The sequence below is a fragment of the Thermobia domestica genome, chromosome 18, assembly GCF_964235325.1.
Source record: "Thermobia domestica chromosome 18, izTheDome1.hap1.1, whole genome shotgun sequence".
In the NCBI taxonomy this organism is placed as follows: Eukaryota; Metazoa; Arthropoda; class Insecta; order Zygentoma; family Lepismatidae; genus Thermobia; species Thermobia domestica.
This window is the reverse complement of record NC_137471.1, coordinates 25,450,192-25,594,370: the sequence shown is the minus strand read 5'-3', so window position 1 is coordinate 25,594,370 and position 144,179 is coordinate 25,450,192.

Here is a 144,179-nt window from a genome sequence, read left to right as displayed (position 1 = left end):
GGAGATATCAAAGTTGAAGAGTTCCAGAGGTGCTTCAAACAGTGAGAAAAAGACTAGAGAATTGCATAGCATCTAATGGAGATTACTTTAAAGCAGACTAAAAGTATTTTGTAAAAAAGAGCTTAGCATTATTCATTGGGAGATATCAAAGTTGAAGAGTTCCAGAGGTGCTTCAAACAGTGAGAAAAAGACTAGAGAATTGCATAGCATCTAATGGAGATTACTTTAAAGCAGACTAAAAGTATTTTGTAAAAAAGAGCTTAGCATTATTCATTGGGAGATATCAAAGTTGAAGAGTTCCAGAGGTGCTTCAAACAGTGAGAAAAAGACTAGAGAATTGCATAGCATCTAATGGAGATTACTTTAAAGCAGACTAAAAGTATTTTGTAAAAAAGAGCTTAGCATTATTCATTGGGAGATATCAAAGTTGAAGAGTTCCAGAGGTGCTTCAAACAGTGAGAAAAAGACTAGAGAATTGCATAGCATCTAATGGAGATTACTTTAAAGCAGACTAAAAGTATTTTGTAAAAAAGAGCTTAGCATTATTCATTGGGAGATATCAAAGTTGAAGAGTTCCAGAGGTGCTTCAAACAGTGAGAAAAAGACTAGAGAATTGCATAGCATCTAATGGAGATTACTTTAAAGCAGACTAAAAGTATTTTGTAAAAAAGAGCTTAGCATTATTCATTGGGAGATATCAAAGTTGAAGAGTTCCAGAGGTGCTTCAAACAGTGAGAAAAAGACTAGAGAATTGCATAGCATCTAATGGAGATTACTTTAAAGCAGACTAAAAGTATTTTGTAAAAAAGAGCTTAGCATTATTCATTGGGAGATATCAAAGTTGAAGAATTCCAGAGGTGCTTCAAACAGTGAGAAAAATACTAGAGAATTGCATAGCATCTAATGGAGATTACTTTAAAGCAGACTAAAAGTATTTTGTAAAAAAGAGCTTAGCATTATTCATTGGGAGATATCAAAGTTGAAGAGTTCCAGAGGTGCTTCAAACAGTGAGAAAAAGACTAGAGAATTGCATAGCATCTAATGGAGATTACTTTAAAGCAGACTAAAAGTATTTTGTAAAAAAGAGCTTAGCATTATTCATTGGGAGATATCAAAGTTGAAGAGTTCCAGAGGTGCTTCAAACAGTGAGAAAAAGACTAGAGAATTGCATAGCATCTAATGGAGATTACTTTAAAGCAGACTAAAAGTATTTTGTAAAAAAGAGCTTAGCATTATTCATTGGGAGATATCAAAGTTGAAGAGTTCCAGAGGTGCTTCAAACAGTGAGAAAAAGACTAGAGAATTGCATAGCATCTAATGGAGATTACTTTAAAGCAGATTACAAGTATTTTGTAGAAAAAGAGCTTAGCATATTTCACTGGGAGATATCAAATTTGAAGAGTTCCAGAGATGCCTCAAACAGTGAGAAAAAAGACTGGAAAATTGCATCGCATCTAATGGGGATTACTTTGAAAAAGGCTGAAAGTATTTCGTTATTTAAAAAAAAAAAAAAAAAAAAAAAAAACAAGAAATGTTTTTTAGAACAAAATGTTTTCTAGGTGTCCTCCTCTGAAACAAATGTGTATTCCTCGTCAGTTTTAGAGATTATTTTACTAAGTAACTTTTTCTATTAATGCGTTCAACTTCGGTGCTTGGGATCCCTGGTTCGATCCCAGCTCGCACCGTGTTGACTTTGTGGTGGACAAACTACGTGGTCATGGGTTTTCTCGGGGCTCTCCCTTTTTCTCCCACTTTCTTCATTCCACCATTTCATTCATTTCTTATAATCACCGTCTCCTTTAGTCTAACCGACATAACTGTGGGACGTAAAACTCAAAGAATTCACTTTTTTCTTTTCTTCCTCTAAATCAGAGAAAACTATTTAGTGGCGGATCTGGATGGTAAAAACTTTGGGGCCAGCCAGAACCTAGACCATGATAGATATATCATGACTTTATTATAAACTTTAAAAAATATGTAAATAATCGCTTCAATTGTTTTTGTTCCTAAGAGAACTGTGGATCCTCGACTCCCGCCCCGAGTTAGATACACCACTAATTTACGTTTATTTTAGAGATTCTTGTAACTTTCTAATGAAATTATTAGTCTTATTCTCCGTTATCTATAAATTGAATGTATCTCTCAATTTCCTAATATTTTATTAATGAATTTGCTTAAGGAACTAATTTATCTCTATCTCTAAATTGTCTCTAAATTATCTCTAAATTATGGTAAAAGTAGTGTGTTATTCTTCTTCAATTTTAGGAATTCTTTTATTAACTTTCTAAGAAAATTATTGATCTCACTTTCTATTATTTCTAAGTTGCAAGGAGAAAGCCATAATATCTACATTTCTTAAATTTTCTAGATTCTTTCTTTCTAAGGCATTTATTGGTGTTATTCGCTATTATTTATAAGCCGGAATAAGGTAGATGTATGTATGTGTCCTGTCAATGTTTAGAGATTCTTTTACATACACTTGTACATAAATAATGATTACAGTACATTTTTTTATAATCTATCAGATGTTTTCAGTTACAAAGGAACGAAATGGAAACGATGTGTATAAAATTAATGCCTATCGCACTATTGAGACAAGAAAATTAGTACATTCTTTTCAACTAACAAACACAAAAGATATCCTAAAGGAATGACAACCAGAGAATCTTTGACCAAAGGTTATTTTTATGTCATGTGAAGTAATATTGATTACTTTTTTTTTTTTTTTTGAATCCTTGTGTTTTTGGTGTTTTGTTCATTTCTAATGTATCTTTCGATTTATGTTTTCTGCAGGGGATTCGGCAAAGAAGAATACAAAAGGGGGGAGTGCATAGAGGTTTATATACTGACTGTGACTCGTGCATACAGGACATGTAAAGGTATCAATTAGCTTACAAACCGTGTGCAAGATGGACTTTCTTACGAACGGATACACCGAGACCTCTGTGTCTCCAACAGCTGTCATTTCTCCCCTGGACACAACAATGGCATCTGGAAGAGGAAGATGGAAAGACACATATACACATACACATCCATTATTATTTTAAAGTTTTTTTTTTTGTCTCTACAATGGTCAACAATGGAAGCTGACCTAGTAGAAGAGAGGGGCGTGGTCCATCTGTGGTCTCCGCCCTTTAGGGAACTGAAGCCGGAAAGAACACAGAAAAAAAAAAATGTATAATTTCCAAAACCAACAATGCGTCTCTCAAAAGATGTCCTCTCCCACTCTCTTAATACTAATGTGTGTATTTTTAACTTATGTAAAAAAAAAAAAAAAAAAAAAAGGAACAAAATGATATTTGGTTACATAGAGAAATCCGCAAAAGGAAAATAAGAAGGTGGACACGCTAACAATGATACAGTAGACAACAATCAGGACAAAAAAGAGAAGTCTTCTGGAGTAACTAATGAATATGAATTAACCCTTTTAATTAATAGTAATCCCCTCCCCGAAAAGCCCCTCCCACAAAGAATTAGAAAGGAAAAAATACTATTGTATGCATTCAATTATTCTGTAGTCATACGCTTTATTGTCTGTGTTTCCAGAAGACAAAATCCACATATGTTCATACGTGTGTATGTATGTATTTATGTGTGTATGTTTTTGTGTGCAATATGTAATTGTAGTTGTATACAAGGGAAATTAGATGCATTAACAACAGTATGCCATACTATAACGGTCAACAGTAAATAATATTTTAATGATATGTATTTTTGTATGCTCTGTTATAATAAATAGTTTTTGCATCTTGGCAAAGGGCGGTTACGACCTATGTAGATGATAATAACGATGATTAAGATTTTTGTTGTGACAATCCATCTGGTTGGTATACCGTCTTAAAGAAAAGGATTTCTTTGTTTCTTTTTCGATTTGGACCGCCTTTTCGTATTTATGTGTGTCATCAGCAGCATGTCACAGAGTACTTCTTATTATTATAAGGGTCTACCTTTATTTTCTCTGCATATGATGGTAGACTTACTCAAAGGAAAAATTTGACTTTATTTCTGTTAATAAATAAGTTATAAAAATAGGTAATGAATTTCGTTTCACATATGTGCAACTATGGTAGATTTCCAAATCGTGGAGACCCCAGGCTGACCCAACGTCGCGAGGAATTGACGCAACAAACTTCTGTGGACTGTTCTGTGTCTGCTTAAGAGTCTTCATCCCGGCGAAATTAAAGTACCGCTAATTTTACAGTAATTATGTGATATCTTCAAATAGATAAAAGATAATTGAAATATGGAACAAGAGCGCCCATGACAATATTATTTTGCGTGAGGTACCGTTATCACAAGTCACCTAGTGGCATTCCGATTTCAGCTGTTTAGAAACGCGAAAATAAATGCCGATTTTCAAAATGGCTCGAAATCGAAAGCAGATAAGTGAGTCATGATAACGATTTCTCATGTGAAATAATATTGTCTAGGGCGCTCTTGTTCCACATTTCGATTATCTTTTATCTTTTTGAAGATATCACATAATTACTGTAAAGTTAGCGGTATTTTAATTTCGCCGGGATGAAGACTTAACTGACAATCAATCTTATTTTCACAATTCGTATACCTTACTTTATATTTTCAATTGTTCCTGTGAAATTTTGTGTTGTTATTATCAAATAAGATTTGAGGGTGTTTAGTAGAGTGCACACAGAATTTTTTTGTTGGGAGAGGTCCAAGCGTTGGGGCAAAAGAAGGGGCGGGTCCAATTCTACAAGCTACTACTTAGTGCTCTCAACGGGTCGGGTTCAAGACCGACTCGACCCGACCCGACTCGAGTGATCCGATCCGTGATCCGATTCGATTGACCCGACCCGAGCTGACCCGACTGACCCGACCCGACCTGATCCGTAACGCGACCCGAGTTGGATCGGGTAGGGTCGGGTCAACCCGACCCGTTTGAGAGCACTACTACTACGTCTATGTAGTATTGAACAGGTACTATTCTGCACTCGAAAAGACGATAAGTAATTGTAAAATGCTTTCACTTATATTTTCAGAAAAAATTATAGAATTATTATTACTATTATTATTATTTTAATAAGAGAAAGAGTACATATGAAGTGTAAGATCAAATTTTCATACATCAATCATTTTTCTGCTAAACAAATAGAGTTCTATTGAGAAAGTGTTCAAATGTATGTTGATTTAGTAAGTTTTTTTTAGGGGGGGTCTGGACTTCTAGCGCCCCCTGGGGCTGTTATTATTTATAGTGCTAACAATATACTAATTATAAATAACTTAACCTAACTTAATAATAGTAATAGTAATAATAATAATTAGAGATGTAAAAAGGCTGGGTTTGGGCGATGAAGTTTCTTTGAGATGGGGAAAAGAGGGGTTGATTTCTATAATTTTCTTATCCAATTATCACTTTCGGTTTCTGTAATGAATTACACGATACGGTACCCTTTGTAACGTACAGCACTTTCGATGTTTTTGGCTAGTCTGCAGACGACTATCTTGATTGGTTTTATAATAGTGTTTGGAACGTACACTACTTTCGTGTTTTATGGCTAGTCCGGGCCGGAGACAGCTATCTTGATTAGTTCCAAACTTACATTTTTTTGGGTGTGTGCCTGCAGGGATAAATTAACCTATCACTCACTGGCGTATTTAGGGGGTGGCTATCGGGCTCAAGCCCCCCTCTGAAATAAATTTGCTATATGCAAAACTTCATTAAAATTTGTCGTAAGGAAAACATATGAGTGCTTATTCACGTGTTGTGCATAGCCCCTCCCGAAGCAAAATCCTAAATACGCCACTGCTATCACTGATATCGTTCTGGTTGCCTAACTACCTTATCAGTCCCTGAAATTAATAAATACTTTCATGTGTACCTTTTGGCTTGCCTAAATTCAAATTTGCAGGCGAGAAACTTATACTACTTTTAGTAACGGAAAAGACCTTTGAAGTTGCGTGTTCTCTTGTCGTTTATAATTACGTTCACATTACGTTCTTTTTTTGGGTAATCGCTTTTCTATGAGCTTCTAAAGCCTTGAGTGTGAGTGAATAACTATCCAACCCACAGGGCAAACCGCTTAAGCTAAAAGCTTGAAATTTAGGTAGTGCATAGGATTTGTGATCTTAAGGGTCTTCACTACAGCGAAATTAAACTACCGCTAATTTTAGAGTTTTTTCTGTAATATCTTCAAAACATATAAAAATATTTGAAAAAGCAGAAACGTAGTGAACTAGACAATACGATTTTACATGTGGTACCTTTATCACAATTCATCTATCTGCTTTTTATAGAATCCGCAAAAAAAAAAAAAAAGCTAAATATATATCTACAGTTCCAAATCAAAAGCAGATAGAAGTGTTGTAATAATGGTATCACATGCAAAATCGTATTGACTAGTTCACTACGTTTCTGCTTTTCGAATATTTTTATTTATTTTGAAGATATTACAGAAAACCTCTAAAATTAGCGGTAGTTTAATTTCGCTGTAGTTGAGACTCTTAAGTAACATTAAGATTTTTTTTTTTTTTGAGATTCAACATGGCAAGGAGAGGAAAGAGAAGTAGAGATTACTATATTAAAATGTCCATATCTCGGAAGGTTAGACACACGAAATTTGGTATACTCTACTACTATTTCTAGTATCAATACTTCTTGATTGGATTCCGTTTGATCCAGTAACTTTTGGATCAAAAGATCCAATATATTTCAATTATGTTTTTGTACGCCTTATATCTGGAGAATTACATATAGTGTAGCCGAATCCAAAGCATCACTTAACTCTGTATAATGTGCTTATTCCGTAGAAAATACAAAAATTCGATTTAGTTTCCGTTCAAAACTTTTGTGGTCCCTAATCCAAAAACTATTTATTGTTCAAAATCACAAGCTTTGAATCCATTTTTTTTATCATTCCTAAAATTCTTATTTTTCAATTCTTTTCCACATTCAGATTTCGAAAGTCTGCTTATTCCTCCGCAGAACGCAGTGCACCACACAATATATTTTATGAATCTGTTTTCTAATTCTTTACATATACATTTTCCTCTTGTAAAGTAGTCCTTGCTAACTGAATGGTCTATGACGTCACAATTTGTTGCTTCCCCTTCTCAGCAAACCACATGGAGAGAACACGGAGCCTTGAGTTAATACAAGACAGTGATGAGTAGACTTCGGATCGATATGCACTAAAAAACGGCAAAATATGCATGCAAATATGCGCTAAAAATTACGAAAATATGCACTGAAAATATGCAAATATGCACTAAAAATTGTAAATATGCACCATTAAAAAGCTAAAGTTAAATGAGGAATTTTATTATCTGTAGAGAAAAAAGGTGTATTACATGAACTACATATACTTCGTGTATAACTATGATGTATATATGCTACAATATACAACTATGTACTTTTCGATGTTTCTGGCAAAAGCCTGTATTTATCTGTCAAAACATTACTGTATATGGAAAATGTTCTTTCCTTGTCACGGGTCGTTAAGAGACAGTATCTCAAAGAAGCAATGTTACTTGATTATAAATCTGAAATGCGTGAGTCGTTGATCCCAGGAACACTTTATTTACATTAGACAAGAATTTTATGCCAGAATTTTTCGCGTCTATTGACTATGCATTTCGAAAAGAATTCTTGTTCGATTGGTTTTAGTGGCGTCTGTTTCATTATTGAATCAAACTGCTCAAATACACTACAAAGTCCTAATCATCGCTTTTCTAATCTCGTTATGATTTTTGAAATTGCACTAAAATGAAAATGAAATGACATTTTTGAGTTTTACGTCCCATGGTTATGCCGGTTAGGCTAAAGGAGACGGTGATAATGAAAAATGAATGAAATCGTGGAATGAAGAAAGTGAGAGAAAACGGGAGAACCTCGAGAAAACCCACGCACACGGTGTGTGTCCACCACAAAGTTCATTTGGCGGGAGCAGGGTTTGAACCCAGGACCCCAAACAACAGAGGTGAACGCTCTACCACTCACCCACTGCGGCTCCCATGAACTGAAATGAGTATTGATAAACGTAAGGTCGCTTTTAATATTTTCAGCTCCGTAAGCCTCCAAAGCTTCTTGAACATATTTGGTTTCTTCGGGTTGAAACAGCTCACAGGCAGTATGTGAAATTAAAATATACATATACTTTTATATATATATATATACAAATATAAAAAAAGAATGCGCCTAGTATCTGTGAGTAAAGAATAAATATACTCGGAGAAACATTTCTGGCATAAACACATAATAAAAGCTACCTAGCGAAATTGAACAGGACTCACAAAAATTTCCGTTAAAGGTTTTAAAGTTAACGAAGATAAATGTATGTTTTTTAAAAAAATACTAATGTACAGTCTGCAGCAAAAAAAAAAAAAAAAACTGCAACATGAGCACGTAAATTTATTATGAAACGACGAAGTCTTTGCTCCAAAATAAGTGTTCAGGGGAGGACGCCGAGGTTTATCCAGGCGTGATTCGTGCTTAGATGTTATGTTGATTCCCTGGACTGTTAGGCGTAGTTTCACAATAAACTTACATGCTCATGTTGCAGGTTTTTTGCTGCGGACTGTACATACATATAATGGATATAGCGAGATAAAATAAAATGTTGTACATAGGTGTTCCGTATTCAATCACAGTATTTATTTGCGCTACGAATTAATACACATAAAACTTACAGCGAACAAAAAAAGCCTACATACGGTTTCAAAGGCCAAGACAAAAAGGAGATGATATGCCCTTTCAGCGCTCCTCCCTCTACTGTTGACTCCCTTTTGAACAATTGTGTATATTATGCTCCTTGTTCCATGTCTCTAAACCAGCTAGAGAACGAGTTATTGGTATTTGGAAATTACTATGTAAATTGCACTTCCGTTTACAAAGTCGCACGGTATCTAGGGCCTTATGTGGCGCTGGACTAAAGGTTAAATATGTAGGGTAACAAGTAAACGAAGACCTTTACAACGTAGTTCATATATCTAACCTCTTACAAAATGTCGAAGAATTTTCTAAATGCTACATTCTGGAACTTGAAAATTTCCGTTAAAATATATATGTTAACATCCGTTCTTCGCAACACAGGTTCCGCCTAATCAAGAGAATTTAACCGTTTTTTTTTTTTTTGTTTTTTAACCTTTAAATTCATGGGACCGTGAAATATTTACGTTTAAAATAATTTACCGTTTAATAAGGAACCTGTTGAAGGCAGTTTTTACTGTATTAAAAGCCTGTATTCAAAAACCTTAGGTTCTTGTTTAAAAGAAAATAAATCCACTTGAAATTACTTTTTGTATCCAATTATGTGTAAATCCTAGAATATTTTCTTCTAGCGTAACATTGTCCGTTTCAAATAGTAATAATTTACAATGTAATATAAATACTTTACAATGGAATAAAGTGATTTGAGCGAGACATGGAGCATGAATGGAAAGAAGGTAAAGTTATCGAAAACATAACAGAAGACTTAGTAGGAAAGTTACGTTTCGAGAGACCTGGGTGCGTATCAAAGCAACACAAGCTTATATTTAAATACTCTCATAAACTCCTTAAAGGAAAACTTGGAAACTTATCTCAGAAAGTAACAACTGTGACGAGTTTTAGATTTTGTAAAGCAAATATTTTAATTAATTTAGAGCTCATTTCCAAAGAATTGTTCATTCCTTCCCGAAATACATTTTTCAATGGTTTCTTTGCGATGAACTCTGTCGAATATGAAAAAAGATACATCTGAATTGTTTCATAGATGTATAAACTCCTTATTAGACTTGAAACTGCTATGAAAATATAAGAAGGATAAACAATTAAGCGCTGATGAAGTTTCAGGTTTTGCTGTCGAAAAAAAATAGAAATGTCCTCTTTTGAAATCATCAAGCTTACTTACTTTGAAAATATTATTTGTTTAGCATACATTTTGCATAATATATTTTCTTCTTGAATTGTTAACTTCTTTCAACTTCAATCCATTGTTTCAGAAGATAACTTTTTAGAAGATTTTTCGGGCCCATTTAGTTGTAGTGCGACATCTTTGTCTACCCAAGAAAAATGTGCCCTTCAAGTTAACAAAGGAGGGCCATTTCAAAATTTCAGCCACTTCGATCACCTGTACTGCGACATTTTCAAATTTGAATTTTAACCAGCTCAGAATTTTGTCCATTTTTGTCCACCCAAGAAAAAGAACTATCATTCAAATTAACAAAAGAGGGCCATTTCAAAATTTCGTCCAATTTGATCACCTGTAGGGCGACATCTCTAAATGCGAGTTTTAACTGGCTAAGAATTTTGTCCAATTTTTGTCCATTTTTGTCCACCCAAGAACAAATTTTGTACCATTCAAATTAACAGAAAGGGACATTTAAAAACTTGGGCACTTCGATCACCTGTAGTGCGACATCTTCAAATTTGAATTTTAACTAGCTTAGGAGTTTGCCAAATTCCTGTCCATTTTTGTCCACCTCAGAAAAAAGTTGTAAATTCAAAAAAAACGAGGGAGGGTCATTTCAAAATTTCGCCACATCGATCACCTGTAGTACGACATCTTTAAATTCGAATTTTAACAAGCTTCAAATTTTGTTCAATTTTTGTGCATTCATGTACCACCAACAAAACATTGTGTATCATTAAAATAAACGAGGGAGGGTCATTTCAAAAATTGGCCACTTCGATTTCCTGTAGTGCGATATCTTCAAATTCAAATTTTAATTAGCTCAGAATTCGTCCAATTTCTGTACATTTTTGTACAGTCACAAACATAAGAAATAATGGCTCCAACCTCCATTTATTTATGTTTGTGACTGTACCATCAAAATATTTTACTATTCAAATTAACAAAATTTCAAAATTTTAGCCACTTCGATCACCAGGAGTGTGATATCTTTAAATTCGAATTCTAACTCGCTTAGAATTTTCCCTATTTTGTGTAGACTTTTATACCACCAAGATAGTTGAAATTCAAATTTGAAACTGTCTCACTACAGGTGATGCAAGTGGTCAAACTTCAAATGACCGTCCCTGGTTTATTTCAATAGTACAGAATTTATTCTTCGTGGTACAAAAATGTTCAAAAATTCGACACAATTCTGTGCGAATTAAAATTCGAATTTGAAGATGTCGTGGTACAGGTGATCAAAGTGGCCGAAATTTTGAAATGGCTCTCCCTCGTTTATTTGAATGGTACAAATTTTTTAAGGAGTGGACAAAAATGAACAAAAAATTGGACAAGATTCTGAGCTAGTTAAAATTCAAGTTTGAAGTTGTCACACTACAGGTGATCAATGTGGACAAGTTTTGAAATGGCCCTCCCTCCTTTATTTAAATAATACAACTTTTTTTCTTGGGTGGACTAAAATGGACAAAAATTGTACAAAATTCTAAGCAAGTTAAAATTCTAATTAAGATGTCGCACTATAACTAAATAGACCAAAATTTTTCTTTTGGCATTCTTATACTGCCACCAAATTCCAAACCCACACACACATAACAGTAGGTACTTTAACTACTGAGGTGAGTGACGTGGACATTTTGTTGTAGATGACTTGACATTGTTATTTATATCTTCTTCCAAAAAGCTGACATTCATGCATCATTGCCGGGAGGATGATGAATCACTCACCCTTTTGTTATTCTCCTTTCACATAATCTTGGAAGATATTCTAAACTGACACCAATGAACCAAAACTTGAAATTCCATTTATAAAGAAAGTTGTTGGACGTTAAAAATTATCAATTTGGTCGTTTCTTTAAATATGCATTTATATGCAATAACGACATAAACATGCACTAACCTCTGAAATATGCAAATATATGCACTATAAAACTCTGCTATTTTACCCCAAAACACCTGAAACGAATTTCTGTTTGAAGAGCATATCGATATCACATCAGGAACAAAACATGCAAATATGCAAAAATCCGAAGTCTAGGAGGCAAAGAACACTATTGATGACGTAGTTCCAGGGTTTCCGGATACTATATTTGTCAGTGTATGACCACTGGTATACTGGCATCACTTGTTTCGTTCTATTTCTCTAACTCGTCTCTTTCCCTCGTCTCTTGTAGGTCACACACTCTTAGATTAGATAAATTACTCGCATCGTTAGCATAGGAAATATATATCGAGTACTAAATATGAGAAAATAGAATATTAGAATTCGATGGCACTTCAACCTGGTACTTCGATCTTTTAGTATTCTAAACAGAACATATCTTTCTGTATCCTGTGATAGATCGTATGTTAAGAATCACAACTTCAGAGGAGAGTTTTTTTTAAATTTTACTTTTTAGTTTTATATCATGGTGATGTACGAGATAGTTCAAAACGTATTGAACCTTATTTTTTCCGCGTAAACCAATGAAGCGCGGGATACTTTCTTCAGTATAGATGTAGAGGAGACACTCATGCGCAGTCGTGAATTTTTTTCTCGCCCACAAAAGTATCAGTTGCTGGCAGTCGGTCAACAAGTGAAGATGTGTAGTGAGCGGTCGTTGGATTTCATTTTTCTTTTTTTGTTTTGTAAAATGACACAAAAACTTAAGCAGCGATATTGTATCAAATTTTGCCACGAGCTTGCCATACGCAAGTGGAAGCCATTCAATCGGATTGGTACTTTCAATTTTGAACGAGAATTTGGGTTGAAAGTGTGTTCTCAAAATTTGATTCTGACTTTCATCGCCAAACACAACATTCCTGTGTGTCATCAGGCTCCCTACTCACCTGACATGGTTCCGTGTGACTTTTGGTTATTTCCCAAGCTGAAAATGCCACTGAGAGGACCCGATATGAATCAAGAGAAGATATCAAGCGGAATGTTGACAGCACAGTTGTTCACCATTCCGAAAACTGCATTCCAGAAATGTTTCCAACAATGGCGAGAGCGTTTGGAGAAGTGTGTGTATATTACCAAGGAGACTAGTTTAAAGGGGATTACTATTTCGGATTTCCAAATGAATAAATGCATTTTTGCCAACCTAAGGTTTCATATTTTTCGAACACACCTCGTATTAATTTTTTGGTATTTTTTTTTAGTAACACTAACGTTGCATTCAACAGCTACGTCAGAAAATTGGCAGCGTTTCTGATTAGCTTCAAATACAATGTCTTGCATCTAGCATTTCTGATTAGCTTCAAATACAATGTCTTGCATCTAGCATTTCTGATTAGTTTCAAATACAATGTCTTGCATCTAGCATTTCTGATTAGCTTCAAATACAATGTCTTGCATCTAGCATTTCTGATTAGCTTCAAATACAATGTCTTGCATCAAGCATTTCTGATTAGCTTCAAATACAATGTCTTACATTTAGCATTTCTGATTATCTTCAAATACAATGTCTTGCATCTAGCATTTCTGATTAGCTTCAAATACAATGACTTGCATCTAGCATTTCTGATTAGCTTCAAATACAATGTCTTGCAACTAGCATTTCTGATTAGCTTCAAATACAATGTCTTGCATCTAGCATTTCTGATTAGCTTCAAATACAATGTCTTGCATCTAGCATTTCTGATTAGCTTCAAATACAATGTCTTGCATCTAGCATTTCTGATTAGCTTCAAATACAATGTCTTGCATCTAGCATTTCTGATTAGCTTCAAATACAATGTCTTGCATCTAGCATTTCTGATTAGCTTCAAATACAATGTCTTGCATCTAGCATTTCTGATTAGTTTCAAATACAATGTCTTGCATCTAGCATTTCTGATTATCTTCAAATACAATGTCTTGCATCTAGCATTTCTGATTAGCTTCAAATACAATGTCTTGTATCTAGCATTTCTGATTAGCTTCAAATACAGTGTCTTGCATCTAGCATTTCTGATTAGCTTCAAATACAATGTCTTGCATCTAGCATTTCTGATTAGCTTCAAATACAATGTCTTGCATCAAGCATTTCTGATTATCTTCAAATACAATATCTTACATTTAGCATTTCTGATTAGCTTCAAATACAATGTCTTGCATCTAGCATTTCTGATTAGCTTCAAATACAATGTCTTGCATAGCTTCAAATACAATGCCTTGCATCTAGCATTTCTGATTAGCTTCAAATACAATGTCTTGCATCTAGCATTTCTGATTAGCTTCAAATACAATGTCTTGCATCTAGCATTTCTGATTAGCTTCAAATACAATGTCTTGCATCTAGCATTGGTGTTAATATAATACAACAATTCACATCACACATACTATATAATTTGAATCAGCCCATGGACATACAGGGCCTCACATATATTGCACTATGGCCATGTAAAATGTTTCTCAAAATTTAGACAATGTATGTACGAAAGTTACTCAAAACACTTACGAACACTTACGAACACGAATAGATTTCTGACTTCACAATCTGTAGTCAGAAATCTATTACAATGAATCAAAATAAAACGAAATGAAATCTTTAAATTTTAGGTCCCAGCAGTAGGCTAGGTAGCTGAAACTCACAGTAAGTTTATTGTCCAAGGAAACAATTTAATACAAAGTATTTGTTCTGTACTTATTATCGCGCTGTACAAGTCAAAGAAATGCCCAAAAACATAACAAAGATTGAAAAGAACATAACAAATTTGAATTTGAATTCAATCTAAATTTCTAGAAGTACCTTTAGGTATCTCTGGTGTGAATGAGGAATGCTGTTTTGCTTGATGATTCCTTTTCCTTCAATCTTCAGAAAATCGATTTAACTCGTCAACGCCCAGTGTCACCTACAGGTGGCGCTACTTTCAAGGCATCTTCTTCATTGACAATACCTCGACTGTGAAACTTTTTTGTGTGGTGATGCAACATACATATAGGTAACTAGACGGTGCTACTGTGGCTCACTAGGACCCTCTGGTGGATGATTGGTGAACAAGAAGACGCCTTTAAAGTAGTGTCAAAAGAGTCTTCATCCCGGCGAAATTAAAATACCGCTAATTTTACAGTAATTATGTGATATCTTCAAATAGATAAAAGATAATTGAAATGCGGAACAAGAGCGCCCTAGACAATATTATTTTGCGTGAGGTACCGTTATCACAAGTCAACTAGTGGCTTTCCGTTTTCAGCTGTTTAGAAACGCGAAAATAAATGCCGATTTTCAAAATGGCTCGAAATCGAAAGCAGATAAGTAAGTCGTGATAACGGTTTCTCATGTAAAATAATAGATCCCTATTGTCTAGGGCGCTCTTGTTCCACATTTCGATTATCTTTGATCTATTTCAAGATATCACATAATTACTGTAAAATTAGCGGTATTTTAATTTCGCCGGGATGAAGACTCTTAAACTATTGCTTCTGCAAAACTACGCTTTCTTTTAAGCCATAAAAGGAAATATGAAGGCAGAAAGTTTATCGGAAAGTGTTGCTGTTCTCACTGCTAGCATCTTATTTTAGATAATGTATGCTTACAATGAAGGGAAGGAGTGCACTAGTACACTTCCTAAATCCGGCCCTATATGTGTTCCAGCTTCCTTGTTTGTCAGCAGTTTGTGCGACTTAATTGAAGTACCAGCGAGTGGTCACAATTTTATTATCAAATTCAAAATGAGAATGTTTTTACAAATTATTTTAAATATACCAAATGAACAAATATTTCCCTTGGCCGTTTTTTTCGTACCACGTTACAATATTTATTATCGGAGTAATGTAATGACTTGCAAATCGTTAAACGTTGATAAATGCTCTTCACTATGTTAGTGTAATCACTTTATCAATTTATATAGTTTTTATATTATGAACCATTTAACACTAAAACAGTGTTTGAGATCCAAGACTTGGGCGAACTAGTGTTGCTCACGAGACTTGTGAAGCTTCACGAGCACTAGTGATCTTTTCTAGTACAATCGTTAGTGCTACGTAAGTGCTTCTTAGAGCACCAACTTCCAACAATAGTGATTCAATAGTTTGGACGCTAGAAGCAAAAAACTTTGGGGGTTGGGCAACTTCACATCACCCCCCCCAGAAAGCACTAACTATGAAACTTTGCGCAATCGATAATGCATCATTAGTGCTAGAAAACACTAATTTCTTGAATGAATTTATTGTGTTTCTGGAAGCACTAATGACACACTATCGATTGCACTAGGTTTTAGCGTTAGTGCTTTATTCTTGAGGGAGGGGGCTAAAGATTTTTTTGTATCTTGCCTTCAAACTATTGAAACACTAATGTTGGAAGATACTGCTCTGCGAATCACTAATGAAACACTAACGATTGCACTAGAAAGATCATTAGTGCTCTTGAATTTGAAGGGGGGGGGGGGAAATTGACCCAATGAAAAATTCCCCATGTATTTCTTACGGAAGTTTCGTAACATATAATTGGGCATATCTACACTATTAATGAAGCACTAACGAAGCTATTAGTGTTTTCTTGAAGCACTAACGATGCACTATCGATTGCACTACGTTTCATCGTTAGTGCTTTCCTGGGAAGAGGGCTAAAAAAAATTTCTTCTAGCGTCCAAACTATTGAAGCACTAATGTTGTGAGTTGGTGCACCAACTTCACGGAGATACTTGTGAAATTTCTAATTTTTCTGGCCTCGTCTCGAATTTTAAGAAAAAAAAGTACTTCTCGTCTCGTGGATAACACAAAATCACTGATGAATCTTGAATTTTGAATTCTACCATAGTATAACAACTCAGACTCGAATATATTTTTATTTTAGTAATCTATTGTTGTACCTTTGGCCATGACATTGCATTTGGTGGTACTATTCATTCAACTCAAGATAGGGTTACAACCTTGGGGTCCATTGTACTAGAGAAAAGTGGCTGTCTGCTACCGGATTTGCGTGTGTATTATCTTATAATACTTATTATTCTTTTTAAGCGGCATCTTTTTTAAGAAGAAGCTTTTATGGAAAGTAACCGCAAATCTACAGAGCTTAAGCGGTACGTCACATCACACATATCTTGTGCCTTGGGGCCAGAAACGCTTTTCTCCCGCTGTCATGGCGTGTAGAAATTGCATTATCATCGGTGGTTAGGTAAACAAAGACCCGATCCCGCAAGTCAGTCAAGGAGTACAGTAGCCGTAGATAATCATGGCTAACAATAAAAAGAAAAAATTAAATTCTTCTTTTGAACGTAGATAGATTTATTTTTTCCGCCCATAATAGGAGAAGGATGCGTACGTATGTATTCTATCTGTCATGTATATTATTTCTCTTCTTTCTATTCTACCTGTGATGTTCTACAAAGAAAGGTAACACAGAAGATGGCATGTAAAAGGAGTGGCTTTGTTTTACTTGGAAATAAACAAATTATGCTAATAAACCATGTTATATAGAATTTTCACAGCAATGAGGAAGCCAGGGGTGGTTTATGTAGATAGTTGTTGTCCTTGGAAAAAAACTGGACGGGTTCCAGGTTCGATTCCCGGGCGGTGCTTTCCCAATTTTCGGCGTCCAATCAGCGTAATGAGGCAAACCAAGTCTGTATCCAGGGGGGTCTAGGGGGGACCGGGCCCCCCTTAAATTTTTGCTTCCCCCCTAAAATTTTCACGGTAGGCTTGCAAATGGACTATAATATGGTGATGAATTATAATATGGTAGGATCGGGCCCCCCTAACTTCAGCCCCCCCTAACATTTTCGGGCTGGATACTGGCCTGAGGCAAACTGGGGACTCACATGAATGAAAGACGTGATGGCTAGAGAGCCCGTGATGCGCCTGTTAAGGACAGGGTGATACAGTGCGCTGACCACACATTAGTCGTTAAGCCGGATCTAGTTCAGCCCGTCGCTAGTAGATGACATTGGAGCGACTCAGGCCCACAAAGGACTGTTACGTCAAATGGTTTGATTTTGGTTTTTAAGTAGGATTTCGCACGAAATGAGATTCGAATCTAGAGCTTTTTAAGTAGAAACAAATACTTTTTTTTTTTTTTTTTTTTTTCGAAACATCACTTTCATAGCATAGTTTCGAGACAAGACAGCCTCAACCCTTATTTTTCGCGCGAGGTAAGTCCGGGAATCGAACCTCGAATGACGTGTACAGAAAGAACACGCGTTAACCACTTTGTCATATGTTAATGAAACTTGCTGTGATCTTTCTGAGCCTTTACCAGTCATTTCTTTTCCTTGTGTTTCAAATTGATCAAGGACAAAAAGTTGAACTCATTCCTAACTTAACACTTTAAAAGGGTTTGTTCGTTCGCTCGCTTACATTACGCATGACACCAATATTTATTTATCAGAATGATGATGATACGGTTTTATAAATAAATAAATGTCTTTGTAGTATTTTATTGTCTGGGGAGGAACCATATCTTTTCAGGTGCCCACCTTCCCAGATAGTTTTCTTTAAATAATAACACAAGTTCATCTGTTGACCAAGCCTCTTGAGAACCAGACATCCTCTGCAATCAAGTTGCGTAACTGAAAGGAGGGGTCAGATTATCCACGGTTCCTCCTTAATTTTGGAATTACTGTCACGAAAGGGTCGCGAACTTTTGACCCTTTGTTAGGATCTTTTGAAGAGTTTTAGTAAAAAGGAGAGGGAAAAAAAAAGAAACAAGGTTGTTTGTACGAAAATCTCGTCTTGTTTGGTACTCTATAGTAGAGAGTGTTGTTTGGGGCGTTCAGCTATCTCGAAGGGGGAACTCCCCGGTTATGAAAACGATTCGATCCGGTATCGCATGTTCAAATTGGTAAGCGTTGGTTTGGAACGAATCAGGGACAAGTTTTTTTTTTTTTTTTTTACTTTGCTTTCTTGTTGTCCTAGGTTGAACCCAGAAGCAGCTGTTCACATGTTTTTTTCCCTCTCTCTTTCAGTAAAATATTTGTCACAAGCGAGAACCTAAAATCTATCCACTTCCTTATATTTTCTCTTGTGAATACCTTCGAATCGAATTTGAGTACTCGAATTATAGTATTATCCTCGAGAACGAGAAGGACCTTTGAAATTCAAGAAGAGTCTGGACGACATGAGACGAGAAATTTTTCAAGTCTCATTACCAACACTCACAAAGAAGAAAAACCGTATGTGGTGTACGTTACATATCGTCCATCTCTACTGATACTATAAAATTCTTTCATTTTTATTAAACATCAGCCGTAACCAAGAAATAGAGAAAAATTAAAAAAAAAAAAAAAATAGAATCTGGTATAAAATATGTAAAATCGAGCCAAAAAAGAATCTGAGCATTAGAATATCGCCAGGAGAGCCATGTTTAATAAAAATGAAAGAATTTTATAGTATCAGTAGTGATGAGTATCCGCCGCTGTCAATTCAAATACGTTGGTTCTTATCTCTTTTCTATGGAAGTAAGTAAAAGAACCGGAAGTCAGCAAATTTTATTCACACAGAGAGATTATTGAGAAATGAAAAAAAAAAAAACAATAAGATTACATTGAAATAACGTAAATTTTGTAATCACAAAATATTTTACACAAGAGACCTTACTTAGCTCAGATTCTTTTCCAACTAAGATTTACAAACAGAAAAAGGTCTTACATAAGTATGAGGTGTCCTCTCACCCACATGACTCTGAATTCTCCTCTCGTCTTTGGCTGCTTCCGTCTTCCCTTTTGCCAGCCTGTATCCTCCTTATATTCCTCGTGTTTATCACACTTTAATTATGTTTCTAATAATTAAGAAGTCTCTCTTGTCTCTTAGGAAAGGTTGTTTTCTCAAAAAAAAAAAAAAAATAGTTCTTCTTCTTAGTACATATTAGATTATCTTATCCATTTTTTTCTTGCAAAATCTGTTTCCCAACACAATAGTGACCTAATGAGCATAGACACGAATGGGATTTTTTTTAGGTCTATAAAAAATCATTTTTGTCATTTTTCCTCAAATACCACGCATGAGAGCTAATTTTACTGGAAGTCATTTTTAATTAAATCAATAAGATATTTCGATTGATCATGTCCAATCGACTTTTGCTCCTGAAACGAGAAATTTTTTGATTCGTCTCGAAAATGTCACGGCAGTCGAGACGAAAAGGTATCTTTTTTTTTTTTAAGTTGAGATGATACTAAAAGCATGACAATTCTCGTTTCGTTTTGGGGACGAGACTTGAGACGAGGCGAAAACACAATTCACAGTATAGAAAGTACACATTGATAAAGTGACTTGTATGAATGTAATGAAGTACATTTCGCCGGTGAAGGAGCGTAGAGGCGTATCTTGATCTTACATTAAAAGTACAGGAGACAAGTTTTTCAAGGTTCCGTTTAATGTTATACTGTGCAAATGATGTCTAATTTGAAGATAGATCTACGCCATTTTTATTAAGCTCATATTAGGGATGGCCAGAACCGGTTCCTGACGGAACGGAACGGAACTGGTTTTTCGGATCCAGGTATGGAACCGGTTCTTCGGATCCAGGTCTGGAACCGGTTCATAAGATCCGGTTCTGGAACCGGTTTCGGATCCAGGTTTGGAACCGGTTCCTAAAAAACCGTTCTGGAACCGGGTTTTCCGATCAGGGTCTGGAACCGGTTCCGGTGGCCATCCATACGCTAAACCCGAGCTGCTGGCAGGCTGTGAACAGTGTGCTAGATGAAATGGTGGAAGCGACGGGCAGGCGCTCATTCAGCGGCCGCTTGTCTCATTTACTTAAACAAACTGTGTAACTGGCAAACTCATTGGCTAAACAGGCAAACTGGCAAACTCATTTGTCTAAACACCCACTGGTGGATCAAATTGTTTTTCTGGGAGGTACAAACGGGTCTGGGCGGGAGGGGACAAGCGCGTGGTCTCCTTTGCAGTGTTTTGAAGGTAAATTTTGTGCCTCCTTTACGGTTCTTTGGGGCTTTTAGATCCAGGTCTGGAACCGGATTTTCGGAACCAGGCTGGAACCGGTTCCTAAGATCCGGTTCTGGAACCGGGATTTCGGATCCAGGTCTGGAACCGGCCCCTAAGATCCGCTTCTGGAACCGGGTTTTCAGATCCAAGTCTGGAACCGGTTCCTAAGATTCGGTCCTGGAACCGGGTTTTTGAATCCAGTTCTGGAACCGGTTCCGGAATCGGTTCTGAAAATCGGATCCGCAAGAACCGGTTCCTCGCTGAACCGGTTCTGCCGGAACCGAAACTTTGTGGCCATCCCTAGTTCATATCACCATTAATATAAGGAATTCAGCCAGGCCTGTATCCACGAGGGGTAGGGGGACCGCGCTCGCATAAATTTTTCCTGGACCCCTAAAATTTTCACGGTAGGCTTGGAAATAAACTATTATATGGTTGGATCGGGCCCCCTAATTTCTACTGAGCCCCCCCTACATTTTTTGTCTGTCTACGGGCCTGGATTCAGAAATGAACATTTTGTGGTTGATAGAGCAGATTGTGATGAAGATAGATTGTGATTAAAACTTTAAGATATGTTGTATTCATTTCTTGTTTTCTCTTGTAAATATTTAAATTGTATTTAATACAGTAATACTGACGCATTGTAGTCTGTGCCACCATAGAAATTTTTTGAGGGGGGAAGGAGGGCAGGCACCCTAGTCCAGTTGGCTGTGAACCTTCGTGAGAGGCTAACCTAAAATGTAATACAGGTAATAATAAACATACACTGAAACCTAAGTTGACCATCGTTGTTTATACAGGCACTGTCCAACTTATTAAATGGCCAACTTACGGGATAACTGTCTAAGTTGAGCAACATTAGTTTCACAAGAAAATCCAGCTTACAAGACAAGTGGTAACTAATATCGTATGATCATACCTATAATAAAACGTGTAAAGTCCAAGCAGTTGCGAACTTATTCACTGACCACATACGTATCTGTAGAATATAAATCTAAACCATCTAATCTAATATAAATAAATTAAAGAGTTTGTTTGTGTGTTTGTATGTCTGTCTATTTGTCCGTCTGTGTGCAGCCTAGACCGAGAGTTACCAAACTTTGGTCACGGGTTCAGGCCCCAGACCAAGACGAAACGTTTTTTTATAATTCGAACCAGGAGTCTGAGGGGGCGCGTTTATCGGGACATGTAAAAATAGTAGAAAATGACCGATATTAGTGTCAAATTCATAGTTTTCGCGAACCCTGAGATCAATGGCGACCCTCCGGTCGCATTAACTCCCACATTCACTCTATTCGACTGCGGGCCGAGGGTCACCGGGGTAAAGGAATACCGAGACATGTAAAAAGAATCCAAAATGACCAATATTACTGTCAAACCCATAGTTTCCGCGGTCGCTGAGATCAATGGTGACACTTACATTAGCAATCACTTTCAAATTCCAGGTACCATTGTGTGCGGAGCTAGGGTCACCGGGAGGGGGGGTACCAAGACACGTAAAAATAATCCAAAAGGACCGATATTAGTGTTAAATCCAATAGTAAAATAAGATTTTTTTTTTTAAATAGATATTTTCTCTGACCCGTACGTAGTGGAGCCATTTCAGTTAGTATATTATAGAAGTAAACCTAGTGTGACCACCTTTTTAAAGCTTTATAAATATGATTAGACGTTCGCTACGGGAATCTATTCACTTCTGTTCCACTGCTGACTTCTGTTGATTATAGAAATAAAATTGTTTCACGCCGAGAGCGTCAAACCAAGGGCTGTTTTTGTTAAAATATTGTTTATCTAACAAAAGATTCGGCTACCATCTATAAATAATAAAATATCAACGCTTGAGTTAAGTACATTATGTAGGTTATACCACCTGCTTACTACGTATGTATAAGCATATATAGATTTTCATATTGGCTAGTTTTTCTTGGCAGGATAGTTTTTTTTTCTTCTCTTTTTTTCTAGCCATCGCCTTAGGTCCATCATAGATCATTGTCTCCGAGAGGCCTCGTTTAAAGCAATTAGCAGTGACGAGGTTTGTGATAATTGGGATTTGAAGGGAGTCAGACGAAAGGGGGGGTTCCGCATAAAATGAAAGGCGGCGGTAGAGGAACTGTACGAGAAAAGGAAAGGAGGCAAGAATTGTTGGGAGGTAAAAAGGAAAAGTTTTTGGCACTAGGAGGGAGGGAGAACGTTGCGCGGGGGGAGGGAGAACCAGGGCTATTGTAGGGAACGAGAATTGTGCCCATGACAGTGTCGTTTGTCAAAGTCAAATGCTTTCTGGTTAGACATCAAGTGGTCTTTCATGGCCTTTTTGCATTTCATTTGAAACGCATCTGCAGGGGCCAGCATCCGACTCCAAGAGAACGTTAAGGGTTGCCAACTTATCTGTTATAATCGGAAAGTATTAGAGAAAATATAATAATTGGCCACAAAAGAGTATGCTCGCAGCAGATGGCAGGGGCGTACGCACGGGGGGTCCACACAATCCAGACACCCCCCAAAAAATTCCTAACTCAACATACATTTGTACACTTTTTCGATTAAACTATAATTGTTTAACGGGAAAATGACTGATGTAGCATGAAAATTTGATTTTACAGTTTATCTATATTCTTTCTCTCATAAAAACAATCTAGTTTTATTAATTTTTCCTGAAAATATAGGTGGAATGTATTTTTTACAATTACTTATCGTCTTTTCGAGTGCAGAATAATACCCGTTTAAAACTACATAGGCGTAGTAAATTATATTGGACCCCTTCCAACAAAAACATCTGGATGTGCGCCTGACAGAGGGCAAGGGGGGCATATATCCCCTTAGATTTTCGAAAAGGTTTTCAGTTCTTGGAAATGCATATCAAAACACACTTACTTGCTTTTAGTACTATAGCACTTGACATATTTATAATATTTCATAACTACAACACAACAGGCTTATACCCTAATGTCCAGTTATAGTGTAGTGTACACCGATGTCCAAAATTATTGTCGCATGTCTATAAATATGTTGTTGTGGGAATATAATTTGATAACGAATTCTCTCGGTATTTCTTACCATTTTAGTATGTGTATAATCGACAAAGACATGTATGTGGCAAATGTCATGTCAAAAGAGCAGTAAATAAGAACAATAAAATGAAAATAAAACTTTTTTTGTCCATTTAGCAACATTTTGTTTTACTCGTTCTAATTTTCGTACTTATAATTCTTTTCTTGTGAAATTTACCACAAATATACCTTTCCCGATTATACATATAGTATCAGTATTAAAAGTACCCTGCAAAATAATTACCAAATTATTTTCTTACAAGAAGACACTTATAGATATGACACAATCATTTTAAACATGAGTGTACATTTTTTAATCCTGTGTCATGTGAAGTACTTAATAGCTGCAAGAAAAGAAACATACACTATTATACATACACAAATATACGTCGTTTGATTATGCAGAAGTTATTGCCTGGCAATTGTTTTGGACTTGTTTTAGAACATACTAAATACACCAACTACATGAAATTTAATTGGGGGGCGCGGTGGCTCAGTGGTAGGGCGTTCACCTCCGGTGCGTAGGGTCTCTGGTTCGATCCCAGCTCGCGCCGTGTGGACTTTGTGGTGGACAAACACCGTGCTCGTGGGTTTTCTAGGGGTTCTCCTATTTCCTCCCACTTTCTTCATGCCACTATTTCATTCATTTCTCATCATCACCGTCTTCTTTAGCATAATCGGTGTAATCGTGGGACGTAAAACTTAAAGATTTCATTTCATGAAATCTAATCACTTCGTTATGTAAAGCACACGTTCTCCACAGAGGAGACTTGTCTATATAATATGTTAGTTCTTGCTTTCCTGCAATAGAATTTCTCAGTGTTTGCTATTCTAGTCTTATCTTTGGGGCACGTAATAATATTTATGAAACTAACTCTGGACAGTCAATTTTATTTTTTTAATAATTTATGTAAGAACAACATATCAAACCTCCATATCCTTTTTTCTAATGTCACAAAACTAAAATTCGTTACTAAGTCTCCATAGGAGATATACTTTGGGCAGAAACCGTTTTTCTTCTAAGCAAGCATTTTTAAAAATTTATACTGTATATTTTCTATCGCATCAGAGTATTTACTGACATTTGGTGTCCAAACTGTAGAACAGTATTCTAATTTTGACTAAATGTTTATTCTTTGTAGAAATCCTGTCCTACCCTATAAATTAAACCTAGGTTTCAATATGCACTACTCGTTATTGCGTCAATGTGTTAAGCAAAGGTTAATTTGCTATCAAATATAACTCTAGATCAGCGTTTCCCAACCTTTTTCAACTTGCGGCACACTACAAGTGTAACTTGAATTCTCGCGGCACATTCATATATATAGATATTATTATTATTATTATTATTATTATTATTATTATTATTATTATTATTATTATTATTATTATTATTATTATTATTATTATTATTTGTACATATGAAATACCGTGATATTTTTTCTGTTATTAGGCCTACTGATCTTCTCACAGAGAAGAAAGCTCGATGACTGGTTTTCCTTTGTGGTAAATCATTATGCTTATTGTTCATTCTAATTTAAAATTAGTAAACAATTGCAGTGAAATATATGACTCAAGTTTTTGAAAAATCCATTTTCTCTTTCGAAAACTGTATCCAACCTTTCACTAACAGGGAAGATCACTAAATAACGAACGAATAAAGAAATGTCTTGTACTTTTAAAACACAAATGTAGGTAATTTTTACGCATGTTTGCTTTGTCAAAAGGATTGAATGATATTTTAAAATTTCAAATTACGAAATAAACTGCAACTACAATGAAGCAATAATAGTCATGACAATGATAACAAATACTTTTCTCAACATTAAAAATGTACAGAAAAGTAACATAGTATAGAAAAGTAACACTTTTGTAGATTCATAGTAGAGGTTCATAGTAATGTGAAATACAAATATACATTTTCCCTATGTCTTGCAATTGATTCCTATAGAATTAACAATTTTGATTCGATTTCCTCGCGGCACACCAACGACCTATTCGCGGCACACCGGTTGGGAAACGCTGCTCTAGATCTTTGATATGGGGGTAGACAAGGGAGTGAAACTTATTGTATAGGTAAAGTTAATTGAAATGTGGCTCCGGATAGCGTAGTCGCTAACTTTCTCGCCTTTGGTGAGAGGAGTCCCGAATTCGATTTCCAGTGGGGACACTGGGTCAAAAAGTTGCAACAGCTTTCCAGACCTGTCATCCTAAATAAGGTTTTCCTGGTTTTTCACCCCGCGTAAATGCCGGAATAATACCTAACATGATAGTTCCAGGTTGCTTCCGTCCTTTCCCATTCCGTCCGTCTCCATTAGCCTAAAGGGCATAATCGTGGGACGTTAAACTGAAAGATTCCTTTCCCATTCCTTTTTTCACCCCCCCCCACATTCCTGGACAGTGTGATTGCCGAGGAATGTCATACGTCATACTCCGAAAACCCAAAAATCGAAATCTTAATCCTGAAAAGAAATGTTAAACCCCTGACAATTACTCAACAGCAGTTGGCAACCCTATCTAACTTGTCTCTTAAAAGCAGGCGCTTATGTTCCTCGTACTGTATAAAGGACTGTTTTCGGGACCTGGGTTCCATTCTCCCCGTAAAATTTCTCACCCCTGCCTTAGTTTCTGTTGCTAAAGCTTTGAGCACCTAACAGCCCGGCCATGAAATTGCGGCGACGGGTCTCCCTTTCAAATATCTATTCAGTCTTCCAATAGCCGAAAGAGAGAGGGAGATTTTTTTTTTTTTTTTTTTTTAGAATAGATATCACACACATACACACATGTGTATACATATATAAAAACATATACTACAATAAAAGTCGCCCATAATATAAATCCAGGCGGAAGTTTCTTTCCTTTTCTTTTGAAGGGGACCGAACACCTTTCTCTGTGCAAAGCAAAAGCAGATCACATGTAATGATATAACGCTTTTGTGGCTATGCCTTCTGAAAGAGATGGATGATCTTGCGACTCTGTATTCACTACCGCGCCAGAAACACGATAATCTAGAAACGTGGAGGGTTAGGTAATTTAAGAGTGCCTTCCCCAAAAAAGCAAACAAATCAACTCTATATACGACAAGGGATGAACAAGGTGCATACAATAGGATAAGAAACTGTACAACGGCTTTTAAGGGGGGATAAATTTTATGCGGATAATAATAATAATAATAATAACGGTGGATGATGTCGCTAAGCTTTACTGAGGGTAGGAATGGGGATGAAAAGTAAACTTGTAGCTGCTTTGATGACAAATTTGATGGCAAATATTGTAAAAGCTTAAACAAACACGTGGTTCTAATTCATTTTCAAGTATGGCGAAAATGATAGTTGACAATGTAATAGAATTATTATTTTTTAATTACTGCAGCAAACAATACCGTAAATAATACAGAAAATAAAAAATACAATTTGATACCTGTTGTTGAAACTTTATCCAAATACAAATTCAATAAAAGGATAATCTGGCATTAAAATACAAGAGATCAACTTTGATACTTTCCTCAAAGGTAATAATCATAAGAAAATCCATCTTCAAAGTTAAGAAATGGATATTTAAACTTTTACCAAAAGACACTGGGATTAAATAATCAAAGGGTAATCTAACGTTCAAATTCAACAGATTGGCGTTAAAACAATCTCAAAATCAAATTCAACCAATAATCAGATTGTAATTCGGCATTCAAATTCAATAGATTCACGCTAAAACTTTATTCAAAGGGAAATTCAATCAATAATCAGAGAATAATCCAACAACCAAATTCAAGAGATTGACGTTACATATTTTCGAAAACAAAATTCAACCAACTATCAGAGGGTAATCCGGCATTCAAATTCAAGAGATTGATGTTAAATTTTATTCAAATGTAAATTAAATCAATAATCAGAGAATAATCCAACATTCAAGTTTAGGAGATAGACATTAAAGTTTGTTCAAAGGGATATTCAATCAATAATCACAGGACAATTCGACATTCAAAATGAAGAAATTGACGTTACATTTTATTCAAATGCAAATTCAATTAATAATCAGAAAATAATTTGACATTCAAACTAAAAAAAAAGACATTAAACTTTATTCAAATATAAATTCAATCAATAATCAAAAAATAATTTGACATTCAAACTCAAGAGATTGACATTAAACTTTATTCAAATGTAAATTCAATCAATAATCAGAGAACAATTCAACATTTAAAAGCAATAAATTGACAAACTTTATTCAAATGTAAATTCAATCAATACTCAGAGGACAATTCGACATTCAAATTCAAGAGATTGAATTTAAACTTTATTCAAATGTAAATTCAATCAATACTCAGAGGACAATTCGACATTCAAATTCAAGAGATTGAATTTAAACTTTATTTAAAGGCAAATTCAATCAATAAAAGCAGATGTTTATATATCATTTAAGAGATTGATACTAGACGTATTTTAATTCTAAATTCCTGCGCCCAGGTGCTGGCGGCGGTAAATGAAATAGCAATATTTTATGTTTGGGAGATGACGAGAAAGAAAACGTAGAAAAATGTTGGTTGCATTTGTAACAAAAAAAAAAAAAAGTAATAACTTTCTAGTTCAATTCTAGTGTGCTGTATGTTTATGTCTACCATTCTGTATTAACTACGCACTCTGTACATACCACTGACCCCCCTATTCTAGATGCATTAGCAAAAACAAATGTTTATTTTTATTCTTTTTTTTCACAAAAAGTTCTATTTTTTCTTCCTACAGTCATTTATTTCAATCATAGATTGGCTCCATTCTGTCGGCGGGCGATTGTCAGTTGTCTGCCAGCGGTGTCTTTGACTCACTCAATCCAATCAACTTGAACAAGAAGAAAGAACACTTTTCCGCGGAAAAGTTGGAAAATTACCCCTGCACGTGTCTCCCCTGCTTACACTTCGTCTCTGTGTACTCAAGAAAATTACCTTAGCTGTTATTTTTCTTCATTTTATTTTATTTTTCTTTTGTTGCAAAAATTGCAAAATAAAGTGTGTTCTAGTGCGGCCATAGAGTAGTCACTCAAGTTTTTGAAATGAAAATGAAATTTTTCAGTTTAACGTCCCACGTTTATGCCTTTAAGACTAAGGAAGACGATGATCAAAGCAAGTGAATGACGATGGAAGAATTGGTGGAATGAGAAAATAGGAGACAATGCGAGTACCCCGAGAAAACCAGAGAAAACCCACTGACACGATATTGGCCAGGAATCCTACATACAGAGCCGGATTTCCTAATAGGCCCGGTAGGCTCGGGCCTATGGGCGCAAGCTCCCAGGGGGCGCACGGCCGAGAGAAAAAAAAATAAAAAAAAATATCTAGAAATAAAAATAAATAGCCATAACATAATATATTTTTTGAATTGATTAAAAAAATAAGGCTAATAAAGCATTCTGATTTTGAAGTTCATTGGAACAAATAATTGTTGGTAAAGTTCACCAATCTTTTGTTAATACATTAACGGTATTTTGTTAAGCCCAGAACCAAGTAAATTCCTCAAAAAACTTGCAATGATAAAATTGCATCGTGGAGTGGTGTTTAAGTAATTAACATATAGGCCTGATATATTTTTTTTAATAAAGGTTTTTAGGAAAGTAACTTTAACCAGACTAGGGGGCGGAAAAAATTATTGGGCCTAGGGGCGCCAAAATGCTAAATCCGGCCCTGCCTACATACCAGAGCTAAGCGCTCTACCAATTTGCAACCATTCCCGCACTCAAGTTTTTGCTTCGTAGAGTTCACGGGTTCGAACCCGGTCGGTGGTCAGCCAACCTGGCTATGGTTTTTGCAGAGATTTTCATCCCATTTCGTATGGTCTCCGGGCTAAAATGCAACGTTAGAAACCCAGCTCTACCTCTGCTGTTAGGACATTAGACCAGAGTTTCTCAATCTATGGTCAGCGGATCACAAGTGGTCCTCGAAGTGAAGTTTCTAATTTAATATCTATCCTCTCTATATGCCCGTCTCATGAAAGTGAATGACTATGAGAGAATTGATAGAACTAGAATTTGGGACGAAAAGGGAAAACATCGGAAAAACCCACGGAAATTATCAGTTACCAACCACAATTTAACATAGTCTGGGATCAAACCTTGGGACATCTTGCACCATAAGTGAGCGTTCTATCATTGAGCTGCCGTGTTTCGATAGGGTTTATTTCGAAACAATGACGTACACAGAATTTCATCAACGGAATTGGGTTAAAATATCCAACTCATATCACTTCACGACATGTGCGATTTGTGTACACATATCCCGGTATGATACACAGCCCCTACTTTATTTTCAATAAGACCTTTCTCGAACGGACGGGGGGTAGTTAAAACTAGGAATGCGTTTGGTACAATACTGTTTCTAGGGATGCGCAAGAGACAAGATTTGAGGATGTCTCGTCTCGAAAATGTGCTGTAAAAGTAATGTCTCGACTCGAAAAATGTATATTTCTCTATTGGAAGAGTTGTGTCTCGACTCGAATTTGGGCAGGAAAATTCTGTCTCGTCCCGTCTCGTGCGCATCCCTAACTGTTTCCAAAAAATCATTACCTTAATGAGCTAAAGAGCGCGAAAATACATCATAGCAGAAGCGTAATAATAATAATAATAATAATAATAATAATAATAATAATAATAATAATAATAATAATAATAGTCAGTGTTGAAGCGCTTACCTTTGATGCATGAAATCCCTGGTTCGATATCAGCTCCCACCAAGTGGACTTTCTACACTGTAAAAACTTACATAACTAAATTTACAATAAAACGGTGGCAATCTGTTTGCCACTCCTCTATGTAAATCAATTTACACCTATAAAGGAATTTACTAATATGAAATGGTGTAAAATTACATTTTTATCAATAAAAATATCATTCTTATAAATTCACTGTAAATTTGTTGAAAGAAACAGCAAATTTTGTAATTTAATCTAAGGAAATGTATATCAACTTACAAAATAAAGGTTAAATGATTTTACATTGATGTTTGGCAATTACAAATTTTTTTTCCAGTGTCGTAGACAAATGCCGTATGAGTAGGTTTTCTCGGGATTCTTGCGTTTCCTCCCACTTGCTTCATTCCACCATTTCGTTCATTATCACCATCACCATCTCCTTAACCTCGGAACATAATCGTGGGACATTAAACTCAGTAATTATGATAATAATAATAATAATAATAATAATAATAATAATAATAATAATAATAATAATAATAATAATAATAATAATAATAATAATAATAATAATAATAAATTAAATATAATAAGAATCATTATAGATATTCTGCCATTATTGGCAGGTCACTTGCTGCTACTGAGAAGCTTCCATGCTCCACTGTCTTCAACCAACCCCTTCGCCTTCACGTACGATTTTTCTGATTTGATATCGTCCATTAATTGTAGTCTCCTTCGTCCTCTCTCTCTTTTTACTGCCACCATACCCTCTTGCATGTCCCTCATGATACAGTATCTTTTTACCCAATCTCCCAACCAGTTTCTTTTTCCCTTCTTAATGATATTTAAAATTGCTATTTTCTCCCCCACTATTTCTAACACTCCCTCATTCGTTTTCCGCACTACCCAACTAATTTATTTCATTCTTCTCCATACCTACCTGTCTAAAGCTTCCAATCGTTTTTCACCACTTTTGCTGAAGAGTCTTCATCCCGACGAAATAAAAATACCGCTAATTTTACAGTAATTATGTGATATCTTCAAATAGATAAAAGATAATCGAAATGTGGAACAAGAGCGCCCTAAGCAATATTATTTTGCGTGAGGTACCGTTATCACAAGTCACCTAGTGGCTTTCCGTTTTCAGCCGTTTAGCAACGCGAACATAAATGCCGATTTTTAAAATGGCTCGAAATCGACAGCAGATAAGTGAGTCGTGATAACGGTATCTCATGTAAAATAATATTGTCTAGGGCGCTCTTGTTCCACATTTCCATTATCTTTTATCTATTTGAAGATATCACATAATTACTGAAAAATTAGCGGTATTTTAATTTCACCGGGACGATGACTCTTAATGTCCATTTTTCCGCTCCATACAGCACAATACTTCAGACGAAGCAATTTATGAGTCTTTTTTCTCAATTCTTAATTCTAGGTCCTACAAAATAACATTATCTTCCTCCTAAAGGCTTCTTTCGCCATTCCTATCCTTGTTTTTATTTCACCTTCACACTTCATATCATCACTTATCAAGGACGCCCATATTGTGGTTTCCAAGGGGGGGGTCAAGTATAAGCGACGTTTCAAATATAGTTTCAAATTTTGCTGTAACTAATATAAAAAAAATTCTATTGTGTTTTCGATATTCCCAAGTACAATTTCCTCTAAGGGGGGAGAGCGCCCCATCTTGCCCCCTCTGATGGGCGCCCTTGTCACTTATAATTCTACCCAGGTATCGTAAACTGTAAATATAAAATTAACATAAATTGCTTTCCTAAATACCGTGTTAGTCCTAAATTTAACTTTTCTCTTTACATTTTGTATATTTGTGTTATTTTACTTATTTCCAATGTCATACACCTTCCTATTCTTTATGTATGATATTTGCTGGGTGGTAGGTGTGTTGTTGTAGTCATATCAATAATAAAAAAAAAAGAGAGAGAGAGGACGAAAAACAAATGTGACATTTGTATGATTTATTATTTTCCGGCAGACAGTCACAAACATTCTATTTATTTGGAGCTTGTATGAGAGGGCGTGACCTCCTTGTTCGAGTCGTCCAATCAGATCGTATTGCAAAAGAAAGAAAATTACACGTTTAAGTTTCGAATGCACTGTACTTTCCAAGTCACAGGAAATTGTGTCACCAGACATGATATATAACCTCTTTCCCTTCGACCCCCTTCTCCCCCCCCACACACTCTGTCTGTGTCTCAATGTGGTTATAGGGAAATGTTCTCTCTAGATTCAGATATGAAAGTAAACTTAAAATTACATATGTATAGTGTATGAAATGCACGTATTAAAGTAAGGTCACGATATGTCACATGCCGCTTGAAAAAAAAACAAAAGTGATTGTACCAGATTAAAAAGTATGACGATTTTTTAAAATATCCGGCCGAGACACGTGGAATGGCTTTCTTGTCGCATTTATTTCGTTTTAAACGCATAAATGTAGAAAAAAATATAACATGATAGATTAAAAAAAAACTTTTGATCTAGTCCGGGGCCGGAGTATTATTAGCCTGGTCTACTCTTGTGCGAAATGGATCGTAAAGCAGCATGTTGGATTACTATTTCGACGCGTGATTTAATAAATCTTAACTTGATAACTCTCTTAAACTTCTCGTTAACTTCTGATTAACTGATCGACTTATTATCTTCTTATTAACTTCTTATTAACTGATTTCTTTTTCCAAGGAAACGGTTTTAATAATCAAGAAATGAGGTTACAGATATCGGAGATATTCATGACAACAACAGACTCCAGTTAGCACGTGGAATTCTTGAGAAACTCAATTGGGACAGAACATTCTGCTGACCAAAAATCCTTAGAATCTCCAGACACAATCTCTGGGATGATTTAAATTTTGTTAATCTAAGAAATTTTTAAAAAAAAAAACAAAAAGATACACAATTCTTACAATTTCATAGACATTCTGTTCTCAATTTTGAAAGTAAAAACGCTGATTCAATGGTGATTGTTTGACAGACATAATAACCTCATTGTATAAATTCTCTTGTTAACATTATGCTAACTAGATTGCAGTATTTGCTTTTCGTAATGAAATAATAAAGTGTCAGCAAACTAAATGATTTTCATAACATGATGTTGTTCTTATTATTTGTGTGACATGATTTTAATGAGCAAAATGATGATGTGAATAAAATTAATCTAAATAACATAAAATATTGTAATTTTACCAAAAATTGAAATCTAATACAGTGGTGCCCACCCCCCTTATGTCCATGACGCACCCCCCGCAATTGTCTATCCATAGGTATTCTTCCATGAAAAAAATATTTTCGATTAATTTTTACCCTCCCCCCGTCAAACATATTTATATAGATTTTAACCCCCCCAAATATTTCAATGACGCAGTTTGCGTCATAACCCCCCCCCTTGTGGGCACCCCTGTCTAATACTATAATATCTAATAATATCCCATGAATATCCTAAAGTATCATATGACATCACATAAGATCCTATAACAGTATATAGGTCCCCAGTTTTTCGAGTAACAAAATAATTCAAGCTATTATTTATATAATTTTTAAAGTTTATATTGAACTCATGATATACCTTTCTAGCTCCCCACCCCAGTTTTTACTTTCTATATCCGCCACTGGAAAATAGAGAATATATATTATGGTGCTTTTGCTATTGATACAATAAAAAAATAACTTGGCACTGTTTGAAAATTAAAAAAAGATATATTTTGTTTCCTTTTGAAACCATGGAATGTCTGTTATTACCATAAAAAATAACAATATTGTACTCAGTGGCGTATTTACGATTCTGTTTCGGGAGGGGCTTTGCTAACTTTCGGGGGGGGGGGGGCTTTGCCTGAAAATGTGAAAATTCTGCAAGATATTTCATATACTTTACTATAGTAAGTAAGATTTCGGGGGAGGGGCTTAAGCCCGGAAGCCACCCCCCTAAATACGCCACTGATTGTACTATATATATATATATATATATATATATATATATATATATATATATATATATATATACAGTGGCGGATCCAAGGGGGCTATAGGGACTATAGCCACCACCACCCCCTTGACGCTCAGATATACACTGGATAAAATGGGCTTCAATCCTGCTTTACACTGGATAAAACGGCAAAATATGGTTTAGCCCCTCCCTTGATCACATCCTGGATCCGCCCCTATATATATATATATATATATATATATATATATATATATATATATATATATATATATATATATAATGGAATACTTAGCGTTGAGAGCTATACTAAAAGAAACCAATTCGGAATGCTCCAACAGCATTGCCAGTACGAACTTTAAAAAAAATATTTTTTCTTATTAACTTCTACAGCTAATTGTTCTATGTACTTTATTATTATACTCATTAAACAATTCTTGTAAACAATGTCTATCCATTTATAATTTCCTTGAGTACTATATTTCCCTCACATGTTTTGGAGTTTTGTTAAAACGTTTTATGATATGTTTTACGAAGACACATGCTCAAAATGGAGGGCTCAAAATTAAAAAATCCTCAAAAATAAGCCTCTCTCACGACTTACGGTTTCCGAGATATGACTCCTTAAATCTCCGGAAATCCGAACTTTTTGGGCCAATATCTGAGGAATGGTCATCACACTGAGAAAAAAAAATTGTAGGTGGTGTATTTAAAAAGGTAGCTTACATGTATAATTCCTGTAATTTTTGGACAACGTACAGCAGACGTATAACTGAAAACGCATGTTTTATACTACTTTCCGTATAAGCGTTCCATCTATACGTACTTTCCATATGAAACAATATAGGCGGTTAGGATCTCACATACAAATGGACGTATATAACATATAGCTGACGAAGGTAACATAAGTATATGCATGTGATGTACGGAAAACTGTTAGATGTCAGACATCCTGCAACGACATGATGTAACATCTAAGGACAGTGCGTATGTAACATATGGATAACGTATGCTCCATCCTGATTTCTGTAGTAAGCAAGAGGATTCCGTATTATTTGTAAAATATACCGCTATCCGGAAAACGGATTTTTCTCAGTGTACAGTTGGCCAGTGGCCACCGGTTACTATTTAGTACCAAAAATGTTCACCATCCTCTTAGGTATTGATCAACACCAATATCATCTCTCTATGACACGCTTCCTGAGATATGGTTCCTTAACTTTCTAGAAATGGGAACTTTCTTCACCCAATATCTCGGGAAAGATAAGTGACGCGAAAAATTCCATAGATAGTTTTTGATGTTCTATTCAATGGAGGGCTTAAAATTGAAAAAATCACAAATAGCAAACACACAGACAGACATAGAGAATTCAGTAACGAACTTTTTAAAGTTTGTTGAAAATAAAACTGGTCTTCGATTCTTATAGTTGAGACTAAAATTTCACTTTACCCTATATATCAACAATTCGACACTGTTTCCGGTGAGAATTAGGGATGGGCAAAACCGGTTTTTGTAAAAACCGGAAATCGGTTTCTAGAAAAAGGGAAATCCGAAAAATCTACATATCGGTTTTCTCCAAAAACCGGTTTAGTTTTTACCGAAATCGGTTATCAGTTTTCTCCAAAACCAGTTCCGTTTTTTTTTTTTTTTAATTGTTCTATTTCTGACCAGAATAGTGTTTCGTTGTTCTCCTGAAACCGACTCCGTTTCCACAGAAATAGTTTCATCTGTTTTCCAAGTTTTCACCGAAACCAGTTTTGGTGAAAAACGAAAAGGTTTTAAAGAAAAAAAAGTCCGAACCGGTTTTTGGAGAAAACCGTAACCGGATCAATTTTTCTAAAAAAACGAAAACCCGGTTTTTGTTCCCACCACTACTGAGAATCCGGTGTTGGCTACTCAATCCTAATTTGAGATCCTTCATGGTTAAGCGGTTAAAATACGCGGCTTTGGCGTGGGAGACCCGGGTTCGATTCCAGGCGGGAGCTCATGTGGTTCGGATTCCACGTTAATCAGTAGGTCCACGTCTCATATAGCCTCGCTGCTGAAGGGGACGTTAAACTCCAAATCATCATCACCAATCCTAATTTATTTCACTGTAAGTTTTTAATAAAACTCTTATAGCTAACAAGAGCTCTTTCAAAAATAATTGAAACTTTTACGGTAAGTATTTGGTGTCTCCAAATGTGATATATTTTACTGTAAATTTCCAAAGTGTTGGTCAGATACTTCACTTTGAACTTCCTGGTTATTTCGTATACTCCAATACATCCTCAAAACTTCAGGAGTTCCCTCATGGCTAAGCTGTTAGCGTTCGTGCCTTTGGCGTGCAAGTCCCGGATTCGGTTCCCATAGTTTGGATCTCACAGTTAAGCTGTAAGTCATCGTCCCATATAGTCTCGCTGCTGAAAGGGACACCAAACAAAAATCACATCACATTAAAAATTCATGAATATTTATGGTTTAAATGTGGTTTCCCAAATTGTTATAATTTCACTACAAATTTTCAATAAATTACTTACTATTTCCAAAAATAACCTAATAAAACGAAATTTTTACGGCGAAAATCCTTAATATTTTCTAATATTTCACTTTAAACTCTAAAGATTTCCATTAAAGAACATATTCATAGTGGTTCATAGTGCAAAACTATAAATTGATAAAGTAATCGCGTGAACACAATGATGACAATTTGTAAATGTTTAAAGATAAGCAAATTATTACAAAACAAATTTCAATAATAAAGTTTAGTTTAAATTTTGTTATATCATATATGTCATGTATTTATGTAACGCTAAAAGATTCTTATAACATCTAGACTAAATTATGAAAAAAATCAGAATAAACTTATCATAGAACCTTAATTTAGAAAATGAGACTAGAAAAAATTCAAGGCGAGTCGAGAAGAGAACTTCACTATCTTCTTTACCATTAAAAAAACAGATTGTACCACTGTTTCACCCTTTCTATTGTTCGCTGCACAAAGGGAAAAAATTGTATGTGGCGTATATTACATTTGTATGTAAAATCGTATATTACATTTGTAAATCCTGTAGTAACGTATAACCGGAAACGCATATTTTATAATACTTTCTGTATAACTTAAGAGTTTTATCTGTACGTACAGTACTTTCCGTATGAAACAATATAGGCGGTTAGGATCTCACATACAAATGGACGTATATAACATATAGCTGACGAAGGTAACATACATATATGTATGTAATATAAGGAAGACTGTTAGATATCAGACATCCTGCAACAGCATGATGTAATATCTAAGGGCAATGCGTATGTTGCAAATTAATAACTTATGCTCCGTACTGATTTCTGTAGTAAGCAAGAGGATTCCGTATATTTATACAATATACCGCTGTCCGGAGAACGGATTTTTCTCAGTATGGGGAATATGGTGGAGAATGAACTAGTTTGATTCCTCTTTGTTGATTGATTTATTTTTGAGTTTAACGTTCCTCTTCAGCAGCGAGGCTATATGAGACGTGGACCTACTGATTAACGTGGAATCCGAACCACATGAGCTCCCGCCGGGAATCTGATTCCTCTTTGTATATAATACTTTCTAAAGGTGCCAGATTGGAAAAGGTTTATGGATATCAGCTACCCAGGTTTATGGATATACGAATATTTGGAAAGTCTGCTCTCGATTTTTTTTTCGATAGTATCCAAAGCGTTCGTGATACTCTGCAAATCCGGACCCAATCATAGAATAGGGATCAACCTTTAACAAGAATGTAAAACCAAATAAGAAATTTTAGAAAATTCTTATCTAAGGTAGATCAGAGGTTTTCAAACTTTTTGCAGTTGAGGCTCCTCTCAACCATCAAAATCTGAACGCACCTCCCCTGTCAAAAATTGAATGTGTCACAACATAAATACATGTATCCTTAAAAGAAAGAGTATCACTATGATAAACTATGTTTCATTTATTAATTACTAATGGAAATATCTCATTAGCACAGCTGATTTACATTGTACACAGTGACCCCAGCTTTTAATGTTATTAGCCGGTGTTAATAATTATAAATTGTGGTAAGTCAGATATTTATGTTAAAATTGAAAACTACGAGCAGAGGGGGAATTTAATAATAAATCCCGGCAAATTTAAATGTTGAGTGAAGTCAGTGGGATGTGTGAGTTTGTTTCGAGTCACACAATTTATTAAATCTCGGCACATATTTTGAAGTGGCAAGACGCAGATCTTTTTTAGAAGTCCCAGGGAGGCGCGCCGCACACTTTGCAAACCCCTGGTTTAGATGATTGTGCTGGAAAACAAGCTCTGCCTGAAACCAAGAACGGAAGCATTGTTTCTTGGGAGAGACTGATTTTATATATATCACATATTGATGCATTCTGTCCTTAGAATATGTGGTGGCTCCGAGTTACTCCACCACTTTATGCGAAAAGCTGAAAACAGACATATACATTATATTATTATTATTATTATTATTATTATTATTATTATTATTATTATTATTATTATTATTATTATTATTATTATTATTATTATTATTATTATTTAAGATACCAGGAGTGACCAACCTTTTTTAGGTACGAAGGCCAATTTTTATTTCAAAAAATCAATTTCCTCTACTTAGCCTATCTGTTTACTAGTACGCTAGAGGGAACCATAATACATTAATACTGATCGATACAAATGGTATCGATACATTACTGATGGATACAATACATAGACAACCGCGGGTTACCTCTCCCGATTTTGCCAGTCGAGTAGCAGACCGCAGTCCATGCGTTGGCCACCACTACTGTCTACGAAAAAAAAAATGACAATAATTATTATTACACTGAGAAAAATCCGTTCTCAGGACAACAGTATATTGTAAAAATATACGGAATCCTCTTGCTTACTACAGAAATCAGTATGGAGTATACCCCTATACGTTATCCATATGCTATATCCACACTGTTCTTAGTGGTTACATCATGCCATTGCAAGATGTCTGACATCTAACAGTTTTCCATATGTCACATGTTTATACTTATGCTACCGTCGTCAGCTATATGCTATATACGTCCATTTGTATGTGAGATCCTGACCGCCTATTGTTTCATACGGAAAGTATGTATAGATGGAACACTTATACGGAAAGTATTATAAAGCATGAGTTTTCAGTTATACGTCTGCTGTACATTAAGTCCAAAAACTACAGGAATTACGCATGTAACCTATCTTTTTAAGTACGCCACCTACAGTTTTTTTCTCAGTGTAATTCAGGTACCGGTAATAGTATTTTTCACTCACTATCCTGAGTAACTTTTTTTTATATATATATTTGTTCATTGTTTACACATTACTCACTAAAATTCAAGAAAGTAGAGTGGAGGGGGAGGGAGGAATTTAGGGAAGAATCTTAATTTCTACGAATCGAAAACCAAATATAAATCCTGTAACCGCACTTCAATTTGAATCAAGGAAAATGGTCACATCCTTTGTAGCTAGGTATTCTAAAATAATTTTTAAAAAGCTTCACACACACACACACACATTCACACAGTGTATGTATCTTAAGCGGAAATGGCACGTATACGCATATTTCATTCATACAGGTAAATATTCCGTCATCGTCCTCTTTCGTCTGAATTTCTTTTAATCCACGTCTTGTTTTTTTCAGTTTCCTGTGGTCACTGCTATTTTCACGAATTACAAAATTAAAAACATTCCACAAACCAGTTTCACACCATGATTGGAAGAAACGATTATAAGAATCGTTCTTGAGCTGAAGGGGATTCGGGAAGGAGTTATCCCATTCATCATGCACCCACTTGTCAGAACACTGTTATTTCATGTATTCTTCTGTAACTTCTTAAGTTTATTTAGAATGGGTTAAGACTTGCGAAAAATAGAAGAATTTGCTAAATGTTAAAACCAGTGGTTCTTGACTATTTGAAAATTTATCAGTATTCATTTGGTTTTAAGATTTCTTCCCCATTATTATTATTATTATTATTATTATTATTATTATTATTATTATTATTATTATTATTATTATTATTATTATTATTAGTAGTAGTAGTAGTAGTAGTAGTAGTAGTAGTAGTATAGTAGTAGTAGTAGTAGTAATAGTAGTAGTAGTAGTAGTAGTAGTAGTAGTAGTAATAGTAGTGTAGTAGTAGTAGTAATAGTAGTAGTAGTAGTAGTGTAGTAGTATTAGTAGTAGTAGTAGTAGTAGTAGTAGTAGTAGTATTTATAAGGGCCACCCTAGTTTATTACTTTTCCTCTCTGTTTTTTCCTATACTCTGGGATTTGCAGAAATTTTTTTTTATAGTTCTGCATGTGCCCAATATTATGCTCTTCTGTATTTCTTTTTTATGACTTTTTCTTCAATTCCAGCTCATTTTTCAACATGTTCTGAACCACTCTGGTATACGATATTATCACACTTTTGCTCTTCCATTGTTCTTTTATGTTTTGGGCTAGCTATTTGTATTTTTCTAGTTTTTTTTTTTCTCTATGTGCATCTTCAAGTTTGTTGTGTTTGGTATTACGATGTGCATTAGACGTACCTCTCCCTTCTCTTTGCTTATTACTGTGATGTCCGGCCCATTATAATGTACTTTTTATTGGTTAGTACTGTTCTGTCTCAGTAAAGTTTCTGTTTGTCTGCTTTTAGTATGGCTTCCGGTTGGTATTTGTACTACTGTTTCATTACTAGAGGATGATTCAAAGGAACGGGCAATTTTGAAAGTTGTGATGGCAACAGTGGGCGTTTGCTAACACTGAGTAACGTATGCCAGCCTGTCAACGACATCCTGCCATTTAGTTATCACGAATGCTTAGAGTGGTGTGCAACGTGCTTTTGCGATCAAAGTGCGATCAAAATTTTAGATATCGGGCACAAGACAATTCTATGGAGCTACACCAGCGTTCATTGCACAGCAACAAAGTTACAGTGTGATGTGCTATGTCATCATACGGGGTGATGAGCTGTTATTTTTTTGAGGACGAGAATAGCCATGCGATTAGAGTCAAATCGAATCATTACGTCGCCATGGTTGAAACTTTTGTTGTGCAACAACTACAGAGATTTCCACACATTATTGACACAGGCTGGTTTCAACAAGATGGATCAGCGTCCCACACAGCACGAATATCGATGGCTGCTGTACGCCAGTTGTTTGGTGAACGTGTAATTTCGAAAAATGGTGATATTCAATGGCCTCCCAGATCCCCTGATTTGAAAGCTTGTGATTTCTTTTTGTGGGGTCATCTTAAAATGAAAGTGTTCCTTAGTCGACCTGCTTCAATGGGAGAACTGAAAAGCCAAAACCCGAGAAGCAATCGCCGAAATTCCAGTTGAGATGTTACGTCCAACCATGAATAATGTAACGAAGGGACTGAAGGAATGTTTGCATACAGAAGGAGTTCACCTGCAAGATGTTATCATCAAAAAATAAATTAAACTATATTTATTCTAAAATGGCATAAATGGCATTATTTTTAGTATTAAATGAGATAAATATTTTTTAAAAAACATTTGTTTTCATGAAATTATTCATTTTCAAAATTTCCCGTTTTTTAATCACCCTGTATTTCTTGATATAGGATAAGAACCCCTAATATGAGGATAGACACCTAATTTGAGACCACTACGTATCTTATGAAGCAAGAGCTGCAATCTAGTGGAAGCGAACTGAAACAAAAGGAAATAGCCCACTACAGCACCGGAAGTCAAGTGAGCTCATTATTTGGAGAGTTGTTAGTATAGTGGAAGCTGAAAGAAATTGCGCCCCTACAAAGTTTTCTTAACGTGCACACATCAGGCGCTGAAAATGGAGAAGATAAATTGATATTCATTCTATCTTTACTTTCTTTTATACCATAGAATATGCGTATTGCAACATGTAATAAGTTACCGATTTTCTTCCACTTACATTTGAGATGGCGTTAATCATTTGTTTATCGGTCGAATGTCTTATTATGAGAGTCTTAACGGGTTCAGTATATGAGACCGGTCTCATAATATGACACGTAGAGTAATACTGGGTCTTATATTAGGAGTTCATAATAAGAGTTGTCATTTCTGTATTCACAAAGTAGTTTCTTAGACTTAGTCCTGGACATAGAGCCAGGGATTTCGTTGGCATTGTACTGTCATTTTGGACACATTTCTTCTCAGTTGGTACATATTTGAACATTAAAAGAAGTGATCAAAAATCGTTGCAGTTTATGCGCACAAAAAGTGTTAAATTTTACAGTGCGTATATTCTAAAATTGAAGAAAGTAAGTCAGATTAAAAGTGTAACGTTTTATATTTTTGTGCCATCACAGTGTTTGGCTTAAAGACAGTGTTGAATGGTGAATTAATAAAAGAACTCTTTTAAGAGTACACAAAAACTGGGGTCTGTTATTAGGTACCCCTCTTAAAATGGCAGTGTAGCAACTTTGGTCACATTTTTCAACATATTTTTTATTGTTATATTTTTATGTATTCCAATAGTTTGTATCGTAAATTAGACATTCCACAGAATATATTAAAGAAACAACAGTGTTTGTTTATGCTATAATTAACCAGTATAGAGGATCTTAACTTTTAAGGTCTCATATTCGGGGTTCTTACCCTATGATTTTTACGAGTTTGTCGTGTCTTTCCTTGCGTTCGATTTGTGTTATTATTGAGGAATCACTTGTGATATGTTGTATTGTTTCTGAATATATTCGATATCTGCATTTGTCATCATGTATTGCGATGTTTATCAGAGTGTGCTTTTGCAGTATTCTGTGTTCACCACGTGGTTTTGTGTTTTTTCATGAAGTGTTCTGTTTCTGAGGATAAAAGTGTTTTATTTTCATTCACTGAAATGTCTTTCTCTATCTACATGTTTCTGGTTGATTTGTTCTAGGAATCGCCTACGTAGTGGCTTTTCTCTCCATTGCTTCCTTATGCCTTCTGTTGTAAAATATTAAAAAATGCAAAAGCATTACACTGTAAATAAGTATATAGGTAAACTGATTTTTTTTTAAAGTTAGACTATGCAATGTAATTTAAACCAACTTAAATTTTTTAGTGTGGTTAAATATTAGGGCTTGAAATGAGAATTAGAGGGGTCCATTTGAAATACAATTTATTATGATTGAATTGTATATACAAAAACTGAAAATAAAATTTTTGAAACTGGATTGTACAGTGGGTTGCGTGTTACCAGGAGACTTGTACCCACAATGATGAATGACTTTTTTTTTTTTTTTTGCTCATACATGCCAGATGGCAGAATTTTACTGAAACTCCTTCCCAAAGTGGAGAAGGGATATTATGGGGAAAAGAAAAGGTATTTACAAATTAAATGTCCCAAACTCCATGTCAGTTGTTGAAGATTTGACTTAGAAGGTATAATTCGACGGAGAAGCGAATAGTGAATTGTGATGATTCCATGCCTCTTGCCTATGCTTTTTATATATAATTTAACCTTTTGACGTATTATGCACAAACATTTAAGAAAAATGTTTTTAAATAAGTATTTTTGTTGCTGCTATTTTTCTTCTGGGAAGTCTATGCATTTTTTTTTTTTTTTTTTTTTTTTTTTACGTTACCAGATGTGTTTATGTTTGGTAAAAGCAACGGGCCGAGAAGCTTACGTAGAGGTTAACTGACTGTTGTTGCTTTTCATGGGAAAGTTTTTTTTATTTATTTATATAACTTATCTTGACTATATGTAGTTGCTTTTTATTTACTATTCCTCACCTTTTGTGTACAAAAATGTACAATGAAAATATGATTTTAATTATTTTAATTTTATATATATATTTTTTAAAAAAAACCTTATGCATTATTATGTGCCCATTTATTATATAACAGTTGTTTATAACTTTGGTATTACTTCCGATTCCTCCGTCTGGCTAAGGGGACAGACTACTAAATATTTTTTGAAAGCTAGCAATTTTTCTTTTGCCAGTGTTTAGTAAATGAAAAGAGGTAATGAAATGTAACTTACCTCAATAATAGATAATGTTATTCTACACCCAAAAATACAAATCGGAAGAATTTTCAGTGTTGCCATCCATAGAAATTACAGTGTGATCAGAATTTGAATTACCCAAAAATCTAGGTTATGGCAGCGACTAGAAAAATGAACTCAACGGCAATTAATGACTTATCATGCTGTCTGTGTTCCTTGTTAACTACTTCTTAAATAATATTTGTATTTATTTTGTAATAAAGAGTACGAAATAAATAATTTTTAATAAACAGTAGAATTAAAATACAAATATTATTTAAAATATACTTAACAAGGATCATAGACAGCATGATAAGTCATCAATTGCCGTTGAGTTCATTTTTCTAGTCGCTGCCATAATCTAGATTTTTGGGTAATTCAAATTCTGGCCACACTGTAATTTCTATGGATGACAACACTGAAAATTCTTCCGATTCATATTTTCGGGTCTAGAATAATATTATCTATTATTGAGGTAAGTTACATTTCACTATCTCTTTTCATTTATGAGACACTGGCAAAAGAAAAATTGTTAGCTTTTGAAAAATAATTTAGTAGTGTGTCCCTCTACTATTGTTTAATGTAATTTTGAATTTTCTTGTTTTTCATGGAAATATTTTTTAAATATTTGAATGTGTCTGCAATGTAGATTTAGTATTGTAACTAGTTCTCGCTCTTCTTCGGTTCTTTGTAATGACACTCTTTCTTTAGTAGCTCTTGGGTGTAGTATTCCTTTCTCTATCAATATTGTTCTGTATTTTTCTTTCAAGATCTCTATATTATTCCGCTTTCTGTCCATTTTATTAGTGCAAATGAATATGTTAGAACCGATACTGTAAATTGCAATAATAGCTTTACTTATGTTCTTACTGTTAAGGTTTGTTTTGCATACATCTTTCAGTCTCTGTTCGTAGTCTTTTATTATTATTATTATTATTATTATTATTATTATTATTATTATTATTATTATTATTATTATTATTATTATTATTATTATTATTATTATCAGTGGCGTATTTACGATTTTGTTTCGGGAGAGGCTTTGCTAACTTTCGGGGAGGCTTTGCCTGGAAATGTGAAAATTCTGCAAGATATTTCATTTACTTTACTATACTAAGTAAGAATTCGGGGGGGGGGGGGAGCTTAAGCCCGGAGGACGCCACTGATTATTATTATTATTATTATTATTATTATTATTATTATTATTATTATTATTATTATTATTATTATTATTATCAATGGCGTATTTACGATTTTGTTTCGGGAGGGGCTTTGCTAACTTTCGGGGAGGCTTTGCCTGGAAATGTGAAAATTCTGCAAGATATTTCATTTACTTTACTATACTAAGTAAGAATTCGGGGGGGGGGAGCTTAAGCCCGGAGGACGCCACTGATTATTATTATTATTGTTATTATTATTATTATTATTATTATTATTATTATTATTATTATTATTATTATTATTATTATTATTATTATTATTATTATTATTATTATTATCAATGGCGTATTTACGATTTTGTTTCGGGAGGGGCTTTGCTAACTTTCGGGGAGGCTTTGCCTGGAAATGTGAAAATTCTGCAAGATATTTCATTTACTTTACTATACTAAGTAAGAATTCGGGGGGGGAGCTTAAGCCCGGAGGACGCCACTGATTATTATTATTATTATTATTATTATTATTATTATTATTATTATTATTATTATTATTATTATTATATTTTTGTGTTCTATTCTTCTGGATTGGTTGAATCCTAAATACTTCTTTCGGTTTCATAACTTATATTGTCTCTTCTGTGACTAACTTATACTCATATTGTCTCTCTTACGGCACGGTGGCTCAGTGGGAGAGCGCTTATCTCTGCTGCGTTGGGTCCCTGGTTCGATCTATGACCATGTAAATTTATGGTGGACAACATCGTGTCCATGGGTACTCCCGTTTCCTCCCACTTTTCCATTCCACAATTCTTCCATTATTATTCACTTGCTTCAATCATCCGTCTCCCTTAGCCTAAAGGACATACACGTGAGACGTTAAACTGAAAGATTTCATTTCAGTTTTTTTTAAAAATATTCTTTGGTTATTGGTTGTTGTTGGTTAATGTGCATTATTTTGCATTTTTCTATTCCAAACTTCATTCTTATGTCTGTTGATAACATTCTTGTGCATGTTTGATTTGTCAGTTGGTTTTCCGTGCTTGTCTACAGTTTGAAATCATCCATATACATTAGGTGTGTTGTTTTAAGTTCTGTTTGTTTGTTCAATATTATGTTAAATCCATACCTCATGTTGTCCAGTAATTCTGATAGTGGATTGAGTCCTAAGCGGGGTATGAGCTATCTCCTTGGAAAATTTCTCTTCTAGTTTCCATATTTTCTACGTCTATTACTGTCAGGTTATCTTTCAGATATAGTGTTGTATACCATCTAACGGGGCCGCGGTGGCTCAGTAGTATAGCGTTCACCTCTTGTGAATCGGGTCCTTAGTTCGATCCCAGCTTGTGCCAAGTAAGCTTTCTGGTGGACAAGCACCGTGTGCGTGGGTTTTCTCGGAGTTCTCCCGTTTCCTCCCACTTTCTTCATTCCACCACTTCATTCATTTCTTATCATCGCCGTCTCCTTTAGCCTAGCCGACATAAGCGTGTTTTTATTCCTTCTGGCCATGTTTTGTACGAAGTGTATGAATTTCTCGTTTACTCCGTAGATTTTCAAATAGTGCAAGATTCAAGAGTGCGACATTGAGTCATACGCTTTCTAATTGTCTATTTATGCTATGTATATGTCCCTGTTCTTATCATAAGTCTGGTGTGTAATTACCGCTTCTATTATTAATTGTTCTTCACATGCTTGCGCGTATTTTCTGCAACCTTTTGGTTGTTCTATTATTATATTCTTTTCTTCGCAGTATTTTCTTATTCTGTTCGCAACGCATGCTGTCATTATTTTATATATGGTGTTTAGACATGTTATTGGTCTGTAGTTATTGGGTTGGTTGTCTTTCTGTTTCTTCTAGACTAGGTTATGTCCTAATGCCGAGAAATTTCGGCATTTCTGCATGGTTTTCTATGAATGTTCTGAAGCAGTCGTTCTTTCAGAGAAAATGTTCTGGGGGGCACAGTTAGTACTCTGGGGGCACTGCTCTTACTATTCTCTTTATTATTATATTATACACTGTTAAAAATACTTTCTTAAATCTGAGAAACCGTTTCTTATCTGTGCACTGAGAATATATTTTCTTAGAAACAAGAGTTTAAACTCTCATTTATGAGAAATGAAGAAAAGTGGATGAAATTGTACAAAGCGAAACGAGAAAATATACCCATACTTACCTTATGATTGAAAATTGCCAAATCTCATTTCTAAGACAATATTGTCTCTGTGCACAAATAAGAAACGGTTTCTCAAATTTAAGAAAGTATTTTTAACAGTGTAGACGTGTTATTTTGGTCTCCTCCGGGGGAGCACTTTCAGAGCTCGGAGGGGGCAGTGCTCCCCCAAAAAATCATGTCTGGAAGAAATACTGTTCTGAAGTAGTGTGCAATTGGGTTGTGAAGTGTATCGAATTGTTTATACCATTAATTATGGATTTTATCACTTCCTGCTCATGGTGAATCCAGTTGTTCTTTTTTTCTCATTTTTTCTTTAATTTCTTAGTCTATTATTTCGTAGTCTTCCACCGGTTTCCTTGTTTTCAGATTATTGGTCTCTTTTATACATTTTGCTTCAGCATTTATGCACATACATATTTCGTTTCCCATAGTTGTTTCCAGTAGTTACCTGTTGCTTCTTTTTGTGGTTGTTCTGTTTGTGGTTGTTGTTTTGCTTCGCTGTCAGTCTCTTGTAAAACTTCTCGTTCTATGCGAATAGCGTGTTATCCTTTCTTATATAATATCTTTTCAGTCTACTGCTATAAACAGTAGGGTAAGTGTTTGTTTCAGCATGTCTTCGTACTCTGTTATATATTCGTAGTGTTCTTCGTGTATTGTATGTCTTTGCTTCGTTGAAAATTTTCTACATATGTTTCGCTAATTGTTTCCCTCTATTTAACTCTCTTCTATTGGTTTATTCTGCATAACTCTTCTCGTATTTCTTTTTAAGTTTCTATTAAGCCTTTATTATTGTTATTTATATGTTTGCTTGTTGAAATTTAGCGTCCCCTATTGAGCATCGAGCTCATAGGAAATGTGGACCTAGGAGACAGTAATGGAACGGACCATGGGTCACTGGGTCAATTGGATCATTTTGGGTCTGATCTGGGCCTCGTTTCTTAGAATCGACGACCAGGAAACAGTTGAAATATCATCTGTGCAGCATTAGTGTAGAATCACTACTGGACCTCGAACATTCATTTGTTTGGTTCTCGGTAGAATATCTCTTAAACAAGATACCACAAAACCACTTGTCGTAACAGTCCTTTTTGTGGGCCTGAGCCCGGTTGGACTACGTCTAGCCTAGCGACCAACATTTGAACAGCGCACTGCGTCAACCTGTCTGTAACATATCAGGAGCTTTTTAGATTTAGTTACCGTCACATCTTTTATTCACGTGACGCCCCAGTTTACCTCACGACGGTGGGTGGACGCCGAAAATTGTGGAAGCACCGGCCGGGAATGAACGCGTAACCATGCGGACATGAGTTCAACGCTCTATCCACTTAAACAAGATACTATGATATAAACATTTAATCTTTTCACAAATATAATTTCATGTTTATTCGTGTTCCCATATTGAAAAAAAAAATACAATGGTTTTTGAACGTAGACTGTACGAAAAAAATATTTAACACACTTTTTGGACTCAGCGGCATTTTTATATTCTAAACGATAAATTCTACAGGTTCGCTTGATTAAACTTCGATAATGCCTCATAAGAAAACCAAGGAACTTGTTCTTTCCATAATTCTCATGCGTTTATACTTTAACAAATCTTGTAGTTATATTTTAGTGCAATGCTTTGACATAAACAGAAGGCAAACAACGAGCGAGAATGAAAATTAGTGAGAAGAGAGAGAGAGAGAGAGAGAGAGAGAGAGAGGAGAAAGTTGTGTTTGTTAGAATTACAATAATAGCCTTACACATACTCACCATTGTGTATGGCGACGTTTCATCGACAAAATTTGCGACGACAAAAGATTTTGAACTGAATAATAACACGAATTCCTTGCTTTTAGTCTACGTGTAATTTCTTTTGTCTTCGCAGTCTTTTAATACTAATCCTAGATATTTAAAAATATCCACTTTGTGGAAAGTATTATTTGATATTATGACGCATCCATAATTTTTAGTATTGCGTTCCCGATGAACTTCCATGTATTTAATACTGCTAGAATTGCAAGTTATGGTATCTTTTTTTTTTTTTTTTTTTTAATAAAACTATTCTCATTTTACTGACGCCTTGTTTTTCTAAAAAGTGCAGTTCAATTCTGATGAAGAACAGAAGTCTGCCAATTGCTAACAGTGGCGCCATCTTTGATGAAAACAAATGTTTTACCCTTCTTTCCAGCTGCTGATATTTTCCAGAAAAACAATGAAAGAAACGCAAAAAACTGGGAGAAAGATATAAAAAAGGATATTAATCAAATAACATGCATGTACAACAAACATTTGCAGGCATTGTAAGATGATTCTTAAAGACGTATGGGTTTGACAAAAAAAAAAAAAAAAAAAGTAGTTTCGACTATTATTTTTTTTGTTCTGTTTTAAATATAAACCAGCAACAGTTTAACCGTTTGTTCTTTTCTTCTTCTTTTTTTTTAAATTTTTAAGCACAGATTCTTGATTCTAATTCTCGTTGAGATCTCTGATATAATTTATAGCATACCACAATGTTGTTGGTTTTTTTTTTTAAATACTTCTTTTCCGCCATCTTGGAGAAGATGTTCATCTGTTTTGCGTAGTTCCAAGTTCTGGTAAGACGTCTTTTAATTTACTGAAAGGGAGTGGCAATTGTCTTGTGGTTGGTTAAACATTGGGAGTCAAATTCTTTTTTAATTGGATAACCTGCTTGTTTACATGTGAGACAATTCTGATGTTTAAAATATAAAAATAAAATAAAATAAAATAAAAACATTTTGCTTAAGTTTTTTTTTTTTTATCTGAAATCGTCTCCTCTTCCTGGAACAAGATTTTTTGAACAATGGCGGCTCTTGAGAAATGTCAGATCAACAAAAACAAAATTTTATCGCTTTAAACAAAGGGAAGAGAATTTAACCTAGTGTACTAATTATTATATCCAAGGATTAGAACATTAGGTAAGTCTCTTCCCTAAATTTGTAACGGTTAGAGCTCAACTTTTGCTGAAGTGACTTTCCTCAAAATCTGCCACTAGTTATGTCTTCCATTTCTTTTCCTTGTCATGATACTGTGAACAAAAAAAAAAAAGTGAAATGTCCTTTTGTAGCACTGACACAAGGATGGGACCGCAATGAGTCGTGAAGCTTAACCTAGATCTACAGCTTCCACTAGAATGCGAGGATGTGTCCCGAATGTCAACACCCATCCATGAAATTCTGTCAGCCTTGTTTTTCACGCTTTACGAAGAACATGTTCTGAGAGTACAGTGTTGTCAGATTGCCGCTAAGTTTTATTTTGTCTATTTTTGTTGTCAATGTTTCATATTTTTGCTATTATGGTTGTGAGAGTTCGTTTTACAGTTGTTTAAGTGATCTTTTGCAACATGGTCGCCATGTCTTCTAAGTTTGCCAACATTGTTGGTGCACTTTCGTTGTTCCACGTTCTCTCCGTGTGCATTTTGAAGGCAGCTCCACGAATCATGCCGAATTTTTCCGAGGCACAACACCTGAGGAAAAACAGTTCAGTGGTTGCTATAGAGCCCAGGATTCACGAGTCCTCACAGTCACTATAGTAATGTGGACTCTAACTATGACTGGGGGAGGGGAGGCAAGGTGGTTCAGTGGTAGAGCGCTTACCTTTGGTGTGTAGAGTCCCTGGTTTGATCTCCGGCTAAGTAAGCCGTAGTTTTTTTTTAAACAGCGTATCCGTGGGTTTTCTCAGGGTCGGACCCTCCCTGCTAGTATAGTGGCTAGCACGCATGCTTTTTGATGGATGTAATTCTGGGTTCGTTTCTCTGCTGGGTGAATTTTGAAATTTGAACGTATTAATGTGGTTCGGATTCCACCTTAAGAGGCCCCATCACTGAGAAATTGAAATATAACTAATTTTACAATAATTATGTGATATTTTCAAATAGATAAAAATATAATTCAAAAGTGGAACAACTTGCTAGAGAATATTGTTTTACGTGAGATACTGTTATCATGACTCACTTATCTGCTTTCGATTTCCAGCCATTTAGAAAATCGGCATTTATTTTCGCGTTTTTAAATGGCTGCAAACCGAAAGCTACTAGGTGACTCGCGATAACGGTACCCCAAGCAAAATAATATTGTCTAGCGAGTTTTTGTTCCACATTTCAATTATCTTTTATCTATTTGAAGATATCACATAATTACTGTAAAATTAGCGGTATTTTAATTTAGCAGTGATTAGGGCTCTTAATCTGTAGATTCATGTCTCATATTGTCTCGTTGGTAAAAAAAAATGCTAAACTTCAATTAATTAAGCGATTAAATTGTAGATCTCGTCTTATATATTCTGTTGCTGAGAAAGGACGTCAATACTATTTTTTTTTTTTTTTTTTTGTGAGACAAGAGATTAAACTGTCTCATCTCGGAAAGTGTACTATTATATTTTGAAACACTGTCATGTCTCGTGTTTCAGCACGAAAAAATACTGTCTCGTCTCATAGAGCAGACGACTAATTTTCGATTCTGGGTAGTATTATCTATTAGTGGTGATATGAAAATGTGAACGTGAAATAAAAGCAAGGATAGGAATGACGAAAGAAGCCTCGAGGAAGAAAAAACTATTTTGTGGGACCTTGAATAAAGAGTTGAGAAAAAGACTCATAAAATGCTTCGTGTGGGGTATCGTATTGTATGGGGAAAAATCATGGACATTAGGCAAAAATGATGAAAAACGACTGGAAGTTTTCGAAATGAGAGTGTAGAGAAGAATAGATAGAATTAACTGGGTCGAGGGGAAAACGAATGAGAAGGTGTTAGATAGAGTGGGTAGAAAGGAGAATTTTAGATATTATTAAGAAGAGGAACAGAAACTGGTTGGGACATTGACTAAGAAGGAACTGCATCATGAGGGACGTGCTAGAGGGTATGGTGGCAGGAAAGAGAGGGAGATGACGCAGAAAACTACAATTAACGAACGATATCAAAACTGCAAAATGGTACCTGAAGTCGAAGAGGTTAGTTGAAGACCGTGGAGCATGGAAACTTTTCAGTTGCAGCAAGCGACCTGCCTATAGTGGCACAATACTATTGACGATGATGATGACGGAGTGCAACCGTAATAAACACACATCAATTAGTAAACTCTTGATACACCTAATAAGGTCTCACTTATATCTCGTGTGAGTCTTCTTGAACCTGTAAGGGCAACACTTTCCTCACTGCATTCTGTATTCACTCACTGAAACTTGCTGGAACATGCTTCCTCATGTGAATAATGTTTGGAAGTTATTTGTTGTTTGGGAAATATACAGGCATTGACCTCAGAGAGGTAAACTTATACCTCTTGAGGTGAAGAATCCACCTGCCAGAAAAAATAACTACAAAATGGCTGAATAGTAAATTTTGCGTGTTTGTATACTTCAAGTGATTTATTTACACCTCTTGTTGAACGTGTACGGGACAGATAGGTATACTTTTAGAGGAGTACACGACAAAGTGAATACTTTGACAGTTATTTTTCATCAATGAACGAAGTGGAATTCTACTGGCAAAAATGCTTTTCTTTATTTTGTAGGCAAGAATACTGACTTTGCCAACATACTACATGGGTAATGATTCTTAGAGTTTTTTTTTTTTTTTTTTTTCGTGAGAAGAAATGTCAGTTCTGGAAGATGAATAGGACAGTTGGTTATGTAAAAGTGTCTCCATAAGAATCCAAACAAATAATTTTTACTTTTGGTATACTAGATAGATAAGAAAATGTTTGAACATTACGAACTACGAAGAAAATGTCTAGTGAAGTGTGAAAGTTGTTTGAGAATAAATCATATTACTTCTTACACGTACAAGACTCGGAGCTTTGAAGGTTTATTGAGTTGGAGAGCTGTGTTGTGGGATAGAGAAGCAATTTTCTCTTACCACTTTTTGAAGTTATTTGGTGTTCTCACAATTCTCACTATTCTATTCGTATTTGACGAGAACTTGTGAGGTTTTCTCTGAAAAAGGAAGAAGAAAGAAATGGCATAAAAGCCGTGGCATGTGTCTGCCTCATTGGTTTTTATCAAAAGCTTTTTTTTTTCAATAGGATGAGTTTTCCCTCAACGGGTGGTCTATATTCAACCACACACAATCAAAACAGACAATCAATTATACCTACTAAAGCCTCATTTTTCCCCTTATTATTATTATTTATCGCAGTTTTCTTTACTTTTCCCCAAAGATGTTTGATTTTAAAAGCTCCTTTCTTCTTATTACGTTTATTGCTTTCTTTATTCAACGATTTTTCGTATGATTTCTTCCTTTGCGATAAATTTTCTGTCCTTAAAATGGCGTTGGTTGATTTGTGTACTTGGAAGGAGCGAGCGAATTTTTTTCTGAAGTTCACAGCTACCACAATGCGAAGTTTCTCTGCATTGAGGGTTCAAATTCCTTTGAAAAAGCATAAGTTTTCTTTTGACTGTACTCGATGTGTCTGTGTTCGTGTAACTGTCGAGTCCAGTACTCATGAAAAGTATTTAAAAAAGTGTGGTAAAGCGCTAACCTCTGTTGCGAAAGGTCTCTGGTTCACGTTTGTAATGGACAGAATTATATGTGTTTTCTCTCTTTCTCGCCTATATTCCCATTCCACCAAACTCTTTCTTTTTCATGGGGCGGAGGTGGCTCAGTGGTAGAGCCTTCACCTCTGGTGCATGGGGTCCCTTGTTCGATCCCAGCTCGCGCCAAGTGATATTTGTCTTGGACGAACACCGTGTATTGGGGTTTTCTCGAGGTTATCCCGTTTCCTCCCACTTTCTTCATTCCACCATTTCATTAATTTCTCATCATCACCGTTCCCTTTAGGGTAGCCCACACGGCATAGCCTAATCGTGGGACGTAAAAGTCAAAGATTTTTCCCCCTTTTCATTCACTTTCATTAACCATTTCTTTTAGCCTAAAATGCTTTCAGAAACATGGACATTACGTAAAAACGATGAAAAAGACTTGTGGAGAAGAATAGAAAGAATTAGTTGAGTCGAGCTGGCAACGTGTATTATTGAATTTGTATTTGTGTATTATTTACGTAAATATGTATCTTGGAATTTCAGTGTATGTTATCCAAGTAAGAAATTTTCTAATTTTTATGCATCCAATGTATAATAACTTTGCCATTGTCATACCGCATTGACTTGACACCTAATCTTTCATTCCAAGCGCTACTATCGGTTGAAGGAATTTCACTCTTTTTCGCTAAGGCTCTCTCGCTTAGCAACAGCTGAACCCTTATTGGCTCAACGCGTGAGTGTGTAGCGGGTGTGAACTTTAGTTCACATTTTTGCCACTGGTCAAGACATTTTGGCAACACTATAGTTTTATCTTTGTTCAGTCTGACTGTTTTTTTTTTAACTCTATAAGTTCCAATAAATTAAAATCAAAATTTTGAATTTGTATATATATTCTAAAAGTAAAAGTGTATTCATTGAGCTGGGATTTAAAAAAAAAAAAAAGAAAAAAGAAAATCACTCCACTTGGCGTAACAACCCATTTTGTGGGCCTAAGCGTACTCCAGCGCCATCTGCTAGCGACCGGTAGAACTACGTCCAGCCTAACTGCGAGCACGTGGTCAATGCGCTGTGACGCTCTGTCCCTAACAGTTGCATCAGGAGCTTTCTGGACCTAGGGGCCATCACACATCTTGTTTGCACGTGACTCCCCAGCTTGCCTCACGACACCGAAAATTAGGAAGCACTGGCCGGGAATCGAATCCAGGATCACGCGGACATCCTAGACTACGGTATTACCACGGGGATTTTTCAATACTTTATATATTTAAAGAAAAAAAAAACATTATTAAAGTACTTAATTTTGGATTAACTAATTTAAACTAATGATCTTGAGATAATGGGGAGGTATTATTCCTTATGAAAATTCACAATAAATAGAAAAGAATGATTCTTTGCATGCTGACTGTAAGATACGTACAAAAAAACATATACACACTCACGCATAGGTAGGAGAAGAAAGAAAGAAAGGAATAGAAAGAGAAAGAAAGAAAGAGAGAAAAAGAATTCTAAAAACCACCAGGTGTGAACGTGACAGAAAGACCCTGTTGTATTTTTGTCACCTTTTCGTACAAAATCCTGTTCCTCATACAGATCAGATAAAGGACAGAGTGTGCGAAGGAAGGGGGCCAGAACAGTAGCCGGTATAAGCAAGAAACGACGTGGCTTCCAGAAAAGAAATGTTCCTTCTCCCTTGACATATACCTCCTGGAGATTCTACCCGTGGAAAACATCACTAAACTTACTTCTTCACCACCTTTCATCCATTGTAAAGTAATAAAACATCCTATTGCTTAAATAAGGAACGACCTCCGTGTATTTTTTTTTTTTTTTAAAAAGTAGACCCTGCCGTGTCACACACTCCATCTTGACTTTTCTAATCCTGCTGTTAACAGCGTTGTAAAACAATTATGTTGATGGAAGTGGCCCTTGACAGGTTCAACATGATATATGATTCGAGATCTATACAAAACAATTTCTCCTTGCTTTCAGAAGCTATTCTTCGCAGATAACAAGATTACACGCCACTATAGACCGAAGACAATCTTCGTTGAGTTTAGTTTCATCAAGAGATCAAAATGAATTGTCTGGATTTATGTACTTCTTTTTCCCTCAGAAAAGGTCCTTTGTTCTTATCAACTACAGCTATCTCGGTTATTTAGTCTTTTATTAAGATAAAAAGTGGTTTCGCTTCTCCTTTAAATGACCCTTCGTTCTTACCTGTTGTAGGCCTATATCGCCTATGTCTGCGAGATCATATATATATATAAAAAAAAATGATTCGCACATATCGGGACACCGAAGCCTAATGGTTATAGCGTTAGACTCATGTCCGTGTGGCCCCGGGTTCGATTGCCGGTCGGTGCTTCTCAATTTTCGACGTCCATCGAGCTTCGTGAGGCAAACTGAGGAATCACGTTAATAATAAGGTGATGATCAATTGGTGGAGATTGATGCCTTCTGCGCTGTTGTGGCTCATTTTATCCAGAAATGTTGCTGACTTCATGAATCTTCGTTATTTGAGGATCGTTGATGACATCTTCGTGAATTGTCGTCTGAAGTTGTTTACAGCTAATATGTAGTGTTGGGAGCACGTGTAGAACTTTGGAATATGCACCATGTTTTGTAACCTGTCGAATCATTTATGTTAAAATGTACTTTGTTAAATTTTTATTGTTTAGATGCGAGATAGACTTAGCAAACTTCATCCTTTAGATGCAAGATAGACATAGCAAACTTCATCCTTTAGATGCAAGATAGATTTAGCAAACTCTATCCTTTAGATGCAAGATAGACTTAGCAAACTTCATGCAAGATAGACTTAGCAAACCTCATCCCTTAAATGCGAGATAGACTTAGCAAACTTCATCCTTCAGATGCGAGATAGACTTAACAAACTTTATCCTTTGGATGCGATGTTTAGTTAGAACTTAATCTAGTTCGTTAAAAAAAAATAATTCTTTGGATGTAAGTAGAGTTTCAACTCTACCTACTTTGTTTAAAATTCGCTATTTAGATGCAAGATAAAATTGAAAAACTTTATATAATTTCGTTGCGAGACACAGGGACAGTCTACCCTGTAAAAACAAAATCTCTTAATGCAATTTAGAATTTGAAGTTTATCTGTTTTCCGAAATTCATTCTTAGATACAAGATTAGGTTGAAAAAAAGTCATCGTTCCGAAGATATATACGGTATATATATATATATATATATATATATATATATATATATATATATATATATATATATATAGAGAGAGAGAGAGAGAGAGAGAGAGAGAGAGAGGAATTATGGCAGGATGAAAAAAAGGGAGAGGGTAAGCCCGACAAAAGAACGCTTGGGTGCACACAATTGTGGACAGGGTGCAAAGCATATAGGGAAGAGTTTAGACTATATATATATATATATATATATATATATATATATATATATATATATATATATATATATATATAACCTAATGTATGAACCGGTTTGACCAACATAAAAGGACAGACACTCCGTTCCTCCGTCTTTGGTTGGGACCGATAGTTGTCCACATTACCAATGTTAATAAGCTTTAATGGCTCCATTTTATATGAAATATTACCTAAAAATTCGTGTTGTGAGCCCTCAGGAAACATCCATGTTGGTTTCGTTTACAAAATGGTCCTTTCTCACCCCCTCCCATTCTCAATGTTTGGCTTTTTTTTCTTTGTCCACGATATATATTTCGCCTTTTTTTCTTTGAAGTTCCTCATCCCTCTATGTATACCTGTTTTTTTATTCTTTTCCTTTCTTTCAGACCCAATTTTTCTTGTTATAATATCTTCTGCTGCCATAACGATGATTCTGGCAGACTCATCTTGCGCAGGCGCCGCTCAGACGGTGAGCTGACATCCATTTTCCAACTGGAAGTTTCAAGAAAAGGAAAAAAAAAAAAAGAGTGGTACCACAATTCATTCAGAAGAGTTTGGTGTTAAAGATATTGGAATGGCCTTCTACCCGACCTTGAAACAAGAATTATTTGTATTTATTTATTTATTAACAAAGTTGTTTATTAACAGCTTCCAGATGCACCCAGTGTAAACCTATTTTCCCATTGAAAATATTAACTAACAGCTGGGAATGGAAAGGGATTCGGGTCACTCTAATATAGGAAAGCAGGATGGGGCTTGAGTGGGTATTTAATTAACAGTTAAACATTGGATACCTATTATACTTTAATTTGAGACGAGAATAACTTTCCCACTACTGTTCGTGTAATTTTATAGATGTGGTCGCTTTTGGGTCCTGCATATATTAAAAAGGTTCAACTGACAAGATAGATTGAGAACTCTTTCTCAATAAGAATGGTCCTTGTGGGATTTGAATCCATGACCTTACAATTACGAAGCAAAATCTAACTGTTCTCCTACGAATTTAAAGTGATTTTTAAAGGGCTGGTTTACGTTGAATTTAAACGATTTTTTTCTGACAGACTACCTTATTTCTAAAGGATGACGTTTCTTTATTTAGAGACCACATTAAATCTTTGACTGTCTGTAACTTTACATTTAAAGGATAATTTTCTAGAGTTCACCTTGCATTTAAAAAATAAATGTTTTTGATATATTGCATAGTGCACTAAATTCTATCTTGTATTTAAGGATTGATAGACTGCACATTACACTAAATTCTATCTTGCGTTTGAAGGTTGATAGACTGCACATTGCACTAGTTCTATCTTGAATTTAAAGGTTGATAGACTACATACACGTTGCACTAAATTTTATCTTGCGTTTAAAGGTTGATAGACTGCACATTACACTAAATTATATTTTGCATGTAAAGATTGATAGACTGCACATTGCACTAATTCTATTTTGCATTTAAAGGTTAATAGATTGCACATTTCACTAAATTCTATCTTGTGTTTAAAGGTTGATAGACTGCACATTGCACTAATTCTATTTTGCATCTAAAGGTTGATAGACTGCATATTGTATAAAATTCTATCTTGGATTTAAAGAATAATGTTTTCTGATAGAACAGGACAGTGGTGCACACACAAGGGGGTTGGGATTTACCCACTTCTTGAGCAAGATATTATGTGAAAATAAGCATTTACCATATTAAGATATGTAAACAAACACCTGAAATTATGTTGACTTGGCACAAAGCCGATGTGATAAAAATTTAGGCCAATGAGCATAGGAATATGGAAACGGAAACAAAGCAAACGTCTTATTTTAAAATATACCCTCTTTATTAGAAACGCTCCAGCTCTCATGATGAACATAAGCCACTGAGATATTAATAATGATAACTCTATCGTTCGTCAGTTATTAGCCAAACCTTTTATTTGCTAACAGCAATGACTTAGCAAAAGTATATGACAATTGCTTCAAAATCATATGTATTTTTTTTTTGTCGTCTACCCGGTTAAAGGGTTGCGCCCTTTCTTCGGGGAAGTGTTGTATTAGGAATGTTGAGGCTACAGAAATTGTGGTTGGTCTAAGGGGTTTTCCTTTATTCATTCATTATTTTAAGTAATTAACATATATATACAATAGAGATAAATTGAAACAGGTGACACAAATCCTAATAATAATAACAACATGAGGGTAATATGTGCATGGAGCTATTAGAAATATGAAACAAGAAAATAAACTGTCAGTGCATAAAGGCTAAGTGCGTGAATATAATAACAAATGAGAAAAACAGTAACAGAAATTACAATTCAAAGAAATAATATTTACAAATGATGATGAAAATGAGGAATCATATGTATCAGACAGATACATCTTTACTGTAATTTTCAGTTTGCACGTTGGTTTGGAGGGAAGTGGTCAATACAATAGCTAAGTAATAACTGACGTTGAGAATTTGTTAGCTATACACAAAGCTGTATGTGTTACGTATTATATTTTCTGCAATCTTTTACGTTAATAATTTTTGTGAGCATGTTAATTTTCAGCTAAAATTTACATTGGTAGAAGTGCTGCCATCTGTTTATGGTATTCTTACACTTATTTTTATTATATTTTAACCATGAAAGACCGTTATGTCAGGTACTTTTTATAACTACTTCCATTTTTATAATTTACCCTAAAATCCGATGGAGTTCAAATAGCACTAGACATGTATCAAAACTTAACACAACTAGGATAACACAGAACCATTATGTTGAATTAACATAAGTTTTGTTCTTTGCTGTTTAGTTCGTTTCCCTGGGTAAAGAATTGCTTTTTAAAAAATGAAAGCCGAATATTTTCCGCAACAAGTAAACGTACTAGTCTATATATTTTACGAGAATGATTCAGAAAGTAATATCTGAAGCCTACTACTTGGCCAATAGTACTGCAAAGATTCTCAACTGTTTATCATTACATTAATGCATTAATGTTTAAGCTATGGAATGTCACTTGTTTCACCTTCCTATCTTTTCTCGTTCCAGAATAATGGGACAATCTATGGCAACCAGTGGTGATGTCCGGTTGGAACAACGGACTGTCATTTAATTTCTTACTGCGGGAGGTTGTGCGCCCAGGAACATTCATCGCCGGCGACGAGTCGTGGATACACCATTACGAAGCGTCAGTCGATGAAGTACCGTCACACGTCCTCACCTCCGAAAAAAAAAATCAAAATTGTCCCATTTATTGGCAAAGTGTTGTTGACATTCTGCCTCATCCTGTCTATAGTCCGGATCTTGCTCCCTGCGAATTTTGGCTCTTCTCCAAACTTAAGAATCACCTTAAGGGCCAACGCTACAGTTGAGACACTTAGGTGGAAGCAGCAGTTTGCCAATGGATGGGTTCGCCAGCAGAAACCACAATTCTTCGTCGACGGCATTAAAAACCTTCTTTCACGTTTTCGCAAGTGTGTTGTCCGTAATGGGGATTAAGTTGAAAAATGATGCCACCATTTGTAGCTGACACTGCAAGCTTCCCACTGATAACTGTATCGGTGCAGGCCCGTATCCACGTGGGGGGCTAGGGTGGGCCGCCCCCCTAAATTTTCACTGGCCCCCTTAAAATTTTCACGTTAGGCTTGAAAAGGAACAATAATATGGTGATGAACTATAATATGGTTGGATCGCCCCCCTAATTTCTACCGTCCCCCCTACATTTTTGGGCTGGCTACCGGCCTGTATCGGTGCTATCTGTCAAACACAAATAACGGTATCATCTTGGAGGCATTACTTTCTGAATCATCCTCGTATTTATTTCTATTATATAGAAATTGCACAGCTTTCTTATGTATTGTGGAAGTAATGAGTTCACATTACTAGCAATTAGCTACATCTAGTATATTTTAGCACTTTACTCTATGCCAATTACAACGATATTGTATATCTATTTTGTAATTTCTTCTATTTTTATATCTTGGTTTTGGACGACGGTGCATAAAAGTACATTATCAGTCGTGTAAAAGAAGAAGAAGATAAGAATATATAGGTTGTTGATTCTAAATAGAAAAAAATAAGATTTAAATCTTAGTAGCTGAAGATATGTGTTGATTTTATGTGTATAATCGTTACATTTAGTTACCTTAACATCAGATAGTTGCTTGTTTAAAACGTTGCCATGACAACCGAAAAAGAAAATTATAGTTAATGGAGTTTGGAGAATAAAGGTAATAGTGATATAATTTGTTGTGCTTGATTTAATGTGATTGAATCATTTTGACATATTTTAAGAATAACACGAACTGTGGGCTGGAATGTAACGTAAAATATACGTATGTATAATATAAATTAATCATTACATTTTAAATGGTGGTTACGATATACGTTATATTTTAGATGGTGTTATCTCGCCCAGGACTTACACAATGATAACTACATTTACATTGATCCTTTCAATTGAGATTGAGTCAGTATTAAGAATTCATTATGTTAACGAAGTAATAAATTTTCAAAGTGGAATGAGGACTTCTATTCTTGGTGAATAACAATCCATCAGTGACTGAAAGAATGGTCTTTTAGGAGGAAATAGATGGGTATGTAGGCGGAGCGTTTTATTCCTCCGCTCAGATAGAACAGCCATGATTTTGTATTCCCTGACTGAAGTAGTATGATATTTGACCGCTTGGAGGTGCTATAGTCTACAATTTCCCCCAAGAGACTTGCAATTTTCGGAGTCCTAGTTTGAAATGATTCACATGCAATTAAGCGCTCGCGTTGCTAGCTAAAACTTACGACTGGCAATTAATCCCAGCTTTCCGGGAGTCAAATGTCCCCTTTTAACATTAGACCTGGAGGAACAAAGCAGATAATGGCCTCAGTTAGTTAGGGAGTTGATGTCACCACGTTCGTATTAGGTCGCATGGTAGCTACAACAGAAGTGTATCAAGATGAAGTAATGCAATCTTTTTTTGGAGAAACAAATTTCGTAGATTTACACAGTGGACTTTATGGTCTCATACCTGATGGTTAATTCGCTTGGTCTTGGGTTCGTTTGCCGATGAGAACTTTTCAACGCGTATCGTAGCCTAAGGCATCTGTGGACCTACTTATATAGATCTAAGGTTTAAAAAATATATTGTTATGTTGATACACTGACCACGTACAACCCAGTTGAACGTACGCCACCTGGCCGGCCATACCTCGTTATCGGTTGTCTCGTCCCAAAAGGGTATGAAAGTGAAGTATTGTTTAAGAAAGTATATTTATTAAGAAGACCTCTGTCTTGTCTCTTATCTCAGTGGTTTCCAGACACTTTACTGCAAGCCCATGGCATCACGACACATTTCGTTTTTCTTTATAATCTATAGACTCCCTATACATGAAAATGAAAATGACTATGTTTGTAATTTAATAACTCTTAAACCACCCGACAGATCTCGATCAAATTTTCAACATGGATGAGTTCCGGGCCCGGGATGGTTTTTATCACTTCACTTTGACGGTGCTACTTAGGAGAGAGAATCGAGAGGGTAAGATGTAGAAAAAATGATCGAAAATGACCGATATTAGAGCCCAATCCATAGTTTACGGGGTCGTTGAGATGAACAGTGACACTCCCGATGAGGTTTAAATCCAAATTCAGCTCCGCAATTTGAAGGAGGGGAGGGGAGAGATATATAAAAATGACCAAAAATGGCCGATATTAGAGAGCGTTTCAGCAATAGTAAAAAGTAACGGACTAATGGAACCAATTACGCCCATGTTGTGGTTTCCAAGGGGGGACAGTTTAAGAGACATTTCAAATATAGTTTCAAATTTTGCTGTGACTACTGTAAAAATCCTATTGTGTATTCGATATTCCCAAGTATAATTTCCTCTTAGGGGGGCGAGCGCCCCACCTTGCCCCCCTGATGGGTGCCTTAGAACGGAACATATTACTACTTTTCTTATTTTAACCCAGGTAATTGACGCTTCGAATAATATAACCTATAATATTGTAAGACTATAAGTTTCCATGAAGTGTGATTGTGTAAGACTATAAGTTTCCATGAAGTGTGATTGTGTAAGACTATAAGTTTCCATGAAGTGTGATTGTGTAAGACTATAAGTTTCCATGAAGTGTGATTGTGTAAGACTATAAGTTTGCATGAAGTGTGATTGTGTAAGACTATAAGTTTCCATGAAGTGTGATTGTGTAAGACTATAAGTTTCCATGAAGTGTGATTGTGTAAGACTATAAGTTTCCATGAAGTGTGATTGTGTAAGACTATAAGTTTCCATGAAGTGTGATTGTGTAATACTAAGCATTGTTGCTGTCCCTGGAATTGATTGGTACAACCTGTATAAAAATGTCTTTTAACTAATTATTAAACGGTGTGACCAAACATCTTGGCATTTGAAGATGGTTCTCCAAATTCCCTTTAAGGTTGATTTAAAGGGACAAGTTTTGTCGATAGATGGCAGTACAATCTTCGTATCTCTTCCATGTATTTTTTTACCTTTCACGAAAATTCACGACTTCTGTCACAAATTTCCACATACAGACTTCAAATTTTTAGAAAAGTAACTTTATAATCTATCGAAGGCAATGATCCGTGTCGATTTTTTTTATTTAGAATTTTCTTCATTGTTGAAATGACTTGATCGTTGAAATGCTGGAACTGTTTTAACAATGAAGAAAATTCTAAATAAAAAATCGGCACGGATTGTTCTCTTTAATAGGTTATGAAGTTACTTCTCTAAAAAAAATCGAAGTCTCTACTTTGAAATTTGAAAAAGAAATTGTAAATTTTCGTGAAAGGTAAAAAAAAATACATGGAGAGATACGAAGACTGTAGTGACATCTATCGGCAAAACTTGTCCCTTTACAATAACCTTAAATGCTGCTAGCAAATGACAGGCCAGCAATATATTATTTTGTACAGTCACGAAAGGAAGTATTCTTTAGCTGACAAAATTTCTCTTCCTAATAGCTTTACAAAAAATAACCTAATAGAGTACCGCAAGTTATCAAGTTATAACTATTCTAAGGATAGCAGCAAAAAGATCCAAATTAATTAATTTGTTCCCGAGTTATTGACAAAAGAAAATTTGTCAACTGTCAAATAATTTCTTTCCTGTGTGTACACATGCACTTCTATCCCTTGTCACATGATCGCGCTGTGGTTTGTCTGCTTAGCCATTGCCACATCTCTTTACCACTTGGCAACGTCGCGCCAGAGCTTGCGTTTTATTTGTTTAGCAGAAATGCCAAGATGTTTGTCACAGGTTTTTACATACTTCATAGTCTTTACATTCTAAATTTCGTGTTACACCCTATAGGAGTACGCGACATACCGGTCGGGAACCACTTTCTTATGACGAAGATTCATTGTCCTCTCGTTTCCTGGCCAACCTAATCACTAAAGAATTTCGTTATAACAGTGTTTCTTTGCCAAAACACTATTTTCACAATTAAAACATTATTTTGCTGAAACGTCAACTTAACAAGTTCGAGAGGGTTGTGGTGGCTCAGTGGTAGAGCGTTCACGTTTGGTGCATCGAGTCTTTGGTTGGATCCCAGCTCGCACCAAGTGAGCATTGTGGTGGACAAACACCGTGTGCGTGGGTTTTCTCGGGCTTCTCCCGTTTCCTCCTACTTTTTTTCATTCCATCATTTCATTCCTCATCATCACCGTCTTCTTTAGCCTAGCTGGCATAATCGAGGGACGTAAAACTTAAAGATTTCATTTCATTTTCATTTTAACATATTCGAGCAACTCCATCGTGGTTATATGATTAGTGTAACACCCTTTGGCGAGGGAGATTTGGATTTGATTCCTGCTGGATGCGGGTGCTCATGTTGTTTGAATTCCACGTTAAGGTGTAGGTCTATATCTAATATAGCTTCGGTGCTGAAAGAAACGCAAAATATTAAAGTTAAATCAAGTCAAATTTACTAGAGTGCTCACTTCTGGTGTGTTGGGTTCCACGTTCGATCACACCTCGTGCCAAATGTACTTTGTGGTGGATAAACACTGTGTGCGTGGATTTTCTTGGTATTCTTTCGTTTCTTCCCCACTTTTTCATCCACCATCTCATTCATTATCATTATTATTGTCTCCCATATTCTCGGCGCATTACATAGATGATAGAAATATCAAGTCATTTTAGCACATTCGATTCTTAAACAAAATAGGTGATTAAACAACAAAGCTAATAATGCTTTACATTTTAAAATTCCCAAAATCAGTTTGTGGTGGATAAATTCAGAATTAGGATATTAAATTTAGTAAATTTACTTCTCATCCTCTCTTTTTGTTGGGAAAAATAGAGTGGTAGTTTCCCGTTGACTTCCACCTTGCAATATCCCAACCTTTAAAGTCACTCTGACCACGCCTGGGACTAATGTCCAAGTTGCCGGCCATTAGTCCAATCACTATGATTTCTCCCAACTTGGCTCTTGCTGCCTTCTCCTAGAACACTTTTCGTCTGGCTACTTCATTGAAGTCAATTTGGTAGGGGGTGGCCATTCTGGTAGTGAACTATCAACGACATAACTCTAAATTTCACTGTAGCACGCAATCTTCCCCATTTGACAATCTTCCCCATTTGTCTTCGTGAAGATTGTCTTTCTCGGGAGGATGATATGAAGTGCGAACGTGAAATAAAAGCAAGAATAGGAATGGCGAAGCCTCTAGAAAATAAAGGGAAGGAATTATTTTGTGGGACCTTGAATAAAGAGTTGAAAAAAAAGAAATTGGATAAAATGCTTTATGTGGAGTATTGTACTATATGGGTCAGAAACACTGACATTACGAAAAAAATATGAAAAACAAGCGGAAGCTTTCGAAATGTGGGTATGGAGAAGAATGGAGAGAATTAGCTTTGTAGAGCAAAAAACGAATGAGAGGATGTTAGAAATGGTGGGAGAGAAAAGAACAATTTTAGATATTATTAGGAAGAGGAAGAGAAACTGGTTGGGATATTGAGTAAGGAGGAACTGTATCATGAGGGAAGTGCTAGAGGATATGGTGGCAGGAGAGAGAAGGAGAGGTGAAGAAGACTACAATTAATAAACGGTATCAAAACAGAGAAATTGTACGTGAAGATGAAGAGGTTAGCAGAAGACCGTGGAGCATGGAAGCTTCTCAGTTGCAGCAAGTGACTACAAATAATAGCAAAATACTTCTGATGATGACTTCTCATTGCTTGAAACGATAAAATAGTAATATTTACCGATGTGATTTCCACAAGACCCGCCACTAGAGTAAAGGATACAACCATTGAAGAATATTAAGTAACTACACCCCCGATTAAGGATAGGCCAATCTAGCCCACGGATGATGAGGAGATAAGGCTCGATATCTTCATGATCTCAGCATACAGATGAGATAATGTAGCCAGTAGCATGCTATGGCTACTTTCTAACTCCAAGTTAGTCAGACATGAATTAGATGACGACAGGATAAAAAAATGGGAAACGAACCCAGGTTGGCATGTCGACTAGGTAGACGTCTGATCGCTTACGCTACCGCTGGTCTTCGGCTTCACAGGAGGGAAGAAAATTTTTTGTTACGAGATTTGAGATGAGACAAAGCTCTTCTATTAAATATAGATTCATTTTTGAGACGAGACACAACTTTTCTATTAAAATAGATAAATTTTTGCTACGAAACAGAGCTGTTCTATTAAAATAAATGCATTTTTTCGAGACAAGACAGAGCTCTTCTATTAAAACATCCATCTTTGAGACGAGATAGAGTTGTTATATTAAAAAGGTGTATTTTTCGAGATAAGACAAAATTCTTCTATTAAAATATGTATTTTTGAGACCTGACAAAACTCTTCTATTAAAATTCCTTTTTCAAGACGAGGCAGCTCTTCTATAAAAAATAGATACATTTTTGAGACGAAACAGAGCTCTTCTATTAAAAACATGCATTTTTAGGACAAACAGAATTTTTCTATTAAAAATATATGCATTTTTCGAGACGAGACAGAATTCTTCTATTAAAACATATGTATTTTTCGAGACGAGATAACTCTTCTGTTAAGAATAGATGTATTTTTGAAACGAGACAGAACTCATATTAAAATAGATGCAATTTTCGAGACGAGACAGCTCTTCTATTAAAACACGCATTTTTCGAGACGAGACAGAGTTCTTGTATTAAAATAGATATATTTTGAGACGAAACAGAACTCTTCTGTTAAAATAGATGCATTCTTAGAGATGAAACAGAGCCTTCTATTAAAAATAGATGTATTTTTCGAGACCAGACAGACTTTTGTCTCGTTCTCATCCCTAATTGCTCTAAACAGTGCAAAGTAATAATTTCTAATAAATATCGTGTGACTTCGGGGTTTGCTGCTCAATTTACCAGTAAACCACACACAGAGGAGAAGCAGGGAGCAAATTATTCGTAGAGAAAGAGCAGTGATAATTGTAAATAAGAACATCGATTGCGTGGAATCGATGATTTTGCAGATCTATTACTCGTTGATGTATGACTACGCGTACACTGCCAAAAGTTGATTACGTCATTCTCCTACGCATCTCTTCCCCTCCTTTATTCTAGCGGAATCATTTTCGGCCGATGTACGCGTATATTGTAGGATCACACTATTTCAATCTGCAAATAGAGAGCATATATATATATATATATATATATATATATATATATATATATATATATATATTGGAACAGGTAGATTTCATTCGGTCGTAACATCTGTAATTTTAACCCAGTTTCTTGCAAATCAAACAAGGAGGATGAAAATTTTATGCACTATTCATTGTGGTAGTATTTAGCGTGTGCAGGTAATGTGGTGACCAAAAACCGCAAAAATGCTTCAATGCTTTAGAGCAAAAAGGATTTAAGTTCTGACCTAAAACATTAAAGCGCCTGACAACATCGGTAAATAACAGAAACATTTTCACGTTCGGATAACAAATGTTACCATGAGACACATTTAGACTATTTTCTCAGTGAAATCTAATGTCCATATTATTGTGTGTTGTAACCTGAATTGTTTACCATTTCATACTCTGTGCAACAACTTGTGTGTTTAGTGAAAACGTACCGGAAAACTGACTGCACCATTGCTACTCAACGAGCGTGAGTAGATGTACGTTCACCTAAACATAACACAATATTGTCTCTGATAAAGAAGCTGGAAAGGTTTGGGTCGCTTCTTAGTGAGTGAGGTAAGCATCGATCGCGACGTGCAGATGTTGTTGATGTTGCTGTTCGATTTATAAGGTCACCAAAAAAAGTATCTCTGGCGTTATCTAGGAGACTATGTGCCAGGAAGTTGCTAGGACAGCACGATTACGAACATACTAAAGTAATTGCTGTTCTGGAATTATGCTACCCAGATTGGCACAAACGGGTTACCTACTGTCAATGGTTTCTTTAGTAGTTCACTAAGCTTATCCCAGTCATTCACATGGTTTACAGACGAAGCATGGTTCCACTTGTCTGGCTACGTGAGTTCTCGGACCACAACAGCTATTATAATTGAAGTACCGCTCAAGGTCTCAAAATTGGAGTGTGGCTTGCAGTTTCTGCAACACGAATAGTGGGACCCATATTTTTTTCGAGGGGACAGTAAATACAGTTCTATGGACATCCTTATTGAATTTGTGTAACAACTAGATGACAACTAGAAGATTATTATCAGTACTATGAGGCTACATGTCACACGTCTTATGAAACTATAGTCCTGATCAGCTGTTTCTTTGGCGATCGGATCATTTCTAAGAATCTGTGGCCCCTATGGTCTCCTGATCTTACGTCCTCAGATTACTTTCTATGGGGTTATCTGAAGGGTCGTGTGTACCGTGATACTCGTAATCTACAAACACTGGAACATTTGCGATCTAACATCATAAGAGAAATTGCAAACGTCACCCAAGATACATTGCAGCCTACTGCAGTGAACATGAAGTGAGAGGTCCGATTGTGGCTAAGGGAACATTTAGATTATTTCCAACATATGCTTTAAAGGTAAATGATCAGTGCTCTTTCTGCATACAATTTTAGTCATTTCTGTATCATTTGCAACAAACCACATTAAAATTGAACAATTTTTACATATGTTATGACCGAATGAAATTCACGAGTTCTAACAATCACCCTGTAGTAGAGAGAAACACAGTGAGGAGAGATGGAGGAGGATCTAAGGTAGGAGAATGGAATAAAGTAAGTGTTGGTAGTCTACAAGTAGTCGTGGATCCAGGATCCATGAGTGATATATCTTGTAATGATTGGCGACCCAGCCAGGATAAAGACGTTCATTACAGCCTGCGAAATCGTGGAACATGCTTTCCGTGTTCTTATGTTCCTGTCACCACTGTCTTTTATAAAAATCAGGTTATCTTCAAGCTCCTCCCTCTCCCTCTGTATGGTTTAATGGGAATGGAAACAACAAACTGTAACACGAACCGTTATGTCATATATTGTCATATATTGGCCAGTTGGCAATTGCTAGTAAAAAGCAAATAACTATAAATAAATAAATGACAAATAAACATAGCCTCATAAATATTAAAGAATATACATTTAATTTTGATTCACAAAAAAAGAAAAAATGTACATACATAAAAGCAAGAGAAAAATTAAGCTAATATGTCTCGTGTGTGACAGGCAAAAAGTAGCCTAGGCGTGGAAAAATTTAAATTGTAATTCCCAAATGAAGTGTAGGAGTGTTTACCAGCATTTATGATCATTTGGCTGGTAGTTAATTTTATCAGTCAGTAAAGAAGACGTTAAGGTTCCAAGGCGTCTCTAACGAATTATATTGAATCCATCAACTCCATATGATTAATTAACATGTGTGGTTCTGTCTACAAAGTTGTATCTTGTTGGCACAGAGTCATCATCCCGTACCACTCCCATGCTTCTGCATACATAACATGTTCCCGCTATAAACATCACATCTTTCTTGAGACACTATCATATCGTTGGAAAGAGATTTCTTTTTCGGCAACATATTTGAATATTAAGGCAACATATGCGAACGGTAAGACTCTAGTGTCGCAATCAAGAAATCTCGGATTCGAGACCCACCAGTGGTTATTCTACTTGATTTTTTTATTCAGTCTTTACCCTAGTTTTCTTCCGAGTGTCCCATGGATAAATAACAAGTAACACTATTACTTGAACACCAGGTGAGGGAGTTTGATTCGAAAACATGAGATTTTCTATACTAATATAGAAAAACATTTCAGAAGAGAAGTATAGTTTTATCATTTATGGTATTAGTAGAGATTCATCCACCGGAAATGGTACAATTCAAAGAGAAGATTCATCCACCGGAAATGGTACAACTCAAAGAGGAGATCTATTCACCGGAAATGGTACAAGTAGAAAATTTTATGGTTTAACGTTGATCATTATAAAGTATAAACAATAATAGATAGATAGAGACGTTTTCTTTACAAATTTTCTGTATATGGTGAATTTCGAACTGGTATTTCAAAGAAACACAGACAATGTTTAGGAGGTTATTTCTAACACCAAGATAAGACAAAAAGTATAGATCAATCTGGTAGCACAAATGCTTCCTTTCGGAGTTATAAACTGCCGAAAACATGAAAAAATGAAATATAAAGGTCCATAGCTCCAAAACTATGAGGCATACCGTGGTCGTGTCCAGACTTCACTTAGAAGTACGCTATCCAAAAATACGTTTTAGAATCCTGAGGTACTCATGAAACAATCTTTGTAGAGGCAGTTTGGTTACGGGCATATAATTTGAAGTACTCACCAACTACCTCTATAAAAATTGTTGCGGAAGTACCGCAGGTTTCTGAAACATGGATATTTGGTTAGAGCACATATTAGTTCCTAACGGAAGTCTTAACCTGACTACGGTAGGCTCTATAGTATTGGAGCAATGAACCTTTAAAGTTGATTTTTTTCATGTTTTCAGCAGCCTGTGACTCCGAAAGAAAGCATTTGTGCACCCAGATGGCCTACACTTTTTGTCTCATCTTGGTGTCAGAAATAACCTCCCAAACATTGTCGGAGTTGCTTTAAAATACCAATTCTAAATTCACCATATACAAAAAATTTGCAAAGAAAACGGATTCTAACTATCTATTATCGTTTATACTTTATAGTGAACAACGTTAAAACCGAAAGTTTTGTGGTTGAAGCATTTCGTGGGTGGATCTCCTCTTTGACTTTTGCTATTTACAGATTGACTTCAGGAATATAAATATAGTGTGGATACGGCATATAATCTACAACAGTGCATAACACGAACCAACTTGTGCTAGGTGGAAACTAAAAAGCAAGAATGCCATCTAATGGGGCGTTTACACTTAGTCGATTTGCGTTCGATTCAGTTGAATTGACGTCACTTTCAACTTAATCGACCGTGTAAACAGGACTTCAACTTAATCGCTTGTTGATCGAAAGCGACTAATCGACTAGCAACTGAATTGAAAGACGTTCTATTTTCTGTGGTCGATTCTATTTTCTTCTGCTATAGCACCGCAAATTGTACCAATTACTTTTTGCTTGGGCATGTTTAAAATTGCCAGTCGATTTCGAATCGACCAGAGGGGAGCGAGTCGACAAGCAGTATTCAATTTCCGTTGAAACAATTGAACACATCCATCGATCTCATTCGGTCTAGTTGCTTCGATTTAGTCGTAAATGCAGCGAGTCGATTTAGCCGTGCGACTAAATCGACCAAGTGTAAACGCCCCGTAACTCAGCCAGGGAAGGAGCGCAGCAGAGGGTCCCGAGGGGGGTAGCGACGGGGTCGTCTGTAGTAGGGAGCAGGCGCGTCAGCGACGGGAAGTACGCTTAAAAGACTATAGTAGAAGAGCACACTTAGACAGGCTACTTTCACTGTCACTCAAAATTCATTTCAATATACTGTGCACTGACAGTAATTACTTATATTTACACTCCCGTTTTTCTTCACGAAAAATGTTTCACGTCGTATAAATTTTCTATTTGGTAGAACCGTCTGCTCGAATGAACTCTAAACATTTAATTACGCACTTTTAAGTTGCATATGAGATATACAGTAATTACATCGAACTAAATAGCAGTATTAGGGAACTTAATTTGGTTGTTTTAGTTTAGCGTCCCTTTCAGCAGCGAGGCTATGAGACGTGGACCTACAGTTTTAACGTGGAACCGAACCCCGGTCTCCCACGCCAAAGGCGTGTACGCTAACCGCTTAGCCACGAATGAGGTCATGGAACTTAATTTGAGTGAATCTCTAAATAAAATATTTTTAAAGAAACAATCGCAACATAATGAACTTAATAATGTAAGGAGAGAACACAAAACAAAGTAGAAAATATATCAGTTTCTTCTTAGAGAAATAATTTAAGCAAAATAATATGTTACTCAAAATTATTCTAGCAGCAGAAAGATGCTTCTTGTATTCTTACATTCTGTTTCAATCTCAGCCCTGCCATCTGCTGTTGAAAATTAAATCACAGAACCCTAAACAACAACAACAACAACAAAAAGCAGTAGTTTTTGTTACTGAAAATTAAATATAGATAATAGACATGTTTATTTTATTTAGCTTTCAAAAGAGTTGTCATTGTTAAACAACTATTTTCTGACTGATTATCGTTTCAACAACTACATTGTAAGATATTTCTTTTTAGAATTGCCTCCGTTGTGTTTCTTTCAACATATTCTTTTAAGTTGAAAATTATCTGTTTATATTCCTCTTTTTACAGACAGACGAATAACAAATAATAAATAACAAACCATAAAAGAGTTTAGTCACATATGTTTTTCATTTAATCTTCCCTTAAAAAAAAAATCATCATCTCTATTGTTGTCATTTCCGAACAATAGAGGTCACCATTAAACTCTCTTCACTAAATAAATTATAGTTTAAACGTAGTTCATTAATTGTCATAATCACTGCGAAATTAAAATACCGCTAATTTTACAGTAATAATGTGATATTTTCAAATATATAAAAGATAAACGAAATGTGGAACAAGAGCGCGCTAGACAATATTATTTTGCATGAGGTACCGTTATCAACAGTCACCTAGTAGCTTTCCGTTTGCAGCCATTTAGAAACGCGAAAATAAAAGCCGATTTTTCTAAATGGCTGGAAATCGAAAGCAGATAAGTGAGTCGTGATAATGGTATCACATGTGTAATAATATTGTCTAGGGAGGTCTTCTTCCACTTTTCGATTATCTGTAATCTATTTGAAGATATCACATAATTACTGTAAAATAAGCGGTATTTTTAATTTCGCCGAGATGGGGCCTCTTAAAATTATCACCAATAATTCTAATTTATTTACTTAATTTCAGAAACTTTTGGAAATTAATGAAACATTTTTTACTGTTTGTAGTTTCTGTATGTAAATATTACACGCACTGTTGTCTATTTAGATTGCATTATCAAGGAAAACACATATGCTTACAAGTAGACCTCACCACTTCGCCGTTGCGTTAGCAAAAGGAAGCAACTACTGTCCTAGAGTAGGGTTAAATATAAGATATTGACAAAAATTTTAGCTGCTAATGAGCACTAGAAATATGGGAAAACGAAATAGAAACACGAATGTGGGAAAGCCAAGTACAATACAATTTGATAGTTGCAAGACCGATATTTTTTCGAAATACATGGAGGAACAATAGTTATGACCTCAACTATGTAAATCGAGTTAGGAGGAATGTTTTCACGGCATTCCAGATCATGGCCGCCATCTTGAAATCCGCCATATTGGATCGACGTCAACTTTTTCAAATGGGAAGAAGGCCATGTGAGGTATCAAACAACAATGAGTTTTTCCACCCAATCTCATACACTAATTAGTTTGTCCATATTTGGAACGGTTTACAACTTACAGGTCTTTCAATGTGGAAAAATTCGTTATAACAGATAACTATAGTGACAATGAATATAGCTCCAGAGATAGCATTCTTGCTGGACAAAATTACGGCAATGCAAGAAATGAAAGTCCTCAGCATTCATAAAATGGTCAAGACAGAATTTTGCAGAGTACCATGAGCACCTAATGAAAAATGAAGAATCAGAAATATCACAAAAGTTAATGCCGGGAATATTGAAAGCGTGCTTCTTCGGCACTTCGAACCATTCGATCGGCTCATCAATATATACTGATTTACAAACTGCTTATTGAATCATTCCTGTGAAGCGAGGAGACTGAAATTGAATGTACACAATGGAATGCAGAGTGACAATAGTATCTCTGTCATGCACTTTTGAATGGAAATGTTCGTCCTTTATTGCATAATCACATATAGTACGCCAATGTTTTGTATTGTCTAAAAAAATACATTCAAAGGTTGAAATATACCGGTGGTATCTTTTGGAATTTGTCACACTTCCACTGATTTTCCAGGTAGAACTATTGTACTTCGCACCTCTTCATTACTAAATAATTCTCAGGTATCCAGCATAAGTGAATTCCTGCTCCCTGTATTCGACCAATAGCAATTCACATACCGTTCCGCTTCCACACTAGCTTCTTGATTGTTTATCTCATGATGTGCCACCTCTAGAATATCCAGATTGTATTCCATTTCGAATTCCAAGTCTTAATCCGCTAGGAATCTAATTATGTTATCTGCGATTACTCTTTCCTGTTCTGATAAATTTGTTGCATTGTGCTTGAACCGTAATGTCTGTAACTGCTGCAGGAGGTACATAGCAATGTTTTCCTTATTTAACGCCAAGGTGTGTCGTTTTTTAGACTATAATTGTTGCTTGCACACACTCTCCCTAACACACACGCACGCACCTCACAGAATTACAGGCTTAATGCAATAAACGAAATAACTATTTCTCAAGCACTTCCAAGTTCACGGGTAGAACTCACAGTGAGAATATTTTCTGCACTTGTCTCCTTACAAAGGGTTTGTCGCTGTAGAATGGTACACGATGCACGTAAGCTTCTACATTATACTGTAGCTACTATGACCAGGAATGTCATTGACAACCCATATTGCTATTCTCTTCATCGTGCTGCCCCAACTGCTTATAGTTTCAGTTTGAATCTACAAACGCACACACGCAGTGGCGAGATCAGAACCACTTTACGAATGCTGAGGACTTTCATTTTTTGCATTGCCGTAATTTTGTTCTGTAAGAATGCTGTCTCTGGAGCTATGTTCATTGCCACTGTAGTTATCTGCTACAAACAACGAATTTTTCCACATTGAAAGAACTGTAAGTTGTAATCCGTTCCAGATATGGACAAACCAATTAGTGTATGAGATTGGGTGGAAAAAATCATTGTTGTTTGATACCTCACATGGCCCTCTTTCCATTTGAAAAAGTTGACGTCGATCCAATATGGCGGATTTCAAGATGGCGGCTAGGATCTGGAATGCCATAAAAACATCCATCCTAACTCGATTTACATAGTTGAAGTCATAACTATTGCTCCTCCATGTATTTCGAAAAAATATCGGCAACTATCAAATTATATTGTACTTGGCTTTCCCACATTCGTGTTTCTATTTCGTTTTCCCATATTTCTAGTGCTCATTAGCAGCTAAAATTTTTGTCAATATCTTATATTCAACCCTACTCTAGGACAGTAGTTGTTTCCTTTTGCTAACGCAACGGCGAAGTGGTGAGGTCTACTTGTTAATGAAATTTATACATCAGATTTGTTCATGATTACACAATAAAGCAGAGGTTTATTTGTGTATAGAACAACATGGGCCAGGCTTGGGGCAGCAAAATTTTCTCGGACCAGTGCCCAAGCAAATATCTTATTCTCTATTATATTTATATAGGGATCACTGTAGCCTAGTGATTGGAACATTGGATACACGTCCGTGTATTCCTGGGTTCGATTCCCGGACGGTGGGCTGCACGTCGGGTAAACTGAGGAGTCACGTAAATAAAAGACATGACGGCCATTTAGGTCTAGAAAGCTCCTGACATGCCTGCTATTAGAGATAGGGCGACGCAGCACTCTGAGCAGCACGTGCTCGTCTTACTTCAACCGGTCGTTAACAGATGGCATTGGAGCGGGTCAGGCCCACGAAGGACTGTTACACCAATCTTTTGAGTTTAACGTCCCACGATTATGTCTGTTAGGTTAAGGGAGACGATTATTCGGGCAAGTGAATCATGAATGAGAAAGTAGAATGGTGGAATGGGAATGTAGAAGGACACAGGAGTACCCCGAAAAACCCCATGAGCACGATGTTGTCCGCCATAAACTTGACCGGGGATAGATCCAGGAACCCCACACACCAGAGGTGAGCGCTCTACCACTGACCTACCATGCCAACATTTTTTTTCAGTTCAATGACCAGTATATGTCAGATATATGGACAACTTTTGTTTTCTTCTGTTAACTATAATAATATCACTGTGTGTTTATTAAAACAAGCTCCTTAGGTGGTATAATCCCATCTACACATTTAATCCACGTGCGGTAATCTTTCAACCGTTAGCATGGAGGTAACCAATTGTTTTACCTAGACTTAAAGTTAATTATCAAATCAATTAAGATGTTCAGTGAACGCATCGACGTTGTTTAACGCTTCGACTGATTCCTTTCGTATCATATTAATTATATTATAGTAATGAGTCTCAACAATCTTTTGAATAATTGAGAGAACCATCTGGCGTTATTTATAAAAGTTTGGCTAGGTATTATTATTATTTCACTTAAAAATCCCTGAACAATTCAGCACGCGTTGTTTGGTTTCAATATATGGTATTCAATTTATTACTATTAATTCGCTCTGTATAGCCATACTACCCGCAACGCTCTATTGTTTGTAGCTACTCAAGGTCTTTTGACGATATCTGAGCGTTATTAGATTTCACGAAAATTTTTCATTCTTTGAAAGGACAAAAGATGGTTGGTAGCGTGCTGTTCAACAAATGTAAAGAGCTGAGAAATTTTTCACCCCTAGGTGTTAAATATAAAACCAAGAGGTGTTTTCTATTTATCAAGTATTTGAAAAGAAGAATTATGATATTTATGCTTCGTCAAATTCAATTTCTTTGATCATTTCTAGTTAAAGTCAGTAATGTAAAGTTAAAAAAAAAGAAATCCCACTAGAACATTAACAAAATCGCCTCAAATATGTTCATAAATTTTCAGTAGGGATGAGCTCGATCGACTCGAAACTCGAAGCGAATTCGAGTCGAGTCAAAGGTAATTTTCTCGAGTCGAATTCCGAGCCGAATCACTGTTTTGAGGTCGAGTTTCGAGTCGAGTCGAGTTTGAAAAATGGCTCGCTTGTTTAGCTCGTTTTAACTCGTTTTGAAATCATTGCCTGATTAGACTGGAAAGCGAAAGCTATCAGAAATGTAAGCAGTAGTGTGGAATATTTTTAGTGTTGCTCACGAGTTGAGACACTGCTCGCATTTCGCCTCGTCTTGATTAACAAGACGACAATGGATTTTTATAACGAGACAGTCTCAAATGTCGTGAGCACTAACATAAGTATATACCATAGTTTTCACCACCAAGGCTGACACTTGCTCGGTGAAACTTTTGAGCCGAAGCAGAAGCCCAATCCGTGTAGAGATGTTAACCGGCTTAGCTCGGTTCAACTGAGCGAACAGCTCGAGCCGGCTTGGTTGAGATGAGGAACCGACTCTGCTCAGGTAAGCTATTGTCTCGAGCCGGCTCGGTTGGGGAGAGCTATCAGCTCGGTTTGTTTCGGCTCGTGTCGGTTTGGGTGTGTGAGCTGTTGGCTCGGCTCGATAGGGAATGAGCTGTGAGCCGAGGCCGTTAGGAACTCTAAACCCGGACCAAGCAGTTTTGAACATGTGTGGCCGGCGCTCTCTAACTTTTAGCGATTTTTGGTTCGAGCCCGTATACTTGCTCCTTCGGAACTCAAACCCATAACCTTGTGAACGATGTCTTTGCCTCCTAGACTTCACGACTACCGAGGTCAGCAGTCAACTAGTTTTTAGTATTCAGATACAAACCACCTATCTTTCATCTTTATATACGGTGTTCTTGTTCTAAATAATAATAATAATAATAATAATAATAATAATAATAATAATAATAATAATAATAATAATAATAATAATAATAATAATAATAATAATAATAATAATAATAATAATGTTGTAGTAGTAGTGTATCATTGGTAATAATTATATTGTCTATGTAGGATACTTGAAGAAAATACTTGAAACTATACACAGCATTTGGCTCGTTTTGGCTCGACTCGACTCGAAACTCGAGTCAAATTTGAGTCGAGTTTCGACTCGAGTTGGATGAATTTTTTCGAGCCGAGTTCTCGAGTCGAGCTCAAATATGTCTCTTTCGAGTCAAGTCGAGTTTCAATGAAAACTCGCTCGAACTCGCTAGTGCCCATCCCTAATTTTCAGGTGATATATTGAGATTTTGCATTTTCAACTATTAATAACTGAGAAAAAATACACGAATATCAAATTGGGGATGGCTCAGTGGTAGTTTGCTTCTAGTGAGTGAGGTTCCTAGTTCGATCCCGGCCAAGTAAATTTGTGGTGGACAACATCCTCCCCGTGGGTTTCCACAGGATACTCCCACATTCTCATTCCACCAGTAATTCCATAATCATTCACTTGCCATAATCATCCGTTGTCCTTAGCCTAAAATGGCATAAACGTGGGACGTTAAACTGGAAAATTTTTATTTAATTTTCAATTCACGAATATCTAATTATTTGCTTTAGTTATCATGACAAGGTCTTAATTTCGTCAAAAATGTGTGGACTATCTGGAAGAATGAGTCCGGTTAAGTTGGCCACCGAGAGTTGTATATAACATACGAACCTGCGGGTCTAGGTCAAAACCCCCACAGCCAAAACCCCCACACTCAAGAAATGTCAAAACGCCCACACGATCGGTCATAACCCCCACACAAATGGACAAATCCCCCAAACGCACGAACGGTCAAAACCCCCACACTCAAGAAATGTCAAAACGCCCACACGATCGGTCATAACCCCCACACAAATGGACAAATCCCCCAAACGCACGAACGGTCAAAACCCCCACACTCAAGAAATGTCAAAACGCCCACACGATCGGTCAAAACCCCCACACAAATGGACAAAACTCCCACACATAGCAACGGTCACAATCTCCACATAAATGGACAAAACCCCCACACAAATGGACAAAACCCCCACACAATCGGACAAATCCCCCACACTCTGAAAATACCGTGATTGCGCGTCTTTGTTGCGGCTCTTTACGACGCCCACCTTAGTGTTTCTGTCATTACAAAACAGTGCAAGAAGAATAGTTGCAACATCGGTTTAAGTGGAATAAAAAATGTTATTAAAAAGTACAAGGGCAAGACATACAACCAGGATAATTTCAGAGTGTGGGAAATTTGACCGATTGTGTGGGAGTTTTGTCCATTTGTGTGGGGGTTTTGTCCATTTATGTGGGGATTGTGACCGTTGCTATGTGTGGCTGTTTTGTCCATTTGTGTGGGGGTTTTGACCGATCGTGTGGGCGTTTTGACATTTCTTGAGTGTGGGGGTTTTGGCTGTGGGGGTTTTGACCGTTCGTGCGTTTGGGGGATTTGTCCATTTGTGTGGGGGTTATGACCGATCGTGTGGGCGTTTTGACATTTCTTGAGTGTGGGGGTTTTGGCTGTGGGGGTTTTGACCGTTCGTGCGTTTGGGGGATTTGTCCATTTGTGTGGGGGTTATGACCGATCGTGTGGGCGTTTTGACATTTCTTGAGTGTGGGGGTTTTGGCTGTGGGGGTTTTGACCGGTTCCCGAACCTGCTTACAACAGACTAACTAACGTCCCTTTAAAGAACATTTATTAAGGGGACAGACTACTAAATATTTGTCAAAACCTAACAATTTTTCTTGTGCCAGTTTTTCGTAAATGAAAAAAGATAATGAAATGTAACTTACCTCAATAATAGATAATGTTATTCTACACCCGAAAATACGAATTGAAAGAATATTCAGTGTTGCCAACCATAGAAATTACAGTATGACTAGAATTTGAATTACCCAAAATCTAGGTTAAGGCAACGACTAGAAAAATGAACTCAACGGTAATTAATGACTTATCATGCTGTCTAAGTTCCTTGTTAACTACTTTTTAAATAATATTTATATTTATTTTGTAATAACGTATGTAAGTTATTACAGAATAAATACAAATAATATTTCTATTTAATACATAAATACAAATAACATTTGTATTTATTTTGTAATACGTTATTTATTTTGTAATAACGTATGTAAGTTATTACAGAATAAATACAAATAATATTTAAAAAGTAGTTAACAAGGAACACAGACAGCATGATAAGTCATCAATTACCGTTGAGTTCATTTTTCTAGTCGTTGCCTTAACCTAGATTTTTGGGTAATTCAAATTCTAGCCACACTGTAATTTCTATGGATGACAACACTGAAAATTCTTCCGATTCATATTTTCGGGTGTACAATAACATTATCTATTATTTAGGTGAGTTACATTTCATTATCTCTTTTTATTTACGAAAAACTGGCAAAAGAAAAATTGTTAGGTTTTGACAAATATTTAGTAGTCTACCCCCTTAAGGCTTAAAGATATGCAAGTCATTACACAATATACTCTAATAATAAGCATGATTTAAATGTCGCCAGTGGCATATTCACTATTTTGTTTCGGGGGGGAGGGGGTATACAAACTTTATTCCTGCAAATGTGAAAATTCTGCAAGATATTTAATTTACTTTAAAATATTAAATAAGATTCCGGGGGGTGCTTAAGTCCGGAAGCCCCCTTAAATACGCCACTGGATGTTGCTGTATCTTATCGGCGTTAACAGTGGCTGGTGCAACACGCTGCGGTCGTTGAAGTGTTAAAGAAGGATTATTATTAACAGGATATATACTTAGCGCAAAGCATTATGTTCAAACAGCTACATGCACTAACTTTTTTTTTTAATTCGCCCTGATTCAGCAGGGGGTATTTTCTCCTCTCTTCCCATATTTAGGGATGCACACGAGACAAAATTTGAGGCCGTCTCGTCTCGACAATATGCTGTAAAAGTGATGTCTCGACTCGAAAAATGTATATTTTTCTATTGGAAGAGCTGTGTCTGGACTCGAATTTTGTCAGGAAAATTCTGTCTCGACTCGACTCTGCGCATCCCTACCCATATTTGTTTCATTGTGGAGCACCTAACACTCCACTTGGAAAGTTTTTGCCACTTGTACACTTCCTAGAGCAACACACAAGAATTCTTGCACTGCATCTTCATCCTCTGATGAATGTCTGTTGGTTATTCATCCTCACTACACAAAAACCCACATTAGTCTGTCTCTGTGCTGTTCTTTGGTACGTCTGCAAGGAGTCGGCCATCTTGTTGCGGTTATTGACCTTACACTTCACATCGGACCGCAAATGTAAGTAGTACCTACAACAAAAGAGAATATATAGCTGTTATACATTTTCAATTTAAGCCTACAATAGTATACTAGATCATTATAATTTTTCACTAACTTTAGTTTTTCACTCTACCTCGTATTTAGAGCCCATTTTGGATGGCAAAAATAGAAGGTAGAGCATTTACACATGGAGATCGGTTTTCTCCCAATAATATAACACAGGATCAGTATAAGTGTGGCCCTAAGACCAATAAAATCCACTAAGTTGTTAGGATAAATAGGTGTCCCAAAGCCCAGTAAGTCAAGAGAATAATCCCCACAAAGTTCCAGGCAAACTGAGGGAGGTGGGCTGCGATTCTCAGTGCTCCACACAACCAAAGAGAAGTAGTCGCCAAAGCTCCAGACAAGTTAAATAGGAAGGAAAACCACAGACCTCCAAGCAAGCTAGATGGTTGCGGTTTGAAATCTCTCAGAGCTCCAGGCATACTAGGTGGAGAGGAAGCTTCAAAGCTGAAGGCAAGCTAGAGGGCTGGGGTTAAGTTAGAATCTCTCAAAGCTGAAGGTAAGCTAGAGGGATGGGGTTAAGTTAGAATCTCTCAAAGCTGAAGGCAAGCTGGGGGCTGGTGTTAAGTTAGAATCTCTCAAAGCTCCAGGCAAGCTCGGGGCTGGTGTTAAGTTAGAATCTCTCAAAGCTCCAGGCAAGCTGGGGGCTAGTGTTAAGTTAGAATCTCTCAAAGCTCCAGGCAAGCTGGGGGCTGGTGTTAAGTTAGAATCTCTCAAAGCTCCAGGCAAGCTGGGGGCTGGTGTTAAGTTAGAATCTCTCAAAGCTCCAGGCAAGCTGGGGGCTGGTGTTAAGTTAGAATCTCTCAAAGCTCCAAGCAAGCTGAGAAAGGGAACTTAACCAGCTGAAACTGATTTCGGTTGAGGTAATGCACGAAGTGTTATAACTTCTTCTGAGTGGCGGTGACGCTGGCGTTCTTTCTTTATCACTGTCTGTTTACTAACTTGTAGTGGGAGAGTGCGTGGTGCTGTTTATAAATACAGACAACGTATAGGATATTGCAATATCAAATGTTAAGGGTATTTGTGCTTGTTTCCAAATTATATGTGTTGATTTGATTAATTTGGAGCTTAATGTGTCTTTTCAACACTGATGCTACATGAGATATGCACTAGCTCTTAAACCGTAGACTCCTAAAGACATGAGCTACCACAGAGAATCAATCGAAAATGGTTTCGGTGAAAACCGAAATGTCGGTTTTCGGATTTCGGTTTTTCTAGAAACCGGTTTCCGGTTTTTATAAAAAAAACTAGTCTTTATTGCTATAATTTTACACATAAGGAAAGGGTAATATTTTAATACAGTATTAATACGACATACAATGATAAGCGTAGAATATTTTCAATGATATTGTTCTAGCCACGCTGGTCCACGGGCTTCATGAGGTCAGCGAAGTCAAGCAGTGCCAGGTATGGACACCAGAGATGGAATAAAGAGTTCGTAACCCGGTAGACCATAGACATAATCCACCAGATCCGGTGATCCTCACAGACCATCGATCCGTTGTCATGTGGACAACCTCAACCCACAAAATTTAGTCATACTTCCGGACAACCACGGATACAGCAACTAGTGTTGCCGTCAAGACTAGAAATTTCTCGTGGGCAACGCTACGCATAAGTGTGGTGCTCAGACGAACACATGCCATAGAATACGAACTTACTGATCCTTGCAGCTGAATTTCTCTACTCACTCGCTGCTGTAATATTGCTTTTCAGTGGATCCTAGGTGTCTAGCTGTCTCTTGTTATCCACTCAAGAATTGTGTTTGTCAATCAATCATTTCTTTCTTACAATATGTCCAGCTCACTGTCACTTCAATACCTTTATTTTTCTTAATAATATCCAATAGTCCGGTCATCTTTCCCATAATGTGATTCTTTTTTTATCTTTGAAGACGATTCCTAACACACACCTCTTCATGCTTTGTTTTCTATACGCTATCTTTTCCTCTCTTTGCAGATAATTCCTAACATATACCTCCCGATACTTTGTTTTCTTTGCGTTATTCTATTCATATCTTTGCGGATGATCCCATACTTTGTTTTCTATGCGTTATTCTATTCATATCTTTGCGGATGACCCGCATACTTTGTTTTCTATATGTTATTCTTTTTCCTATCTTTATGGATGAATCCTAACATACATCTCTCCATGCTTTGTTTTCTATACGTTATTGTTTTCCTATCTTTGTGGATGTTTCCTAACACATACCTCTCTTGCTTTGTTTTCTATACGTTATTGTTTTCCTATCTTTGTGGATGAATCCTAACATACACCTCTCCATGTTTTGTTTTTTATAGTTTGTAGACGGTGGTGTCTGATTTTATTAGTGTCTACGTCTCCGATCGACATATCGAAACAGGCAGAAAAAAATCAATGAAATTTATACGCTTTCAAATTTCAATCTTGAAATTTGCCGCTTCTGCTTGTCCCAAAGAATATAAAAATCTCTTTTCTGATTAGCGAAATGCACAGAATGTCAACAAGGTAAAGATCCTGAATGAATTAATTTGTGTGTGTATATATGTGTGTGTGTCTTCTAAATAGAACGAAGAGATGGTTAATTTACTAGCAACGTATGTGTCACATATCTCTGGAAGCTTGTTAAAGAGCGATGCATGTTGTTGTCGCATGGTTAGTTGGACCGCTGGCACATAAGGTGATGACGCTCCTATTTGATCTGCCGCCGTGGATAATAACATCATTTTGGCATCTCAAGCAGAACGCGAGACAAGAGCACCTGTCAGCCGATTGCGATGGACCCCCGAAACATTTTGGCCAGACGCCACCAAAACCCATCAACTCAACCGAGAGGCGTGGTCCTAGCGCAACATCACTTGGAAAACCTTTTCTTTTTAGCCAAATTGTTTTGCGACCTCCTGGTGCACATATGTGCAATATGTAGAAGAAGCGGATGGCTGTGTCCGGCACGTGTTAGAGGGCGTGTCAATGAGTGTGGTAAAAGATATTGGGTTCAAAGATAAGAAAGGGGATGACAACCCCACCCCACTGAACGCAGAACAGACGGTTGCAAAAACGAACTACATTTGCAATCAGAGAACCCCCATTCCAAATGAAGGTGCTAGCGTACTTCCGTTCCTCGTCAAAGATAAGATACTTTTTTTTTTTTTTTTTTGTAACATAAAGATCTGAAAAGAAACCGAACCTAAATGTAGCAACAACTCGATGACATATAACTGTATGGTATCGCAAAATCACATCGTTTGTATTGCCTGCAAAGTAGAAAGATCATGAACTGTTAGTGCAGACGGATGAAGTAAATAATTTAATTCAATTAAATTTGGCTTGAATTATTCTTGGTTACTTTAGTGCAGGTTATTCTTAATTTATTGAAATAGGATATAAGGCATGTTCTCAGTACATTATCTTAATTCATGTCGTGGTAAGTTATTATTCATTTGTTGACAAAGGACGTAACAGGTGTTGTTGTTGAATTGTATTGGGTTAGGATAGATTATTATTAATGGTTGATTGATGATTGTAATAGGACATAACAGGCGTTCTTATCAGATTACGTATCATGGAACGTTATTTTTTTAAAATTGTGACAGAGAACATAACAGGTGTTCTTATTAAATTAGATTAGGATAGAGCATTATTTATTTATTTTAACAGGACATATCAAGTGTTCTTATTAGATTATCGTACATTATACCCATGCTATAAGAGGTTATTATTTATTTTATGACAGAGTACATAACAGATGTTCTCATTAAATTATACTGGGCTTTGTTAGGTAGGTTATTATTTATTTGTTGAAGTAGAGAAAACATGTGTTCTTATTAAATTATCCTAAAATATAAGTAGGTTATTATTTATTTATTTATTGAAATAGGACATGTTCTTATTAGACTATTCTAAGTTATGTTAGGTTATTATTTATTTGCTGAAATAGAGCATAACAAGTGTCTTTACTACGTTATGCAACATAAGATATTATTAATTTGTTTGATTAGAACACAACAGGTGTTCCCTTAGAACAGGTTACTATCTATTTGTTAAAGAAGGGCATAATGGGTATTCCTATCCAAGCATTTGGAATTACATTGCTCGGCTTTTGTCATCTATGGTCATGTTAGCTCGTCTGGCCATGTTAGCCTCATTTGCCTGGTGTGAATGAGGAAAACCCTCACTCAAGATGGCTGACCTGAAAAAGCTTTTACATTTTGTCGACCGACTGTTCCCACTGGGAATCGAACCCGGGACCGCTCATACCTAGAGGCGAGAGCCTTAGTGACTACGCGTCGTGGAATTTATGTTGTTGTTGTTGTTGTTGAAACAGAGCATAAGAACAGATGTTCTTAATAGACTAGCTTAGATGAGACCTATGTTAGGAGAGATTATTTATTTGTTAAAATGAGACAAATGTTATTATTAGATTATTCTAAGCTATATCTTGAAAATTTATCATTTTATTATAAAGAGCACTAACAGATGTTCTCATTAAATTACACTGGACTTTGTTGAGTAGATAATTATTTATTTGTTGAAATCGTAACAGATGTTCTTATTAAATTATCCTAGATTTTTTGTTAAGTAAGTTATTATTGAAGTAGAACATTTTGTTATTAGGTTATTCTGTTATGTTACTTGGGTTATTATTTATTTTTTTGGAATAGAGTGTAATAGGTGCTTTTATTATATTATACTGTGCAATAGAACATTATAGGTATTATTATTAAATTTACTTAGGTTACTGTGTTATGTAAGATAGGTTATTATTATTATTATTATTATTATTATTATTATTATTATTATTATTATTATTATTATTATTATTATTATTATTATTATTTTCAAGTAAAACACAACGAGTGTTCTTATTAAATTTACTTAGGTTACGTTAGGATACATTATTAAAAATGATAAAACAGTATTCTTATCCAAGTCTTTCTTATCCAAATCTCTTTATCTTTCGTTTCTCATCATGTGAAATATACGAAATTTTACTTTTATGTTTTGAAAATACCATGATTTATTTATTATCTTCTTGTATCGGAGTCGAACTATAGATGTGAAGTTCCAATTAATTACGAAGAAGTTAATCTCATCTTGTTTGCAGGCTCGTAGCCAGCCCAAAAATTTAGAGGGGGGGGCTGCTCGAAGTTTGGGGGGCCGATACAACCATATTATAGTTCACTTGTAAGCCTACCGTGAAAATTTTAGGAGGGACCAATAAAAATTTAGGGGGACCGGCCCCCGTAGACTCCCCCTGGATACGGGGCTGCTTGTTTGAACAGTCAAGCAAAGCGGACCATCCATACCCGAAAGATAATCTACAACTTTGTTCTCTTACACTTGCATCATGTTATCGAGAAAATTGTTTATTCAATTATACACTAATTACTCATTAGTGTTCGATAGTAGATACATATTTTAAAACGTTTAAAACGATGCATGGTACCTAGTCTGTTATGTAGTGTCACTATGAGACGAGACGAGACGAGAAATAAGGTTTCCCATCGAGTTTAGTACTTTTTTTTGTAGAAATCTCCTCTCGTCTCGATTCTCGCAAAATTCTATTTTGTCTTGATTCTAAAAAAATATATATATATTCTCATCTCGTCTTGAATTTCAAAATGTACTTTTCATTTCGTTTCCGAGACGACACGAAAAATTTGTCTCGTGAGCAAATCCTGTGAAAATCTAAACGGTTCTCTTATGTCCCGGAAATGGGACTTCTCGCGGAATATTCGTGAACTCTTTCCAGAATAATCATAGGACAACTTTTTTTGGTATCCAAATATTGTATCGTGACGGGCATATCCCACTCAAATCCAACTGCAACAGCATGGACATTTTCATTATCCTGACTATTTTTACTGCGAGTCTGAGTGTTCCCAGACAGAGACAGATATGGGACTTGTGGAACGCCCTGTGAACATGTTGTACTGTGTGCTGATAGAACCCTTATGGCTACAACCCTTTTCTCTGGTCTAGTGACGCCCCTTTTGGTGCACGGTAGAAGTGGAATAGATTACAAATTATATGGGATCTAAGACTCGGAAGCAGTCAAACCCGTGGTCCAGAGTCACCGAGATAACCCATTACCCGGAGAGATTCGGTGACGCTGATAGACCTCGAAACGACGTCATATACATGGAGAATATTTACATGTATGAAGCTGCTAATGTATTTCTAATAAACACGGTGGAGGAAGGAGCATAGTGGCTAAGTAATAGATAACTTATCTTTGGTGTTTGGGGTCCCTGGTTCTATACCCAGCCAAGTAAGTTTGTGGTGCACAACATCGTGTTCGTGGGTTTTCTCGGGGTACTCCAAAATCCTCCAACTTTCTCATTCCACCAATTCTTCTAGCATTATTCACTTGCTTTAATCATCGTCTCCCTTAGCCTAAAGGGCATAATCATGGGACGTTACACTGAAAGGTTTTGTACATTCTCTCCTTTCACTCTTTCTTTCTCTCTTGTTGGATTTGTCTCTATGTGTGTCAAAGTATTGCACTGAAAGTTAACTACAAGGTATACCAAACGCAGGAGTGACAGGAGTATAAACGCGTGACAGCCGAAGAAAAGTAAAAGCTCCACAATTTTCTAAAAAAGAGAAATCGTAATTGAATGAGCCTGTAACACTTGTCGTGTAGATTTAAGAGGTATTCCTAAGTCTAAACAGTATTTTGTTAAGTCTTTTGTATAGTTTGTGTCAAAACCAATGTGTTCTTTTTTAGTATGCGAAGACTAATATACATGCGATTATATTTGAAATTATCAGAACATGGTACCTTCATTAAGTAAGGTCAAATCAAACATGTTATTATTGGAACTCGAGTAGTGGATCCATTATAAAGTTCTTCAGTAACGCTGGATAGTTCTTATTTCGGCTGCTTTTGCTCAGCGAGTTTGTTCGGGTCATCGGGCCAAACCGGGTTTTGGGAAACGAGACCCAGACCTGGATGATCCCGACAGAAGCTGTGATCCAAGTAACGTCAAGTGACTTGGTAACCTGTGACTCGTTCCATCACTGATGCACCAGGTCGTGGGTTCGATTTTAGGTTGGAGAAGCTTGAAAAATTTCAGGTGTTTGAGATTCCACCTTAAACTGTAGGTTCACGTCTTTCATAGCCTCAGTGCCGTAAAGGGACGCTAAACTTTGAGCAAACAAACCAACAAACAATCAATCTTGCGAAAAGGTTTATGTTTCATCTTTTTATATGAGTGTTTTGAATGCCTTTTGTACAAAATAATGAACCAAAGACTAAGAACAAATAAAATGTAAGTTAAAATAGTCCTCTTTCGTCTGCCTATTTCATTGTAGAAACTTCCCAAAAATGTCTGCAATCCTTTCTCAGTTTCCTTGTCCCATTATCGCAGTTTCTTTTTTCGTTTTATTTCCTTTTTAACAGTCCTCTTTTTTGTTTCTTTCTGGTTGTTTTTGTTGTCATCGTTGTTGTTTTTGTTGCACATTCGTTGCAGATGTGGTGTCGTCAACGTGCGTTCTCGCCGTGTGACGTTAACACAAAATTCCTGGGTTGAAAGGCGAACCAATTCGTCTGCAGCTATGCTTAAGGAGCCTGTGTCATCTCACAGCAAGGTGATCACACGTCACTTAGATACAACGAAGTGTAGCAATCTATTATTCACACTTTTTTACGGAAGGAGTCTCAGTTAACCATAAAATTTGATTTTTTTTCGCAGGGGGGAGGTGGCGTAGTTAACAATTTGCCTGTCTATTAACTGAGAGACCTGGGTGAGGGAGTATCTTTCAACGACTTGTGTATCCTTTTTATGAATGATGTCTGGGAAAACCAGGCGAACATTAGGCGGCCGACCGGTGGGTGCTTCGTCACCTCTGTATAAGTAGTCTTGAAATTGCGGACTCTTACCTCATCGAAATACTTGGGCCCAGTGACGTAGCGGGTCATGAACTTCGTGATCTATGACTTACAAGTCGTCAAACCCATGAACCACTATATCCCATCGATAACCCACGAAGATACGGATATCACTACACTTCGTTTACAAACGCGAGAATCGTTTTTCTGTCCGTGTAATTCTAACAAGGGATCAAATAGGACATTCCATCACTTTTTTTATGTACCAAATTTGGATCAAATCTGTGAATTCTTACTGAGTGTTCTTATATTTACTATTACTAGTATGTACAGGGTGTCCCAAACATCCCTTAAGAGGCCTGATCCAGGCGAAATTAAAATACCGCTAATTTTACAATAATTATCTGATATCTTTTAATAGATAAAAGATAATCGAAATATGGAACAAGAGCGCCCTAGACAATATCATTTTACATGAGATACCGTTATCACGACTCATCTGCTTTTGATTTCGAGCCATTTTGAAAATCGGCATTTATTTTCGCGTTTCTAAACGGCTGAAAACGAAAAGCCACTAGGTGATTTGTGATAACGGTTCCTCACGCAAAATAATATTGTCTAGGGCGCTCATGTTCCACATTTCAATTATCTTTTATCTATTTGAAGATATCACAAAATTACTGTAAAATTAGCGGTATTTTAATTTCGCCGGGATCAGGCATCTTAATGGTCGTGATAGACCTTAATCCAAGATGGCGACTATCAAGATGGCGGCCAAGGTCATCTACATCAGCGATGTTTCCCTTACTATAACAGTATCATATTCAATATTGTCATTCAAGTCGAGACAGAAAACTTTAAAGAGAAACAGATATTAGATCTACACTTTCCGAGACGATACATCACTTTCATCACACCGTTTCGAGATAAGACAGAATTTTCGAAACGAGTTGGGGCTGGACTTTGTCGATAGATTAGATGTCGTCTCTAGCAAGGTAGACCCGGGTTTGATTTCCAGTGGGAGCTTATATGGCTCATATTCTATATTGACTTTAGATCCACGTTTCGTATAATCTGGAGGCGCTGAAAGGGGCGCTAAATTCCAATCTAGCTACTAAATACATTTTTTCGGAACTAGACAATCCAATCTCTTGCCTCGAAGTAGGACAAAATAAACTTTAAAAATATCGGTCTGGAGGGCATCCACTGAGTACGAACAAAGAACTTTCCGATAACGTAGCTATAATACTAACATTTGACCTAAATAAACTAAATTCCCAGGTGATGCACCTTCATCTGGTTGTTGTATGGTCAGTACTTCGTTCCCCATCGGAACGATTTCCGTCTTTGTAGACAGAAGGAGTTCACTACCGCTTGAGCTAATTGAAGTAGCTTCTTGATTACTGGTATTTTCTTATCATGCTGATATAAACCAAAACATATAAATATTCTCACTGGAGGAACGGATCTTGGATACGCATATGCACCCTGACCAATTAGAACTCACGGATGCACCTCGTCATATGGAATTATATAACATTCATGAGTTGGAAATAGTGTTCAACTGAATTTGAGTTCCGTAATCAGTACAGACGTGATGTTGGAGACATCCAAACACGCCATTCGTCTTTCTGCAGCAAGTGACCCCTTGGCAAGGAAGAACTTTATTAAAGAATCTCCACTCTCGTTCTGTTCTCATCCCTAACGGGACAAAAAAAAAAAAAAGGCTCGATTTTGGAAGTTGCAGGAGAAATACTTTTTTTTAAAATGTATTTTTTTTTTAATCAGCAAAAAGTTTAGAAAAAAATCGAAAAGACAGAAATGCTACAAACAAGTGCTTCCCAGCTGTGCATATCTCGAAACATTCTTTTTCTGCTTGTGCCCTGAGCTTTCGTAGGGCAGGAGGTATTCACCCATCTGCACATTCAAAAAAAAAAAAAATCTACTTTTCTATGTGAGAATTAATGTCTTTGATGTACAAAGGAAACATGTTTATGAGTTGATGAGTACTTGGGCATATTTTACAATTATCACCTTCACTTCCGGGATGTCAAAAATAAAAAAATAAAATAAAAAAGAATTCAAATACTTAAAAAAGACCAGCATTTCGCATTCCGAAATACAAGGATATAACAAGATAAATTTTGACATATAAATGCTCTTAAATGGTGCATTGCGTAAAAAGCAATTGTTCAAAGTTCATTACAATTAAAGTTATTTGATTTGCATTAAATTTTTACAATGTTGTTAGGATATAGCGGAAAAGGTGTCATGCGAAAGGTGAGACATGTACAGTCGGCGACAAAAAATTATTTCCGTTTGATGTAATTAGTTTCGTAAATAACTTCAGAATAGAAGAATAATTTGAGTATAGTTCTCAGTATACCCTAAATTTAAAAAAAAAAAGAATTTTCTGTACGTTCCAGCCATACCGTCTTATTCCCAATATACAGGGTGGCCCGAAAGTAGGTATACAGTCCCTTACTGAATTTTATATAATTTCTTATTGTTATCAAACAGGTAGACCTACTTTCTTTATTATTTGTTAATAGCATCTTTTTTACTTATAACTTAAGAGCGGAACAGTCGAAGCAAATACATCTATAAACTAGAATGTTACACTAGATCAATGCAGGGATGTATACCTACTTTCAGCCTACCAAACGGATAAACTTTTGTCGCTGACTGTCAAAATCCATAAATATCATTGAGGTGAACACAGTGATATGAATGATTGAAAATTCTCATGAGTAGATTTCGAGAAAAAAAAAACAAGTTTCTCTTAACCCTTAAAGGATCCTGGCTTTTTGGGCTATTTTTTAGACTTTCAGTCAAGCAGCTACTGTATCGTCACTATTTATCCTAGGATCATGGTTCATACCTCATTCTCTTCAGAATAGAGCTGGCTTTCAAATGGTACCACTTGCATGCTCATACCATATACCAGAAGCGGGAAAAAATGTCAAAGTGAAAATTTCGGAGGGAAAATTTTTTTCTCGAACTTTGCCCCCCCCTGGACCCCCCTGTGTGATCGTAGTCATCTAAAAAAATCTGATAAATAGTACTTGGTATACTGAATGTGTGTGCCAAATTTCAAGTCTCTATCTTGAATAGTAAGGGCGGGAGAATTTTTATCAAAAATTCCCACAATGCCCCAAATTACCATAAAACACTATGATCTCAGGGAAAAAATTCCTGAGACATCCCTAATTACCCTAGGGCTATAATTCGCCAATCATTCTCTTCAGAATAGAACTGTCTTTCAGGCGGTACCATTCACATGTCTCCATCATGTATCTAAGGCGGGAAATTCCAGAAAAAAAGGATTTTTTGGGCAAAATTCCCTTTTTTCAACTTTTGCCCCTCTGGACTCCCCCTGTTTTTACGCAGAAATCGGAAAAAAACTTCTGGTAAATACTACTCGATGGACTGAATGTTTGTGCAAAATTTCAATCTTCTACGTGAAAAAATAGGCCCGCCAGAAAAAATTTCCCTACCATGCCCCACTTTTACCCTATACAGAAGTATATTTGGATAAAAATTCACTGAGACGGCCCTAATTATCCTAGAATAATAATTCGACCGTCGTTCTCTTCAGAATGGAACTGCCTTTCAGACGGTATGACTCGCGTGGTCCTATCATGTATGTGAGGCGGGAAAATGACGAAAAACGGGATTTTTCTGGTAAAAAATTCCTTTTTTAACCCTTTGTCTCTTTGGTTCCGCCCCTGTTTTAACACTGACATCGGAACAAAAAATCTGGTAAATACTACTCGGTGGACTGAATGTTTGTGGAAAATTTCAATCTTCTACGTCAAAAAATAGGCCCGCCAGAAAAAATTTCCCTACCATGCCCCACTTTTACCCTATACAGAAGTATATTTGGATAAAAATTCACTGAGACGGCCCTAATTATCCTAGAATAATAATTCGACCGTCGTTCTCTTCAGAATGGAACTGCCTTTCAGATGGTATGATTCACGTGGTCCTATCATGTATGTAAGGCGGGAAAATGACGAAAAACGGGATTTTGGGGGTAAAAAATCCATTTTTTTTACCCCTTTGCCCCTCTGGTTCCCCCCTGTTTTAGCACTGACATCGGAACAAAAAATGTGGTAAATACAACTCGGTGGACTGAATGTTTGTGCAAAATTTAAATCTTCTACGTAGAAAAATAAGCCCGCCAAAAAATATTGAACATAGGCTTAGAAAATGAGAAAAGAAATTTTTGACTTATGACGTCATCACCTCCTATGTCTGGACGCAGGACGGTCTGAAACCATACGTAATGTCTTCTACAAGGCCTCTGGACTTGGAAAACAAAAAAACCCGGACGAAAAAGCTCAAATAGAAGAGAAATAACGCAATGTACCATGAAAAACGCGTATGGTACAAATTGTACCATAGGATCCCCAAAGGATTAAACATAAAAATTGGGTCTATTCTACGGTAAACACAATGCATAATTATGGAAGATGAAACTGATAGAAGTGCACCTTCATCAATATTTCATTACGACATTTGGATTTAGGACTTAGATTTCTAGGCTTTCGACATCTAAGGCCATTTAGCCCTTCATGATTTGACAGATTTCTGGGCTTTCGGCATCTAAGGCCATTTAGCCCTTCACGATTTGACAGATTTCTGGGCTTTCGGCATCTAAGACCATTTAGTCCTTCACAGTTTGACAGATTTGTGGGCTTTCGGCATCTAAGATCATTTAGCCCTTCACGATTTGACAGATTTCTGGGCTTTCGGCATCTAAGGCCATTTAGCCCTTCACGATTTGATAGATTTCTGGGCTTTCGGCATCTAAGGCCATTTAGCCCTTCACGATTTGACAGATTTCTGGGCTTTCGGCATTTAAGGCGATTTAGCCCTTCACGATTTGACAGATTTCTGGGCTTTCGGCATCTAAGGCCATTTAGCCCTTCACGATTTGACGTCCCTCGGCGAGCACACTATCCGAGGAAAGGGAAAGAAGGAAGCAGCCTGGGATCTATAAGTTAGCCACCACCCCGGCATTTGCCTGGTGTGAATGAGGAAAACCTAGGAAACTCTCATTCAGGATGTCTGGCCTGAAAAAGCGTGTTACACTTTTTCGACTGAGTGACCCCACCGGGAATCGAACCGGGGGGGACCGCTCGCACTGAAGGCAAGAGCGGTAGCGACTACGCTACGCGGGGCCACTGAATTACGACATTAGCAAGAGAACTGCTATTGCCCTCGAGACGAGAAAAACAGTTTTCTCGTCTCGCCTCATCTCTTTTTTTTAAATTTTTTTAAAAGAAATTTTGTCTTGTCTTGATTTTTGAACTTTCTTGTCTCATTTCCATTCTCTAAAACATTTTTTTAAAAATCTCGTCTCATCTCGTCTCGTTTCGTAAAATATATACAGTATACCAAATTTATACCCTGATAATTTTGTCAACTTCACCTAGGAATTACCAGCGTCCTTCCGCGTCACGAGACGTCCTCGAAAGGTGTGATAGACAATAATATTTAGACCTTATTTATTATTGAAACATATTGTGTAAAGTTTTGTGTAACTTTAAATGTTCATACATGTTTTTCTTACATTATGTTCGTACAATCATTTTATCAATTTATAGATTTTGTACTATGAATCTTGTATCATTACAACAGTGTTTGAGTTGTAAGATTTAAGTGAACTAGTGTTGCCCGCGAGACTCCTGAAATTTTTCGATTCGTCTGGAATTTAAGTAGGTACTTCTCATCTTGACTCTTGTGTTATTTTCCAGACGAGATGAGAAATTAGGATTGATTGAATAACTCTTAGCACGTGATTTACTGTTACTGATTATTAGTATCAATAGGCTTCAATAATAAATTATCGATTAGATAACTTTCAGCATATAACTTAAATCCTGTTACTGATATCTATCAATTTTTAACATAGAATTTAATAATTTATTAGGATTGATTAGAGGATCAAGATTGAACAGTGTGTTCAATTGTTTATTAGTATTGATTATATAACTTTTGGTATGTGTTTTAAATGTTGTTGCTGATAAGGATCAACATTTAACATACAGTTCAATTGTTTATTAATATTGATTAGATAACTTTTGGCATGTGTTTTAAATGTTACTGATAAGGATCAACATTTAATATAATGTTCAATTGTTTATTAGTATTGATTAGATAACTTTTGGCATGTGTTTTAAATGTTGTTGCTGATAAAGATCAACATTTAATATAATGTTCAATTGTGTATTAGTATTGATTAGATAACTTTTGGCATGTGTTTTAAATGTTGTTACAGATACGTATCAACTTTCAAAAACATAGTGTTCAATTATTTATTAAAGTTGATTAAATAACTTGTAGCATATGGCTTAAATGCTATTACTCGTAAGAATCAAAAGGGTTAGATTATTTACTATTGATTAGATAACTTTTTGTAGTTCGATAAACATAAGAAATTGGGATTTCTCAAAATCCTTAGAGAACTAGATATTGTCTTTGTGTTCTTGCAAGAAGTGAGGTTCTAACCAATGTTCAGTAACAAAAATACGTGGATTACTAAGCGAGGAGAACTAAAAAGTTAAGGAACTGAAATGTAGACAGGTAGTTATCATAGAGATAACATATGAATACGAGAATTGTGTAATTATAGATGCATTGTGTAATTATAAAATATTCACCTATACCTATAGTACGTGCCAATTAATACAACACACTCTGAGTTCCTGAGTGTCAAGCTGTCACGTTTTTCAGTGCAAAGAGTAGTAGCTCCTCATAGTTAAAGTTGTGGTAGGTTATAACGGCAACACTTGAACATCGAATTTATCTGCGAATGACATATGGAACACAGTCACTGGGCAAAGAATGCAGAAGCCAAAATCTGGTGATAAGTTGACTTTTACCCTTGAAAGAGCTGCGAGTTGTGAACTATTATGGGTAACAGATTGGACCTTATTTTAACCCTCTTTAGTTATGTGCGAGTGCCTCGACAACCCCTTTTGAGCTAATAATAAGAGGTATTCAAGGACTGAACAGAAATTCTTTCTTCTTTCAAGAGGGGGTAAAAGAGCCCACCCACTCGGCGATTGTTGACCGCCTCTTGAACCTTGTAATTGCATGCTAACACTGATTGAGCGGGTCAACTTCTTGTGTGGTTTTCGTATATTCTTTACCGGCATCTATTTTCACTACGTTTGTTACGCACTCTTCAGACAGCATCGCCTTCACGGGCAGTAAGCTTGTACAGGAGGCTCTTTCACCACCACTTTCTTTGCGGATAAAGATCGGTTTTCAGCAGGCCAAGAGATCACTAGAGCGTTCAATTCAACACCAATTGCAATATCTGGTGTCAGTTGTGGCCAAATGGGAGCGCGAAACGATTCGGTGCGGAAAACCAAGGTTCGATTCCCGGTGGGTGCTTATGCAATTTGGGTATCACAGTAATGTAGCCACGGTGTTTCAAAAGGACAGTAAACTCCCAAACAAATAATTAACTAACCCAATGATGATCAAATGACGGACCGTGAACGAAAAATGTTTAAAAACATATGTGATTTGTTATCTTTGCTAACTCCATGCATAACAGGACGAGCGTAGCTGGCCGTCATAATCTTAATATACCTGAATCGAGATTTGGCTTTTGGTTTCATACCAAAGCTCATTCTACCGTTAATAGAGGACAAGGGCGCCGATCCTGGGGGGCCGGGGAGCCCGGGAACCCCCAAAGCCCTATTGTATTTATGAATATCTACAATATTTGGCATAATTTGAATGCAATTTGCCTTAAAATTCTCACATATATATATATATATATCTTCTGCATCTTCCCCCCCCCAAATGTATAGAGAAATCGGCACCCATAGTAGAAGGCCCATTTTTAACGAGTCTAATTAACTAATCAAAACCTCTTTATATATTTATACTCTCTGTCCGTGTGTGTCTGTCTGTCCGAGAGACAAAAATATCTCAAAAACTACTCGATTAATCACCTTTACTTTTGGCCAGGATGTAGGGGTCAAAAGTTAGGAATTCAAAATTAGATGAAATGAAATCTTTAAGTTTTACGTCTCACGATTATGAAGGCTAGTGGGTCGCGGTGGCTCAGTGGTAGAGCGTTCACCTCTGGTACATGGGGTCCCGGGTTCAAACCCTGCTCCCGCTAAGTGAACTCTGTGGTGGACAAACACCGTGTGCGTGGGATTTCTCGGGGTTCTTCCGTTTCCTCCCACTTTCATTATTCCACCATTTCATTCATTTCTCAACATCACCGTCTCCTTTAGCCTATCCGGCATAACCGTGGGACGTAAAACTCAAAAATTTCGTTTCATTTCATTATGACGACTAGGCTAAAGGAGACGGTGATGTTGAGAAATGAAGGAAATGGTAGAATGAAGAAAGTGGGAGGAAACGGGAGAACAAGAGAAAACCCACGCACATGATGTTTGTCCATCACAAAGTTTAATTGGTGCGAGCTGCGATCGAACCAAGGACTCCATTCACCAGAAGTGAACGCTCTACCACTGAGCCACCGCGGCCCCACCATCCCATGTATTTTCATAGCGATTATCATAGAAGAATTCCAAGTGGGCTTTGTGGTCTACAAACACTGTGTGCGTTGCTTTCCTCAGGAGTCTCCCGTTTCCTTCCAGTTTCTTTATTCCACCATTTCATTCATTTCTTGTCATCACTGTCTCCTTTAGCCTATACAGCATAACTGTTGGACGTAAAACTGAAAGATTACACTAGTATACAAAATTTTGCTTATTATGATTTCTTGATGAATTTTTATGTATTTTGACCCCCTGAACACGAATCCGGTACTTATTTTTATGTAGTGTCAATATTTTCAATGATATAAGCATGTTTTATTTTTCTACCTATATTCGCAGTAGCAGACAGAATATAGATTCTAAAGATTCATGCCAGACTTGTAAATTGATTAAATAGAGTCTAAGCAATAATTAAGCTGTAGCCAATTTTGGTAGTAATGAAATGTACATTTTCCACAGTTTTTTTTATATTATCGTATAAGTCTATCTGAGTGTACGTGCGTGTAGTTAAATGTCAGCGTGTAAATGTGAGTGTGTAGCTAATGTATTTGAGCAACATGTCGTCGGGTCGGAAGTGCAAGTTACGTGCGGATTCCTTTTGTTATATGTGTTGATACTATATTGGTCCGAAGCAGGTGAAGCATAGGATTGTGTCTGGAACAAAATTTTGTGCAGCCTATAAAGCTTACTTCAGAATGGCGATTGGGGATCTTGACAAGCCATGGGCCCCACATGTGTCTTGTGGTAATTGCAGGTCGACGTTGGAATATTGTTTGCGTGGGAATAGGAAAAGCATGCCTTTTGCCATTTCGCGAGTGTGGAGAGAACCTACCAACCATCATGGTGGTTGTTATTTTTTGCATTCGACTTGACGCACTACAAGAAAGGCAAGAACATACGTCAACTACAATATCCAAACATACCATCCTCCCGAGCACCGCATAATGAAGAACTCATTCCCTCACCTTCGCCCCAAACGGTTTTCAGTGAAGAAGCAGCTCATTACGACAGTTCAGATAGTTCATCGTTTTGGAAAAAGTGAGAAACCTCATTTACTGAACCAAAAAGAACTAGATGATCTGATTAGAGATTTACAATTACCGAAAAATAAGTCCGAATTGCTAGCATCACGAATCAAAGAGTGGAACTTTCTACTTCCTTCCTGCAAAATATCTAAGTACAGAAGCAAATACCAACATTTTTTCGTTTATTTTGCTGTTGATGATTCATTGTGCTACTGTACAGAAATCGGTGTTTTTTTTTTCTTTTAGGGCAATTAGTTTTCAATATGAACCAAAGGAATGGCGACTGTTAATGGACAGTTCGAGTACTAGTCTGGAGGCTGTTATTTTGCACAACGGAAACCAGTATCCTTCAACCCCTGTTGCATATTCCACCCACATGAAGGGAAGTTATTCAAGTGTGAAGCTAATGTTGGAGAAAATTAAATATGAGGAACATCAATGGGACGTGTGTGGGGATTTCAAAATTATTGGTTTTCTTTTTGGGTTGCAAAGTGGTTATACTAAATATTCCTGCTTTCTATGTCTGTGGGACAGTCGGGCAACTAACCAGCATTATGATCAAACCGTGTGGCCTGAAAGAACGGAGCTTATTCCAGGAACATATAATGTGATAAATGAAGCATTAGTGCCCAGGGAGAAAATTCTCATGCCAACATTACATATTAAGCTGGGATTGGCAAAACAATTTGTGAAAGCTCTGGATCGCAATTCACCTGCCCTACAATGTATCAAACAAATGTTTCCAGCTTTATCAGAGGCAAAAGTTCTGGTTGGCATTTTCACAGGGCCTCAGAGTCGTGTCATGCTTAATAGTGCTCCACTTAAACAAAAAATGACGGAGTTGGATAGAAACGCTTGGGAGGCCTTTCATAAGTTGGTGACGGAATTTCTTGTGCATAACCAAAGTGAAGCGTTTGATCACCAAGTTAAGACATTCATTGATCAATATCGAGCATTGGGAAGTACAATGTCTTTAAAATTGCATATGCTTCAATTCACACTCGGATTTCTCAAGGGAGAATTCAGGAGATGTTAACGAAGAGCACGGGGAATGTTTCCATAAGGACATTCAGGTAATGGAAAGCAGATACCAAGAAAGGTGGGATTGTGCAATGATGGGTAATTATATTTGGGGGTTAGTCCGTGACGAAGTAAACGTTTCCCACAAAAGAAAAAGAACCACTAATCTTCACTTTTGATTACGGAATTCCAGTACTTGATGAACACTTTTTCCTCCAATATTAAGTACTTTTGTATATTTTTTTTTATAAGAAATGTAATATTCATATATTTTGGTATTTATGTATTATGTAGATTTTTGTTACCCAGAAAGTTGATGTCCAAAATGTGTGTGTTATGTTTGTAGTTCAATGTTTCTATAAAATACAATTGTATATGTTACTGTTTCAATAAAATCTGATGTTTATATCATCACAAATTTTGACATTATGTGAATATAACTGCCATACTCGTGTTCAGCGGGTGCAAATCATTAAGTAACCGATGAAAAACCAACATAAGCACGACCATGATCAAAATTTGTATACCAGTGTTATAGATCAATTGCTCCTTGGAGATATGCAACCAGCTGCATTTACACGTCAGATTGGTTGCATATCATTCAGTTAGTTTCAATATTGTAACCAAACTTATTGACGTGGTGTACAAATGACATTGCTACTTGTTAGAAAAATGCAGACAAAAGGAATACTTTCAAATATTTGTAGCTTAGACCCTAATTGGCTTAGGGACATAAAACAAGAAACAAAATACCCGTGGCTCCTTGTAGATCCACCAGTACCCTTTAATGGACTCGAATCACGATATCACAAGTATGAACATCTGTTTTTTTTTTTTAAATCGAATATTACACATTTGCCATAGTTAATCTACTTATTATTTCTCCCTTCAATTCGATTTTCTACTAGATTCATTTAGTAGCATTTTATACGGACTAACTGGCTCACTTTAAAAATGTTTGATAATCTTGGTCTTTGTAAATAATTCATTTAAATTCGAAAAGTTGGTGTGGAGAGTAGGGAGGACTTTTATTTAAATATTTGTCAGCGTCTTATATATATGTTACGAAGATTGAATAGAGGAGAACGGCTTGATACTTGGCGGTGGGGAGAACACCCCGATAATAACAGACGCCTCGCCGATTAAATTACAAATCCCTTTTCCCAACCAAAGGATCAACTACAATTCTCAGTCATTGAATCTGAATCGGAAAAAGAGTGCTGGTACCACGATTGCCAACTCCCTTCATCTTATCACTACATTAAGGTAAAATACTGTTCTCGTTGGCGAATTAGTTATAGATTTTTTTAATCCATTTTTCTTTTAATTCAAAGTATCTAATTGCTTCCATTTTTAAAGCCTAAATGTGCTAAACTTTCCGAAGCTCTGTGTTCATTTTCGAAGTCAATTAAACTAACGTTTCTGAAGTTCTAACTACTGCCACTTTCAAAACTGATTATGCTAAACTTTCCGAAATTCTAACTCTGTTCATTTTCGAAGTCGATTATACTAACGTTTTCCAAGTTTTATCTACTTTCATTTTGAAAGCTGACTATGCTAAGCTTTCAGAAGCTCAGAGTCTTATGCGGAGTTGTTTTGAATTCTGATTAATGAATTACTACGGGTTTGACTAAGGGATGGTTATCAAAAGTTTATTCAGAGTCTCTGATTAGGACGTAGTAGTTGACGAAGTTAATCACTATGACTAATTAATCTAGAGCGGAGAGTAATCTTTTAGCCACGGTTTAGCTTGTGCAACACAACATTTCGTATTTCATGTATTTTGATTTTGACAGACTACGCATGCGCACACCTACTTTTTCGTAGTTGCCACATTTATTTTTCTCACCCGATGCATTGGGGCTATATTAGTTAATCATACCCAAATCAACCTTTAAGTTGTACTCAAAGTAGACTCTGAATACCAAAAACTGCACCTTCCTTAGTAAAGAGCTAGTATGCCACTAAGTAGTCTGTAACTAACCTTTGATTAACGAATTCTCTCTGAATACCGCCCTCTATGTTCATTTTGGAAGTCAATCATACTAACGTTTCCGAAGTTCTAACTACTTCCATTTTCAAATTTGATTATGCTAAAGTTTCCCAAGTTCTAACAGCATTCGGTTTCAAAGTCGATTATACAACGTTTTCGAAGTTATAACTGTTTCCATTTTCAAAGCAGGTACTTAATATTAAGAGTCTTCATCCGGGCGAAATTAAAATACCGTTAATTTTACAGTAATTATGTGATATCTTCAAATAGATAAAAGATAATTGAAATATGGAACAAGAGCGCCCTAGACAATATTATTTTGCATGAGGAACCGTTATCACAAGTCACCTAGTGGCTTTCCGTTTTCAGCTGTTTAGAAACGCGAAAATAAATGCCGATTTTCAAAATGGCTCGAAATCGAAAGCAGATAAGTGAGTCGTGATAACGGTATCTCATTAAAATGATATTGTCTATGGCGCTCTTGTTCCATATTTCAGTTATCTTTTATCTATTTGAAGATATCACATAATTACTGTAAAATTAGCACTATTTTAATTTCGCCGGGATGAAGACTCTTTAACTTTCCGATGGTGTACCTGCGTTCATTATCGTTTCATACGCTCCAACTGCTTCCATTTTGAAGGTCTGTGACACTAATGTCTCTGATGCCCTAATTGCTTCTATTTTCAAAGCTGTCAGGAAACTGTAGATAGTAGGCTACTATCTTTAAAAATGAAACCGTGAAACAACTGAAACTGTGGAACTTGGGTCTCTTATTCGTCGTTGTTCAGGAGACAGTCCAAACTTAATAAGTGGCAAATAACAGAAAGGGTACATTTCATTTTACTTATTACAGGCTAATTCCACAACGGTAACAATTATGAGCCCAATTTAAGTACCTCCTGGAGTCGCAGTGATTCAGTGGTAGTACTAGGGTCCTTCGTTCGATACCAGCTCGCGCCAAGTAGACTTTATGGTGGACAAGCACCGTGTGCATGAATTTTCTCAGTATTTTTCTATTTCCTCCGACTTTCTTCATTTCCCTATTTCATTAATTATCATCATCAACGTCTCCCACCATAACTCATCACCCACCAAGACCCACTTAGACCCATCACCCACCAAGACCCACTTAGACCCATCACCCACCAAAACCCATCGTCAGCAACTCTGACCCATGATCCACGCCCTCCTTTCCACTGACTAAAGAGTTTTTACACTTGTAATAAAACAAGGTTGTGAAATTATCACTAATTGGAGTTTGAATTTCTAGAGTCAATCGCTCAAGCACCGCTCTGTTACAATACCTAGGTACAATACAATAGAATACTCTTGTTGCATGGCTCGAACCAAGGACCATATTCTTTATTGGAGTTTGGAACCTGTCATTCATTCATTATAAACGAACATGTGTTGTTGAGAGGAAGTTCATCGCCTGTTAGATGTTATTTACACCCGATATCGACATCAGCTGACGACAGATTTTCAACAAGGAAATAATTAATTACGTTATGTCTGCTCTACTACAAGGAAGTCCTTGTATTTGTAAACAATATGTAATAAACACTGGTAGTAACTTCCTATTACCTTTTGCCTACCAAACAGTCTCACACGCGTTAACTGGAATCCAGTTTTGTTTAGATCAGATGCTTTCTCAATGTGTTTGTTTCTACTGGACTCTCATTGTCATGCACCTACGACGAATCAATGCTCGCTTCGATCATCGACCTGGTAAACATTGACACAATAAGGAAATATTGTTGATGAGTAGTAAGTACTTCGACTCTCGGAAGTCTCTCTCTTCCTGGTTTTAGTCTATGTGACTCTGACGACGTTAGCAGCATAGTAGGAAGTATAGCTGCTTTATGTTGTGTCAACATTACTCTGTTACAATCTGACTTTTACAATATAAAGTGGTAGTGTTTTTCATGGGTCATATTACGATGAATTTCAATTTTATTATCATATATAATTATTTCCTTATTGAATTACAGATACTTTTCAGTGGAAAATAGGATGAAGTTTGAAAGTCTCATATCAAGGTAAAGTAGGCCTACGTAAAGGGAAAAAAGTGTAAAGCACGACTGTGTCTCGAAAGTCCTATTGCTATTAGTAAGTAGTAAGTCCTATTGCTATTATTATAATTACAAATCTCAATACCCTGAAGTTTTTTTTTTTTTTTACTTATACTTATTTCAGGCAAGTAAATAGAAACGAATAAAAAAGGAAGAAAAATTGACACCTTAAAAGTAAAACGTAGACAAATTCACCAATGTTCAGAAGATGCTGTCTACAATGTACACTCATGTCCAAAATTATTGTCGCATGTCTATAAATATGTTGTTGTACGAATATAATTTGATAACAAATTCGCCTGGTATTTCCTATAATGTTAGTATGTGTATAATCGGCAAAGACATATATGTGGCAAATTTCATGTCAAAAGAGCAGTAAAATGAGAACAGTAAAACGAAAATAAAACTTTCTTCTCCATTTAGCAACATTTTGTTTTACTCATTCTAATTTTCGTATTTATAATTCTTTTCTTATGAAATTTACCTCAAATATATATATATTTCCCGATTATACACATAGTATCAGTATTAAAAGTACTCTGCAAAATCATTATCAAATTATATTCTTACAAGAAGACAGTTATAGATATGCGACAATCATTTTGGACATGAGTGTACCAAGCAGGGTTGGTCAGAATGGGTCATGGTGGGTCAGAGTGAGCCACGATGGGTCGCAATGGATCACATCCTGTTGATCCACGATTCACTGTCCCACTAACAAATCATGACCCACTTGACCCACGATTTACTGACCCACTCCATCTCTGTACCCAATAATTATCCAATTTTTTTCTATAACAAGTTAGTAACTCTGCATCAGTTTCATTGAAAATCAAAATTTTTTTTTCCTGGAATTTATTTTCCCGTTCCTACTGGTTACCAAACGGTGGAGAAGAGTTGAAATCACAGTCGATCTATTGGGACCAAACACGATGATTCCAGTTTAAATTGGAACAGACACAAGACTAACCAAACATGCGGTCTGCTTTGAAGTTGGAGGCATTAGCATAGAATTTCTCTTTAAAGGTTGGCAGGCAAAAGATCAAATCCTAAGTTCATGTACTTTCAAACCTTTTCCTTTTGTCCTTTTCTCTTCCCTCTGTTGAATCTGTCTGCTTTCAAATTCAATAAAACTCAACGAAACGTCAGAGCGCTTAACGCCTGATAGGTTTTCATTCACACAGCCTTAAAATAGGGAGAAAGGTTGAAATCTTAATCTAGAAGAAATTCAAATTAAATGAATTGCATACGTCAAAAAAAAAAAAAAAAAAAAAAAAAAAAAAAAACCAGAAGAAGAGAAATGTAATGTTAACATATTAACAGATTTGAGTAAGAATCCAAAACTGGAATGTATCATTCTTAGTAGATATAATACAGAGACACCAATGTCATTTCAGATTTCGCTTGGGAGGGATAAACGTCAGAAGATTTTTAGGTTTCTCATTTGTATATTATTGTCTTATGAATTAAAACGTATACAAACGTCAAACTCAGAGGAGACATTGCCTCCCCCTGGAGCTTCAAATGACGCCCCTGTACAGAGGCATCATTTAGAGACAGAGGTAATGAGGGAATCATTTAGAGACAGAGGCAAGATGTCTGATAGGGATGTGCACGAACGAGTTCGAGACAGCTTTCTTTGAAACTCGACTCGAAATAGACATCTTTGAGCTCGACTCGAAAACTCGCCTTGAAAAGTTCTCTCCAACTCGACTCGAATTCGGATCGAGTTTCGAGCCGAGTCGAGCCAAAATGAGGCAAATCAAGCCAAATCCTGTGTATGGTTTCAAATACTCTCTTCAAGTACCGGTATCCTACATTGACAATATAATTATTATCAATACTACTACTACTACTGCTTCTTCTTCTTCTTCTTCTTCTTCTTCTTCTTATTATTATTATTATTATTATTATTATTATTATTATTATTATTATTATTATTATTATTATTATTATTATTATTATCATTATTATTATTATTATTATTACAACACTGTGTATAACCATGAAAGGTAGGCTGTTCGTATCTAAATACTAAAAACTAGTAGACTACAAACCTCGGTCGTCAAGAAGTCTTCAAGAGGCAAGAACATTATTCACGAGATCTAGTTTTGAGTTGAGGAGAAGCAAGTATTCGAGCTCGAGCTAAAAATTGTTGAAAGTTACAAGATGCCGGCTAACATGTTTAAAATTACTTGACACGGGTTTAGGGTTGCCAACGGCTCGAGTGGCTCGGCTATCAGCTCATTCACTATCGAGCCGAACTGAGGAGTGAGCTGAGCCAACAGCTCACCCAACCAAGCTAGCTCGAACCCTCGGCTCATCCCTAACCGGGTTGGGCTTCTACTTGGGCTAAAAAAAAAAAAAAAAAAAAAGATCGACCGTACAGGTCTCAGCCTTGATGGTAAGAACTACAGTATAAACTTGTACTGATGCTTACGACATTTGAGGCTGTCTCGTTATAAAAATCTATTATCGTTTCGTTATAAGAAGGCGAGAAGAGATGCGAGAAGTGTTTCCCTCTCGTGAGCAACATTAAAACTAATCTACATTACTGCTTACATTTCTCATGGCTTTCGCTTTCCAATTTAATCAAGGCTGATTTCAAAACGAGTTAAAACGAGCTGAATGACCGACCCATTTACCAAACTCGACTCGATTCGAAATCTGACCTCAAGAACAGTGAATCAGCTCGGAACTCGATTCGAAAAAAATATCTTTGACTCGGCTGGAAACTCGACTCGTGCCCACCCCTACTCCCTGAATTTAAGAAAGATATATTTTGATAAATTGTGTAAAAAAAAGAAAAAAAAGAAAAGAAAAGAAAAGAAAAGAAAAGAAAAAAAGAAAAAACATGCAACATTATTTATTTATACTTAGACTTTTCGTCTTTGGCGCTGGAGCCCCGGGTTCGATTCCCGAAGGTAGCTCATGTGGCTTGGGTTCCACGTTAAGCTGTAGAATCACCTCTCATACAATCTCGGTGCTGAAAAGGACAGTAAATCTTAATCGATGGAGAGTATTGCCCCCCCATAACCCTCCTACCAAGTAAAACCTGAAATAAAATGAAATTTTGAAGTTTTACGTCCCACGATTATGCAGGTTAGGCTAAAGGAGACGGTGATGATGAGGAATAAGTGAAATGGTGGAATGAAGATAGTGGGAGGAAACGGGAGAACTCCGAGAAAACCCACGCACACGGTGTTTGTCCACCAGAAAGCTCACTTGACGAGAGCTGGTATCGAACCAAGAACCCCATGCACTAGAGGTGAACGCTCTACCACTGAGCCACTGCGGACTCTACAAACCTGAAATGTTGTGATATGATAAAGTAACTAGGGTAACTTAAATGAAAACTCTGAAGTTGCAATTTTTACCTCAACTATCATATTAAATTGGTCGCATATCTGAAAATGAAATGAATTCTTTATTCCCACGTGTATGTGCTTTAGGTCAAACGAGACGGATTATTAATGAAAGTACATCGTTATGATAGAAACAGTGGAAGAAGAATGTGGGAGGAAACGAAACAACCGCAAGAAAACTCACAAACACAATGTTGTCCAGTTTACCACAAAGTCACAGTCTGGAATGAAACCAGTGACCCTTTAAACTAGAGTGGAGCACTCTACCACTGAGCCAGGACCGCGGTGGCTCAGTGGTAGAGCGTTCACCTCCGGTGCTTGGTATCCCGGGTTCGATCCCAGCCCCCGCCAAGTGCACTTTGTGGTGGACAACACCGTGTGCGTGGGTTTCCTCGGGGTTCTCACGTTTCCTCCCACTTTCTTCATCCCACTATTTCATTCATTTCTAATCAACACCATCTCCTTTAGCCTAGCCGGCATAATCGTGCGACGTAAAACTTAAAGATTACATTTCATTTTATTTTCTACCACTGAGCCACCGTGAAGATGATAAAACCTAAATTGTTTACCTGAATTGGAGTTCAGCGATCAGTTCAGCACCGAGGCTATGAGATATAGACCTACTACAACGATGGGATTCGATACAACGTAATACGTTCACATTTTTCAAGGGAATCGAAGCCGGGACCATGCGCATCAAAGAGGCAAGGCTTGCCACTAGACCAGCACTATTATTAATTACTATTAGGTGGGGATCATGCCTCCTGAGCTTTCGCTAGGATACTACACTGACTATGTACAGGGTGTTTCAAAACAACACTGATAGCGTTTGGGAGACGATTCCTGACACCAATATAAGACAAAAGTATAAACCAACCTGGGTGCAGAAATCCGTCATTTTGGAGTTATATATAGGCTGCTGAAAACATTAAAAAAAATGAACTTTAAAGATCCATAGCTCCAATACTATGGGCCCTATCGTAGTTATGTCAAGACTTCACTTAAGAGCTAAGTCCTATCCAACTATTCATGTTTCAGAATCCTGCGGTATTTCCGCAACAATTTTTATAGATGGAATTTGGCTATGGACATATAATTTGAAATACTGACCAATTACTTCTATAAAAATTGTTGCGGAAGTAGGGTCTACTCCAGGGTTCTGAAACATGGATATTTCAATAGAACACATACTAGTTCCTAAGTGAAGTCTTGATGCGACTAGGGTAGGTTCCATAGTATTGGAGCCAGTTTTTCTTTCAGAGAAAATGTTCCGGGGGCACACTTAGTATTCCGGGGGGCACTGATGGTACTATTCTATTTATTATTATATTATAGATGTATTATTTTGGTTTCCTTCAGGGGGCACTCTCAGAGCTCCGGGGAGCAGTGTCCCCCAAAAACATGTCTCAAAGAAACACCGATTGGAGCTATGGACATTCAAAGTTCATTTTTTCATGTTTTCGGCAGATTATAACTCCAAAATGATGAATTTTTGAACCCAGGTTGGTCTATACCTATTGTCTTATTTTGGTGTCAGGAATCACCTCCGAAGCGTCGTCGGTGTTGTTTTGAAACACCCTGTACAAGTGTATACGAGCATTGTCGTTTCATTCATTCCCTTTTCTAACTGGGTAAGTAAGCACTCACAGGGCGAGGAGTGATGGCACCCTAGCGAGACATCTTGCGGTCGGAAGTCGCAACCTGAGCCCCCTGTTCAGCTATTTTATCTCTCTCTCTCTCTCTCTGCTAGTTCACGGCAAGAATAATTACCCTTCTGTCCTGCCACATCTATCATAAGTTATGTCGGAGTTTCGGCCCAATTATCACCGCCGTGAAGATGAACAGGGCTTTCGAGGAGGGAGGAAGGGAGATTTAAAAAAAAATCGTAGAAAGAGAACACTCAACAAGAAAGAAAATGATGAGAATGATGCAAACTGGGATATAAAAAGAAAAGAAAAAGTAAAAAAAAAAAATCCTCCGTGATACGAGATTTGTGTGTGTGTGTACGGTATGAAGGGGGAACTTTGATGAAATACAGTGTGACAAAAAAGTGTTGTATCTCTCCTTCCACTGAGATTGTAGTATATGCTATGTTTATCCTATATTTCGCTACGCTGAAAGGTCTTTATCTCCCTTATCTACGAATCTGACAAACGAGGCGTCAAATATAGAGTGAAACTGAATTAAGTTGTCATTTCGTTTTCACAAATTATAGTTTGAACATTTTTTTTAACCCTTCAATGTCGAGATTCCGATCCATAAAACAGACAAAAACGATAGATTTTTACTGAAATAAATTGTAACCATAAGTGCAAACAGGAAAGTTTTAGGCCGTAGATTGTTCCTATGAAGTTTCCTTATTATTATTATTATTATTATTATTATTATTATTATTATTATTATTATTATTATTATTATTATTATTATTATTGAAAATGGGGCAATTAAACTTTGATTATTTCATATTATTTCAATATCCCATGAAAACGAGTCATTACAGGTCAGAGTAGAACAAAAAGAACTTGAAGAGGTTGATACTTTCAAGTAGGGCTATGTGCGAAATATTTTGACCAGAGACGCTTACTGCACTAATGAGATTAGGTCAAGAATTGCAATAGTTAAGAGTCTTCATCCCGGCAAAATTAAAATACCGCTAATTTTACAATAATTATGTGATATCTTCAAATAGATAAAAGATAATTTAAATATGGAACAAGAGCGCCCTAGACAACATTATTTTGCGTGAGGTACCGTTATCACAAGTCACCTAGCGGCTTTCCGTTTTCAGCTGTTTAGAAACGCGAAAATAAATGCCGATTTTCAAAAATGGCTGGAAATTGAAAGCAGATAAGTGAGTCGTGATAACGGTTTCTCATGTAAAATGATATTGTCTATAGGGAGCTCTTGTTCCACATTTCGATTATCTTTTATCTCTTTGAAGATATCACATAATTACTTTAAAATTAGCGGTATTTTTAATTTCGCCGGGATGAAGACTCTTAAGAAGCATTCAAGAAGCAAAGATCACTCTTAACCAGCAGGCTCAATATTGGACATAGTTGGTCAAGTGCTATATACGGAAGTTGGTCAACTGCTATATACGGAAGTTGGTCAAGTGCTATATACGGAAGTTGGACAAGTGCTATATACGTAAGTTGGTCAAGTGCTATATACGGAGCATTGGACTGTAAGGTTCAGAGACTTGGACATTACAGAAGTTAGAGGGAAAAAAATATATTTAGAGAGCTTCGAAATGTGGTGTTCGAGGAACATGGAGAAGATAAAATGAGCAAAGAGAGCAACAAACGAAGATGTTTTAAAATGGATAGGAGAGAAGACGACGCTTTTACCCAGCTTCCTTCGTAGAAAGGCTAATTGGATTGGAGTCATTTTGCGGAAAATTGTCTTCTTCATACCGCCATAGAAGGAAAGATGGAAGGAAAGTGAGGAATAGGAAGAAGAAGAACACAGCTGATCGATGATTTGACAAATAGAAGAAAATATTGAGAATTAAAAGAGAAAACAGAAGATCGAACGTGGAAGAAATATTTCCACGCTCAAATCTAAAATTTTTTTTAAAAAAATGAAAAACTTCATTAGTGGCGGAAAGTGGAACTAAACGGCGTGACAAACATCTTAGCATTTGAAGGCGGTGCTCCATGTTCCCTTTAAATGCTTGCTAGCAAACGAGAGGCCAGCGGTATTCCCACGTTTATTTTGCACACATCCACGTCTATTCCCTGTCACCTGATCGCGCTGTAGTTTGTTTGCTTAGCCATAGCCACATCCCTTTACCACTTGGCAACATAGCATCAGAGCTTGCGTTTTATTCGTTTAGCTGAAATGCCAAATTGTTTGTCACAGGCTTTAATATTATTCCAGCATAACTCACTTCGGCATGGTCTCATTACTATTGTATTTACTAAATTTCAATGTAATATATTGATTCCAGCCCGCGCTGTACCGCTGTGAATAGCGGCACTTTAATTGTAACCACCCTGTACTATTACAAATTTATTCAGTAAATCTGCACCGACGCTATTGCCTGATCTCACACATCAGAACTACTTCTTACGTTTTACTGTGATGCCTACTAAGAGACTGAAAGCAGACATTACTGTTCCATACGACTTGTGTTACTTTACCATACCCTAATAATTGTAAACATCACTAGATGTAGAATTCGTATTTTTTAGCTCGAGGGAAGATTAATTAACTGAAGTTTAATGTTTTCATTTCAGAATGAGATTGAATGAGACGAAATTTATAGTTTAATGCGAAACGCGAATCACAAGTTTGGTTGTTATCCAAGTCAAATTTCCCCATCAAGAATTGAACTTCGGGTCTCGCGGAAAGAAAGCTACTAACACATCTTAAGTCCTTTATGGCGAAGGACATTAATATGAGACATTGAATTATTATTGTTCTGAGAGCCTTGTTTCACTTACATGTCGTTACATCACTTTTCACCTGATTTTTAAAAATTAATCACAAAAACAATACGTTCTACAGGGTGTCCCAAAAGTAATGGTAAAAAATTAAATCATAAATTCCTGGCACCAAACAGTTTATATGACCTATAGTCCGGAAGTGGACAGGGGCGGAGCTAGACAGCTTCGAATGTGGGAGGGGGGAAGGGACTCCATACTTACGGAAAGGAACTTACCGACTTAGAAGCCGCATTACAGATGCATGTGAACAGTTACGGAATACACAGGGAGTGATGGAATGCATTCGAAAATCACGATTAGTACGTTGCATAGCATGGAAGGACAGCACTTTGAACATCTTCTGTACGTACGTACGTCTATTGTTAGCACGCATGGCCTAGTACTACTACGTTACAAATAAAGTACATCGTTATATATTCTGCCTGTTCTTTCATTACATTACACGACTAGTTCTTATTTCTACCCTCTATCTCCAAGCTTCTATCTGGTATACCATTTTCCATTGCCCCTGAGATTTTCCATTGCCCCTGAGATTACGCAGTTATGTAACATGCGTTTAACATGTCAAGTCAAGATGATCTTTATGTATTTATGAACCCCCTTCCTAGTAGCCCCTATCATTATTCCACTGGCAGCTCTGAAGTTCCTTTTTCCCCGCATTCGAAGTTATCTAGCTCCGCCTCTGTCCACTTCCGAACTATAGGTCATATAAACCTTTTTTTCTTTCTTGTTTCGGTGCCACGAATCTGTGAAGTTTCAATTTTTTTACCATTACTTTTGTGACACCCTGTATGTTGTACGCGATCCACTCAATTTTGATATAAAGTTACTCCTTGTATCGCTCAGTACACAGTATAGAACAGTGATGCCACGAGGTGATAAATACGATTTTCTCGTCTCGTCTCGTCTAGTGTATATTTTGCAGAAGTCTCGTCTCGATTTTTCTAATCTTTTTTATAAATTTATGTACAAAATTTATGCCTTGATTTTCTCCTTAATTTCATCTGGGAAGTAACAGAATATTTCCGCATCCACGAAGGGTGTGATATAACAACATTTATTATTGGAATATATTGTATAATGACTTGCATATCTTTAAACGTTGATAAATGCTCCTCATTACGTTCGCACCATCACTTCATAGTTTTGTATAATAAGAATCATGTAACACTGAAACAGTGTTTGAGATATAAGATTTACGTGAACAGTGTTGCATACGAGATTCGTGAAATTTCTCATGTCCTCTCGAAAGGGAGAAGAACAGTTGCCATTTTCTCGTCTCGTCTCGTCTCGATTTTTTTTTAAAAAAAGGAACTCTCGTCTCATTTTCAAGACGAGACAATAACTTCTCGTCTTGTGTACAATACTTAAAACAATGTGGTATGTACTTAGAAACTAGAAGGACAACTGCAAGAAATTTCTAGTAGGGAATCTATTGTACCAATTCACCTTCGAGTAGAACCGCCCCTATTCTCATTTTTATAGCTATATATCTTTCCAAAAGTTGAACTGAATTCTATATTTGTATACTTCCTAACTATGCTAAAGTATAGAAAATATGGAAAGGCTATGGTTGTCTGTCTGTTTGATAAGTATCAGAGCGAAAATGACGAGCAAGTGGCGAAAAACGGTTTTGTAGTGTGGATTCGGGGTCCATACCATCTTATCCTTCTATTCCAAACGGAAGTGGTAGAAATTACCATTTCCGGTATCAATGTTAATCGCATTTAGTGTCAGATTCTCTCCCGGGTTCTCGTATACCAAGGCACACATTATAGCCACTAGCCTAGACAGAGTTTTTTTTCTTTTAAGTATATATAAATATCTAAGTATAAGTATACAAAGCTTCAATGTGAAGTGTTGTACTGTATGAGGCGGAAACGTGGACATTACGTAAAGGTGATGAAAATCAACTGGAAGCCTTCGAAATGTGGGTGTGGAGAAGAATGGAAAGAATTAGTTCGGTAGAGCGGAAAACGAATGAGAGAGTGTTAGAAATGGTGGGTGAGAGAAGAACACTTTTAGATATTATTAGGAAGAGAAACTGGTTAGGACATTGCCTAAGAAGAGATTGTATCATGAGGGACGTTCTAGAGGGTATGGTGGCGGGAAAGAGAGGGAGGGGGGAGACTACAATTAATGGATGATATTAAATCAGAAAGATCATACGCGAAGACGAAAAGGTTAGCGGAGGACCGTGGAGCATGGAAGCTTCTCAGCTGCGGCAAGTGACCTGCCAATAAAGGCAGAATACCTATGATGATGATGATTTAACTTTGTATATCATCATATATGACAACCATTTACTTACGTCTAGAAGCTCTAGTTTATTGGTTCCCAAACTATGCTTCGCGGATCATCAACTGGTTTTTCGAAGAAACACTACTTCGAAGAAACTGAAAATTAACAAGTAATGGTTTTTGAATTTACAGCTTAAGTAGGATTAAGGCTGGCTAAAAGGAATCCTTTACCCAACTGGAAAATGAAAGAAATATTTCAACTTAACGTCCCACGATTATGCCCTCTAGACTAAAGAAGACGATGATTAAAGCAAGTGAATGATGATGAAAGAATTGGTGAAATGAGAATATAGGAAGGAACGGGAGTACACCGAGAAAATCCACGAATACGATGCTCTCCAGCACAAACTTATTCGGCTGGGGATCGAGCCAAGGACTCCATACCCCAGAGGTAAACGCTCTACCACCAAGCCACCGTGCCCCCTTGTACCCAGTTAGAATCGAACTGTGTACCATGTTAGCTAATTTGTCAAATACACCAGAGCACAAAAATAAGTAAAATATTATATAGGGAAAGATCTAACATTTGACGACGAATTTCTCTCCTTAAGAGTCTTAATCCCGGCGAAATTAAAATACCGCTATTTTTACAGTAATTATGTGATATATTCAAATAGATAAAAGATAATTGAAATATGGAACAAGAGCGCCCTAGACAATATTATTTTGCGTGAGGTACCGTTATCACAAGTCACCTAGTGGCTTTTCGTTTTCAGCTGTTTAGAAACGCGAAAATAAATGCCGATTTATCAAAATGGCTCGAAATCGAAAGCTGATAAGTGAGTCGCGATAACGATTTCTCACGTAAAATAATATTGTCTAGGGCGCTCTTGTTCCACATTTCAATTATATTTTATCTATTTGAAGATATCACATAATTACTGTAAAATTAGTGGTATTTTAATTTCGCCGGGACGAAGACTCTTTAAAAAAAAAAGTCCCGCACTTAAAATATTTCGAAAGCACTGCTTGACCTTTCATCACGTTGAAAACTTCACTGCACGGGGGCAAATTATGCTTGTCAACATTTTCAAGTATGCATGTACCAAAGGTGATACAACACAACAAGTCTTGTGAATGAATCATGTTAATTTGGCGCTTTACAAGGTGTCGGCATGTGTTTGTATTGAGTTTTAATATGTGTGGTTTTGAGTATGTGTGTGTGTATGTGTGACGTGTTTAGATCCCCAAAGCGACAGGACAGGAAGGCGAGAATAGATTTTAAAAAAAATGACATGAGCGAGGGTGAAAAGGGGAGAAGATGAAGAAAAAAATAATAATTTAAAGGGTTTTTGGCGAGATAAAATATTTGAGTTCCGTTGACGCAACCTGAAGAAGGGAAAACTGGCACACCCGAAATATTTATCGCAGTTGCTGGATTTATAACCTACCGTTTCTTTTTTTTTTTATTATTTCAGTTTATTATTTACCCTAGCGGCTTCTCTGTTTCTCACATTCTTTATCCAACATTCTCTGTCTTTGGCTATTCTTTATGTCAGCTACTTTTTTCTTTCTTCTTTTTGCCTTGATTTTTTTTTCTTATTGTGCTCTCTGTCGGGTGCTTGGAAGATTCAGGAGCATCTTCAGCGGAGATGACAAGTTATGGCATACGGACGTGTTAAACTGTCAACTCTCGCCATGGGAATCAGCCACTATACAACCAGTTGGTCCACAGCCCCTCGTCCAACGGGAATAAATAAAAGACTAGCCGCTACTAGTGCTTCCATCTATTGAGCACTACATAAATCAATAATTTTCTAATATATAAAAGGGACACTTTGTCAGAGAACTTTGTAAAGCACAATTAATCTTTTTCACTAACGATAGATTCATGTAGAATGAGATTCCATAAGAAACAAAATTAAATTGACCTACAACTTTTCCTTAAATTATTTTCAGGGACGGAGGGGAAATTTTCGATACAAATAATACGTATGTGTCACTATTAGAAGCATGTGTCTCACTGTTATCAGTGTGTGTATGTGTGTCGGTGTTAGGAACTTGTGTGCCACTTTAGGAGAATGTTTATCGCTGTTACGAATTTGTATATCACTGTTAGAAGCATATATGTCGCTGTTAGGAGTGTATCAGAGAGCATGTCTCTTGCTCTTTGGAGTTTGTATGCACTGTCAGAAGCATGTCTGTCGCTGTTAGGAGTGTATGTGTCACTGTTGGAAGCATGTCTGTCGCTGTTAGGAGTATGTGTGTCACTGTTAGAAACATTATGTCGCTGTCAGGAGTATCACTGTTAGGAGCATGTGTGTCACTGTAGGGAGCATATCTGTCGCTGTTAGGAGTTTACATGTCACTGTTAGAAGCACGTATGTTGCTGTTGGGAGTATGTCTGTCACTGTTAGGAGGTTGTATGTCACTGTTAGAAGCATTATGTCGCTGTTAAGAGTGTGCATCACTATTAGGAGCATGTATGTCACTGTTAGGAGTTTACATGTCACTGTTAGAAGCATGTATGTCGCTGTTAGGAGTGTGTGCTACTGTTGGGAGCATATGTGTCACTGTTAAGAGATGTCACTGTTAGGTATATATGTGTCAAAAGGGATATGTGTGTCATTGTTAGAGATATGTGTCTATTTGTAGCTAACTGAATCTCATTTTAAACTTTTCCTATAGTGTTATTTTCTAAAATATTATTAGGTGTACTGGGTTTATCTCCCTCTTTTTTTAGTAATTTGTTTGCAATTTCGTGGTTCAAATTTATCGGTAATTGCCAATTTATCATTTCTTAGACTTGAATGGTGTACCGAACCTTATGTAAAGATATAAATTACCTTATGGTAATTGGATTGTAACCCAGTATACCTCATAATATTATCATATTTTGTTCCGTAAATTGTTAAGTATATAATTCCTTTGCATTTTGGAAGTTATTTCATAAGAAATCTTCAGGATAATTTCAATTACTAGAAATTAGTGTAATTACTACAATAATTTCAATAGGGTTCTATGTAAGAAACGTGGAAGATATCTTTCGAATTATAATTTGGCAGGTCTAGAATAAGTCAGATTTTCAGTTGCGAAAGAATAATAAATATTAATTTTTATTTTAAGTAGAATTTTGTTTTTAGTACAGGGTGGTCCATAAGTACAGTGGATTATTTTGGAAACAAACATGATTAAAGGAAATCTGACTAGCAGAAGGCAGACTTGGGTAAAAGAGCTATCGATTGATGCATGCGTGGTCAATGGCGGCCATCTTGAATCCAGATTATTTTTTTTTTCAAATAGGAAGGTAGGTATATGACACATCAGTTAACACTGTTTTTTGCAGGGGAATCCAGTCCCGCAAGCAGAATTGCGTTATCATGTCCCGTTCCAAGGTTATGTCGCCCCAAAGGTGACGGTTTTCTGTTTCCTTGCAGGGAGAGCGACATGGTACTAACGCTGCAAGAAAGACATGACGCCCCAAATTTGACAGGTTGTCTTTTCGTTGCAGGTAGAGCAAGATGGCACTGACAAAGCAGGAAAGAATTGAGATCATCCTAATGTCTGGGGAAAGAAGCAGTCGTGTGATTGCCCAGAGCTTCAACGCGCGCCATCCCGAAAGACCTGCAATGAACCACAACACCGTTAGGTACCTCATTAGGAAATTCAGTGTAACTGGTAACGTTACCGACAGACCATAGTCAGGTCCCCCACGAACCTCGACAGATGAGGAGACATCCACAATGGTGCTTGCTGCGAGTGTGAAAAGTCCGAAGCGCAGCACAACTATCAGCGATAACAGGCGTAGCACGTGCGTCCGTGATGAAGATTCTCCATACGAACAAATGGTATCTTTTCAAGCTGCAGTTTGTCCACAACCTTTCAGATGATGATCCAGACCTGCGCATGGAATTCGCGAAATTGGGCTTTGTCACAATGTAATCGAGATCCGCATTTCCCAGCCAGCATTCTCTTCACAGACGAGGCAAACTTTAATTTGGATGGGGAAGTAAATCGCCAAAACATGCGATATTGGTCGGATGCAAACCCACATGCGAACAATCCCTGCTCATATCATGGTGTGGTGTGGCATATGGAACACGTCGATTATAGGACCCTTATTCATTCCTGGTAGACTCTAAATGGTGTCCGATATCTGGACATGTTACAGGAGTTCGTGTTTCTGTTGCTTCTCCGCCCTGATGCCACCTTGCCGCGATATTTTCAGCAAGATGGTGCCTCGCTGCACTATGTGATGCCTGTGCAGGAATGCTTGGATCTGCATTTTTCTGGACGTTGGATCGGTCGCCGAGGCCCTGTGAAGTGGCCAGCCCGGTCACCGGACCTCACTCTCATGGATTTTTTTATGGGGACACTTAAAACACCTGGTGTATCAGGAGAAGAATCGGGATGTTGCACACCTACAGGGACGTATTCAGGACGCCAGTGACAGCATCACCCCCGGTGTGTTGTTACGGGTTCAGGAGGACTTGATTAAGAGACTCCGGCTGTGTGTTGCAATGAACGGGCAACATGTGGAGAACATCCTGTAAGTGGGACTTTGGGGCATCATAACTTTGGAACGGGACATGATAACGCATTTTTGCTTGCGGGGCTGCATTCCCATGTTAGAAAACAGTGTTAATTTATGCGTCACACACCTACGTACCTTCCTATTTGAAAAAAATTAACATGGATCCAAGATGACGGCCATGACTACGCATGCATCAATTGATAGCTACTTTACCCAAGTCCGCCCTCCGCTAGTCATATTTGCTTTAACCATGTTTGTTTCAAAAATAATCCTTTACTGACTTATGGACCACTCTGTATTTGTAAGGACGTTTCATAACAGCTGCTAAAATGTCAGCAGTGTATTAAATGTTAAATTTAAATTTATTATCAGCACACGTACATTTAAGTAAGAAATAAGTAGGTTATACATGGTGACCAACCTATGATTTATACCAGGGCGCAAAATTTCCGGTCGACGGTCGCCATTGGGGACTAGAAATTTAGAGCTGGCGGCCAATGTTCAGGAGGAATGATTTCGGTCTAAACTCACATGGGTGCACAGTTCCTGTTTCGCATGAAACTAATTTTCACTGTGAGAGAAAACACGGAATGTGAAGTCTTTCTTTATCAAACCAAAAGCCGGGGGAAGGGGGGGGGGCGACCTCTCATGATTTGTACGTGAGAGATACTGGCAACCATCATTTTTGAATTGGCGAGGGCGCCCGACTTTGAAATTTTGCACCCTGATTTATATATTTATTAATTTATGTATTGGGCACTCTAATAAGTTGGACATTTTTCTACCAGCTATGGGAGCCAACTTAATTAACATTGTGTTTTATTACTCAATAAGTTAGCAATTTTTAATTAGTTGACAATTTTCTGTGCACCATATGGTAGCTAACTTAATATATGCTATGTTTTATTAGTCTGTAAGTTGAGCCTATTTGGTGCAACCTATGGTGATTGTATTTGGTGCAACCTATGGTGGCCAACTTTCAGTTATAAAGGTAACCAAGAAAGTTCTGTCGCTTTTTGAAGTGATTTGTGTTCCATTGACCCCCACACCGTGAGTTGAATGTGAATGAAGATAAGGCGAAGGTCAGTTGTTGGTGTGGGTATATCCAACATACTACCTCGTTGTGGAAGTTCAGTTACACCGTGAACTTGCGTAAAGACAGAGTGAACATGGAACCTCCACAGACCGTCATAACAGCGTATATGCTGTACGAGTTCAAACTGGGATCAAACGCCACTGCAGCGGGGCATAAGATATGCCATGCCTTTGGTGAGGTGTCATGACTACGCGGACAGTGCAAAGGTGGTTTAACAAGTTTAAGGACTGTGATGAAATACTCGAAGACACACCACGTGCCGGAAGACCAATACATGTACAAAATGAAGATCTCCAGCAGCAATTGAGGCAAACGTTGGCCAGACATGTGAGGAACTGGGACTACAATTCATTGTCAGTAAAGAAACAATTTGGCAGCACCTCTATCAACTTGGGAAGCATTACAAGTTGGGTCGATCGATCCCACATGATTTGACTCCGGGCCAGAAGGCAACGTGAGCACACACTTGTGTTTCTTTGCTATCTCGTGTGAAGAAGGAGCCATTTCTGGACAGGGTATTGACATGTAATGAGAAGTGGCTCCTTTACGAAGCTCCACGTACCGTCATATTTGGTTAGCATCCCATGAACCGGTTCCAAAACAGCCGAAACCAGCATTGCACTAGAAGAAGGTCTTCCTTTGTGTTTGGTGGACTGCTCGCGGCATTATACATCGGAAACTGCTATCAGCTGGTCAGAGCATCAATGCAACTGTGTACTGTCAGCAGTTGAGCCATGTTCGAGAAGAACTCAAAACTCTGAAGCCAGCAATTCTGAATCGCAAAGGGGTCTTCCTGTTACAGGACAATGTTAAGTCCCACGTGGCTAGTATTAGCCGGGACACCACTCTACGCCTTAGATGGGGAATACTATTGCATCTGCCATACCCTTCGGACATTGCACCGTCCGATTATCTCCTGTTCCATTCCTTGGACAATCACCTTAGAGGATGCCAGTTCAAATCCCTAATATAGGTGCAAAATGCACTTGATATTTTCTTCGCTTCACGGCCCACCAAGTTCTACTGCGTAGTCCATGGCCTTTCAGAACATTGGCAGAAGGTCGTCGATACTGATGGGAACTATTTTTGATCTTCCAGGTACGTCTTAGGTAACATATCGATGTTCGAAGGTGGTGGGTGAAAAAGCGACAGAACTTTCTTGGTTACCTTTGTAGTTTACAGTGTTTTATTAATTTATGTGCTGGGCATTTCTATAAGTTTGATGTCGGACAACTTAATTAACACTATGTTTTATTGTCGTGTAAGGTGGGCACTTTTATAAGTTGGCAACCTATGGTACGCCATTTAGTTTATACTTTGTTTCTTATCCTATAAGTTGACCATGATCAGGACATTTTCTCTGGAACTGATGGCCAACTTATGGAGACTTACATTTAAGGTTCTCGAAACGGGACGAGACGGAGCTCTTCCAATAGAAATAGACACATTTTCTATGGCAAGACATCACTTTAGAGCAGCTTTTCGAGACGCCATTGTATTTTATTACTCCATAAGTTGGTCAGTTTTATAAGTTGGACACTTACTCTGAAACTAATGGTGCCAACTTAGGCAGAATACAGGCAAGTGTTATCTGAATTTATTATACGTATGTAACCTTATATATATGAGTTGTTTTAAATGTAAAAGAATAGAAAACGGGGATAAAAAAGAGAGAAACAAGATAAAGAAGAGAAAAAATACGAGAACGAGAAACTGCAGCTGAATGGAGCGGTGCCAAGGAGCATGCAATATGCAGGGAACTCATCTGGTTAAAAAAAAAATAAAATAAAATAAAAACGCACAAGCAAGAATGACACTTTTAGTATCTCACAAATCTTGTTGGTGATCTTTTTAAAAGGCAGAATTAAAAACGACCACATTTCCTCTTCTCTGCAGCGAATTTCTCAAGCCACTACAACCACTGTGATACGAAAATTAAAAGTCTCTGTCAACACTTTTGATTTTTATCATTAGAAGTTGTTTTTTTTTTTAATGATAACTGAAATTTAAATATCTCGACCTATGATCCATATTTTCTTAGGAATAATGATACAAAAGTTTAAAATCAAAAGTGCGCAATTTGAGTTGATTTTTTTTTAAAATTTTATTTTGAAAACATGTGCACTGAAATTGCTCGAACTTTCACTTCCTTATCTGTTGACACAGATAATGCCTTAAGAGGGCCCCATCACGGCGAAATAAAAATATCGTTAATTTTACAGTAATTTTGTGATATCTTCAAATAGATAAAAGTTAATAGAAAAGTAGAACAAGAGCTCCCTAGACAATATTATATTACATGAGATACCATTATCACGACTCACTTATCTGCTTTCGATTTCCAGCAACATAGAAAATCGGCATTTATTTTCGCGTTTATGAATATCTGCAAACGGAAAGCTACTACTAGGTGACTAGTGATAACAGTACCTCATGCAAAATAATATTGTCTAGGGCGCACTTGATCCACATTTCGATTATCTTTTATCTATTTGAAGATATCACGTAATTACTATGAAATTAGCGGTATTTTAATTTCGCAGTGATTAGGCCTCTTAATTAGCAGGCAACAAAGTTGGAAATTGCGCAAAACAAGTAGTGCAACATTGCTATCATTACTATAAGCTTTTCGACTAATAAAAATATTCATCAGAACGCAAGTCGTTTTAGGGGAAAATACAAAGTAATGGATAGCAATACCTTTTTTAGTTACCACTAATATATGTGTGCACGGGCGTCGTTAGAGAGGTGGACGAGGAAACATGTCCTAGTCAATAATTTTCTGTATCATGTCTAACTGTAAGATTGCCTGTAAGATTACAACTGTAAGAAAACAGTTATTGGAAAACTGTAAGAGAACAGTTATTGGAAGCAAATAGTTATTGAGAAACTGTATCCAAAACAACTTATATAAAATAAACAACAAAAAAATCTAGAAATTCCCTTAAATATCGTGGACAGGCATTCGATCAATCAGAGATAAGGATTTGTTTACATTTTCCTGTTTTGGCCAATCACAAACAAGCATTTGTTCACACATTTCAGGTGTGTCTACCACGTATCTTAATAACTGTCCTCTCACCTTTCTATAAAGCATGAGAAGGTATGAATGACGTTTTTAAAAGCTGTAGGATTTAAATTCCAAAGATTCAAGCTGTAAACGGGAAATGTTCTGTAAATATAGCCTATATCTTTGTAACTATTGGAATGCAATAAAAGTATGGCTCACAAAGGAATGGCGTTCATACGTTTTATTTTGGTGCAAAATTTCATACAATTTCTCGAATCCTGTTGTTGGCAACGTTGCTGTGGAAATTTGCGCAACTGCTTTCAGCGCTTTCTGCTTCTCGTTAATAAGTCATAGATTACAGAGATCATCAACGATTTAATCCTTAGAAAAAATTGGGCAAGGTCGTTGTACCGTTAAAAATACAAAAATGCGTTACGTGAGTTAAAAATATTTAAGAAACTGAGACAAGGTATTTAAGCTGAAAATGTTAAAAACTAAAAATACTCTATTTGAAACAAACTACCCTATTTGAGTTGAAGCCTTCCTGAAACAATATACAATTTGAGTTGAAAGAGCTAACGATCATGCTATTAGCAAAACGATGCCCACTCTTACAAGATAAATTCGCGAAGTGTCCCCTCGGGGTTCGTGTAAAATTGATTCAAATACAAAGTTCTCTGCTGCTCAATGTGTATTGTACTAATTTTAGAGGCCCAATATCGGTAATTTTCATATTTATGAGTCTTCTTATATCGGGAATTCAATCATACACTACTATAACGTTCTTATACAAAATTGCTTTTAGTTTCTTTAGATGCAAATGGACATGAATGTGGACATATGCAAATAAATTAGATCAAGCACTGCTTCTCTAATACATGTTACCCACTCTGGCCGCCATATTGTATTCAACTTTTGGTTTTTCAAATGGGGACACATGCAAATGGTATATCGAATTCATGTATAATTTTCTCGGAAATTCATTGGTATCGTGAGTTTTATCATAGTTTGTACCGTTTGCAAGATATTGCATGTTAAATGTCAGGCACTTCACAAATATTGAACGAACTAGGAAGTTGTGCAGGGCCCCGTCTGTATATGTAATCTTTTACGTGATTTATTGTTGACGAAATATTCTCCGAACGTAGACTACATACATGCAGACACACAGACGTCAATACGGAAATGGTAGGTCTTCAGCCAAATTTGGTCGTATCTGGATTTACATTAGTAATTTTGACCGTAATACTATACGGTACTTCCTTGTTATAGTATAACATGGAAGTAACAACAATCACTCACAGAAATGTAATAAGATTATGATACCAATGTTGTAAAGAGTTTGTTTATACCTATAGTATTTTTCCATATGGAAATTGTTTTGATTTGTCAATATCAAAAACATAAGCGTAACTGGTATTACTCTGTAATGATTATTCGCAAAATACCTGGAAAGATTTAACATGTTTTACCTTCCAAACGGTACAAGCTACGGTAAAACTGACTACACCAGTGAATTTACGATGAAATTGCACATGAATTTGTTGTACCACTTGCATGTGTTCCATTTTGAAAAAACGAAAAGGTAAATACAATATGGCAGATGCAAGATGACGGGCGGGTTGGATAACATGTGTCAGAGAAGCAGCACTTGATCCAATTTGTTTTGAATATGTCCACATTCACGTCCATTTACATCTAAAGAAACTAAAAGCAATTTTGTGTCCTAGAGTTATAGTAGTGTACGATTGAATTACGAATATATGAAGACCCGGAGAACTTTGCATTTGAATCAATTTTCCACGAATCTCCAGGGGACACTTCACGAATGTACCTTATTAGGTAAATTTCTAATTGTACTTTTTTTTTTTTTTTTTGTAACAATTTGAGGATGTTAAATCTAATGGAATTATTGGCCACTTCTGACTGCTAAGAGAAATATCCAGCTTACATATCTGGCCAACTTACAGAGTCATAAAGAAAATTGTAGCCTGTATATTTTGGTTGCATAAAAATGTGACGAATTTAAGCAGATGAACCAGTCATAGAGGTGGGCAAGTTTACATACGAGGGGGCAGCCAAAAGAAACCGGAATTCCGTTCTAATCTTTCAGTCTCCTTCAAAGTACTCTCCAGTAAATGGGGTTCTTCTCTAGTCTTCTTTCCCACTGTTCGAAGCACCTCTGGAATTAATAAACTTTTATATCGTCCAATGCGCTCTGCGAAGTTTTTTTTTTTTTTTTTTTTTTTTTTTTTTTTTTTTTTTTTTTACAGCCTCTCAAAACACTTTCCTTTTAGATTTCGTATAATTCTTGGAAGCTGTCATCACGTTGGTCAAAGAGTGTCGATCACTTTCAATCTGATTTTTCAAGTCCTGGCTAAAATTCAGACGAATGTTTTTGATCCTGTGCGAGCAGACTAGAAACAAATTTAGCGGTAACACGTCTCATTTGCAAAACTACACACTGGCACGAGCTCCAACTCACTCCTCTTTGCTTTGAAATATCATTGATCATGAAGTGACGATCCTCGTTGATTTTTCGCAGATTTTTTCCATGTTTTCGTCGTTTCGAAATGATTAAGAGCACCCAGAACGAGCATGATTTTTAACACTCATCTCAACACACTTAAAGCGTCCAAACCACTAAAAACATTGTGTGCGGTTCATAGTAGCTCATCATTCTTGAAAGTCTGTTGAAGCATTTGGTACGTTTTCGTTTCCGATTTTCCAAGTAGGAAACAAAATTTCAAACACACTCTTTGTTCCTTTGAATCTGCCATAACGATTTCGCAGGCGGCTAACGATAACAGTTCAGAAACACTATAATACGATCTAACGTTAAAAGTGACCCGGCGAAATTAAAATACCGCTAATTTTACAGTAATTATGTGATATCTTCAAATAGATAAAAGATAATCGAAATGTGGAACAAGAGCGCCCTAGATAATATTATTTTACATGAGATACCGTTATCACGACTCACTTATCTGCTTTCGATTTCGAGACATTTTCAAAATTGCATTTATTTTCGCGTTTCTAAGCAGCCGAAAACGGAAAGCCACTAGTGACTTGCGATAACGGTACCTCACGCAAAATAATATTGTCTAGGGAGCTCTTGTTCCATATTTCAATTATCTTTTATCTATTTGAAGATATCACATCATTACTGTAAAATTAGCGGTATTTTAATTTCGCCGGGATGAAGACTCTTAACCTCCTACGCAGACGCCGCTTAGCCAACTGAATTTGGGAAAGTCTTTACTAGACCCACCTAGCGGGAGAACTCTCTACTACGCCTAGGAACGGCGGCGTTTTTTCAATCCGGTTTCTTTTGCCTCCCTCCCTCGTATTTATACTGTACATAAACAAACATCAAATAAATCCTTTCATGAGAGGAAGACTTTTGAAATAATTCTAGAAACGATTACGTAACGCGGGATTCAAACCTGGGACATCTTAAACGTGACTCGAGATCATTAATGATACTCGTACCACATTTAATCAATTTTTTTTTCGTTTCTCTTTCAAACTTCTTCCATATCTTGTTTACCGTTAGGTTTCGTCTTCCTGTAGAAAATAATGATAAAAATATTTTTTCTCTCTGCTGAAAAAATGTAACAAAAAAAAAGTGAGAAACCCAGTGGAAGCTCACGCAGCGGTCGTAGATATGTTATGGCGCCGTACAGTCGATTACGTGAAACGCGAACATCACGACAATAATCTCCAAAGCACGACACAGGACGTCACAAGGGGAGCTCGATGGGAGGCCATCACCAGCTTGCGCCCAATGTTTGTGATATACGACAATTTTCACATATGATATCCCGTCAAAAGTTTTACAACATTATATACATTTTTAAACAGTAATTTCATTTTTGCCTACCAAGGACTTAAATAAGTTATTGGTTGCTCTTCAAACAGGTCGAAAAGTTAAAAAAAAAAAAAAAAAAAAAGAAAGAAAGAAAGAAAGTGGGCCTCCCACCTCTGTGTAAGAAGTTACATTCTGGCAGTCATATATAGTAAATTTTAATTCTGGGCCTGAAATCAAGATCTTTGTTGCCCAAAGAAGAGTAAACATTACTTTGATTTACAATAAAACCGAGGACCGCGCTGGCTCAATGGTAGAGCGTTCACCTCTGGTGCATGGCGTCCCTGGTTCGATCTCAGCTCGCGCCAAGTAAATTTTTTGGTGGACAAACACCGCGTGTGTGGGTTTCCTCGGGGATCTCCCAATTCCTCCTTTCATTCATTTCTCATCATTACATTCTTCTAGAGTACACGGCAAAACCAAGGGACGTGAAACTAAAATATTTCATTTCATTTTTACATAGTAAGACTATTCATGGCTTTGGATTAATTGTTTTAACAAAAGAAACACTGACCAAAGCTTAAAACTTTACTTTATTTTAAATTATAATTTGTAACTGTTTCGGATATCTAGCATATCCTTCTTCAGACACGATCGAAATTAATGAAAATACAGACATATATATAATGAAAATAAGATAACAACATTTATATATATGTCTGTATTTTCATTAATTTCGATCGAGTCTGAAGAAGGATATGCTAGATATCCGAAACAGTTACAAATTATAATTTAAAATAAAGTAAAGTTTTAAGCTTTGGTCAGTGTCTCTTTTGTTAAAATCATTTTTACAGTAAAAACTATAACTTGGCTACTTGCTTAAATTTATCACATTTTTTACCAACCAAAATATAGGATGCATTAATGATTTTATAGCTCTGTAAGTTGGTCAGATGTGTAAGTTGGACAGTTTTCTTAAGAACCAAAGGTGGACAACTTACGAAGAGGTTTACTTACACTGTTAAAAAAAAAAAAAAATTGAAGTTAGTTATTCTATAACTTGGGCACATTTTTGTGGAATTAAAATATATACATCTATGATTTTATGACTCTGTAAGCTGGTCAGACATGTAAGTTGGACAGCTTTCTTAGGACCAAAGTTGGCCAAGTTACAGAGTTAGTTTTACTGTAAATTTCATCTGTGAATAAGAATAAAAGGCGTTACGAAGCCAGGGGTGAGAAACAAGGTGGTACGTACAGAAGTTTTAGCCATCCAATTAATTTAGCTGTAACTATAAAAGAAATAAACTGGGTCCCATTTTATAGGGGAGGCTGCTTCTATATAGAATCAAATACTGCAAGGAAGTACGGCTTCTCATTCACTAGACACCAGCATGTATTAAAAATGTTTAAACTCGAGCCGGGTTGTCGGGCTCAAAAACTGATAGCGAACCGTGTAAGTGGATAGAGCAAGCACTTGTCCAATTAGGCTAATAAGCGTAAGATCGATCTAATGTGAGACAAGACGAAACAAGACAAGAATTCACCAAAACTTTACGAGTCAAGACGTCTTGTCTCGTGGGCAACACTAAGGGTAGAGCAAGCACTTGTCCAATTAGGCTAATAAGCGTAAGATCGACCTAGTGTGAGACAAGACGAAACAAGACAAGAATTCACCAAACCTTTACGAGTCAAGATGTCTTGTCTCGTGGGCAACACTAAGGGTAGAGCAAGCACTTGTCCAATTAGACTAATAAACGTAAGATCGACCTAGTGTGAGACAAGACGAAACAAGACAAGAATTCACCAAACCTTTACGAGTCAAGATGTCTTGTCTCGTGGGCAACACTAAGGGTAGAGCAAGCACTTGTCCAATTAGGCTAATAAGCGTAAGATCGACCTAGTGTGAGACAAGACGAAACAAGACAAGAATTCACCAAACCTTTACGAGTCAAGATGTCTTGTCTCGTGGGCAACACTAAGGGTAGAGCAAGCACTTGTCCAATTAGACTAATAAACGTAAGATCGACCTAGTGTGAGACAAGACGAAACAAGACAAGAATTCACCAAACCTTTACGAGTCAAGATGTCTTGTCTCGTGGGCAACACTAAGGGTAGAGCAAGCACTTGTCCAATTAGGCTAATAAGCGTAAGATCGACCTAGTGTGAGACAAGACGAAACAAGACAAGAATTCACCAAACCTTTACGAGTCAAGATGTCTTGTCTCGTGGGCAACACTAAGGGTAGAGCAAGCACTTGTCCAATTAGGCTAATAAGCGTAAGATCGACCTAGTGTGAGACAAGACGAAACAAGACAAGAATTCACCAAACCTTTACGAGTCAAGATGTCTTGTCACGTGGGCAACACTAAGGGTGGAGCAAGCACTTGTCCAATTAGACTAATAAACGTAAGATCGACCTAGTGTGAGACAAGACGAAACAAGACAAGAATTCACCAAACCTTTACGAGTCAAGATGTCTTGTCTCGTGGGCAACACTAAGGGTAGAGCAAGCACTTGTCCAATTAGGCTAATAAGCGTAAGATCGACCTAGTGTGAGACAAGACGAAACAAGACAAGAATTCACCAAACCTTTACGAGTCAAGATGTCTTGTCTCGTGGGCAACACTAAGGGTAGAGCAAGCACTTGTCCAATTAGGCTAATAAGCGTAAGATCGACCTAGTGTGAGACAAGACGAAACAAGACAAGAATTCACCAAACCTTTACGAGTCAAGATGTCTTGTCTCGTGGGCAACACTAAGGGTAGAGCAAGCACTTGTCCAATTAGGCTAATAAGCGTAAGATCGACCTAGTGTGAGACAAGACGAAACAAGACAAGAATTCACCAAACCTTTACGAGTCAAGATGTCTTGTCTCGTGGGCAACACTAAGGGTAGAGCAAGCACTTGTCCAATTAGACTAATAAACGTAAGATCGACCTAGTGTGAGACAAGACGAAACAAGACAAGAATTCACCAAACCTTTACGAGTCAAGATGTCTTGTCTCGTGGGCAACACTAAGGGTAGAGCAAGCACTTGTCCAATTAGGCTAATAAGCGTAAGATCGACCTAGTGTGAGACAAGACGAAACAAGACAAGAATTCACCAAACCTTTACGAGTCAAGATGTCTTGTCTCGTGGGCAACACTAAGGGTAGAGCAAGCACTTGTCCAATTAGACTAATAAACGTAAGATCGACCTAGTGTGAGACAAGACGAAACAAGACAAGAATTCACCAAACCTTTACGAGTCAAGATGTCTTGTCTCGTGGGCAACACTAAGGGTAGAGCAAGCACTTGTCCAATTAGGCTAATAAGCGTAAGATCGACCTAGTGTGAGACAAGACGAAACAAGACAAGAATTCACCAAACCTTTACGAGTCAAGATGTCTTGTCTCGTGGGCAACACTAAGGGTAGAGCAAGCACTTGTCCAATTAGACTAATAAACGTAAGATCGACCTAGTGTGAGACAAGACGAAACAAGACAAGAATTCACCAAACCTTTACGAGTCAAGATGTCTTGTCTCGTGGGCAACACTAAGGGTAGAGCATGCACTTGTCCAATTAGGCTAATAAGCGTAAGATCGACCTAGTGTGAGACAAGACGAAACAAGACAAGAATTCACCAAACCTTTACGAGTCAAGATGTCTTGTCTCGTGGGCAACACTAAGGGTAGAGCAAGCACTTGTCCAATTAGGCTAATAAGCGTAAGATCGACCTAGTGTGAGACAAGACGAAACAAGACAAGAATTCACCAAACCTTTACGAGTCAAGATGTCTTGTCTCGTGGGCAACACTAAGGGTAGAGCAAGCACTTGTCCAATTAGGCTAATAAGCGTAAGATCGACCTAGTGTGAGACAAGACGAAACAAGACAAGAATTCACCAAACCTTTACGAGTCAAGATGTCTTGTCTCGTGGGCAACACTAAGGGTGGAGCAAGCACTTGTCCAATTAGACTAATAAACGTAAGATCGACCTAGTGTGAGACAAGACGAAACAAGACAAGAATTCACCAAAACTTTACGAGTCAAGATGTCTTGTCTCGTGGGCAACACTAAGGGTAGAGCAAGCACTTGTCCAATTAGGCTAATAAGCGTAAGATCGACCTAGTGTGAGACAAGACGAAACAAGACAAGAATTCACCAAACCTTTACGAGTCAAGATGTCTTGTCTCGTGGGCAACACTAAGGGTAGAGCAAGCACTTGTCCAATTAGGCTAATAAGCGTAAGATCGACCTAGTGTGATACAAGACGAAACAAGACAAGAATTCACCAAACCTTTACGAGTCAAGATGTCTTGTCTCGTGGGCAACACTAAGGGTAGAGCAAGCACTTGTCCAATTAGGCTAATAAGCGTAAGATCGACCTAGTGTGAGACAAGACGAAACAAGACAAGAATTCACCAAACCTTTACGAGTCAAGATGTCTTGTCTCGTGGGCAACACTAAGGGTAGAGCAAGCACTTGTCCAATTAGGCTAATAAGCGTAAGATCGACCTAGTGTGAGACAAGACGAAACAAGACAAGAATTCACCAAACCTTTACGAGTCAAGATGTCTTGTCTCGTGGGTAACACTAAGGGTAGAGCAAGCACTTGTCCAATTAGGCTAATAAGCGTAAGATCGACCTAGTGTGAGACAAGACGAAACAAGACAAGAATTCACCAAACCTTTACGAGTCAAGATGTCTTGTCTCGTGGGCAACACTAAGGGTAGAGCAAGCACTTGTCCAATTAGGCTAATAAGCGTAAGATCGACCTAGTGTGAGACAAGACGAAACAAGACAAGAATTCACCAAACCTTTACGAGTCAAGATGTCTTGTCTCGTGGGCAACACTAAGGGTAGAGCAAGCACTTGTCCAATTAGGCTAATAAGCGTAAGATCGACCTAGTGTGAGACAAGACGAAACAAGACAAGAATTCACCAAAACTTTACGAGTCAAGACGTCTTGTCTCGTGGGCAACACTAAGGGTAGAGCAAGCACTTGTCCAATTAGGCTAATAAGCGTAAGATCGACCTAGTGTGAGACAAGACGAAACAAGACAAGAATTCACCAAAACTTTACGCGTCAAGACGTCTTGTCTCGTGGGCAACACTAAGGGTAGAGCAAGCACTTGTCCAATTAGGCTAATAAGCGTAAGATCGACCTAGTGTGAGACAAGATGAAACAAGACAAGAATTCACCAAAACTTTACGCGTCAAGACGTCTTGTCTCGTGGGCAACACTAAGGGTGGAGCAAGCACTTGTCCAATTAGACTAATAAGCGTAAGATCGACCTAGTGTGAGACAAGACGAAACAAGACAAGAATTCACCAAACCTTTACGAGTCAAGATGTCTTGTCTCGTGGGCAACACTAAGGGTAGAGCAAGCACTTGTCCAATTAGGCTAATAAGCGTAAGATCGACCTAGTGTGAGACAAGACGAAACAAGACAAGAATTCACCAAACCTTTACGAGTCAAGATGTCTTGTCTTGTGGGCAACACTAAGGGTAGAGCAAGCACTTGTCCAATTAGGCTAATAAGCGTAAGATCGACCTAGTGTGAGACAAGACGAAACAAGACAAGAATTCACCATAACTTTACGAGTCAAGACGTCTTGTCTCGTGGGCAACACTAAGGGTAGAGCAAGCACTTGTCCAATTAGGCTAATAAGCGTAAGATCGACCTAGTGTGAGACAAGACGAAACAAGACAAGAATTCACCAAAACTTTACGCGTCAAGACGTCTTGTCTCGTGGGCAACACTAAGGGTAGAGCAAGCACTTGTCCAATTAGGCTAATAAGCGTAAGATCGACCTAGTGTGAGACAAGATGAAACAAGACAAGAATTCACCAAAACTTTACGCGTCAAGACGTCTTGTCTCGTGGGCAACACTAAGGGTGGAGCAAGCACTTGTCCAATTAGACTAATAAACGTAAGATCGACCTAGTGTGAGACAAGACGAAACAAGACAAGAATTCACCAAAACTTTACGAGTCAAGATGTCTTGTCTCGTGGGCAACACTAAGGGTAGAGCAAGCACTTGTCCAATTAGGCTAATAAGCGTAAGATCGACCTAGTGTGAGACAAGACGAAACAAGACAAGAATTCACCAAACCTTTACGAGTCAAGATGTCTTGTCTCGTGGGCAACACTAAGGGTAGAGCAAGCACTTGTCCAATTAGGCTAATAAGCGTAAGATCGACCTAGTGTGAGACAAGACGAAACAAGACAAGAATTCACCAAACCTTTACGAGTCATGATGTCTTGTCTCGTGGGCAACACTAAGGGTAGAGCAAGCACTTGTCCAATTAGGCTAATAAGCGTAAGATCGACCTAGTGTGAGACAAGACGAAGCAAGACAAGAATTCACCGAACCTTTACGAGTCAAGATGTCTTGTCTCGTGGGCAACACTAAGGGTAGAGCAAGCACTTGTCCAATTAGGCTAATAAGCGTAAGATCGACCTAGTGTGAGACAAGACGAAACAAGACAAGAATTCACCAAACCTTTACGAGTCAAGATGTCTTGTCTCGTGGGCAACTCTAAGGTTAGAGCAAGCACTTGTCCAATTAGGCTAATAAGCGTAAGATCGACCTAGTGTGAGACAAGACGAAACAAGACAACAATTCACCAAAACTTTACGAGTCAAGACGTCTTGTCTCGTGGGCAACACTAAGGGTAGAGCAAGCACTTGTCCAATTAGGCTAATAAGCGTAAGATCGACCTAGTGTGAGACAAGGCGAAACAAGACAAGAATTCACCAAAACTTTACGTGTCAAGACGTCTTGTCTCGTGGGCAACACTAAGGGTAGAGCAAGCACTTGTCCAATTAGGCTAATAAGCGTAAGATCGACCTAGTGTGAGACAAGATGAAACAAGACAAGAATTCACCAAAACTTTACGCGTCAAGACGTCTTGTCTCGTGGGCAACACTAAGGGTGGAGCAAGCACTTGTCCAATTAGGCTAATAAGCGTAAGATCGACCTAGTGTGAGACAAGACGAAACAAGACAAGAATTCACCAAAACTGTACGAGTCTAGACGTCTTGTCTCATGGGTAACACTAGTTTCTACTGGAACAGCTCTGTTTCGTCTCGTCTCGTTTCGTGCACAATTTTCGTGATCTCTAAGTGTTCTTCCCGAAATCAGGTTCTAGCCCATCTGCTCTGACTTAGCTAGGTGGGGCACTTAAACCAGTAAAGTAAGGAGTAAGATTGTTAAAATTTCTTTTAGTTATAGTTGTATTACAGCAAGATTGTTATGTTTCCTTTATTCTTTGGTTTGAAAAAGTTGTTGTTCATCGAGGTTTAGTGTCTCTTTTCAGAACGGAAACTATATGAGACATGGAAGTACAGTTTCGGGTTGAATCTGAACCTCCGTAATGTGTTCAATACCCTCTCACCGAGAATCGAACCCGGGACCTTGTTCATCAAAGGCGTCCGCACTAGCCACCAGACCATAGACAAGGGCTCCTTTATAAAGGGTTATGGTAAATTGGAAATTGAGAGTTGTGTAAAGATATAGATTGAAATTAGGATTCGGGGAACGAATTCCGAAAACGAAATAGAGCTTACCATCATAGGTAGACTTTACCTGCTTTTTGTTGTTCTCAAGGAAACTAAAGGTAATTAACAACACTAATGTAGATCCTGTCAGTTTTCCAGACCCAAGACAAACATCCGCCGCGCGTTTTGGCTACCTGCGTCTCTCCCGAACACCAACAGACCACCAGCGTTAAAAAAAAAAAAAAAATAGCTCAACAGAACAAGAAAACAAGCAGACAGTCTGATGGACGGGTCAAAATGGGAATAGAGGGTGGTAGGGGTGAAATGGTAAATGATGTAGATGAAGTCAGGGGTTTGCTAGGGAAGAGGAGGGCGATAGACAGGAACTAACTTAACAATTGACATTCTACGTATCTTTGAACTATATTGAAAAGCAGTTTATTAAAGTAACAAAGAAAAGTATAATGGTTATTTTTTCTTCAGTGGTTCTGTTGTGAAACTGTCACAGAAAAAGTTGTTCAATAGATTACACTGTGAAACCTGTATACCTCTGTATGTGATTATACCATATCTCTAAGCTGATCTGAAGTCAAGTCAACCTACAGAGTAAAGAAGCCGCCCAAGTGAAGATAATAGTCTGAAATTTAGCGTCTTAATTTAAGCAAATGTGCAAATAAATGTTTAGATTCAAAACTTTGTACAAAGACCAGAACTGTAGGATGGTCAGTTTTCTTAGGAACTGAAGCTGTCCAAACAATGTGTAAAGTTCGCCAGATGAAGAACTTGCACATATTTTTGTGCAAACAAAGAAATTTATTTATGGTTTTAAAATTCTGTAAGTTGGCCAAATGTGCAAGCTGTACTTTTTCTTAGGAATAAAAATTAAAAGCAGTAAATCCTGTAAAGTTTGCCATCTCTATAATTTGGCCATCTGCTTAAATTGATGAATTTTGTGCATCTAAAATACAAATTTATATATATTATTAATTATACATTATTATGTACATTGATTAAGTGATATAACATTATACAACAATAAATAATCCATGTTTCCAAGTGAGTGATTTTGTATAGTTATTTCAAATAACTTAAGAGTTTGATGCCGTTATTTTGTATTTTTAAGACATATGCAGCTGAGTCGTTTTCAGTTTTCACTCAAATTATTCTCTTGATTATAATCATTATTATTTTAATTTTCTCTTTCTGTTTTTGACCAACATTGCTAAACATATCATCATCACAACTTTTCTGCTATTATTTGCTGCAATTGAGAAGCTTCGATGTACGGTGGTCCTCAGCTAGTCTCTTCATCATGAAGTAGCAATTTTGTTTTAATACCTTCTTTCAACTACAGTCTCCTCCCCTCCCTTTTTCTCCTTCCACTATACACTCTAGCACGTTCCTCACAATGCAATTCCTCCTCAGCCAATATCCCAACTAGTTCCTTTTCCTCCTCTTAATTGCATCTAAAATTCTTCTTTTCTCCCCTACTGCTAATATTTCTAATGCCTTCTCATTCGTTTTCCGTTCAACTAAGCTAATTCTCTCCTTTTTTCTCCATGCCCAAGTTTCGAAAACCTCCATTTAAAAAAAAAAAAAAAAAAAAATCTCTTTTGCGTAATGTCCATGTTTATGCCCAATATAGTACATATTAGAATCAGTAAAATAAAATTTCAAAATTTAGTTGGCAATTTGTTCGATACAAAGATTAACTAATCGTGGTTGAAAAGAAAAAAAAATCTGACGCTTTTAGAGTGTAAAAGTAATTTTGGTATTCATGGTACGTCAGTAATCTGTGCTGTCTTGATTTTCTTTCATGCGTCTCAGGGTAGCCTCCCCAGTTTGGGAACCAGTGGAGTATTGGATTTGTTAAAAATATAAAAAGGTTTGGGTAAAGCGTGGTCACCCATTGAAAAAAAAAAAAAAAAAAAAAGTCATCGCCTATGTTGTACACTATCATAATACAAGAAAATAAACTGTATTACATTTAGAAACATATATTGTATTTCCCTTACTATTGGCGCGTTGTAGAATTTATTATCCCTTATATCCAGAGTAAAATTTACCTTTGAAAATCAAGATTTCTTAAAAGCAAGACTTGCAAGACTCTTGCATGCAAGACCAAGACTGGATGTGCAAGACCAAGACCAAGACCAAGGATTCCAGTGCAAGACCAAGACCACCCGGGTCTTGGTCTTGGTCTTGAATTTGCTCATCACTGTTTGAGAAAGTGACCGTTTTGACAAAGTGACAGATTCTTTTGACAATGTGACCCTTTGAGGAAGTGACCGTTTCTTATGACGAAGTGCCGTTTGAGGAAGTGAACGTTTTGACAAAGTGACCGTTTCTTTCGATAATGTGACCGTTTGAGAAAGTGACCGTTTCTTTTTATGATCTGACCTTTTGAGGAAGTGACTGACTCTTTTGACGATGTGACCGTGTTGAGCAGCTTTTAATGATGATTTTTCTCACCATAACTGTCTCCTTTTAGTCAGTCTATCGGGCATAACTGTGGAACGTAAAACTGAGAGAGTTCATTTCATTTGATTTTGCAAACACTGATTTTATTGTTAAATGATTCATACTATAAAAACTATAAATTGATAAAGTGATTATACGAACACAATGAAGAGCATTTATAAACAATACGGTTTTAATATTCCGCAGATCTCTCGTAATTTGGAAGAATTCTGAAAAATTCTAGATAAAATTAAGAAACAAATCAGAGTATAAATTGTGTGAATAAATTTACAAATTGAGACGATAATTCTTCGAGAATTGAGATCGAGACGAGAATTCTACAAACGTTTACGAGACGAGAAGAGAATATTTCTCGTCTCGTGTCGTGGGCGTTATTAAAGATAACCTCCCCCCCAAAGAAAGATTAAATTGAACGATTAATTATGTTCTCACCAAGCTTTTCATTACAATACTAGCAAGAGGACAGTATACAATATGGTTAATGAAAATAAAATCTTGCAGTTTAACGTCCCACGATTATGCCGTTTAGACCAAGGGAAACGGATAATTAAGGCACGTGAATGATGATCGAGGAATTGGTAGAATGAGAGTGTGGAAGGAAATAGGAGTGCTCCGAGAAAACCCACAGACACGATGTTGTCCACCACAAACTTATTTGGTCTGGGATCGAACTAGGGGCTCCAAACACCAGAGGTAAAGGCTCTACCAATGAGCCAACGTGTCTACCTCGTGTAACTAATGAAACAACTTTACATTCCTCAATGGTGATTATTAAATTTTATTTGTTATTTAATTTGACATGGTGCAAAGAGGACACATATATTATCCAATGGACCACATCAACCAGACTAAAATGAGATTCGTAAGGGTGAACTCTCATGCGTAGTTTTTGAGAAATTTGGCAAAAAAATGGGATCCTTATAGCACCAAAAAGTATCTCGTTTCTTACCAATTATACGGTGAGAAAAAACGTATGTGGCGTACGTAAAAACGTAGGTTACATGCAAGGGCGCCCATCAGGGGGGGACAAGTGGGGCGCTCGCCCCCCTAGAGGAAATTGTACTGCGGAATATCGAAAACCCAATAGAATTTTTAGAATAGTTACAGCAAAATTTGAAACTATATTTGAAATGTCGCTTTTTCTTGCCCCCCCCCCCTTGGAAACTGCAACATGGGCGCCCTTGGTTACATGTATCAATCCTATAGTTTTTGGACTTAACGTACGGCAAACGTATAACTGAAAAAGTATATTTTATACGTACCGTCCGTATAAGTGCTCCGAATAAATGTACTTTCCGTAAGAACGAAAGAACTGTCGGTCAGGATCTCATCTCACATACAGATAGACGTATGTAACATATAGCTCACGTATGTAACATATGTATATACGTGTGCAGTATACGGAAAACTGTTAGACGTCTGACATCCTGCAGCGACATGATGCATTATCTATGGGCAGTGCGTATGTAGCATATAGACAACGTATGCTCCGTACTGATTTCTGTAGTAAAAGTAAGGATTCCGTATATGTGTACAATATATCGCTGTCCGGATAACGGATTTTTCACAGTGTAATTGACATCTTTGATTCTGCTCAAATGTGCTGTATATTATGTCAAAATGTAAACCGTTAAATAACAGATTACGTCCTTTGCTATTTGTCTTCTTCTAATGGTGACATGATAATCTTAAAAGTGTCAAATATACTCCTAACGGTGACCCAATATTCTTAAATGTGTCACATATACTCTTAAAAATATAATATTGACTAATAACGTGACACAATACTATTAAAAGTGTCACATACTCCTAACAGTGACACACTACTCTTAAAAATGCCACATATACTCATAACGGTGACACAATACTCTTACAAGTGTCACATAAACTCCTAACGGTGACACAATACTCTTAAAAGTGTCACATAAACTCCTAACGTTGAAACAATATTCTTAAAAGTGTCACATATATTCCTAACGGAGAAACAATACTCTTAAATATGTGACATAGGGTCTACACCTCTAACGGTGAAACAATACCCTTAAAAATATCGCTTATACTCCTAACGGTTACACAAGACTCTTAAGTGTCACGTATACTGCTAACGGTGAAACAATAAAAGTGTCAATATATTCCTAACGATGACAGAATACCCTTAAAAGTACCACATATACTCCTAACAGTGACACACACACTACTTGTAAGCATATAAGAAGAGTCACAGAAGCATCACTTGCACAGGATGCCAACATTATTCAATTTGTTAGGTTGACAAAGTGTTTATCAATAACAGATTGGCTTAAGAAGACAAAAACCGTGAGTCACTATCACCATCTTTTGAGGTTTACTTACTCTTCCCTCAGTTCGCCCAATGAGGGTTACAGTGAATCAATTCCATCTTTCTTTCCTCCCCCAGCCCCAGAAAATCAACCATAACATGCTTGAAAATCTGCATGGTTGCTGTGAAGGACCCCCCACAGAGAACCCTCAGCGCACTTTTGCTCACTTCCGATCAATCTTCATTTGGCTACGGTTTTCCCCCCAAGGGGAAAGGGAAGAAGGGAGGGGGAGATTGGATTAAAGGGATGGCAAGAGAGGAAAGGCTAATTGTGAGTGGATCTGGAAAAACAAGTCGGCGGGAGTTATCCAGTTAGCTGATATCTAATGAAGTTACCCGACATTGAAACGAAGAGAGCAGTGTTGCCTCATACATATTTTTATTACAGTTTATTATGCAAATGACTAGCATTAGAATTAGGAGAGAGATTTCTAGGTTTGCACTATCTATGGCCGTGTTAAGCATGTTAGCCAGGAACTATTGTGTTAGGTATCATCCCGGCATTTGCCTGATGTGAATGAGGAAAACCCAGGAAAAAAATCTCATTCATAATGACTGGCCTGAAAAAGCTGTTACCCCTTTTCAACCGGGTGTCTCTACCGGTACTCGAACCCGGGACCGCTCACACCAAAGGTGAAAGCATTAGCCAATAGGCTACGATCAGTCAGTTTTGCAAATGAAAATAAAATGAAGCTTTTAGTGTTGTGTCTTACAGATGTGGCCTTTAGGGTCCTTTTATACATGCAATTGCGGTAGCGGTTGCTTAACCGCTGCATTTTTCTAGCTACATTATTTTCAATTTTCGCGCGATCCGAACTGTTATAAATAGATCCCATATGATACAGTGTAAATGTGTTTGAATTTTGAGACGTGGAGGTTCGAGAACCGCTCCGCTGTGGATAAAAAGGACGTAATTTATCTCAATGCAGTTAGAAAACGCGGCGGTTGAGCAGTCGCTACCGTAACCCCATGGATAAAAGGACCCTTAACCTCAAGGAAGACGGATAATCATTTAAATGAAAGATCATGAAAGAAGTGGAAGGAAACGTCGAGAACTTCGAGAAACCACAGACCACGGACACTACATGACCTGGAATCCATCAGCTACCCCTTGCACTAGAGACAAGCAATGTACCACTGATCCAACATGTTCCTTACAGTTTATTATTATTTTATGCATTAGTAACGAAGAGTGTAGGAAAAACAATTAAAAAGGCCATTTTCAAATCATATGCTCACCTGTTTAATTTGGAGTTGTAAAGATAAATATGTAGTACCACTTTTAAAAATGAAATGAAATTTGTAGTTTCACGTCACACGTTTTTTTTTCAGTTAGCTAAAACAGATGATTAATCGAAATGAATGTTCATTTAAAAATTATGAAATGAGAATGTGGAAGGAGACAGGAGAACCACGACACAGTTAGTTAACCACAAACTCATACGGCCTGAGATCGAATCAGTGGCTTTTTTGCAACAGCGGTAAACACTCCTACTGACAAGTGAGCTACAGTTCCCTACTACGCGATTACTTCGTAGCCTCGGCCACTTACATAAGTTGATCTTTCCTTTTGAAACCAGAAGTGGCCAACTTTGCAGCAAAATCTCTTAAGTTGGTCATCTGATTAATTTGAGAAGTTGGTAGGTTTGACTGGTGTATAGAGACCCTTTCAGCACGAGGTCATATGAGACTTACAGTTTAAGGTGGAATCGGAACCACACTAATACGCTAAGGCCCTTTCACTGGGAATCGAACCCCGAAACCCTGTGCACCAAACGCACGCGTACTCTCCACTATACAAGCGGGGAGGAGTATATCTAAGGAATCTCGCAGATATCGCTCTACAACCAGTAAATAAGTACAGTGATAACACTAGCATAGCCTGTGTTATTTGGCCACTAGGGATGCGCTCGAGTCGAGACATGTCTCGAATCTCGACTCGACTCGACTCGAATTCGAGTCGAGATTCGAGTCGAGACACACTTTGTAAAATTCGAGACGAGTCGAGACAAACGTATTTCTCGACTCGAATTTTCGAGTCGAGACACGAGTCGAGTCGAGACGGCTCTTAAAAATCTCGACTCGACTCGAATGTCTCGAAAATCTTTCTATAATTTTTAATATTATTTTGAAGAAAGTATTCACTCAGAAACAGCCTTGAAACCAATTCCAGCTTTTATTCCTTCAGAAAGGTACAGAATGCATAAAATTAATAGTTAATCTTTAAAGATCAAGATTTAATTTTCAGCTCAATTCAGTTAATTAGAACTAATAGTTAATGTCGTTGTATTTGGTTGTACTGCAAATATAATGATAATAATAATAATAATAATTGATTATCTAGTTTGTATAAAACTATTATCCGTAGTCTAAATCTAGTTTGTATAAAACTATTGCGATAAAGTGAACTTCATAAATTCTCTGAATGAGCAGTTGGTAGTCTATAGTAATTTAGCATAGTTATAATTATTGTGTTTTCGTTCCCATGAACGCAATAGGGTTACGTAACTTCTGGATTATTCGCTTGCCCAACTATTCTGAGGCTTTAATATGTTGCAGCATATCACGAGCTACGGATAATATATAATGTAACATTTGTTGTAAATCACATATTATGATACGAGACTATTTTTCATAGTATATCTTATCTAATATAAATAAAATAAAGAGTTTGTTTGTGTGTTTGTCTGTCTGTCTGTGTGCGACCTGGGGACCAGACGAGTGGACCGAGAGTTCCCAAAATATGGTCACGGATACCTTAGTCCAGGCCCCAGATCAAGACGAAGAGTTTTTTTTAAATTTCGAACCAGGGGGGTCTCGGGGGGACGTTTACTGGGACCGACCTGGGGACCAGACAAGTTGACCGAGAGTTACGAAATTTTGGTCACGGATACCTTGGTCCAGGTCCCAGTCTAAGGCGAAGCGTTTTTATCAAAATTGGAACCAGGGGGTCTCAGGGGGGCGTTTAGCGAGACATGTAGTAAAAGTAATCCAAATTGACCGACATTAGTGTCAAATCCATAGTTTTCACGGTCGCTGAGATCAATGGTGACACTTCCATCAGCGATGACTTGCAAATTCAGCTACTACTGTATGCGGGCCGGGTGTCAGCGGGTGAGGAATACCGAGACATGTATAAATAGCCCATATTGATTGATACTAGTGTCAAATCCATAGTTTTCGCGGTCACTGAAATGAATGGTGATACTTCCACAGGTGTTGACTTCCAAATACAGCCCCCATGCGAAGAATGGGTATATTAAGCTAGTATTACAATAAATGGACTGCTTGGATGCCAAGAACTAGTACAGATAAATATCATTCACTTCTATGAATAGGTATTTTTTAAAAGGATTTTTGTAAACACTAAGTTATAAAACAATGAACTACATACAGTAGTTATGGTTTTGGTTCCCAACATAAAAGAAATATGGATTGTTCATGAGATATTGAACTTCAACTTTCACTCCTGGAAAATTTCAATTTTGGAGTTAGGCCACTTGGCATCCGCACATTAGTAACATAGTTGTTCAGGGGCCTTCGATTTCCATCCTCTCAAATGAAAGCTGAACGATTGCTTGATACATGGAGAAATAGGAGGAGAAATAGTGTATTAAGCTTTCGAGCTTTGGTGCGTATCCGTATTTACACTCTGATATAACTTTAAGTTCACACTCAAATCGAGCTAATTGTTTAATGCATTTCGAAAGCTTTTGTTTTTATGCAGCTCATTAAGGAAAATCTATTTCATAATCGTAACATTTATGTACTAAGAAACTATGAACGTAAAGTGGACTCGACCTAGCCCCGTGGCCGCTGTGACTCAGTGGCACAGCTCTCACCCTTGATGTGTGAGGACTCTGATTCTGTGTGTGTGTGTGAACTCCGCGGCTAGTGTACGCGTCTTTGCCGTGGAAGACTCGGGTTCAATTCCCGGCGCGAGCTCATGTAGTTCGGATTCCACGTTAATCAGTAGGTCTACATTTCATATATCCTCGCTGCTGAAAGAGACGGTAAAGTCAAAATCAACTCAACAATATATATGTGTAAGTGCTTATGTGAATTTCCTCGTGGCTGTATGGTTAACACATACGCGTTGATCGCGGGAGACTCTGGTTCGATTTACGGTGGAAGCTCATGAAGTTGTTACCGGTATCCCACTTTAAACTGTAGATCCATGCCTCATATAACCATAGATATAATATATATGCCTTTGATACACTTATTTTCCGACTTGGAAGCCATCGAAAAGTCCCGTAGACCAAAAATGAGAAACATGGGTACAGAGTAAAACAGCCATAGAAATTTAAGCTTTTTAGGCTAACTTAATCCTTACATATAATGCAACTAGCTTGGCCAAGTTATAATGGAGGAAATGCTATCATTGCAACACTCTGAGAATAGAAAATGTTCGTCAGGTATTACTATCCCCCCCTCTCCTGCAGAATGAAAACCCTGACTAAAACTCAATATATATATATATAACTATTTTGTGTAATGTAACAAACAGTGGCGGATAGTATTCATGTTTCCTTGCAGAGGTCCTTACGAGGGTTCGCTTCAATCTTCCTCTCCCCAAGAACTAAAATAAATTAAAAAATTGCTATTACTTGTTAATCTTGTACAAAGGACGCAATTAAAGTCCCAGTGTAACACCCCTTCACATTTAGATTTTTCCCCTGGAAGAAAACCAATTATTATTGTTTCTTGATTTCTCAGTCTCACCTACATAAACATACGAATAGAATTACAGGATAGGACATGTTTAGATTGCTTGCACGTGACATCTAACTATATTTCTCATCAAATGTGTCAGAGATGAAAATTTCCGTTTGTACTGTCTCTGTTTTCTGGTACATATGTTTCATTTATGTTATGTTGCTAAAGTTCGTTAGGAAACAAGTACAGACTGCGCCTGTGTGCCTGACAAAACGTAAATGTACTGGATAATTATTTCTTCACTTTCTTCCAGAAAAAAAAGTAA